This window comes from Lampetra fluviatilis, chromosome 20 (genome assembly GCF_964198595.1).
Source record: "Lampetra fluviatilis chromosome 20, kcLamFluv1.1, whole genome shotgun sequence".
NCBI classification, from domain to species: domain Eukaryota; kingdom Metazoa; phylum Chordata; class Hyperoartia; order Petromyzontiformes; family Petromyzontidae; genus Lampetra; species Lampetra fluviatilis.
The window spans coordinates 5,701,929-5,846,107 of record NC_136294.1 but is presented as its reverse complement, the minus strand read 5'-3'; the positions used below and the strand labels follow the sequence as shown (position 1 = coordinate 5,846,107).

At 44.0% G+C, this 144,179-nt stretch overlaps 1 protein-coding gene across 1 annotated transcript; it reads right to left on the bottom strand.

The window, feature by feature from the left end:
* Positions 1–76,142: 76,142 nt before the first annotated feature.
* Positions 76,143–115,718, bottom strand: NSMF (NMDA receptor synaptonuclear signaling and neuronal migration factor). The gene is made up of 15 exons (XM_078865482.1): positions 115,624–115,718; positions 115,095–115,162; positions 114,095–114,787; positions 110,050–110,125; positions 109,245–109,313; positions 106,568–106,620; positions 105,133–105,231; positions 102,003–102,127; positions 93,939–94,022; positions 87,849–87,882; positions 85,021–85,091; positions 83,086–83,165; positions 81,996–82,098; positions 80,637–80,712; positions 76,143–79,579 (listed from the first exon to the last, which is right to left on the bottom strand). Exons 1-15 carry the CDS (start codon positions 115,692–115,694, stop codon positions 79,479–79,481), a joined length of 1,803 nt encoding a protein of 600 aa, XP_078721608.1. The 5' UTR covers positions 115,695–115,718; the 3' UTR covers positions 76,143–79,478.
* Positions 115,719–144,179: the final 28,461 nt, after the last annotated feature.

The following is a 144,179-nucleotide window of genomic DNA, read 5'->3' as shown; positions in this document are numbered from 1 at the left end:
TAAACATTACAGCTGTGAAATAACATGTTTCGTGGCATAAATGTTGACAACTTTAGGCCAGCACTAGCATCCACCGCTGTCTGTAGAAGAATGAATGTACGGAAGCGTGGAATAAATGATGGTGTCGCAGACAATGTTGATGCTGGAACTGTGGATCGCAATGGCTTTGTTGTATGAGAGACGACATAAGGAAACGAGGCCGTATTCTCAAAGACCTCAAACATTCACTCCTACTTATCCACTCATTTGTGCAACCCGTTTGCCAATCCACTGCTGGATAAGGGCCTCCTTTTGAAGGTGCAGGTGGGCCGCCATGGTGGTGAGATGTTAACTACCTCGCCTGGTTTGCAGGACGTCCTGTGTTCCATCCCGACCCTGACGCCTGTATATTTGGAGTTTGCATATTCTTACTCTTAGGTTTTTTTGGTAAATTCACGTAAGTAAAAAATAAAAAAAATAATTAAAGTTAATAAAAGTAAAATAATATCACGACGTTTCGGAGGCAACACAAGCTTCCGTCTTCAGGTCGAACCGTCACAGCACGCTTGCTGTATCAAGCGTGCTGTATCAAGCGTGCTGTGACGGTTCCACCTGAAGACGGAAGCTTGTGTTGCCTCCAAAACGTCGTGATTTTATTTTACTTTTGTTAATTTTAATTTATTTTTTATTTTTTACCTACGTGACTTTACCGAAAAAACCTAAGAGTATGAATCCTTGCAGTCCGAAAGCTTCAAATCTAAATTTGCATATTCTCCCCGTGGTCGCGTGGATTTTTCTCCGGGTCCTTCGGTGTTTCCCTCAGCATTTAGCATCAACGTGCATTCAGTGTATTTCGCTGCTATACATTTCCACGTGACAAGCCACATCGTTGAGCTATCATTTGTGGCCAGGTCGCTTCTGAAAAAGAGTTACATAGCTTAGTGGTCTTGCCTGGTAAAAACATTTTTTTTTTGTCATGGTGTTATGTGACCATACATCACCATCCTGATCAGTGCAGGTTAGGGAATGCGAGCGACATAAACGTGGGTTTCTGTGGTCAAGAATGAAGCACCGTCGGCATGCAACAAACAATGTCTCCCACTGACTCAGTCCCTTCAGCCTCAGTCTCTTCGTCGATGCCCAAATGAAATCGGCCGATGAGAAAGTAAAAAATTTCGGGATTAAGATCTGTCTGTCACCATTCCCTTCGTATCCCAGGTTCACATTTTACTTGGTGGCCCTTTCTAGATCGGTTCATTGCCTTGGGTGATTCTGCCCCCGAGTTAAGCTCCTGGAATCTGACATCTGGACAAACTGTGCTGCTCTTGACTTCCGTGTAATCGACGGGGGGGGGGGATAAAAGATAAAAAGGATAAATGAATAAAATCGCTTGAACCTCGGCGTCAATATCGGTGTCCCGGCAAGCTCGTAAAGGCACATTGGGAAGGGACGCATGAAAAGCCCGCAAATTTGTGATCAATTATGCACGAGCCAAGCCACATAGCTGCTGCAAACATCTCTCCAGGACGTATGGGGCTTTGAATTTGTATACAGAACTGCCATGATTAACAGTGCCTCTTTAATACCCCTTAATTGCTCGCAGACAGTCCACTGTTTCTCACGAAATCATTCCGCTGAATGCAACACGCAGGTTCCCTTATTTGCGTGCAGTTTTGATTTAATTTACCGTAAATGAACCCATTTGTACCCATCTACAAATATGTTAAAACGTTACAATCAATATAATTGAATCAACTCCAATCTTCGCGATAGCATTCAACAGAGTGCACAATTAAACTGAGTCATTGGTGATGTTTATGGATGACAGTTTACGTTAATGTTTTCTTCATCAGGTTAATTGGTTTATGGCTGTTGGATATTGCATTTAAATGATAATGCTTTCAAATTAAAAAGCCGACTGCCCGCGTTTTTCATGCACCGTCACTGCTCAATGTGCATTCAGAGTTCAGTGTTCAAGGCAAGCACTGTGTAGGTACACCTAGCTTATTATTTGAATAATCAATACACATTCCGGCTTAAACTCAAATTTTATAAACGAAATTAATGGGATTGTCTCTAAACACATTTGATCGTGCAAACCAGATGCGGTTATGTTACCCCTGTGTATACTCTTTCACGTTGCATACTCTCAGAAGTCGGTAGACAAGAGGTCTTACAGTGACAAGATAGAGATCCAAGTGGTAAAAAACTGGGACATTGCACATTTTACAAATTCATAAGATAAAATGAAGCTAAATAGATGTGTTTTTAAAACAGGTGAAATATATATCATGAACATGTAAAGGCATGTTGTGGATTTGACAGACCGCTATTTGCTGTCTAATGCTGACAGATGCCAAACAATATCTTGTCCTTAAGAACAGCGGGGGGCAAAATAGTATTTGAGAATTCAATTTTCTGATTTCTCAGATGTCAATATATGCTTCTCATACCGTAACACAAATATGTGATCTAAAGTTATCCCAGACAGTGTTAATCAATCCTTCAACGGTAAACTAAAAAAACAATACACTAATTATTAGAAAAATATGGCAAGGTCCGAAGGGTAAGCAAGGTTGTAGTTTTGCTGAAGTATTGACTTATGTGAATACCAGAGCATGAATAAAAACGGCTTGTGTAAACGAGGAGTAAAAGTCAGCATTGCTGTTTTAGTGTCTACAACAGTTCAGAACAAATATCATAGCCAGATATTAAAACTGTTTATTCTGTCAAATATTTATCTGTACCATTGGATACGTTAACCTTTAAATCCGAATCGGTCGTGTGCCCCCCTCCACTCACCAATTTACATTTGACATTGCGTGGTTAAAAAAAAAACCCAAGACTGATACGAAGTGGTGAGGCCTACAACAAGCAATGGATTGACAAAGGTCAGTGAGTTATCATTGGTTATAACCTTTGTGTGGAATGTGGAATGGTATGCACATACATCGGAATTCCATAATACGAGCCGCACTTCTTTGCAAGCATTTAACAACAACAAAAACTAAAATAAAAATACGGTAGTATAATATATTTTTAAATACATATATGAAATAAATATATCCACATGCATATTAAATCAAAGCAGTACACATGCATATACCGCACAGTTCGTCAATGGGCAAACGGTATGTGGTGGGGTAAACTTGCATCTTGGAATCCCTGCCTCACTTGATACAGCAAATTTGGCTGTGACGGTCCCACCTGATGACGGAGACTTGTGTTGCCTCCGAAACGTCGTGATTTTTATTTTATTTTTATTTTACTTTTATTTTCATTTTTTACCTACGTGACTTTACCGAACCAACTAAGAGTATGGGGTAAGGTGTGGTTACTGTCACCTCTTCCAAGATGTTTGGCCCGGGTGGGAGAGTGAACCAAATGTCCCTCGATCTCCCTCTCATGAAGGCCACTTTCCAACGACAGTGGTTTGTCACGCAGATTCTATTTATTCACGAGATACTTAGGGGCACGCTTGTATAAAATAGTGCACGCGCGGAAAATTTGGGCATAAACAAAATACGTCTAGATATTTTTTTCACCTGATGATGATTGCTTGTGTTGCGATCGAAACGTCGTGATTTTTTTTTATTAATTTCTCTATCTACGTGGCTTTACCGAAAGACCCAACGAATATAATATACAGAGACTCCTCTACTTTCGAAATAGTTAGGTTCCAGAAGTCTGTTCGAAAGTTGATTTGTTCGTTCGTCCAAGTTTACTCCTGTCGATTCCAAACGTGTTGTACGGCGTGTACACTAAACACGGGGAATGGCTTCAAAAGTTGCATAATCTCCTGTAGACGTAGATGCCACTGGTTCTTCATGTTCTGCAGATGGAGATGCCACCACCACCATATATTGCGCGGCGGTTGAACTTACGACTCTCGGTCCGAACAGGCAACTGGGATGTACAGACCGGTTTGTTCGTACTCTGAGGTTTTTCCGGTAAAGTCACGTAGGTAAAAAATATCAATAATAATAATAAAATCATAATAAATGAAAATAACTCGATTAAATCACGACGTTTCGGAGTTATTTTCATTTAATATAAATTTACCGAAAAAACCTAAGCGTATGAATCCTTGCAGTCACGAAAGCTTTAAATCTAGAACGGTTTGTTCGTATCTCTGAAAGTCGAACGTTCGCGAGTAGAGGAGTCCCTGTAACCTTTACTGTCAACGCTGCAATGGAAGTGGCTGCTGTTAGGGCTCCATAAATAAAGGTTAATATCAACTCTGTCTCGTGCAGTTGAACAGGGCAAACACTCCGCGTGAAAAATTACTTTCATTACTTTGCATTCCAATTTACTTCTGACTGAGGCCCAGATAACGGTTGTCTTCTAAGTCGTTATTTCTTTCTCTTCCCGTGGACTGGCCCTTTCTTTTCGCCCACAATTCCCTAAATGTAAAGGTGACATTTAATTATGGCAAGCCAGCCTTGAACCCGCCATCTGAATGTTTGAAATAAAGTGTTGTTTATACCTCACCCATCATCCCGAGCAACATATTTGTGTTTCAATATATATATACAGATGGTGGTAAAACTGTTTGCAGATATGTTATTAATAGCATGCAAAGGCTCACATTAATTACTGGGTTTTTTTTTCACTTCCCTCAGGCATTAATGTAGTTTTGTTAGCAGTGTTGTATTAATCTTTTATACGATTACACGTAATGTAAGCGTGTGAATTGCAGGGACTTTTTTACTTGTTTTGTTTGTATTCGCTGAATGTTATTGATAATATTGTGAGCATGATTGTCTTGTTATGACACGAATACATTTCCATTCGACTGACTTGCAGTGATCAGTACACCCGATTTTAGGGAACAATCTCCTGAAGATTAGATCACAAAACTACTAAATGCCTCTTGATATGCATATTCTTTTGTCAAGGCGCTCTTTTCCCCCCTTCCAACCCAGCTTAAATATACGCTCCAAGCACGTGTGCTGTTTCATTCAGACACTGTCTTTCCGACAGACCTGGTCTTCATCTGAGGACGGCTGCTTGCGTTGTGGCCGAAACGTCGTGAGAATTGTTTTATGTTTTATTTTTATTATTTTATTATTTCCCTTCTACGTGACTTTACCCAAAGAACCAAGAATATACTTCCCAAGTCCTTAAATTCCCTCTTGCCCACCCTGGAAGTGCTCTACCTTCTTGCTCGCCCCCGCGATCAAGATGCTCATCCCTTTGACGCGTGGACAATTATTTCAATATACTACCAGCTGGAAATGTGGCAAAATACGTGGAGGGGGGTGGGGATATAATTGTGAAATATTTTATTTTGTGCAGTCATTCGTGACTGGGGCTGAGACAATAGAATCCGCCTGAGACAATCCAAATAAGATCCCTGATTTAACCAGCTCGGACCCAGACTATTTGCAGTGTTGACTCAGTGCCGTATGTATGTTGAACTTATTTCGCATCGTACGTAGCCAACCGTGCTAATCCGAGGTGACGGGGGAAGGACACCAAACTTAAATACGAAAAGCAGTTCTAAAGACATTAGTTTTTAATTTATAATTAAAAGTACAAAGCTTCAGCGGCTTCCTTGGACTGCTGTGATGCAGTCCAAGCCCACCCTCCCCCACGCCCCCCTTCCACCCCCCGATTCCCCCCTACTGCCTAAACAAATTATATATTTGAATGTCCTTCATATTGCACCATCTGTGCATTTTTCGACGTGATAATTCGCTGGTGAATGGCGTTTCATTACAGCCACTGCAGCCAAGTCATGAAAATTGTAATCAGAGCAGATAGAGAAGAGGAAACCAGTCTCTACGGCTTGCTTTGCCTTCCAGAAAGCAAAGACCTTCCGCACCTCCGATTAGCAACGTCGGGACACTCCAGTGGTGAGATAGTATCTGCCTCACCTGGTATACAAGTGGTCGTGGGTTCGATCCCGACCCTGACGCCTGCATATTTCGAATTTGCATGTCTCTCTCCCCGTGGTCGCGTGGATTTTTCTCCGGGTCCTCCAGTTTCCCCCTCCACGTTTAGAAACACGCGCTTAGAGTATTTGGCTGCAATACATTTCGACGTGATAAGCCGCTTCGTTGAGCTATTATTTGTGGCCAGGTCGCTTCTGAAAAATAGCTATATAGCTCAGTGGACCCTAACTGGTGAAATAAAAAAAAATTGTTTATAGTTTGGCTACGTATAGTGCGAAAGGTCAACGTACATAGATTGCTGCAACTAAAAGGCTTGCTGATACAAACCGTTCACCAATGAAAACTTGAGCACATGCCAATTAATGCCCTACAAGAACAATTTAGCACACTTCCAGGTTGCCTTGGTAATGTGGTTTTAAATATCTCTACTCGAATGGAAGCAAACATTTTTGGCGAAATATTCATTAAATCCTTCTAAAAATAAAATGTTGTCACCATTTTGAGAGCATGTCAGAAGCTATATATGATGTATAGTATTGTATAAAATATATATCTCATCTGATAAATCAAAACCCCAGTGAGATTAATTTTCGCAATGGTGAAAAGAAAGGCTGCGTGTGATATATGAAGAGGATGGCGTGTTTCGTTTGTAATTGGCTCCAAAGGGGCCATCTCGAACGCCGCGCATACCAACCCTACGCCAATGAGTTTTTTTTTATCAATTCCTGTAATGTCTCTATCTTCAACCCCTCATTGACAGGAAGGGCTCGGTTGTAGTGGTGGTGATATTTTTTTGCATTGTCGCACGACATCCATTTATCACAAATTTCATTCCACTTGAGCACTCGCCTGTTGAGAGGGGTTATTCAAATGGCGACCCACGGGACAGACGTGGCCTGAAAAGACTCTAGAAGGAGGCCACCGAGAGACACGGGTCGCCGATACGTGAAGAGATGCAGACTTCGTGAGACGAATGAGAGATAAACCACCAGAGGTGGAGATGAGATCGGTACGCGTCAGTTGTCACATGCAAAGGCGTTTCGTCACCGAGCCGTTTGATGAAATGAAGTCTCATCTTCTTGGTTCTTTCGGTAAAGTCACGTAGAATGGAAAAAAATAATAATATAATAAATTTCTTTTTACTATTATTATTTTTCATTATTTTATTATTTCCATTCTACGTGACTTTACCGAAAGAACCAAGAAGATGAATCCCTGCAGTCACGAAAGCTTTAAATCGTAATGAAGTCTGTTGTACACATCGACCGCAAGCACGTGCATATTTTAACACGTGGCCCACCGTGAAATATAGTTGGAGACCTCTGGGCCTACGGGAAAGACGAGGTTTCATTCATTCTAGATTTGAAGTTTTCGTGACTGCAAGGATCCATACTCTTTGGTTCTTTCGGTAAAGTCACGTAGGTGAAAAAATAATAAAATAAACAATAAAATATTAATACATTTTATCACGACGTTTCGATTGCAACACAAGCAATCATCATCAGGTGTGACAACCACAGCAAGAACTATTTTTTTTCACCTACGTGACTTTACCGAAAGAATCAAAGAGTATAGGTTTCATTAATCAGTTTCAGATGTCCGAGCTGTCAAGAAGACAGAACAAATAATTCTAGATTTGAAGCTTTCGTGACTGCAAGGATTCATACTCTTAGTTCTTTCGGTAAAGTCACGTAGGTAAAAAATGAAATTAAAATTAATAAAAAATAAAAACAATAAAATCACGACGTTTCGGAGGCAACACAAGCTTCCGTCTGCAGGTGAAGCCGTCACAGCAAAATATCTGTATCAAGTGACGGTTTCACCTGAAGACGGAAGCTTGTGTTGCCTCCGAAACGTCGTGATTTTATTGTTTTTATTTTTTATTAATTTTAATTTCATTTTTTACCTACGTGACTTTACCGAAAGAACTAAGAGTAGAAAAAATGATGCCACCTTGCAGCGATGGCATCATCGAGTGTGTGAGACACCCCTTGCAGAGTACAACAAGTAGGCGCTTGGCCTTCCTCGACAAATTAGAGTTTCCTTCTGCAACTTTTTATTGACGACAGTTTAATTTAACTTTTGTGAGAGAGAAAAAAAAGTATTTCTGAACAGCAAATACATTTGTCAACTCGCGCATACTGTACTGTATTGCAGTACGTGTAAAGCGAGGGCAGAAACTGCACTCAGTCTTATTTATTTGGCATTTGAACCTTCTTCTTGGTTCTTTCGGTAAAGTCACGTAGAAGGGAAATAATAAAATGATAAAAATAAAACATAATAAAATAATTTTGACGACGTGACTTTACCGAAAGAATCAATAAGATGAATCCCTGCAGTCACGAAAGCTTTAAATCGACATTTGAACCTTATGGCGGTACCCCGGGGCACCATAGAACCCCGGCTCTCGCACGATGTCTGTGATGCAGTCATTTTTAGTCTGTTGATGGTCGGCGATGCGGCGATCGACTCATCTCGACGAGCTGTACACGATGCACCACCACGGTGCGTACGAGCGTTCAGGTTGTCGGCGCAATCGTCCTCGCTGCGTTTGGACATCGCGGAGTGGCACCGATTTCGGATTGATTGGTACCGCAGTCGCGGAGTTCAGTAACACCCCTGGAGAAAAAAAATGTGTCCCAGAAATACAATATTTAATTGCCTCGGCCATTTAGTATTATTTGGTACCCCGGGGTACCACCATAAGGACCATTTGTGCACACGGCCTAAACGACACACGCACCACCACCTCTCGATTGCTTAATGAGATTTTTAAAATTTTCTTGTGGGATTTCTCCGAGCACTCTGACTTCATCCCATGCACGCAAACAACGCGAACAAGAAAATGGAAAAAAAATTCTCAGTAGGTTCCACTTGAAATAGATTTCAAGTGGAATCGTGCATGAAAGGACACAGCAGAGCACAGCATTACCTCATTTCCGTCTGCCCACCATTTGTCCCAAGTGCAGTTATGGATATTAAAGATTTGGACAAAGAAGTCTACAATAGATGGTTACATTGTCCCGTTGTGATGGTCAAATTAAGGGAGTGCAATCAATATTTTCCAATTCTTGGAAAGAAAGAAAAAAAACAGCACGTTTCCTGTAGATGTACGGCTAAAAAGAAAGAAATTGCTCTGTGAAATATATTCTGGCAAATGACAAGAGCCTGCTACTCGATTAATGTGGGCCTCATCCACTCATTATAAATTACCTCTCATAAGCCATCTTCTGTAAATGCATTAAAACTAATATCCTCTGATTCATCATAGCATTCGCACAAGAGGATTCGGTGGACTTGCTCAGAGAATGAAATTAAGGTATACGGGCAACACGCAAAATACGTGGATGTAGTTCAGTTTACAAAATAGAAAGCCGCACAGATTTAAATCAAAGCACCCGTGCAGAGGGCAATGCACAATTTGTGTTGATGTGAAATAAGACGAAGGCAACGATGTTCTTCGTGTGACCTGTTCTCACCAGCAGCATGTTTATCTCTCCAAGTTTTGTTTTTCATCACACTGAAAATGGTGTTCGTCCGCTGCATACAGCGTCCTTGTTTAGTAATCAAGCCCCATTGTCAAATGTGAATGCTATTCTGGTACAGACATTGGATTAGAGTGGCGGTGCAGTGGTTAGCAGACTGTGAAGCTGAAGGGCTGAATTCGATTCCCGGCCACGGCTAACGTCAGCGGCGAGTGACGTCTACCATGGTGCTGACGCTGCCTCTGTGCGTGGTAAAGTAATGGGCAACAACACCCCCATGATCGACACAGTGTGGGGAGACCAAGGGTCCAGCTGACAGAGGTCGCAACACCCTACCCGATACCCGGCTACCCGTACCCGGCCGGGTACGGGTACGGGTAGCCGTTTGCGACCCTGGTGCGGCCGGGTACGGGTACGGGTAAGGAATCAAACCCCGTTTGCGACCTCTGGTCCAGCAGCAGCATGGCAAAGGGCTGCTAAGCTCACGGTGCCGATCGTAGCATACGTCTCTGCTTAGGGCATTATCTGCGCACATCCATTTGCGGATGGTGCCAAGTACTGTAGGTAGATATTTTATTTCCCCCCCCCCCCCCCCCCGACTTTCCAAAATCGAAATCTATTTTCACAAGTGAGCGAGATTGCCTGCACTAATCCCGGTTGCCACCTTGCAATGTTTATTTGCGCTATAATTAATGTGGTGGGTTTTTTATTTCTTTAAGACAGCGTTTGTTACAGTTGTGTTCATCATAATGTTAATATAGTCGGCAGCCATGATCAATCAACTGCTGGATAGAAGCCTCCCCAAGCCGTGGCCGTCTTGCTCGATGCTGTGATATAAAACAATAAGATATAAAACAATGAGACATATCTTACCTCTTAAAAATCAACAGTTTTTTTTACAACCTATCACTACCACCATAGTGGGAGTTTGACTCCTGTATTTGGGAGGGGGTGGTGCAGGGGTTTGCTTTGTCCTTCACATTAGGAATCACGGGTGCATGTAATGAATTTATTTGTAAACCACTGAAAATAAATGAATTAAGGTGTCCAGTTTGGGAGGGGCGTTGCCCCCCCCCCGTGCCCCCCAAACTCGGCTCATGACTACCACCCTCAGAATTGAGCAGTCTTCAAGGTTTGATATTGCAATTGTGAGCGACAAAGTGACGCTTGTGTGTCCGTCCACGTGGAGAATCAACTCCTCAGGAGAGTGGTTAAGCCGCAATTAAAACCCGTCTCTGCCTGACCTCTAATCAAATGCTTCCATCTGTATAATCTACAGCCTCCATTATTTCGCTGGCCCATAGGTAGGTGATTATTTTCGCACGGGGCACGGGTGTGGATTGGTGGCACCTACCTTGTTTGCTGAGCACTTGCCGTTCACACGTCTACATTTCCCTTCCCAATTTTCCAATCCACTCATGGTCTGGACATGACGGGTAAATGAGCCGTGATATCCTCGTGGGATTGTAGCCAATTCTGGGCCAGCATTTTGCTGTAGATTGGGCCTGATCACGAGGTCACGCTCCTTTCATACTCTAAATTCCTAGGCTACCCCCAGAAGTGCACAGTCTAAAACTGGGTAGAACACAATGGAAAAGTCGTAATGTAACGTTCAGTCACTCGACAAAAAGCGTACTGCGGCATTTAGGGAATTTAAAATTGTTTGTTTATGTATTGTAGTACGTATTTAATGTGCCGCTGCACTCTGATGTTGTAGGAGAAAACATTTATACTGGTAGGAACCCACTGGTTCCACCAGCCCACAGGGGATTATTGTGTCCGTCCGTCGTGCATCAAAAAATGGGAGGCGTGGGGCTGGGTGGAGAGGGGAGGGTGGGGAGGGGCTGGGTTGGGGGGGGGAAGGTAGGGAGGGGCTGGATGGGGAGGGGAGGGTGGGGAGGGGCTGGGTCGGGAGGGTGGGGAGGGGCTGGGTGGGGAGGGTGGGGCTGGGTGGGGGGTGGGAGCGGTGGGGCTGGGTGGGGAGGGGTGGGGAGCAGCTGGGTGGGGGGTGGGAGCGGTGGGGCTGGGTGGGGAGGGGCTGGTTACCCCGTGGTGCCCTTATAAAACTCAACGTTTAACCTACTCACGCCGGCTTGTGCCCGCCCTCACAGTCGGCCATATTTGCGGAATACACCACACCGCCGTTGACCCTGGCCATTGACCGAGCAACCCAACGTTCATACCAGCTCCCTCCGCAGGAATGTGTTTAAAAAGTATATTTAATTAAGTAAAACGTGTTGTCTATATTTATTTAAAGTTGCACATTTTTACGTGACGTCACATTTCCCAACACCCCCCCCCCCTCGTCACAAATGTCTGACCCCCCCCTTAGGTGCGTGACGTCATTTATGGACGGCCCCTAAGAGCAAAGGTCTTTGACAGTAAGATACCTTGCCCTGATGCCGTCTCTCCTGCGATGAAGCAAATCGGATTACAGTTCCAGCTTCAGAACGGAACTCGGGAAAGGGGAACGCACCGGATTAATGTTCCACGTGAATATCCTATGACCACATCACTCCATAATGCCCTAGGCCTCACCAGGTCTCATAAGCTAAGCAGGGTTGAACCTGGATAGCGCTTGGAGGGGAGCAACCTCCATGCACGCCAGGTTGGTATAGACTGTTCTAGACTGTCGCGGGACTACACTACACGGTAAGCAGCAGAGAACAGTGTAGACAAATCAGAATTGTTGTACTGTACTATCGATCCACCCACGTATACGCTACACGTCTTCACGATCACGCATTGACCAGCGTTAACCCCCTATGACCTTCAAGACGTTGGCTGGCCCTCGTCCGATTAGCACGGTTGGCTACGTACGATGCGAAATAAGTTCAACATACGTACATCCAGCAGCAGTGGATTGCCAAGAGGGCTGTACATGTACACATGTATGCACATGTTTATATTACTGTGAGAACAACGGAAACGTGTTCTTTCAGCACTGTATGACGATGGCCCACCGTCTGTGATCGTACGGAAGGAGGCTCGCAGTGGTTGAGTATAAACGGTGCACAATTGAGCCACCAGTAGCCCCAACGCGGATTGTGGCCGGCAGCAACACGGAATGAAAAACACTGAAATGGACCCTATTGGCTCTCGACCCGCAATATAAAGGCAACCTCAGTGCGATCAAACAGTGGCTATATCCGCCCCCCACCGCCCCCCCCGGCTATTATAGCCTGACCAGAACGTGGACTTTGAGCGAGCACTTGCCAGGGTCGTGTGCCCCAAGAGTGACGACTGAATGCGCCTGGAAAGCAAAGCGACAGGATGGGCCACGCGTGGCCACAGGGTGGGTGGTGGGGCTGTTTGCTAAGTGCTGCCACCCAGACAAGGTGCGTTGTATTTTTTTTTCGATTTAAAGCTTTCGTGACTGCAGGGATTCATCTTCTTGGTTCTTTCGGTAAAGTCACGTAGAATGGAAATAATAAAATAATAAAAATAAAACATAATAAAATAATTCTCACGACGTTCCGGCCACAACGCAAGCAGCCGTCCTCAGGTGAAGAACAGGTCTGTCGAGAAGAGGTAAAAATACAATTAAAATTAATAAAAGTATTATTACTTTTATTAATTTTTATTTTATTTTCTACCTACGTTACTTTACCGAAAAAACCTAAGAGTATGAATCCTTGCAGTCACGAAAGCTTCAAATTTAGAATTCATAAACTCCTCTGAAGCATCAACGTATCGAGTATAAGCACATACCAGCACGATATAAAACATTTAACATGAAAGGAAATGCCCTACTAATATCGAAGCAATGGCTCTCCTACCTAAGCACTCATTAATTGGAGATCGTGGGTTCGATCCCGACCCTGACGCCTGTTTATTTAGAGTTTGCATGTCTCTCTGCCAGCGGTCGCGTGGATTTTTCTTCGGGCCCTCCACGTTTAGAATCAACATGGATTCAAAAGTATTTGGCTGATATAAATGTCCATGTGATAGGCCACTTCGTTGAGCTATCATTTGTGGCCAGGTCACTCCTGAGAAAGAGCTACATTCTAAAGCTGATGGGGCCTTACCTGCTAAAATAAACAAAAATGTTTTTACTTTAATTGGCCGCTAACACCATCATATACATAGAGGACTGTAAAGCTTGGGCAAACGATGGCGCCGGCTCATCGCGTGCCTGCCACCTAATCCTCTCTCAACGAGGGTGAGCGAATACTGCGCGCGTTTCAAGTTGAGATTTTTCTTATTACAAATTGAGTTCGAGTGTATTTCGTTTAACCAGCAGGTCGAGAGTTGTATGAGGTGCTCATTTGTGAATGCTCCAACTCGCGAGGCAACAGTCAAGTACTGCAGGCTGAGTCGACTTTTCTCGTAAATGTCAAGAGGAGTCGGAGAATGGTTCAAGCAGTTCTTTATTCCTCCAACGCACAGCAACACTCGTTCCAAAACCAGCCCCAAACACGCGTCCCACAGCCCCTTTTAACCCCTCCATCGCTCCCAATACACATCCACGTCGGGCACGCCTGGTCCGGGTGACGTCGCTGCCCTTTAACCCCTGACCCCCCCCCCCGTCCAGCGCATTGCCGCGCGTGTGATTGGTGCGTGTTTTCGTGAGAGCGGAGATGTCGTTCTAGATGTGAAGCTTTCGCGACTGCAAGGATTCATACTCTTAGTTTCTTCGGTAAAGTCACGTAGGTAAAAAATGATGAAAATAAAATTAATAACATAAAATAATAAAAATCACGACGAAGATGACGGAGACGTGTGTTGCCTCCGAAACGTCGTGATTTATTTTATTTTATTTTTTATTAATATTAATTTCATCATTTTTTTACCTACGTGACTTTACGGAGATGTCGTGTCTGCGTGGTGCGTGTGCGTGAGGGTGGCTCGCAGATCCCTTACAAATGTACGCGTATGTACCTACGGAACGTAGCGAAGAGTGATACGCACCCGGGGTGGCCACTGTAATTACTGACAGCCTCGGCAATAAAATTGTCTGGATCAAATCCGACGCGTCAAATTTCAATTCAGGAAATTTAAATTGATTCAAAAGCTCCGTTTAAAAATTGTAAGCGCTCGGTGATATATACGTGTATTTATTTCCTGAAGAAAATGCCGATGCAAGTTTTAGGTAAAAAGGGAAGATTGAGTTTGCTGCTGTACAGCACAAGCAAAATGCTTCGTAAGGAGAATAGCGGTTCTCTGGGGTAGCTTTTGCCTTTAACGGCCAGCAATTTATTTAGCTTTATTATTTAAATTATGCTTACAACGCATGCAGTGGGATTGCATAATTATCTTAATGAGGCGACGCAGCAATCGACTCATCAACTTTCTCGACACAACGGTGAACGACAGCTGTCAAGCGAAACAGATTCTACGGGGTGGATAATTTCATAGTGGACAGCCATAAACTATAAACTGGTCAAATATGTCAATCTTGCAAGGTCTATGTAGGTTAAAACTACACATGGTGCACAGCAGCTCATGCACTCGTGCATAGAACATGCCTTTTTGTGTAAACACTATCCCAAACACTCTGCGCACATCCAATTTCCCGTTTGAAAAAAACACCATGCTGTTTGTAGCAGTGACCACAACTAAAAAAAAAGTCCAGGATGTTCAACAAATGATAAATCCCACTATGACCTCAACGCTACGCTGTTCAAACGCGGTGTTCTGAGCGCTACGCCCCGCACGTCTGCCATATCCCGCACCACTTACTTGGCTGTCACGTTTCGTGGCTAAATAGTCAGATAAGAGTGCTTGTGTGCTTTAAATTATCTCTGCACTGCCTGTGAGCAGGCAGCTTTTAGAGTGCATGGCGGCTTGCCCTATGTCGTCATCACACCTGACACGGCACATGTGGATTCCTGTTCACCGTAATCACAGTAAACACAAAGCAAAGGTGCAGCGCTGAAATTGCTCGCTCACAGCGCTGCTGGCGGAAGGGCTTCCATCCTCGAAGGAGCTCCTGATATGTAAACTCCTTTGTCAAGGCTCTCTCCTCCGACCCAGCTTAAAAATACGCTGCCAAGCTTAGCGGTGTTCATTAGGACGCTGTCTTTCCGACAGACCTGTTCTTCACCTGAGGACGGCTGCTTGCACTGTGGCCGAAACGTCGTGAGAATTTTATCTTATTATGTTTTATTTTTATTATTTTATTATTTCCCTTCTACGTGACTTTACCGAAAGAACCAAGAAGATGAATAAGGATTTGTTCGCCTATTCTTCCACGCCGGCCAGATGTCATGGACGATGTTGGAGTAGACACACACTTGACCTCACCACTCCCGACAATTTATAATGCTGGTGGGGGTGGGGGGGGCAGAGGAGGTGGCATTTAAGAAACCTGCCCGTTGTCTCAACTGCTGTGCCGGGAGATCTAAACCGACGACCTCAAGAATGCAAGTCCAGTATGATAATCATCATACTACACAAGCAGCCGAAATAATGACAATGTCCTATATACTCTCTGGTTCTTTCGGTAAAGTCACGTAGATAGAAAAATAAATAATAGATCACGACGTTTCGATCGCAACAACAAGCAATCGTCTTCAGGTGAGTAAGAGAAACAAGCCGCTGTGACGGGGCATTACATAGATCCGAGAGGGGGCGGGAGGCCAAACTCTCTGAATGTCATGACGCTTCTTGAGGAGGGTGCTGAATTAGGATGTCCATCTTCACGAATGCGTGTTCGGAGTGGCAGAGGAACGCCGCACATGTGAGGGGATAGTGCTGAAATCTCCACACTGGATGGATTGCATCTGTTTCCTGTACTGGCCCGCCTCACCGCCAGAGCCAACAACACCTGGTTTTCCGAGGCAAGTCATTTTAAATTACACTTTTCCACGTCTTCTCTTTTGCTCGACGATGAGTAGGGATTGTAATTACATATACAACTAAATAATGTTCAACATTTTTTTTTTACCAGGTAATGCCCCCTGAGCTATGCAGCTTCTTTTTCAGAAGCGACCTGGCCACAAATGATAGCTCATCAAAGTGGCTTGTCATGTGGAAATGTCTAGCAGCCAAATACTCTAAATGAATATTTTTTTAATGTGGAGGGGAAAACACAGAAGACTTGGAGAAAAATCCACGCGATCACAGGGAGAGACACACGCAAACCCCAAATATACAGCAGGCATCACGATCGGGATCCAACCCACGACCTCCTACATACCAGGCGAGTTAGTTAACATCTTGCCACTGTGGTGCCCCTAAGTATAAACAAGTTACCCAGCTGAATTTGACCTTGCAAATATCCCGTGTCGTGAGGGCATGGGTACATGTCCAGAGTGTTATTCATTGTCGGGAGAAAAAAACACTGTTTAAAGTGCGGTTAAATGTTAGGCAACCACGTTCCAATCTATAGACTGTAACACAATGATGCTGTAATGTTTATGGATTCATAGGTTGGCCCACAAGCTCCTTAATTTTTTTTTGTGATTTAATAGGATTTATCTTCTTAGTTCTTTCGGTAAAGTCACGTAGAATGGAAATAATAAAATAATAAAATAAAACATAATAAGATCATTCTCACGACGTTTCGGCCACGACGCTGTCTCCCCGACAGACCTTGTCTTCACCTAAGGACGGCTGCTTGCGTTGTGGCCGAAACGTCGTGAGAATTATCTTATAATGTTTTATTTTATTGTTTTATTATTTCCATTCTACGTGACTTTACCGAAAGAACCAATAAGATGAATCCCTGCAGTCACGAAAGCTTTAAATCGAAATTTAAATAGGATTTGTAATGCTCGATGGTAATGCAAATCCTCCGGAAACTTTAACGATTTAATTTGGTCTCCCTCAATGATAATGGGCCGAAACATCCCATTAAGAGGCAAAAATATCTCTCTCGTATTTTAGACATTGATGGCTATGTACAGTGCGAAATAAGTTCTACATACACGCATCCTTAAAAGAAGCACACCGGACGTCAGAATCCACAACTCTTATAGTTGCGACATTCATGATTTGGTAAAGTTTTTCCTTTCTCTTGCTCTGCTAACCGTGGGAGGGGGGGAGGGCAAAACTGTTTCATAACCAACTTTCAGATATTTGATCGACACTTCAGATTTCCATATCAATTGAGGCAATTTTACCCCGGCCCTCTGAAACTCAGCTGCCCTTGAGGCAGATGAAATCGTACGAGTGGCTATACTTAGGAAGGAGGCCTGGTCCCGGCAGGTTTACATTTCAACTTTACTGTTCCGTGCGTGAACCGCTAATATGACTTTTGGCAGATGACGTATAAATTGGAGATCAGGGATTTGTCCCCTATAACTAAGACTGCAATTTCACTGATTCATAAAGCAGGGACCCTGTTCCAACTACCAACTCTACTTCTAACTTTTATATATATTTATATTGCTAATGCTGCCATCAGTAATCCATAATGATCAAACGTGGTTCTTATTTTTAAAATAAGACACTTGGCTAGTAGCAAGATAATTATAGGAGATGTGATTAGATAGCACAACATCATAATATGGAGGCATTTTGTGGTTGTTGCTGGAGGGCGAAAAGGTATCTGCCTGAGTGCGATGGACGGTATGTGTGTCACTTCAGTCTGTGAGATGACTTAATTTCTCGGTCTCGCCTCCTTGTAATCATCTTCTGGCGTATCGCCGTGCACCAGTGGGTTTGGGTCCTCCCAGGTTTGAACTATCGCGGGGTCACGGGACGAGGTTTTCCCGCTTCTTTTTGTGATTTCCACCGAGGCCATGACCACTGCGGTGCTGGCATCAGACAAGGTTCAGCGCACTGAATTGGGTGCCCTTCGTCGTGATATGTTTGTTTATGCCGCCGATATCCGAAAATCGTATTCATAATTACGTTGCCATTGAGTCTCCCTGGCTCCTCCTTCAAATGACTAAACTCTGTGGTGATTTTTTTTGTTTGCATCCAGCATCAAAAAATCCTCATATCAAGTTGCAGGTTTTCACTGACTCAGAAAATGTATGGCAGCTTGACATTCCAGGAATTGGTTGCATTTTACTGGTAGGAACCTCCTGGTTCCACCAGCCCACAGGGGATTATTATGTCCGTCCGTCGTGCATCCAAAAATGGGAGGGGTGGGGCTGGGTGGAGAGGGGAGGGTGGGGAGGGAGGGGCTGGGTGGGGAGGGGAGGGTGGGGAGGGGCTGGGTGGGGAGGGTGGGGCTGGGTGGGGAGGGTGGGGAGGGGCTGGGTGAGGAGGGTGGGGTGGGGCTGGGTGGGGGTGGGAGGGGTGGGCTGGGTGGGGGGCTGGTCACCCCGTGGTGCCCTTATAAAACTCAACGTTTAAACTACTCACGCCGGCTTGTGCCCGCCCTCACAGTCGGGCATATTTGCGGAATACACCACGCCGCCGTTGACCCTGGCCATTGACCGAGCAACCCAACGTTCCTACCAGCTCCCTCCGCAGGAATGTGTTTCTAACAGTCATGCCTGGACAGCCTGGGAGTCAGAACTGGTCAAGCCGTCATTCTCTTCGCCCTCAGGACCTAGCTAAATCGTTATTTAAACCACCAATGGTTATCCTCATGCTTTTTGCATTAAGTGAAACACTGAAGGTAACCAAATCCCATTTTCTGCTCAACCTGGCCGAGGGAGAAATTCAGGCAAACCATTCCATTCGATTTGGTAACAAAAGTCTTTCGTTTGGCCTCCTCGTTGTTCAGGATTTGCTTGAGGAGAATTTGCAGCTGGGAGACGACTTACACCGCCCACACAGCATACTGCAACACAATTTCTTGAAGTGTCTTCAGATGTGGCAAAGCCTTTATCGATTCCCCTCACTTGACCCTCATTGCGCTTCACTCTCTCCGTAATTGGTTCTGAGGCCCAAGTGAAATGAACAAGATTCCAGTGATCTATGCCCTCCTCCCTAATCATAAACTGTCCGTGAGACTCCGCACTGTGGCTCTTTGGAGAGGTACATTAATACAGGTAGGAGCAATGTTCCACACTGCCCACCAGGGATTTTTTGTCTGTCTGTCTGTCGTGCATAAATAAATATATAATACAAGCAGCTCTTTGATTGGTGGAGACCTACTGCCGGGTACGGAGAGGGGAGGGGCCTAAGGGAAGGGGGGTCAGGGGAGGGGCCTAAGGATATGGGGGGGGGGTCAAGGGGAGGGGCCTAAGGGAGGGGGGGTCAGCGGAGGGGCCTGAAGGAGGGGGGTAAGGGGAGGTGCCTAAGCAAGGGGGGAGGGGCCGACAGTTAAGGGGGTTGAGGATGTCGGGGAGGGTGGGGGGAAGGTAAACACGCCCACTCATCCAACTGCCCCCCCCCCCTGAACGCCGCGCTGTCCAGCCAAGTTCCTACCTGCCCACTCCGAAGGAACGTGTTTACTATCTCTTCTGTTGGCAGAATCAGTGGAGGACAGTCCGCAGGTTCTTGTTGGGAGGGATTGACTCTGCAAGGCATCGTCAAGTCAACTTCCTTCATGATGTTGTCGTCCTTCCCCCGCACCTCCGAAGAGCATGGCTGGATACGTACGGTGCGAAAGAAGTTCAACGTACATACATAATACATGGTGCCTATCGTACAAGTATCACGATGCTTGTGGCGAACATGCAAACAAACATGCTCTGATTTTTTTGAATTGTCTCTTAAGCTGATTGGCCTGCACCAGACACAGCCTTCTTTATGGCCTCGTCTCACCAATGTCAGACCAGAGAACGCCAAAAGATGAACGGCACGAAGGCAATGCCACACGTATCAGAGCATTCACAGCTCGGGGTGTGCAGCTATATCATGGGACCTATTCTTATTTTTCAAACTTTGATACTGGCAAAAAGGCTAATTTTGAGACCCTCAAAAGCTTGATAATTAATTACTTAAATGGCCTCACAAGTCGCCTCCATGTGGGTCATTGTTTGGGCAGCCAGAGCTCCAGATTGACAGTCGAATTTCTAGGTTTCAATTCTTAAAACATTATAAATGAAAATAAAAAATATACAGACGTACAATTCTGAATGCTTGTGAAAATAATCATGATTATGATTGACAAAGCCGAATCTGCCTTCTATAATGCAGCTGTTAAAGGAAATATTTGCTGCGCACACCTCTTCTAAAGTGAGTTTTTTTTGCATGATCATGACAAATGCAAAGGCTTGGTAAAGAAAATTACATTCGTCGCTGCCTAGCAGCGCTCTTTGACGAATGAAAAATGTAAAATCTTAAATCACATTACCTTTGCCTTTACACTTCGTGCCATTCACGTAAATGCATTAAGGGTGATAATGATTAATGATTTGTTTAGAACGTGATATGAAATGATGGACAAAGAAGCCAGAATATTTTTTGGAGATTGCAAAAACAGCATTTTCTGTAAACCATTAATTATGCAATTAACTGCACGTGGTCTCAACATGATTGCAAGGGTAATGCAATTTACGTATATCTCTAATGCGATGGAAATTCTCCCGGAGGGGTAAGAGAGAGCTGTGTTTGTGAATCAAAGCCATTGTTTCCCCATTGATTTTCCTGAAATAAGAAAATGAACGGATCAATGTGGGTTTAAGTATATATTGGGCTTCCCATAAGCTGAGGTCATATTGCATAAAAAAAGATTTTCTGGCAATGTTGAGACTCAAATTTGATGTAAATTGTAGATGCGGCTAGCACCAGCTTCCAGCATAAGCAGACGTCTCACTTCTACGTCGATGCACAGTTGGAGATGCCTTGTTCAGATTTGCTGAATTCTACTTCGGAACTTTTCCATTTTCACCAAACAACGCACATGCTGATAATTGTTTTTTTACCCTTCTATCTGGCAACAAAACTGACACCTTTTTTACAAGGAGTCATGTTTACATAGACCACAATACCTGCAGTCATAATGCAAACAAAAAACATAACTCTGATAATGTGCACTGTCCTTGAAGTTGATTGGTCCACACCCGAGACAGCTTTCCTTAGAGCCTAGTCTCACATGGGTTGGACCAGATGACGCCAAAAGGCGCACAACTCAAAGACAATGCACCATCAGAGTATGAGAGCTCGGGGTAAGCATTTACACCAAGGACAGTGCACATTATCAGAGTTATGTTTTTTGTTTGCATTATGACTGCAGGTATTGTGGTCTATGTAAACATGACTCCTTGTAAAAAAGGTGTCAGTTTTGTTGCCAGATAGAAGGGTAAAAAACTGTGGTTAAACCTCTGTGACTTACACGGCATGGTGGATGCTTTCACCCAGCAGTGTGTTGGCTGTAGACTAGTAGGCAGAGGTCGCAAACGGGTTTTGATTCCTTACCCGTACCCGGCCGCACCAGGGTCGCAAATGGGTACCCATACCCGGCCGGGTACGGGTAGCCGTTCCCTACCCGTACCCGTACGCTACCCGAAATGAGTGACAAACGGTTACTCACCAGTGACTCACGGCCTACCCGTACCCGGCCGCACCAGGGTCGCAAACGGCTACCCGTACCCGTACCCGGCCGCACCAGGGTCGCAAATGGGTATGAGTGACAAACGGTTACTCACCAGTGACTCACGGCCCACCCGTACCCGGCCGCACCAGGGTCGCAAACGGCTACCCGTACCCGGCCGGGTACGGGTAGCCGGGTATCGGGTAGGGTACGGGTATCGGGTACCCGGTTGCGACCTCTGCTAGTAGGATATGTTCGGGGCGCTCGTCACGCCAGACAGAACCTTGTTACATTAACTGCAGATGCCGCCACACATTTTTGTCATCGTATTTATCACATTACACAAAGGCCCGCCTTAATTCTACGCATCAATTTAAATATGTTGAATTTAAATGTGTCATTTGAAAAAGAAAGGTATTCATGAGATACATTAAGCATCTATTGCACAGTCTAGGTTGCCTTTCATGTGAGTCAGCTGTTGATGGAATGTATCAGATTTTTCTTTTGCCCAGATTCCGCAATTGATATAGAGTTAAATAAATCATCATGAGCTAACATATCTTATATTTAGAAAAGCGCTTTTGTCCAAAGCGCTTTACATGGGTTATGCGTGGTAAAATGAGTGTAGCTAAAGGTGATATGGTGAATAGGGATGGGGCATGGGGAGGGAGGTTAGTGGGATTATGGGGGGGCCTAGAGGTTGAGGGAAGGATGGGCCAGGGAGATGGGTCTTGAGGGAGGAGCGGAAACTAGACAGGGAGGAGGGTGCTTGCTAGAACATCCTATAAGATAAACAGTATGTTATCGCATGTACTTCATGGTATTTTGAAAGAGTTTACCAGTGACTTCTAATTGCTATCCACGCCTTGTCAATGATTGGCAAATGTGATGATTTAACATTTCTGAAATTCACACGCAGATATAATCACCACGATCAGTCATTTGTCAATGCACTGCTTGATGACGTCCTCCCCAGGCGTTGTCAGTTATGAGGGCTTTTTTGACCACACCACAATCATATTTCATCTTCTTGGTTCTTTCGGTAAAGTCACGTAGAGTGGAAATAATAAAATAATAAAAATAAAACATAATAAAATAGTCAGAATTATATTATATTATTTTATTATGTTTTTTTATTTTATTATTTCCATTCTACGTGACTTTACCGAAAGAACCAAGAAGATGAATCCCTGCAGTCACGAAAGCTTTAAATCAAAATTTAATCATATCTCTATTAAAAAGGCAACTTCCACGGAACATACATACAAATGTTGTCTCACAAATATAATTTACTTTTAAAAATGTTGCTATCTCAAACATTTTTTTTTTTACGCAGATTGATGTTCTATTGAGTACTCGTTTACAGCGCCTATTTCAATACATCTTCTTGGTTCTTTCGGTAAAGTCACGTAGAAGGGAAGTAATAAAATAATAAAAATAAAACATAATAAAATAAAATCATATTTTATTATTATGTTTTATTTTTATTATTTTATTACTTCCCTTTATTATTATGTTTTATTTTTATTATTTTATTACTTCCCTTCTACGTGACTTTACCGAAAGAACCAAGAAGATGAATCCCTGCAGTCACGAAAGCTTTAAATCGAAATATTTCAATACAATGAAGACAATCGCTGATCATTGCACGTTGGTGAAAGCAGGAACCCAGGATCAATTTGCAAAAAATGAATTGCAACTGATGCTAGCCTTGACCGAGAATCAAACTGCAGTGGCCTGCTCCACTCATAGAGCAGTGTGCGAACCGTCACACCGACGCCCCCCCAACATTCGCAATGCATAATGCATTGCATTAATTACAATGCGTTTCACTTTGTTCTACTAATGAGAGAGCGTATAAAGGTCAGTGCTATGGCGGAGAAGCAAACACCCGCTGCATGCACGTGCTGTTTACATGAAAATACGGTTATACGTGTGTATACACCTCTCAAGTTTATCATACGTATGACAGTATACGTGAATTCTAGATTTGAAGCTTTCGTGACTGCAAGGATTCATATTCTTAGGTTTTTTCGGTAAAGTCACGTAGGTAAAACATTAAAATTAATAAAAGTAAAATAAAATAAAAATCACGACGTTTCGGAGGCAACACAAGCTTCCGTCTTCAGGTGGAACCGTCACAGCCACGACAGCTGTATCAAGTAAATGAGAGATTACAAGAGCTACCACTCCGTATATATAATGGTTGGAGAGGGGAAGGGCCAAGTACGGCACACTTTTTATTACCGTACTTGGCCCTTCCCCTCTCCAACCATTATATATACGGAGTGGTAGCTCTTGTAATCTCTCCTTTACTTGATATAGCTGTCGTGGCTGTGACGGTTCCACCTGAAGACGGAAGCCCGTGTTGCCTCCGAAACGTCGTGATTTTTATTTTATTTTACTTTTATTAATTTTAATGTTTTACCTACGTGACTTTACCGAAAAAACCTAAGAATAGTATACGTGAAATTATCGATGGTGGGATGCTGCTGTGGTGTAAAGGTTAGCACGCTGGTCTCCATCTCACAGCGTGGCATTTGAGAAACAATGTGCAAATGTATTAACATCCCCCCCCCCCCACCTCTGTCCATCCAGCAGCATAAATGAGTCACGTCACTGTCAGTGGCTTGGCAGGTCGAACGCGGCGGGGTGACAGAGACTGACACAGTATGGGGGAGGCTTTCATCCAGGAGTGCTTTCACGAAGGGGCTGTGGATTAGAATGGCCAGCATGGAAGAGTAGGCCAAATACTCGCCGGGGCCCCCTCTCGCGGGCGGTGGCACAACGAGCAAACATTTTGCAGGGGGTGTAAATTGACCTTTGAATAAATAGCGCAACTGGCTTTGGCAGAGCCTTCAACACTATCCCTTGATACAGCTATAGTGCTGTGACTGTTCCACCTGAAGACGGAAGCTTGTGTTGCCTCCGAAACGTCGTGATTTTTATTTTATTTTTATTTTACTTTTATTAATTTTAATTTTTTACCTACGTGACTTTACCGAAAAAACCCTAAGAATATGAATCCTTGCAGTCACGAAAGCTTCAAATCTAGAACTATCCCTGCTGCCACAGCCGCATTTCCACGAAGTTTGGACACACCATTACAGGTCGCTTAAGCACAAGCCGGCGGTTTATTCGAGGACAGTATGCCACTCAATTAGTTTGACTGTCATTTTAGTTGGGAAGTACTGCAGCGGTGTGTCCCCGCCTCTCTGGATAAGGGAGAAATGCTCCGGGAGTAGCGTGGTGTCGAGTAAACTGAGACGACCACGTGCGGATGCTGATGGTGCATTCAGCTTCGTGTATGTAAATTAGGTGACGTCACACTACTGTTGCTGCTCTATTTAAGACCGGGAGCAGGTGGAGGGCTTTACTATTCTGGCAAATTGCCCGATGATGCTGGATGTAATTACCAGCGAAACGTCGTACTACTCAAAAATTGTAAATGTTGTGGATTCACTCTTCAACACACCGGTGGGCTAAAGCAGTGAACTATTTGTCTTTTGTCAACGTGACACATTTATTACTGATTGGCCGTGTCGGGTGGTGGAGGGTTGCGACACATTTATAAATAACGCGATCTAACCCAAACAACTTTATGATTAATATTGGTCGCGAAAGCCTACGTGTTAAAATGTGACGAACCATTGGATTATTCCATAACCAAGCCATATGTTCAAACCCTATCGATATAATCACCTTCAAAATGACCTTGACAATATTTTTTCAAACTCGACACATCATTCATCAATGACACTGCCTGAAGGGGTGGCACTGTAGTTAGCACACTGCACGATCGACTCGGTGACCTAAGTTAATATCTGCACTCATCTTTAGCCATTTCCCTTCATCATCCCACACTGGTCAAGTCTGGCCAAATAACGCCCAAGACTACAACAGCCTGGGGAAGGAGACCTTCATCCAGCAGTTGGTCGGCAAAGTGCTGTTAAAAATAGCATGAAATAAGCAGAGAAGGGCAGAAACGCAAATTGTGTTCCATCAAGCAAACAAAGAACATCTCACTAATTAGATGAATTAAACTAGATCTTAGGAATAGCTCCTCACGGCTGGAAAATAAAGATGATTCATTTTGCCCCACACATGCACGGAATTGTGCATGTAAAAATAAGTCGTACACGATTTATGCAAATGATTTGCCAGTGCTGTATGCTCATGTTATATATGTTACATTTATCCCAGTAGAGCGAGCAATAATGTGCAAACGACACACGGAATAAAGGATAAATAAAAAGGAATGTAAAAATCATAGAAAATAACCGACTCCACCCAAATTGTGACAATCGAATCTCTGAATATCGGGTCGTTATGCTGCCTTATTGACCTTAGCATCAGGGCACTTGCTTGCGTTGTTTAAACAGATCACGGCTTGCTGGTGAGACTCAATCAAGTTGAAACCAGTGAAAGGTTGCTGTGCTTAAATTGTACTGCGGTCTGTGATTTGAAATGCCCGCAGGCCTCTGTAATTACACAGGAGTTGTTTCTTAATAATAACTTTGACTTTTTTTGTATAATAAAGGGCTTTGGAATTGATTACTGTAAGCATCTGTTAAAGAACATAGTTCAATTAATGTGGTGATTTAAACCTAACAACCACTGGCAGAATGAATTATATATTATGAGTCATTGGGTTTTGGGTGTTTTAAATGAATCGCCTTAACAGGTCTGTAAAATGTTATGTCCTTTACGCAAAGATGCCTGAACAGGAGAGTGGAGAGAGAAATACACTGGAAAGTTTCTGCAATGGAGCATACAAAGTTCAAGGTTATTGCAGCAACTGCACCCTAATTAAACTGTTTCAATCACTTGGCTGAGTGCATGAGAGCTGTGGTCACCGATGCGTGGACCAACTGCTGCCAATCGCAAGCGAGAAGCTGTTACGGGACCGAGAATGAAGTATTGCGAATGCCATCTATATATGTTTTTAATCTCACTCCGTTAATAGCTGCAATATCAGAAAGAAAAAAATGATGCAAAGCTCCTTTCGTGATGGTTATTAGGTCCTGGGGTGACGAAATATTGCAACAATTTTCAACACTCGGTTGAACGCCATACAATAAATAACACCCACGCTTAATGTATTCATTTATTTATCATAAGTGGACACGCGTACTGAGAGTTTCATAAGGAAATGGCTCTGCCTTGCTATAATGTGACCTCAGAGGAACTATGTTTTATTGTCGACCTCTCTACTGCTCCTGGCAAGTACCGTATAATGAATAGGCCCCACTTTCTAGATTTGAAGATTTCGTGACTGCAAGGATCCACACTCTTTGATTCTTTCGGTAAAGTGACGTAGGTGAAAATAATAATTATTTTATAATTATTTTCTCCTACGTGACTTTACCGAAAGAACCAAAGAGTATAGGCCCCACTTTGTTTATAGCAGTATAGCAATGTAGTCACTTTGATAACAAATGTTGTTAATAATGCCACTATGCAGTACACACTGACCTTCTCTCACGATTTTTAGTCACCATAACACATTGTCCTGCGGAGGGAGCTGGTAGGAACGTTGGGTTGCTCGGTCAATGGCCAGGGTCAACGGCGGTGTGGTGTATTCCGCAAATATGCCCGACTGTGAGGGCGGGCACAAGCCGGCGTGAGTAGGTTAAACGTTGAGTTTTATAAAGGCACCACGGGGTGACCAGCCCCTCCCCACCCAGCCCCACCCCTCCCACTCCCCACCCAGCCCCACCCTCCCCACCCAGCCCCTCCCCACCCTCCCCACCCTCCCCACCCAGCCCCTCCCCACCCTCCCCTCTCCACCCAGCCCGACCCCTCCCATTTTTGGATGCACGACGGACGGACACAATAATCCCCTGTGGGTTGGTGGAACCAGGTGGTTCCTACCAGTATTAATGGGACTTACTTAAATGTAATGTTAATACAGGGTTTTTATAAATAATTACACCATTGAAGTATTGGAAAATGACGGCAGGAAACTCCTTGACGGGAACACACTTCTTTTATTAAATCTTGACTTGTAACAATACAACGCGTGGCCTCTCTTCTTCACAATGCGCTTCTCTTGACTCTGGATTCTGTGCTGCCGGCTCTCTGTGCCTCGTGTAGACTCCGCGCCTCGGCTACACTCCTCTCTCGCCTCGTGTAGACTCTGCGCCTCTGCTACACTCTCCACTCGCCTCGTGTAGACTTTGCATCTCTCTCTCTGGCTACACCGTATGCATACTCGGCTCGTGTAGACCTTCCTCTCTCTCTGGCTACACCGTATGCATACTCGGCTCGTGTAGACCGTTCTCTCTCGCTGGCTACACACTATACATTACTCAGCTCGTGTAGACCGTTCTCTCTCGCTGGCTACACACTATACATTACTCAGCTCGTGTAGACCGTTCTCTCTCGCTGGCTACACACTATACATTACTCAGCTCGTGTAGACCGTTCTCTCTCGCTGGCTACACACTATACATTACTCAGCTCGTGTAGACCGTTCTCTCTCGCTGGCTACACACTATACATTACTCAGCTCGTGTAGACCGTTCTCTCTCGCTGGCTACACACTTATACCTTACTCTCCTCTACTCTCCATTACTCTCCATTACTCTCCTCTCCGGGCTCTATCTCTGCACCTTCGTCTTCATTCTTAGATGGTTCCACTTCTGCCCCTGCTCCTCTGTGCATCACCTTATATACCCCTTCTTCCCGGGAGACGGAGTGGATGCGGACCTCAACGTCGGCACCGCTCCTCAGTTACCCAATCCCCACGCGCTATCCCTACGATCCGGTTCCGCTCAGCGCGTGTTTCCACTCCCCGACCAATCACACCGCGCTGCTACCCGATCACTCCCTCTGGGCGCGTCACCGGCACACAGCCAATCAGCAGCACTACCCCCACCCGCGCACTGACGCCTGCTCCTCCCCGTCAGCGCGCGTCACCACACACACACCCGTACATACGCGCTGGCACACGACATATACACCCAGCGCGTATCACCACTACATCACCCCCTCCCACATAGCTCGCAGCCGGCCCGGCTGCTAACAACAACCAACCGCGACGATAAAACGACAACCAACAAAAAAAACCCCGTAACCCCCCGAGTGTGCCCCGTAACATAACACAACAACAACAACAACAAGAATAACTATGTACAGATTGACAATGAACCCGAAAAGTCAACAATAACACGATACGAGCAAATTCGAAACGAACGCGCCCCACGTCCCTGCGACTACACGCATTGACGAGGCGCTCCAACTGCCCCGACTCCTCACGAGGCAGGTCATGCAAAGTAGCACGACCTGGCGCGAGTCCGTCTGGCTGGTCCATCGTATGGGGCGGGACACTGACGACCGTCCGGCGGTTCCGGCTGCTCCAGACGGCGCGGAACGGGCCTGAAAGGGCCGGCCCCGCCGCGGAGATCCGGCCGCCGGTGATCGGCAGCTGTCAGTTCCGAGACACCTGGGAGCAGATCAGGCGAAAATACGTGTGGATCAGGCAGAGACATTTCCCCCTCTGGGTCGCCGGTCACGTCACACGCCCGGCCATCACGACACAAGGGGAGGCCATATGGAGGCGAGAACGGTTTCAGTCGGGAGGGGTGAACGTACCACCGGCGCTTTCCCCACTTTATCTGAACGCACTGGGGCCGTGCAACGCGCACGACCTCCACGGGTCCCCTCCACGGTCTCAACAATTTAGGCGACGTAGCCAAGGGTGCCTGAGGGCAATGCAGCCAGGCCCTGTCACCTGGTTTCCATTCGTGCATGGACACCTTCCGTGCCCGCAACCGTTCATTAGCAATTTGGCGAGCCCGCGAATTAAGCCGCGCGGCCTCCCTCGCCTCTGTCAGCTTGTGAATATTAAACTTAATATGTTCTGCCAAATTAGAATTAGTTCATGGAGCGGACAGGCCAAGTTGCGTTTCTATTGGCGGGTCAGCTTCCCGACCGTACATCAAATAGAATGGGGAAAACCCCGTAGCTGCATGGGGGGCCATTCTATACGCGGCAAGGACTCCCGGGACCTGCAGGTCCCAATCTACATGTGCCTCGCACACCTGCTGGCACAGCATGGAAGTCAAGGTTTTGTGGAGTCTCTCCACCATCCCGTCAGTCTGCGGGTGGTACGGGGAGGTACGCACCTTCTTGGTACCCAACAGATCGCACACCTCTTGCAACAATTTACTCGAAAAATTTTTACCTTGGTCGGTCAGCAGGCGTTCGGGAGCCCCCTTGTCCAGGACATAGCCCTGGACGAAGGCATCCGTCACAGCCGCTGCCGACTGGTTAGCGAGAGGCCACGCCATAGGCCATCGGGTAAAGTATTCGACCCCCACTAACAAATATTTATTCCCTCTCGGCGTGACTGGGAAGGGCCCCAAAATATCGAGTGCAACGAGCTCGTTGGTACGCGAGACCTGAATAGATTGCAGCGGTGGATTAGCTGCCACGGCCGGTGGTTTACGCCTGGCGCACTCAACGCACCCCTTCAGAATATGCACCACATCACTTCCCATTCCCGGCCAGTAATAGTCACGCTGAAGCAGGGCAAGCGTCTTGTTAACTCCCAAGTGCAAGAGGCGTTCGTGTGCCGCCAAGACAACCCTCCCCCTCACAGCGGAAGGCACCACGAGTGCGTTCCGCCGGGACAAACTGTCCCATTTCAATAACACGCCCCGCTCAAGTACATAGGAGCCGGTACGCTCCTGGTCCCCCTCGGGACCCCCAACCTTGCGGCGCAATGCTAGCAGCGAGCTGTCCGCCATCTGGAGGCGGCCCCATTCGCTGAGCGACAGCGAGAGCAGCGAGTCCCGACCCTGAGAGGCAGTGGAATCATCCCCGATCGGTGTGCCCGCTGTCGCAGCCAGTGCCCCCATCTCCCCCGCAAGCGTCGGTTTACAGCGCGCCGATCCCGACAAACACGCGCATTCATCACAAGGCAACAACCGCGACAAGCAATCGGCATTCGTGTGTCGCAACCCCTTACGGTACGTAGTCGTAAACTGATAGTCCTGGAGGACTTCCAACCAACGCGACAACTGGCCCGAGGGCTGGGCGACCCTCAATGAATACTGTAGCGCCGCGTGGTCCGTTCGGACTGTAAAGTGACGACCATAAAGATATGGCCTAAACTGCTGCACAAAAAAAACAATGGCAAGCAGCTCGCGACGGGTGACACAGTAGCGCTGCTCCGCCGGAGACAACACCCTACTACCGTAGGCGACAACTCTTTCGACACCCCCAACGACTTGGGATAGCACCCCCCCAATGCCCGTGTTGCTAGCATCCGTGTCCAGCAAAAAGGGACTGGCAAAATCGGGATAACACAAGGGTGGGGCACCCACCAAGGCGTCCCGGAGGGAGCGAAACGCGGCCTCCTCCTCCGGTCCCCATTTGAACTTCACTCCCTTCGCCGTTAGAGCGTGCAAGGGTTTTGCAATAGTGGCGAAGTGCTCAACGAACCGCCGATAATAAGAAGCAAACCCGATGAAACTACGCACGTCGGAAACGGACGTAGGTGTCGGCCACGAACCGACACAATCCGTCTTCGCGGGATCGGTGGAGATCCCCGAAGAATCGACAATGTGACCCAAGTATCTAACGGACCTACGAAGGAGGTGACATTTGGCCGGTTTAAATTTCAACTTAGCCGATCGCATTCGCAAGAACACCCCTCTCAATCGCCGGAGGTGTTCCTCAAACGTTTTACTGAAAACAATGACATCGTCCATATAAATCAAGCATGTATCCCACTGCAAGCCCGACAAAACCAGCTCCATAAGTCGCTGAAACGTCGCTGGAGAGGAGTGAAGTCCCATGGGTAACCGGTTAAACTGGAACAGCCCCCCTGGAGTCCGAAATGCTGTCTTAGGTTTCGACTCTTCGTCGAGCGGCAACTGCCAAAACCCCGATAACAAATCAAGAGTCGAAAAATATCGCGCACCAGACAATGCATCGAGGGACTCATCCATCCTGGGGAGCGGATACGCGTCAGCCACAGAGATCTTATTCAGGCGACGGAAATCAACGCAGAATCGCAGGGACCCGTCCTGCTTCTTAACCAGCACAATAGGCGCTCCCCACGGGCTAGAGGAGGGCGAAATAATATCGGCTTCTAGCATATCGTTAACAGCCGACTGAACATGTTCCTTCTCCACGGGACTCAGTCGGAAGGGATTTAGCCTGACCGGCGCCGCATCGCCCGTTTCAATGTGATGGTGCAACAAATCCGTGCACCCAATGTCATACTTATGTTTACTGAATACATCAGAGAATTCAATGAGCAACTCGCGCAGCGCACCCAACTGCGCCGCCGACAAATCGTCCGAGGCGGCACATAACGAATGGACCCACTCAAGGTCTTCCCTTGGCTCAACGTTCCGCGCGGGGCTCGAGCCCACCTGCGCAACCAACCCATCATCCCCAGGGACCTGCGCCGCGTGAGCCAGCACGGTGCCCTGCGGAATGACAGCTGGTCGCGACCCCGCGTTCAAAACCATCACAAACGGATCCCTGTCAGCCCGCACCAAAGTGTGAGCCACCGATAAATCAAGACCCCCGACAGCCTTGTTAGAAGGACCCAAAAGCATACTCTGTCCCGAAGCCTCCCTCACCCATGGTTTCCGCAACCGGAGGGGAATCAACATCTGTGAACCCGGGGGCACTTGCACTGTCTGCGTCGCCACCGCTTGTATCGTAGCGCACGCCGTCCGAATGTCAGTAGGGCCCGTCAAAAATGAAATCCGGCGACCCGATGGCAGTTCAATGCATCGTTGATCGATAAGAATTTTAATGGGCATTTTAGCCAAAAAGTCAGTGCCCAAAAGACACGGAACTGCCAAAGAAGACGAAACGAAAACGGGTCCCGACAATTTGATATCTCCAATGCAAATGGACGCCCTAACCTGACCGATAATGCCCAACGATCCCCCATTAGCGGCGTAAAATGGCACATCCACTGGAAGCAGCGGACGACATTGGACCGGAAGAATATTATAAATGAGGTCCGATATAATAGTTGCCGATGCCCCCGTGTCCACTAACACCCTAATCTCAACCCCATCAATAGATCCCGTAACAACGGACGAACCCGCCGAAGCAGCCACAATTCTATGCCCCAATTCCGCCCATTCAATGTCTCCCTGGTCCCGGCCGAACCCCCCTCGCCGAACCGAATCCCCGAACCTTAACCGGCCCTCCTCCGCCGCAACGCGGCGTCCCATGTGTGCCGAATAAACAGGCCGAGCGTGTGAGGTGCCGCGACTTGCCGGGGATTGTAGAGATGACTTGGGCTCTCGGTCGTCGTCCAGCCGAGCTCCCATGGCGCGCTGCCGCGGAGCGCGGCACCCGGACGCCACATGGCCCCGGAGGCCGCAGTTATAGCACGTGACGAGGGTCGGAGTAGATCTTGGTTGCTCCGACTTTCGGCCCGATCGCAGAGGCGACCGGGCCCCCGGCCTCCAGTCCCCTGGTCGTCCCGTGGCGAACGCCTCCTCTCGTGGGCTGACGACTTGGGGTTCGGCGACCACCAAACCCGGGGCTGCGACGACAGCAGCGTTGCAACCAACGCCTTGCTTCCGTTGTAGGGCCTCGTGCGCTTGAATACTCGTGGCGACTCTCAAAGAAGAAATATCAATCTCGTCAGCTGTGTTGATAGGGACCCCCAGGTCCTGCGCCAACTTGAGCAGCTGCTCCAAAACCATCGCGTCTTGGCCCTCCTCGTCCATCCGAGGGAACGCAGCATCAGCAAGAGCCAGCAACGCCGTGCGATAGGCCAGCGCGGTCTCCGTGGCCGCTTTCCGTCTTGCGTAGAACTGATGGCGGCACGTAGAGGGAGGCCCGTAGACCCTGGCCAACAAACCCAGCGCATCCTTCAGCGTGGAGCGGTCCGACTTCCGTGCAGCCCTGATTGCCGCGAGCGCATCGTCGTCCAGCATGGCGGGCAATGCCCGCAGCGCCGTAGCATCGGACCACGCTGACATCTCTTGATGCGCCAAAAACCTTCGCTGAAATTGGCCCCAGTCTCCGCCTTCCGCCTTGAAGGCTGACAACGTGGGCAGGCGCTGCTGAAAAATGAAGTCATCCGCCTCGTGGTTCCTCTCCGCCTGTCCGTCGGTGTCTAAGATGGCGGCTCCAGCAGCAGACGTAAGATGGCGGACCCCCTCGCGCGCTGATGACGTCGATGCGCGCGCTTGGGAACCCACCACCACGTGGCGCTCGCCGTTCCCGCCAAAAGTAGGCCCAGGCGCAATGGCGGGAATCCCCCATTCGTTTTGGCGGGAATCTGCGGGGCGACCTTGTAAAATGTCCCCCACCGTCCCCGCTCCTCCCGACGAGCTGATCTCCGCCAAGATGGACGCGGCGGCGAGCAGCAGCTCCGCCAGTCGGGAGTGCGCCTCACGAAGCCCGGCGTCTGTCCCCGGTCGCTCGGCCGGCGCCGTCGACGGACCCTGCAGCGTGGGCAAGTCCTCTTCCTCACCCCCCGCCACCAGCGGCCCCGAGTCGTCCAGGTCTTCCTCGCGGTCAATCCCGTGGGTCCTACGGGTCTTCCTCGTCTCCATACTTGGAAGCCCGTTTCACTTCTGACGCCAGATGAAGTATTGGAAAATGACGGCAGGAAACTCCTTGACGGGAACACACTTCTTTTATTAAATCTTGACTTGTAACAATACAACGCGTGGCCTCTCTTCTTCACAATGCGCTTCTCTTGACTCTGGATTCTGTGCTGCCGGCTCTCTCCTCTCTCGCCTCGTGTAGACTCTGCGCCTCTGCTACACTCTCCACTCGCCTCGTGTAGACTTTGCATCTCTCTCTCTGGCTACACCGTATGCATACTCGGCTCGTGTAGACCTTCCTCTCTCTCTGGCTACACCGTATGCATACTCGGCTCGTGTAGACCGTTCTCTCTCGCTGGCTACACACTATACATTACTCAGCTCGTGTAGACCGTTCTCTCTCGCTGGCTACACACTATACATTACTCAGCTCGTGTAGACCGTTCTCTCTCGCTGGCTACACACTATACATTACTCAGCTCGTGTAGACCGTTCCCTCTCGCTGGCTACACACTATACATTACTCAGCTCGTGTAGACCGTTCTCTCTCGCTGGCTACACACTATACATTACTCAGCTCGTGTAGACCGTTCTCTCTCGCTGGCTACACACTTATACCTTACTCTCCTCTACTCTCCATTACTCTCCATTACTCTCCTCTCCGGGCTCTATCTCTGCACCTTCGTCTTCATTCTTAGATGGTTCCACTTCTGCCCCTGCTCCTCTGTGCATCACCTTATATACCCCTTCTTCCCGGGAGACGGAGCGGATGCGGACCTCAACGTCGGCACCGCTCCTCAGTTACCCAATCCCCACGCGCTATCCCTACGATCCGGTTCCGCTCAGCGCGTGTTTCCACTCCCCGACCAATCACACCGCGCTGCTACCCGATCACTCCCTCTGGGCGCGTCACCGGCACACAGCCAATCAGCAGCACTACCCCCACCCGCGCACTGACGCCTGCTCCTCCCCGTCAGCGCGCGTCACCACACACACACCCGTACATACGCGCTGGCACACGACATATACACCCAGCGCGTATCACCACTACACCATTAATAATGATGATAGCCTGTACCAATTACTCAGTTGTGATTGTTAAGCTCACGATACATGCGGCACATCACTTGTGTAAAGCATGCTGTACTTACTATATGTTGAATGTAACGAGTTAACATTACCACTGCAGCCACTAGAGGCCGCTACCACTCACCGCAATATTGTATATTAATCTAACTTTGACCTCGAATAGCTACAATTAATCAATTTGTTGAGGTGGTTGAATTTTTGCGTCCCAGAAGTAATCATTAATTAAGAATGTATTTTGTACGAAGGGGGATATCGTTAAAATGCTGTTCACCTATCATAGGATCTTGGATTATTTGACAGGAATAAACTGTGATTAGTTTCGTACTGGCAGCTTTAAGAGGACTGTGTTAGTTAAATATAAAAATTACTCTTTAAACTAAACTGCAAAGGTCATTAAATAGCGCTGAGACCTAATCCACGAGACCATTATAAGAGTGATATTGGTCATCCACATAATGAAACATGTTCCCATGGGAAATTAAATGTGCCTTTTTTTTCTAGAGTATTTTTGAATTAATAACCCAGAATGTACTCACGCGGGAATGATATTGGGGAGGCTGATGAAAATGTACCAATAAATAAATGAACATAATGGACACAAGTCGAAGTGATGTTTAGCAAGATGTTGTTTTGCCAATTTCACGAATGTAACAACTCTTCTAGATTTGAAGCTTTCGTGACTGCAAGGAATCATATTCTTAGGTTTTTTCGGTAAAGTCACGTAGGTAAAACATCAAAATTAATGAAAATAAAATAAAATAAAAACAAAAACAAAAATCACGACGTTTCGGAAGGCAACACAAGTCTCCGTCATCGGCTGTGACGGTCCCACCTGATGACGGAGACTTGTGTTGCCTCCGAAACGTCGTGATTTTTGTTTTTGTTTTTATTTTATTTTATTTTCATTAATTTTGATGTTTTACCTACGTGACTTTACCGGAAAAAACCTAAGAATATAATGTAACAACTCTTGTTGAACTAGTTCGTAAATGACAGCCCCCCCTACACCCATGACACCAACGCAGTACATTGAAGTTCACCCAAGTTCACTCTTGTCCCTATTTACCTCTGTAATGGATTCGTATAAGTGATGCACTTAATTGCTTTGTATTTAGTCCCCAACTGTTGGGTTTGACCCTGCTGTCTAAACAGGGCTAAATATAACTAACACGCACATTTGGTGTCACACAGTGCAAGCACACTGATTGTTTTAAACGCGGCCAGGCACGACGGAAATTGGAGCACGTTCAAGAGGCCTTGTTAGTTTGAATGACCGATGAAGCATGACTGAGGCAAAGTCCCCTTCACAGAGTGGGAGAAGTTAATGGAATTGCAATGACTTAGCTCCGGCCATTCGCAAAAATTCCTGTGCGCGCGGCAGTCGATAGCCCTTTTTTGTATCTGTGCCAGTGACAACTTCGTTAGCTTGAACTGGGAAGAGTTTAACAAAATGCACAAACACTTGTTTTTTTTTACAAAGTCTCATTGCGCAAAAGTGCTTCACTGCGTGGCGAGAACCAGTCACGCGCGACTGCTGGCGGAAGCTCAACTCCACTGGCAAGAGAAAGGAGGTTGCTTCCACAGGATCTTACAACAACAACAACAAACAGCAACAACAACAACACACGAGTGCGACGTTGCGAGGAAAGCGAAGAGTATAATTTTGTTACGAGGCTTAGAGGGTTCGCGGAACCGGAGTGGCGTAGACGATGAAGACGCGCTGAGCCTCGAGGGCGTTCATCATCGAGCCGGGGGGGGGGGGGGGGTACAACGGAAATGTCGTCGACAACGTGATGATTTATTTCATTAGAAAAATACGGAATTTTAAGAGCAAAACAATGCGCGTCAAATGTGAGAAAGTTGATTTCTCGCTGGGGTTTAAAATAAAAAAGCGAAATTCCTTGCCTTGCCGGCCAAACTGCAGCGGCAATATCTTAGCCCTTCAACCTTCCTATCGCCGGTTTGAATGGTGGGAAAAAAACAAGCCTTAGCCCCAGTCACATCAAATATTTACACACATGTCCATTGTGACAGCCTGAAAGTACGTGTTTATGGAGGAACATTTCAACGTAACGTCATAATTATGTTTTTTTTACTTCTTGATAACCAATGCACAAACAAAAGGTGCACCTTTTTTTTTCTTCTTGATTCTTTCGGTAAAGTCACGTAGAAGGGAAATAATAAAATAATAAAATAAAACATTATTAAATTATTCTCACGACGTTTCGGCCACAACGCAAGCAGCCGTCCTCAGGTGAAGACCAGGTCTGTCGGGGAAACAGCGTCTCCACCTGAGGACGGCTGCTTGCGTTGTGGCCGAAACGTCGTGAGAATTATTTTATTATGTTTTATTTTTATTATTTTATTATTTCCCTTCTACGTGACTTTATCGAAAGAACCAAGAAGATGAATCCCTGCAGTCACGAAAGCTTTGAATCGAAAAGGTGCACCTGATAATCCACACGTTCGTGTTTCGAATCAACCAAAAGAGCTCACACTCCCTTTGAGCACATCGACAGAGTGCAATTCAAAATTGATGAACCTCAACGTATCATCTCACCCCGCCACAGGTACACGGTCATCTCTCAGGGATACATTGAAATACATTTTAATCATTTAATGCACATCAAAGACATAACTCAAATCGGAGCACGACTTCACAAACTATGATGAAGAGCTTGGTGGTTTCACCCTCTGTGGTGGCGCATGCATTAATATCGTACGGTCCGTTGTAATCGTAATTGCTTCGCATGTGGGTATAGGTGACGCATTAGGAAGGTAGATCAGTGATCTATATACGCACACTGCAATTACCGTCTGTCAGTCCGTATACGCACATTATAATTACCGCTGCACAAAACGCATCAGGAGAAGAAAAAGGGAGAGAAAAAAAAGCAACGCTAATCCAGTCACACGTGTTTCGGCCCGAGGATTAGCTGAGCCATCGATGTGAGAAAGTGGGGCCGATGCATCACTCCGAACATCACGTTTGTGGAGCTGGTGACATTGATGAATGCAGTGTTTAGCATTTTTCGATGTTGAAAAATGAAATGGTCGTAAGGTATTGCAGACAATATACATACACGTATATGTTTACTACGATACTGACCACTATGTTACACTTTTCTATTTAAAGCTTTCGTGACTGCAGGGATTCATATTCTTGGTTCTTTCGGTACGTATTTATGTTACATGTTGCTTATTTGCCAAGGAATGTCACACTGAGTCCAAAGACTAGTTTCTCAGGAGGACCTCGCTACATTGGGATGTTGAGCGACACCAATCGCATTGTAATGTTTCTAGCGATGGGATGAAGCCAGATAACCCGGAGGAAACCAAAGCAAAATAGTGGGAGAATGTACAGACCCAGGTTCTTGTTTTTGTGAGGCCTGTGTTACCATTGCACCAGCCTGCCACTCGCGATTGTGAATAACTTTGTAAGAAAGGTACGTATTATACGTTTTAAAACGGGACATTCAAAATTGCACACCCACGCTCATTGCATTACATTGAACGATAGTAATCCTTGGCCGTTAAGCATACGTGCATTTATCAAATTATACGTATTCAATTATAGCATTAAAAGACCTTGAGAGAGATGATAATTACAAGTAAAACATTAAGAATATCAAATGTTTTTCATGACCTGTGCTTCTCTCGCACACGTTTGTCCATTGGGTTCTTGAACAATACAAAAAATGACTATCAACTACACACTCTTTGTTCTCTCGGTAAAGTCATTATTATTTTATTTCTAACTACGTGACTTTACCGAAAGAACCAAAGAGTATGGATTCCTGCAGTCACGAAAGCTTCAAATCAAGATAGAATATCAACCGTTTCCGTCAGCGGCCAAGTTAGTGCTCAAAACTGACCTTGCTTTCACAGCCTCGTGGGATTGCCGTGCAAACATTTGTAATGGTTCTAGATTTGAACCTTTCGTGACTGCAAGGATTCATACTCTTAGTTCTTTCGGTAAAGTCACGTAGGTAAAAAATGAAATAAAAATTAATAAAAATAAAACAATAAAATCACGACGTTTCGGAGGCAACACAAGTCTCAGTCATCGGGTGGGACTGTCACAGCAAATCACTTGATGCAGCAAATCTGGCTGTGACGGTCCCACCTGATGACGGAGACTTGTGTTGCCTCCGAAACGTCGTGATCTTATTGTTTTCTTTTTTTTATTAATTTTTATTTCATTTTTTACCTACGTGACTTTACCGAAAGAACTAAGAGTATTTGTAATGGTCCTTAATATGGATACATTCCATCTCTGAGAATTAACGAAGAATCCTCGTTTGGCGAACATGACTCTCAGTGATCGTGGCAAGTGCAGCCCTCTGCTGCGTGCGCACCAGAGGCCACTTGCAGAGATCTCAATGGTAGCTGTGTGATATCCGCTTCCACGGCTCGTACTCTCACACAAAGGATCGCGCTGTCCTGTGAGAGGTCAGAATTTGATGCTTTGTCTCAATGCGTGACTCTGGTAGAGACAAACGGGACACAATTGTTGAATATTTATTGGTTCCCCTGGTGGGGCAGTTGAAACAATAGGCCACGCTTCTTAAATTCCTTAAATTCCCCCCCCCCGCCTCTGTCCACCCAAATGTATAAAAGGGCGCAGCACATTTAATGGATTGGCAGGTAGTGAGGTGAAGTGTGGGTATTCTTCCCAGACCACTGGCCAATACCCTTGAAATTGACTTTCTAGAACTCCTTTTAGTGGAGGTTCATCCACGAGTAGCAGTGTCATGAACAAGACATTCTTGGTTTGCGCCTTAAACCTTTTTGCCTTCGACCAAATAATGGATGTCACCTTACATATTAAGACGACACATTTGCTAATAATTACGTTTTTTTTGCCATTTTGAGCATCACAAACATTTCCAATATACTCATCAGAGGCATGATAGAAAGGCATCACACATTACAATCATGTAATATTGTTCCACCGTACGAAGGTAAAAAAAACGCAGTCCGTCACATTCCTCTTCATTTGCGAGTGGCAGACTCACGCTGTGATGTTTTTTTCTTATTCCACTTAGCTCGTCCCTGCTTTGCATAATGTCTGCATTAAACACAAGCATCTCAGCAAGACATTTGAGCCTGCAAATCAGTCCGACAGTGGCTTACGATTACAAAACATTAAATAATAAAGCCGCATGATTGCACTACATAATCGTCACCGCAGCACAAAACCTCGCCGAATCAAGCCGCGGCCCCCTGGGGGCTTCCTTGCGAAGTGCAATCACGTCCATAAATGACGTCACGCGATCTTGGACGACTTTTGACCCCCCCCCCCCCCTTGTCACACGGCGTCACAAAAAGTCAGACCCCCCCCCTCAAATATGACGTCACAAAGCTCTGCCCCCTCCCCCCCCCCCCCAAATCATATTTCCATTTTGAAAATAAAACACGCTTCAAATCGCTTTAAACTATTGTCATTGTAGTGCGTATTTAATGTGGCGCTGCACCCTGATGTTGTAGGAGAAAACATTTATTAAAACGTCTATTTAATTAAGTAGAACGTATTCTTGGTTCTTTCGGTAAAGTCACGTAGAAGGGAAATAATAAAATAATATAAATATAAAACAATATAAATTCTCACGACGTTTCGACTGCAACACAAGCAATCATCATCAGGTGTGAAATCCACAGAAAGAAAATTTTCTTCACACCTGATGATGATTGCTTGTGTTGCAGTCGAAACGTCGTGAGAATTTTTATTGTTTTATATTCATATTATTTTATTACTTCCCTTCTACATGACTTTACCGAAAGAACCAAGAATATGAATCCCTGCAGTCACCAAAGCTTTAAATCAAAATTTAAGTAGAACGTGTTGTCTATATTTATTTAAAATTGCGCATTTTGATGTAACGTCACATTTCTCAAACCCCCCCTCCCCTCGTCATACATCGTCACAAAGGTCTGACCCCCCTCCCCCCCCAGGTGCGTGACGTCATTTATGGACGGCCCCTAAGCGGTGGCCCACGCGACGTCGACAAGCGGGGGGGCTCTCCTCGTCATTACCCCCCGTGTCCTCTCCTCGTCATCACCTCCTGTGCCCTCTCCTCGTCATGACTCCCCGTGATCTCTCCTCGTCATCACCCTCCGTGTCCTCTCCTCGTCATCACCCCCCGTGCCCTCTCCTCGTCATCACCCTCCGTGCCCTCTCCTCGTCATCACCCCCCGTGCCCTCTCCTCGTCATGACTCCCCGTGTCCTCTCCTCGTCATCACCCCCCGTGCCCTCTCCTCGTCATCACCCTCCGTGCCCTCTCCTCGTCATCACCCCCCGTGCCCTCTCCTCGTCATGACTCCCCGTGCCCTCTCCTCGTCATCACCCCCGTGCCCTCTCCTCGTCATCACCCTCCGTGCCCTCTCCTCGTCATCACCCTCCGTGCCCTCTCCTCGTCATCACCCCCCGTGCCCTCTCCTCGTCATCACCCCCCGTGCCCTCTCCTCGTCATCACCCTCCGTGCCCTCTCCTCGTCATCACCCTCCGTGACCTCTCCTCATCATCACCCCCCGTGACCTCTCCTCGTCATCACCCTCCGTGCCCTCTCCTCGTCATCACCCTCCGTGACCTCTCCTCGTCATCACCCTCCGTGACCTCTCCTCGTCATCACCCCCCGTGTCCTCTCCTCGTCATCACCCTCCGTGTCCTCTCCTCGTCATCACTACCCGTGTCCTCTCCTCGTCATTTCTCTCCATGCCCTCTCCGGAGCGAGCGTGGAGACCGACCGGGCCGTCTTAAATTACCTGCGGGCCCTAATCGTCAATTTTTTTTCACGGAAGCAAATTGTCTCTTCTCTCATTACAGCTTTGAGGTATGACCTCTTCCCACCGCGTAGAATTTCTTCTGTGACAGCGAGAGGTGATACTCATTAATGGCACGCGCACAATACGAATATTTTATAAGTTTTGACAAAGGACTTTGGGTACAACCACGCGAATGTTTCACCGCTGCTGCTTTCGTTACAAAAGACAAGACGTTGCGTGCGAGGGCACGATAATTTGCCATGTAACTGAAATCAATCATAACTAATAAAACCTTGACTTAAAGCTTTCGTGACTGCAGGAATTCACATTCTTTGGGTCTTTCGGTAAAGTCAAGTAGATAGGTTCAAAGAAAATCACAATTAAATAATAAAAAAAACTACGACGTTTTGACCACAACACACGCGTTCGTCATCAGGAAGAAGTCGCTTGTGTTGTGTTCGAAACGTCGTAGTTTTTTGTTAGTTTTTGTTATTTTCTTTGAACCTATCTACGTGACTTAGCCGAAAGACTCATAGAACACTGATCAAACATTTCAGCTTTCACGATATAGCTTATATCAGTAACAGTTTTACAATCTCTTTAATGTGTGATTGTTTTGTTAAATAATTATTAGGACTAAGTGTTATGGGATGAGTCACCCTCTCCCTGTGCCTGGTTTTCCAAATTATACAACCAGATGATTGGTGTATTGGGGATGCTATAATATTGATGGACTTTCTCAAGGCTTTTATCCTCCAGCAATCCTGCAACACCTGGCTCACAACAGCCCGATGATAAATTGAGGGGCCACAACACCAGATTTCCAGCAACGTTTTTTTTTACAAGGTGACCGATCCTATCAGCATCTTTTATATAACACACACGCTAGCTACCCTGTTCACAAATAGGCAGCCAAGTCTCGAGGCAGACGCACGCAAGCAGCTGTTGCCGAATTTCAGGGCTGACAGCCACCCCCATCTCGGCTGCTGTAGAGTAGTGGCTAAAACGTCTCGGCCATTTGTGATGCCATCATAAATGTGTGACCTCTTGCTCGCCAGCCACCATCCGCACGATGAATTGATGACAGAACTGTCAATCGCCCGTTCTGCATCATCTCCTTTCCACCTCTCTTCTGCCGTGCCTCTTAATCTCAATCTTTATGGATGTTGCTCAGTAATTGAAAGCGGAGATTACATAACTATTACCTTAATGCGTGACAGCATGTGGCAACGGGCAGGAGGATACTTAAAATGAAATTTAGTTTTGCATAAAATCCTCTGTAAGCAAGCGAGAATCCAATTGAGACAACATTTGAATTTTCCCAAGGGCGCAAGAGACTGAAGATTAAGGGAATCACACCATGCATTGGATGTTACAAATGCAGGGAGAATGTATGTCCACTAGTTAACATGTTGTCATTGTTTTTCCATGATCATGTAATTATACTAAATAGCATTATATTTTAATTTGTGGAGGATTAGCACCACATTATTAAATAAAGTACGTATTAAACGTGAAAGTGTAGTCGATCGACATGTCCATAGTGTGATATATGCATTGACGCTTTCTCATGCGATGTTTATGTTTCGCAAATCTAATTACTGCACGAGATACACTGGCACGCTGTCATCCATCCATATGGAGACAACTTCCAAAGGACACATTAAAATTGATCATACAGTTATAATTATGCACGGTATATATTTTTTATGTTGCTGTTGGAGCAATAGATCTTTTGCAGTTTAATGTCCCTTTTAGTTCGTTAATAATAAATATTTGCCCTCCGTTTTAAATCTACTGCTCGATAAAGGCCACACTCACTGCCCGTTGATGAATACGGTGCTCATGACAGGTCCAGGTATCGGTCGCCACTGATGTCAGCTGTGGCCGGGAATTCAGCTCAGGTCGCCAGGTTCATGACACATCGCTCTAACCGCTGTGCCATCACCTCCCCTTCATCTAAACGCGTGTCGTGCTATGCTGTGGAAGCTGGTTATAAAGTAATTATGGGATATGGTTATAAATCTAAATTGCTTGGTTTGCTGTAGAATCCAATGTTGAATGTCAGTCTTGTAAATAAAACATTTCTGTTTACAGATCACAGTTATACAAAATAATGTTATATTATAGGTTGAGAAATTAAATGAATAATTTTGCTTCTGACGTGATATGACTATTTTACTTATAACGAGATTAAATTCCCCTACCGCCTGAGCTAGATGTGTTTGTTTCGCTGTCTTGGGTTGGCCTGTAATTAGCTTTGTCCTCTCTGGCATTGATGAGGTGTAACTTGCATTGCTCTAGCCTGTGATCATGTTCTGTTTTGAATTTGATGTGGACACAGACATGTCTGAGTTTGTCTCTGAGATTCAAGTCAATTGAATTATTTTACATTTATCTATTTGAACTTCCCAGTTTTGGTGGATGATGTTTCCAAATCTTACACGGAAATGAAACGCTTCAATCATGAAATGATGCCTCATCCTTCTGTTGAACAATAGAGACAAACTGATTAGAAAAATTGCAGACCCATTTGCCTCTTAGCTATTTGCCAAGATTATTAAGTCATATATAATGGCCAATTTAGAAGAGCAACATCGTTTTAGAAATATATGTTCTACCATTGACCAAATGGATACCAAATACTGTTATGCCTGTATTTTTGGAAAATATGAAATTGTATTTGATTCAGTGACAACTGATGCAGCGATCGACACCCTGAAATATATTTCAATACTACGGTGTTTTTTTTCCATAAAATATACAGAAATCATCAAAATTATTTATAAAGATGGAGCAGCTGGACGGAAATTGCAAATAGATACAATGCAAATCAGAAGAGGAGTCTGCCAAGAAGCAACAAGATGATTTGTGGAAATGCAGAACCATGAAAGATGGCAATTGTTCTATCCAGCACTGGATAGAACATAGCTGCTGCTACTGATGATAATATACGTACGCTATATAACATTAATAAAGATATATGAGTATCCAGTGTAGTTGACTATGAGATATATTCCAATGCGTTATTGGTAGCAACTAGCTAAGCTTTGTTTTGTTCCATAATGGGCAGTGATAACTAGAAAATTAACAAAGAATGTTGCATTATTCGGTGGCAAGACTTTGATATCCCAACAAATGCAATACTTTCATTATAAATAAAGCCACATACTATGATGGGTTTTTTTTACCAATAAGCAAAATCAAATATTTCATGTCACAATTACATTTTGCAGCACTCTACTATTCCCTTAATAGGGAGAATGCTGACATACAAAAAAAACACTATTAATGCTTCGAGCAACATTCTTTCTAAGTAATCGTTAATAAACAGAAACGTCACATTATTTAAGGACACACCTCAGCAAACAAACGTGTAGCTTTGGTCAAAAACTGTAACCGCTTGGTGTCAAATATATCGGCCTTACAACTTTAATGCGCAGAGCCCTTCTGGGTGCGCGATTGTTGTGGAGTGACTCATGCAGCCAGCTATGGCTGCAGAGTTTGGTGGTAGTACATCTTGTTTACGTCGTTTATTGTGAAAATTCGGTCACAGTTCCTATGATCACTGTTTCATTGCTTTTATGGCTTTATTTTGGTGATTTTCGAAAAGTTTTTTGGTTTGGCCATGTTTGTTTGTTGTAGTACGGAGTAAGACTGATGGCCTTAATCTAAGTTGTCTTGTGGTTGTTGGTGTTGTTGTTTGACTTGCATCCCACTGGGATTTTTGCACACAGTGTTGGTGTACGGTGCTTTTTCTGCAATATTTTGCTGTCGTTTCTTGGATTTTCTGTTTGCACATAGTCACTTTAAGATGTTTTCTTGTTCATGTTTTCTGTTTGTTGCGGTTGCACCCGATTCAAGAGCCGAATGGCTCACAGGACTATACCTAATAAATGAAACTTGAAACTTGATTCAACGCGCGCACGTTCACGAGAGGAATGCGCATGCGTTTGTGAGCGGAACAAACAGTGATTTCCATTAAAAATAGATTTGCATTGCTCCACCGTCGGCTCAATTTCTTACTTCATTAATTTTGTCGGCGCCGCCGTGTCTTCACTTGTAAATGATAAAGTAATGGGGATAAATTTAGGCCGGTAAATATTCATGTGGCCCTCATTACAATGCGATGTATTTATATCTCTCTTTTTTTTCGATGCTGCGGCTTTAACGAACACGGTGACCTAATTCCCTTTTACAGAGAGAGCGAATTCCCATATGTGCACATTAATTGTCTCAACTTTCATTACGATATCAGCTCAATAGTTATTGTGAACAAAAAAACGCAATATATCTGTGTGCCTGGTGTGATTCTACAAACTGCTACTCAGGTTAGTTTTAAGAATATGATTTTAAAACACGCCTCTAACGGGGCTCTTCAAAGCACCCTCTCTAGCAGAGGCCGTTTCGTCAGAAGTGGCACTGGCAAGACATTTCAGGGCTTTTTCCATAAGAGGTTTCTTTTTGGTTCAGATCGCGCAAATATAAATGTATCATTAACTCCACTACCACCACCCGACACAGCCAATTAGAAAGGTTTGCCATGTAAACATAAACATGCCAATTCGTTACTAGTTAAGCACATATCGGTGTGTTGGAGAGTAAACCCACAACATTTACAATTCGAGTACGACATTTCGCCGGTAATTACAACCAGCCTCATCAGGTGACAGCCAAAATAGTCTTTTAATTTGACTCATTATTTCAACCTAAAAGAGCTCGATTAAAACACGGACGAAAAAAAATGTCTCTCAGAAAAATCATGCCACTGGTGGGGATTATGGTTAGGATTTAAATCATGTTAAAAGTTAAAGTTACCGATTAAAAAAATGAATTGCGTTTTCGAGATTAGAGATATGTCCAGCTTAGTTTTTTTAGAGTTTGGTTTTAGCAGATCTCAACACTAAACATGACCGAGTACAGACAGGAAAATCCGGCTGCGACCCCATTTGTGTAAACTTGTGACGCGGGGATATAAATTCGGGGGCCTAAAAGAAAGTGGAGGCTCAGTGTATTGGGACATGTTGCACATGTGTAAAGACAGCACACGGCTGAGGGTCTAGAGATATTGGCTTGGAAAGATAAATTAACTGTTGGGCAGGGAAGGCTATGGTTTCATTTGTTTTTCACTCAAAACATGTTCGTTTAAAGTAAAGTTAAAAGCACTGGCATTATGCCCGGGATGAAACACCACTCGTACTATGCTAGTCGTTACAAATAAATAAGCAACACAAACCCACTCCTGAAACCCACTCGTGGCTAGCAAATCTCCACCTTGGCGTTTAGCTCCTGAACATATTGCCACGCGCAAAAATAGAACACACTGGTGGATGAAGGTCTCCCCATACCGTATCAGTCATGGGGGTCTTTTGACCATACTTCACCACGCTGGTAAGTGCGGGTTGCTGATGGGAGTGCCCAGGACTGGTTCAGCTATCACTCACCACTAATGCTGTTGTAGGGAATGAAACTTAAGTCGCTGTTTTCAAAGGTCAGTGCACGAATTACTGTCCCACCACTTAATCCATTCCAGTAATAAAGTACCTCTAAAAAGTATTTAATTTGTAGATAGTAGTACACTATGTTTATTGAGTTAATTGGTTGCATTGGATTTAATTATTGATTGATCATCAGAAAAGCATGTTAGTTCCTTGTCTATTGGAACAAGCCAGTCTAACAAAACTAATGTAATATCGACTCATATCTTCACTTCCAAAACCCAGCTTCGAAATGTTCATATATATCTCTTATCCCCCCCAGATCACCTCCGGCATATCCAGACACTCCAGAACTCTGGGGAGAACAATGTGGAAGGTCTAAGTGATAAGGTGATCGATTTGTTGGGTATGCGTTCGAATTTAAAACTGGTCTTATCTTGCCATTTCCGCTGCCCGCACCACCCTTGAATGTATCCCAAAACCCCAACAGATTTCGATTTTCTTTTTCTATTTACTCCTGATTGGCTTTAGAGCATGCGTTGATGACACAACAAGCTGGAATTAACGCGTGACCCTCTTGCTATTTCTCACAGAGGAAGTGTCTCTCAGCTGGTCGACCATAAGGCTTCCCTGGGTGAAAAATGCTCCTCAATCACGGAAGTGGCATTATCCACAACTGAACAACGGGTCCCAGAAATCAACGACCGCAGCAAGGCAAGAAAAGCACCCGTATATTTTGTGTGAGGTCGCGACAAAACACAAACACATCTGGCACACAATTCTTTGGGTCAGATTCGAATTTAGTTTCGCAAACTCGGTGGCCCGCGTGAAGTAAAATCAATAACTGGATTTGATTTACGATTATGTAACATATGTAACTGCATTCATGCTAGACATTAGGCACACATTTCTAACTTGTAATTTTTTTGTTGCGCTGAAAAGTATAGCGAGGAGTGGTGGTGCAGTGCTTAAGCATACTGACTGTGAATCCAGTGACCTGACTTAGATTCCCCGCAGTGGCTAGCGTCAGTGGCACCAGTGGTAGGCCCTCAACAACACCGGCCCACAATGGTGAAGTATATCCAAATCCCATAGAGGAATGAGGAGGCCTTCATCCAGCAGTGGTTCAACAAAGGAACTTTAAGTTAGGGTTTGAAAATAATAATAATAATAATCATAGTTTTTGATTTAAAGCTTTCGTGGCTGCAGGGATTCATCTTCTTGGTTCTTTCGGTAAAGTCACGTAGAATGGAAATAATAAAAGAATACAAATAAAACATGTTTCATTATTATATTATTGTATTATGTTTTATTTCTATTATTTTATTATTTCCATTCTACGTGACTTTACCGAAAGAACCAAGAAGAATAATCATGGTATTGCAATGTAAGGTAGTTATTTCCTTTGCAAAAAAAACATTCCATTGGCACAGCATTAAGTATCAACTAAAATAAAGATGTACAATCTCTGATTTTGGTTGTTTTAAAACACTAATTGAAACATTGGGAGCTGTCACTACCAGTGTCGGGATTAATCCCACTATTATGATAGTCACCTCTGACCAAATCGCCCCAGAATGCCCCCGATCTCATCAGAGCTCGTTAGCTGAGCATAATTGAGACGAATGATAGCATTCGAAAAGGTGATCACCTTCTGCAAGGCTACATTTCCATTTGAGTAAAATACATTGTTGGAATATACTATGCTCCCGCATCTATGCTACCTGCCTTCACAGACCCCCCCCCCCTTACCCCAGCACTGATCCAGCGTATGGTCACACAGCCCCCACGACTGCACGGCCTGAGGAGGCCCTCATCTAGCAGTGGATAGACCAAAGGGGCTGTGTGTTGTGCACGTGACTTGTTTTTTGGCAGCACAGTTCCTGCACCCTCTGCAGCAGTGCTGAGGTGACAACAATAAAAACTACTGAGGGCAACGGGTGACCAATATTAATCAACGTGACGTGATTTGTTATTGATGGCACATTAAAGGGGAAAAAAAACCCATATATCATGGCCGTTTTCAATTATGCATCATCCTCATAAAAGTCACCATGCATATGAAATACGTTCGACATTGTGTATGAATCGGATGTCTGAAATTAAACCCGCGAGAATGTGAAGGAGAAAATGTTTACAAAGATTTAGGCCTGAAGTTTACAATAGGCAACGTAAAATGCCCCGGCAATTGTAGGTTACAAAAAGTGGCTCATTTGTACGAAGTATTTATATGTGGTTTTTTTTACTTACAAAAATTACTCAACTTTTCACATTTATAACGACGAAGATTCCCCCCCCATACATCGCCTAAAAGACTGTCCGTGAGCACCTATCAGGTAATGTGGCCAACACTACCCCTGGCCACCTTCGTCTCACCAGTGGCGATGTTTACACACCGCTCTAGATACTCTTATAAGGCAAAGTCAACCTAGCTAAGGCCGAGGACAAATGATCACATCACTCGCCAGTGACGTTAGCCGTGGATGGGAATCAAACTTAGGTCACTGACATCCACTAGGCTCCACCAATGCATGTGTAACGACTCGACGACGAGTTATATGAAGAGCCACTTTAATTTGAAGACTGCCACCCGAGGCTTCGTGCTCGTCTTCCAGCTTCTCTGGGCGTCCCCCACTCCTCGTGCTCTCCCCTTAGCTCCCTTTCTCGAACCTTCTCGTCCTTGATTTTACCTCGAGCCGACTCCTGTCCTTTCCCTTTAACGGATGCTTTTTGTTTCCCCGTTCAACACGTATTCTCCAATCCCTTTAGAGTCTGCCTCGCCGATAAATCACCGTGGAGACCTCTTTCTTCTAATCGGAGACCTTTGTTTATTTTTAAATAGCCGTTAGGCTGCATACGGCTTGGGGTAAAATTTTCGGTCATTACACATGTACACACACCAACATACAAAGACCCCCCATGTAGTCTTCAGCATACTGTTGGGGCAAATATTGCTAGTGGTAGCATACTGAGCCTTTAACACATTCCTGCGGAGGGAGCTGGTAGAAACGTTGGGTTGCTCGGTCAATGGCCAGGGTCAACGGTGGCGTGGTGTATTCCGCAAATATGGCCGACTGTGAGGGCGGGCACAAGCCGGCGTGAGTAGGTTAAACGTTGAGTTTTATAAGGGCACCACGGGGTGACCAGCTCCTCCCCACCCAGCCCCACCCTCCCCATCCAGCCCCTCCCCACCCTCCCCTCCCCACCCAGCCCCTCCCCTCTCCACCCAGTCCCACCCACTCCCATTTTTAGATCCACGACGGATGGACGGACACAATAATCTTCTGTGGGCTGGTGTAACCAGGAGGTTCCTACCAGTATAAATTGCAGTTATAGTGCACTACCACTCCCCACACCAACACACTTGACTGACAACATAATCCTATTAACGTAAAACATAAGTTTCAAAACCATGTTTGTATTTGGGTTAGGCCACGTGGTAGTTTTATGCCAAAATTCTTGTCATCGTCCGGTGGTGGACGGTTGCATATGCATCAACATAATCCATATATATAATTATGAATACATAATCAAAATATAGCATTATCATTACATAATCCATACATATATATAATTATCATTATATAACCCATAGATATCATTATAATTGCATAATTCATAAATAGAATTTCATCACATAATCCATAGATATCATTATCATTACATAATCAAAATATACAATTACCATTCAATAATCCATATATAGCATTGCATAATCCATATGTATCATTATCATTACATAATCCATGAATATCAGTATCATGGCATAATCCATAGATATCACTACATAATCCATAGATATCGTTACATAATCATTAGATATCGTTATATAATCCGTAGATAAAATTTATAGTAAGCGGTGTTGTGACATGACTTCACGTTTCACAAGCGGCACCTTTGCGGTAAATCTCCTGAATTCGTTTTTAAATTTCCTTTAAATGGTAACGAGGTAATAGCGGAATGAAATATCACCATCTGTCTGCTGAACCCATTATCAAGGCAGGAGACGGGATTAATCGCTCCCACGGAAAGCGACCGGGTTTGCATAGTAAATGAACAATTGCCCTAAAGGGTGATGCGTTTAAGTGAATCGTTTGCATTCTCATTTACACACTTCACACTTCTTCAAAATGTTGCTTATCTAACGAAAGGTCGAGCGCGTTGATGAGAGTGACACATTTCATGCAGTGCAATTGATTAGCGATATGCAGCTGGCAAAGCAGCCATGTTGTTGTCTGTCTGTTTGCATTGGGGGGGAGGGAATCAACGCCTTCGTCTGTTGTGTTTCCAAAACAGCCCTTTGAACATCTTCTTGGTTATTTCGGTAAAGTCACGTTGAATGGAAATAATAAAATGATAAAAATAAAACATAATACAATCTTTTATTATGTTTTATTTTTATTCTTATTTTATAATAAAAGATTTTATTGTGTTTTATTTTTATTCTTTTTTTATTTCCATTCTACGTGACTTTACCGAAAGAACCAAGAAGATGAATCCCTGCAGTCACGAAAGCTTTAAATCGAAAAAGCCCTTTGAACAGTTCACTGCTGCCAACGAAGACTCTCCAACCCCTCCACGTGGATTGTGTTATGTGGCCATACTTCACCACGTGGTCGTGCAGCGGTCAGCGCTACGCTACGCTACGAACCCCCGCCACCCGAGTTCGATTCCCGCTCACGGCCAACACCAGCGACGATTGTCTGAACCGGTCCTGGGCCCTCCCCTAGGTCGACTCAGCATCAAATGAGTAGCTGGTGCGATGCGTAGTAAACATCGCCACTGGGGAGACAAAGGCGGTCGGGCGTGGTGCTTGCCACCCGCCCTCCTTCATGCGTCCGTGCCGGCCTTTATAGAGTTCTACTCGCTAACAGCACTTGCCCCCAAAAGTATGTTAAGGCTATACCGGGGGGAGGGATCTTTGTCTTTATCTTTGCGGCGACCGATCAGCGAACGCGACGTGAGCGGCGTGACGAGAGGGCAATGGGCGCAGGAGACGCTTCGAGCGTCGATTTTGTGGTTTCTTCAAACAAACAAAAAATAACCCGTAAAAACAAAGTTTTTCACTCTAAATCCTTTATATGCGTGGCGGCTAGAGTCCTCTCGTCCTCTGGCTTGAGATGGCTGCCACCTATGGGTCAGATGATTGTCTGCCAGCATTAAGCAATTGGTAATTAAATATTTTTTAAAAAATCCCTAAAACGTGTAAAATTTTGGATTTTTTTTCACGAAAATTAATTGTCACGCTCAACGAGTCTGTGTGCAAAATGTCAGCTCGATTGGATCACGGGAAGTGGGTTAAAAAACGACCGAAAGATTTGCACGGTCGTAAGCAAGCAAGCAAGCATGCAAGCACGCAAGCAAGCAAGCGAACTTAATATAAAGGATTTTAATGACATTGCATCAAAATAGAAACGTGATCGTACTCTGTGGGTCTTTCGGTAAAGTCGCGTAGATAGAAGAAGAAGAATTTTTAATAAGTATAACCCGTAAAAACAAAGTTTTTCACTATAAATCCTTTATATGCGTGGCAGCGAACTTAATATAAAGGATTTAAAAATATATTCGCCTGTGGAGGACGCGGGGATCGATCCCGCGACCTTTGGCATGGGAAGCGAGGGCGCTACCAACTGCGCTACTCCGCCACGCCTGTGGAGGGGTTACGCTCTGGGCTCTTACACTCTGACGTTCAGCCAAAGCCATGAATGCGTTCTATTTGAATATATGTAAAATACATTTTTTTGCCTAAAAAGTGTAAAATTTTGGGAATTTTTTTTCACGAACAATAATTGTCTGGCACAACGAGTCTGTGTGGAAAATGTCAGCTCGATTGGATCACGGGAAGTGGGTTAAAAAACGACCGAAATATTTGCACGGTCCTAAGCAAGCAAGCAAGCACGCAAGCAAGCAAGCAAGCACGCGAACTTAATATAAAGGATTTTAAAAAAAGAACGACGTTTCGATCGCAACGCAAGCAATCGTCTTCAGGTGAGAAAACACAGCAGGCGAACTGCTGAGACATCGTGCGAGTGCACCGGCAAATGCTGCACTGCCTGTAACACCTGCCACGCATGCTGGCCGCCCATCCAAGCACTCACCCCAACTCGACTCTGCCTAGCATCTCACATAACTCACGGGGTCCGGGTTGCATTATGGCTGCGTTAGCCATAGGCGTTGTCTGCGGTGCGGTAAATACCCCCCCCCCCCCCCCCCAAAAAAAAATATATGTATGTATATTAATACGTTTTAAAGCTTTCGTGACTGCAGGGATTCATCTTCTTGGTTCTTTCGGTAAAGTCACGTAGAATTCTCCACCTGAGGATGGCTACTTGCGTTGTGGCCGAAACGTCGTGAGAATTATTGTATTATGTTTTATTTTTATCATTTTATTATTTCAATTCTACGTGACTTTACCGAAAGAACCAAGAAGATATATAAATACGCTCAACGGATGGCTAAATACAGTCCACAGTCAGCTCCGCATTGTGTGCACGCCGTGCGTTTCCGTGTGCGGGCTATACGCCCCCGTTGGTTCGCACAACGCGCTCGCACGCAGCAGCAGCAGCGGGTGTCGCGTGCGTGTAACCCGTGGGGCTGCAGTGGCGTTGCCAAGAGAGAGAGAGTGAGAATTGGGCATTGTTATGTTGAGCAGCGTCTCGTCATTGGACCGCAAATTGCCAGGTGCGGGGTGATCTCGGTGGCAGAACGGACACCTGGCAGCCAGACAAAACAGCTGTCACGAGACACAAAAACAAGTGGCACATTCACGCACACACACACACATATATGCAGTGGAGCGATCAGGGACACATTGTAAGAATTGCTGATCTGCAGGTGTGTTCAATGCAACCGCCGGGCCCGCGTATGCGTGCATGTGTACAGACGACTTGGACGCCCTTGCCATGGGAAGGTTTTCTTTATTCGGGAGCTGCCTGCTCTCCCTCGGACCGGCGATGACCCCACTGCAACTGCCCCGAGCCTCCTGCGCATTTCCCTTATATACGATGCCCCTCTTCCGTGGCGACGCCCCTATTCCCGAACCTTCTCGCTGGCCCTAGACCACTCACTCTCTCTACAGGTTGACTCTATTGTCATTAGGCATGCATAACATGCGGGTTGCCAATGCTCGCCGTCATCATCATCATCACTCATCATAAATGCATTGCTGAATGCAGGTCTCTCCAGGCAACCGCTACCCCCTATGAACCTGCGATGCAATAATCCACCAAGCATCTGCACACACGCAAGCTAAGTTAATTGGTACATCTTTCTCGGGGTATGTCCTCTTGGACACGTTTAATCCCACGGCAGACACTCCATCATTATTCGTGAACCATTGGACATCATCACGTTTAGCGACGCATCATGCCCAAGGCTTTAAAATGTATTTGTTTACATGATAACGTTTTCATTAAACCACGTGTTCCTCATCCTGGTTCTCAGTGTAAATGTGGTGCCGTGGTGGCGAGATGTTAACTACCTTGCCTGGTATACAGGAGTTTGTGGGTTCGATCCCAAGCCTGTGGTCACTTGGATATTTATCCAGGACTTTTGGGTTTCCCTCCACATTTATAAAAATGCGTTTTGCGTACTTGGTTCCGATACATTTCCTCGTGATAAGCCACTTTGTTGAGCTATCATTTGTGGCCAGGTCGCTTCTGAAAAAGAGCTATATAGCTCAGTGGGGTTTACCTGGTCAAATATAAAATATATATCATGCGACCTCCTTTGCCAGGAACAAAATATGGGAATAGGTTTTCCCCTTTTTTCTGGCAAAAACGAAAGCTGTTTCTGGTGTAGACCATTCCGTTTGAAAGATAATGCATATATTATCAGAGAATGTTTTTTTTTGCATTCTGACCACAAGCATTGTGGTTAATGCAGAAATGATTCCTTGTAAAAGGCTTCAGTTTGGTGTTTTAACATCTCAACACCTGTTTGTTGCCATAAAAAAGGAGAAAACCTTATAAAAAAAGATCATGTTGTAGTTAAAAATGTAAGCATGCATCTCTCCGTGATTATTTGCTCACTCTTCGATTTCTGTTGCAATTTCTTCATATAGGTGACATTATTAAGAATTTATGTCAACTAGATATGCACTGTATTCTTCACAAACCCTTGCACTATTTGATCTGACATTTACATGGAAGTGTTGTTAGAAGATTATGTAATAGTAGTTTTAATAATACTAATGCATAATTTACATTCCTTTCATTATGGATTCTTATTGGCCATACTTCACCATACTGCTCAGTGTCGTTTGATGAAGTCTTCAGGCACTAGTCCAGGACCAGTTCAGATGTCACTCGTCACTAATGTTAGACGTAGTGAAGAATCGGATTCTGGTCTCCAAGTTCAAAGTGCAGTGAGCAAACCACTGCACCAACAGAAGCCGATGTGCTGTATTTATTTTATTTTATTCAATTGTTACTACACATCTCAGGTGAAATGTAACATGAAATTTGCTTCGTGAATATAACGTTTAGTATGGGTTTTTTCTGCATATTATTGTGTCATCGTTGCAACCAATTAAATCAATTATTTTTTATACTATTGTTAAGTAACTTTTCAATCTCTATTCATGTATGACACTTGCGACAATGCTGTTGGCAAGTATTTTGTTTCTTATGCAGCATAGCCTCACCGAGCCTCAAGATCTTGTTCTCAGAAGAAACCTCCATTGGATTGTGATGTTCGGATTCAATAAGTGTTTTGCACGTTGGTTGAAAACCAAATGAAGCAGAGAAATCCCTTAAACACGGGGATTTAACACCCAAAGCTCCCATATAGACAAGATCACAATCTCACATGTTCTGTATTTGCCATCTTCTGACCACCTCGCTGACAGATTTTTCTGGGAGTTTCACGGTCATGCTGTTGAGCCACAGTGCTGCAGACGGGCGTGTGCGCACAAAGACCCTGTTTCATTTGTGAAACGGCAACAACGATCCCCCGTATAGCCTTTAACATGCTGTTGGGGCAAGCGCTGTTAGCAAGCACGTGTCAAGGCCGAAACGGTACGCCAAGGGGGTGAGTGGCCACCACCATGCTCGACCGCCGTTGTCTCCCTAGTGGCAATGTTTACACACTACACCAGGTACGCATTTGAGGCTGAGGTGACCTAGGAGAGGCCCAGGACCGGTTCAGATAATCGTCATTGGTGTTGGCCTTGAGCAGGAATCGAACCGGACCCCCTAGGTTCGTAGCGTAGCTCGCTACCGCTCCCCATTGTGTGAAGTGACACACGTAGTAGACTGCACATTGGACTATAGTGTCACGTATACATAAACATCACCAACATTAAAGCATAGCTATCAATGAAAATGTATCAAATGTAACCATTGTCATTTGACATTTAAAATTTGTGATGAATATAATTTGCAAATGAAATGAATCATGCTGATATAGGGGACATCATTCTATTCACTACATATGTTTGCGTCTCTTTAAAATGTAAATTAGCGATGGAGCGTACGGATAATTCAACACACATGAATCATGTAAAGACACGTGCATGTGATCCCTGGGCTGCTGCAAACAGCCCCATGACCAACACAGTTTAGCGAGGCCTTTATCCAGCTGCGGCTTGACAAAGGTTCGTTTATTTTTGTATAATGTTTTTGTTGTTATTTTTTTGCAACAAACGACATATTCTTCTTTCACGTCCAATTGTGTTTCAGTGAATATGATATACACACATCTCATTTTATTCGAGGATTCCTTCTCGTTTTTATGAATACAAAACAGACCGGTGTTTCACAGACGTGGTAAACACGTTTCTTCCGAGCTTTACAGTGAGTGACCTTAAATCAAAAGCCCATGAGATGAGAGGCAATGTCATTTTCGGGTTCAACCGGACACTTAAATATGAACTCTGGCACTCTCACTGATTGCCACGCTGCCTTTCGCGGGTCCCGGGGATATACAGTGAATTGAACAAATCAAGCTCACACTCGGGGGGTATTGCCCCTTGAGTGTTTTTACAGTTTTTGAAAAAAATATCTATTCGAGGAATACAACATCGAGCCTGGAAAGAGAATCACACATTTGGCGAACATTTCTGCTGCAAGTTTGGAGGCCCTTTTTATTGATATTGCTGTTGAATGGGTGCAATCATCCAGCTATCTACCAAAATTTGACAAGCGTATCGTGAGCAGTACGTCTCTGACAAAACTATCTGTTCAAATCGCGCAGTTCAGTGAAGAGAAGCAACGGCACAGAATGATACGAAGCTCGACAAAGGCAGGAAGAGGCTCATGTGAAACTGAGGGAGGGGAAACAAAACATAAGAATATACTCTTTGGTTTTTTTTGTAAAGTCACGTAGGTAAAAAAATAAGAAAATTAAAATTAAAATAAATTAACTCAATCCGTTTCGGAGGCAACACAAGCTTCCGTCTTCAGGTGGCACCGTCACAGCAAAATTACTGTATCAAGTGACTTTACCGAAAAAAATAAAGAGTATATGGACCCTTGCAGTCACGAAAACTTCAAATCTAAAACATAAGAGCTTCATAGTTGAGGTGACAGTCGAGACCCCTGGATTTTGATGTCACGAACCGCATCGGAAACGCCACACGGACGCTGCGGATTGCCTCGTGCACCAATGGAGACTCGCGGCACGAGTTCCGCAGTGACGAATGTGGTAAACAACTCCGACAGAATGTGGTAAACAACTCCGACAGAATGTGGTAAACAACGTCAATCGAATGTGGTAAATAACGTCAACCGAATGTGGTAAACAACTCCAACCGAATGCGGTAACCAACTCCGACAGAATGTGGTAAATAACGTCAACCGAATGGGGTAAACAACGTCAACCGAATGGAGTAAACAACTCCAACCGAATGTGATAAACAACTCCGACAGAATGTGGTAAACAACGTCAACCGAATGGGGTAAACAACTCCAACCGAATGTGGTAAACAACTCCGACAGAATGTGGTAAACAACGTCAACCGAATGTGGTAAACAACGTCAACCGAATGGAGTAAACAACTCCAACCGAATGCGGTAACCAACTCCGACAGAATGTGGTAAACAACTCCGACAGAATGTGGTAAACAACTCCGATAGAATGTGGTAAACAACGTCAACCGAATGCGGTAAATAACGTCAACCGAATGTGGTAAACAACTCCGACTGAAAGCGGTAAACAACTCCAACCGACGGAATTTCTGCGGTAAACAACCGTCCACTCTTACTCGTTCCCCAGAGACATCTTTGATAATTACTCCGCAATCTCCAGAAGCTCTTTGGCGAGGTATCAAATCTTCACGTCACACTGTTAAATGTCGCCATTCCTCCGTACGACATCATCACCATCAACATCGTCCACCAAGGTGAAAGTAAAACACACCATTTGAAGCTTTCGTGACTGCAGGAATCCATACTCGTTGGTTCTTTCGGTAAAGTCACGTAGGTATAAAATAAAATCAGGTGGGAAAACCTGATGACGGACGCTTGCTTGTGTTGCGCCCGAAACGTCGTGATTTATTTTATTTTATACCTACGTGACTTTACCGAAAGACTTGGTGACCCTGCTACGTTTAGCAGTGGTGTAACAGGCACAGACAAACAAATAAATACACAAATAAGTAAATCAACGAAATAACACATTAATCAATAACACTGCCCTCAACAGGATTGTCATGGCACATCATGCGACTTGAAGAAGGGACATTTACTAAAACGTCGCCTAATTTCATGTCACTGTATGCATATTGTAGAACTGCTTTCGCAGCGTACGTAGCCAACCGTGCTACTGACAAATGTGTTGAGTTTTAAGGGGGGGGAAATAAGCAGAGGCAATCCAATCGTTTTTTTTTCTGTTACGTTCACCTCGAGATTCATACGAGGAGAGTCACCGTGACATCGCTCTCTCCAGATTGTGTCTGGTCGTCACTGTCAAATCGTTTGGGTTGGATGTGCATTCCCAGTCCCTAATTCCGGTCCCCTCTAACGAGCTCCCGATGAGATGTGCCAAGGCTGAATTGGACACATTCCAGCTATGGTTTTAAATCTGACAGGCAAGGCAAGACATCTGCAATGCCGAAACCAAGGTTATCATAATGCGTTGTGATGACATACTCTTGCAGTGAAAAACGTTGGCAAGTAGGCTGTTTCACCCATTACGTGTTTGACCTATTCGCTTCTAGAATTTTGTATTCACCCCTTACACACACCGAGAGTGCAAAGTTTTATATTGTTCGCAAGAGTCTGTAAGTGCTATGTGTATATCCCGAGTGGGGATGTGGTGATAACGTGTCGCACCAAGCTCTGGTACATTCTGGTGATGTTTCCCGTGAGCGACGCCAGTGACAATTGGCGTTTGAGCCTAAAATAAGTACAGTAGAACCTCGGAGATCGAACGCACCAGAACTCGAACAAATCGGTGTTCGAACGATATTTCCGAACATTGTTTTGCCCCGGAAACCAAACGAAATTCGGAGGTCGAACAGCCAATCGCGACTTGAAAGGAGCTGTACGGCTGAGACGCGTATGGCCAGCGTGCGTGACGCTTGCCCAGACAAAGGTTTTACCGTGTGAGAGGCTCAGTTAACACGTATCTCTCACCCAGTGCAGACCCGCAAAACATCGCTCCTTACCTTTTTCGTTAATTTCCTTTATTTTAGTGTTTTTTGGTGTTTATCCATACACAATGTCTCCATTTATTTATTGTGTTTCTTGTTTTTTTTTGTATGATTTTATGCAATGTAATTACTGTAAACTTCGTATAAAAAATACTTTTATAATGAGAGATTTCTTGTGTCTGGAATCAATTAATGGCATTTACATTCATTCTTATGGGGAAAATGTACTCGGTGTTTGAACAAATCGGTGTTCGAACGGCCTTCTGGAACGAATTAAGTTCGATCTCCGGGGTACCACTGTTGTTGTTAGGGGTGCATCGAATTGCACTTTTTACTATTCATCCAAGTATTGAATACTAGATCTCGGTGTTACATAAATCGCAAATTAAGTTGTATTCTTGGGTCAAAGGGTAAAGTCACGTAGATAGGCTCATAGAAAATAACAAAAATAACAAAAATAACTTAGACGGTTTGTCATCAGGAGAAAACAAGCGGGAAAGCTGCAGAGGCAAGTTATTCGTGGAAGGTTTCTGTGAACATGAACATCTCTTGATTTGAAGCTTTCGTGACTGCAGGGATCCATACTCGTTGATTATTTCTTTATGACCCTTGAGCTACACCCATTTCAAACCTTTTAAAACAGTCTGCCTCAGCAGCAGACTATGCTTTCTCACCTGATGATGGACGCTTGCGTGTGCGCCCGAAACGTCGTGATTTATTTTATTTTATACTTACGTGATTTTACCGAAAGAACCAAAGAGTATGAAAATCTCTGTCTCTCCGTCCCCCTGGCTTCACGCCAGTCTCCTCAATGCCTTCCTCTCGCTTTGCCTGGGTTCTGTCTCCTGGACTCGTTGTGTATGTATCTCTCTGGCTCTGACTCCCTTGGTGACTCTGAGTGTCTCTGTCTCTCGTGATTTCTGTGTATCTCTCTATCTCCCCTCCGCTTCTGTGTACAGCACGAGTATATGTTTCTCTGTCTCCCACTGTCTCCATCTGTCCTCTCAATACTTGCCTCTTATAGAGGCAGGAAACAACTGTGTGATTTTCAATCCTATTTAATGAGGCAGGCCCTATGCGGTATGTTCATATTTATAAGTATAATTTGCCTTAGAACTATATTAATATTTAGCAGCATAATACGACAAGTTAAATATGAAGTCACCGTTATCATCTATAATTAACAAGCTCTTTCACTGAAACGCTGAACATAATATGGATGGAAATACTTTGAAGTTAACCGGTGCCTGCCATCAGTTGCGAATTCCACTTTATTAAACTATCTCCCAGGTCAAGTCATCAGATTATTATTTTTGAAAGACACATCCTCAGTAATTGGTGCATCTAAAATAATTGGATCGTTTCTTGCTGCCCTTTCTATAGGGTTATTCCTGTTTCGTCTGGTTATATTTTTGGCCTGATTGTTCAGTCATCTCACAGCTCACCATGCCACCTCTTCTGACAACAGCAGCAAGTCACAACAATTATTGCACCGCACGCTGATTTGCCACTGCGACAGCTCTGGCTATGGTGAGCTGTCCATTCCAAATCCTTCATGGCTGATCAGCCATTGCATCCAAGCCTGTCCAATTACGAGCGGCAGCCTAACGTTTGTCATGCACTCTTCAATTTCACGTGTAAAAAAAAAAACGCTGTTCTCGTGTGGATTTTTTTGTCAGCCCTTGCTAAATCCATTGGTGGATGAAAGGCCACTGCATTCGGTGTCAGTCAAGGGGGGTTTCTCAATGGTATGTGGGCAGCCTCAGACCGGGTCAGCTATCACTCGCCACTGATGTTCGTGCGTGGCCGGGAATCAAACTTGGGGTCGCCAGGTTCACAGGGCAGTCCGCTAACCACTGCACCACCACTTCGTCGTATCCACTGTGCAATGCGCATTCCTTTTTTCAAATATTTTTGTTCAGATATCATCCCGATTGTGCTATCAACGTCATGTCATGAGAATAGGTATCAAATCACACGTAGCACCTGTGTTTTTAAAGAACGTAGTAGTGTTTTTAAACAACGTAGTTAAAAATGTAGGTTTGTCAATTACACCATCTCTGACCACCTTCATGCGCTCCACTGATATGTAAGTCTACCGTGAATGTAAATGCTGAATTCACGTTGTCGCCGTACTGTGACTGTGGTCAAGTCCAAACCATCGGCATCATTCGCGGACATCCTGGCAGCGTTCCTGCGATCCATATGGCGTCAACTGCCTCCATGTTTTTTTTAAAAAAAACTGAGCATTCAACAATAATAAGTTTCAAAATTGTTGGTTTTCCACCCAACCATACGGCAAAAGAAGAAGATGCCACGAACTGTATTACTATCTATTGGCAATCTAGCATTTGTTTTACTCTGTATTGCTTTTTCTCGGCTGAATTACATTCTAAGGTGCTACAAGTTCGTGTACGTCGATTCACTGTTCAATACAGGACTGCATGAATGGCTGTTTCTAAGTTTCAAGGTAGTGCTGCTGTTGTTGCGGTGGATTTTCCTTTTCAAATTGTTTCACTGTTACATTTTCGATTTTTCAATGTTTTCATTTTTCTTGTCTTCTCTTTTTATCCCTCCCCCTCCCTCCCAGAGGTCACCTTTGAATAAGAGGTGTATAGCTGAACAACAACAAAATAAAATAAACTAAATAGACATCCATCAGAGCGGTGTGATTCCCTTCGTGTTAGAGAACGGCCCACAGAAGTGCACCCCACAGAACTATCGATGATTAAATACATTAAAGTTGCTTCCGGTCCACACGTTAGAGGATTAGCACTTTCCCACCCTCCCTGACACAGAGTAATACGCATCGCGTGACAATCAAAGCCGATATCTTTAATGATCGGAGCAGGAACGTAGCTCAATTGAGTGTATAAACAAAGTTAACTGTGATGATAAATGCTTACCCCGAGCTCTCATACTCTGATGGTGCATTGTCTTTGAGTTGTGCGCCTTTTGGCGTCATCTGGTCCAACACCATGTGAAACTAGACTCTAAGGAAAGCTGTCTCGGGTGTGGACCAATCAACTTCAAGGACAGTGCATATATTATCAGATTTATGTTTTTTGTTTGCATTATGGCTACAGGTATTGTGGTCTATGCAAACATGACTCCTTGTAAAAAAAGGTGTCAGTTTTGTTGCCAGATAGAAGGGTAAAAAAAATTATCATATTTTTTACTGGCAAATGAGGTTCCAATGGTGTTAACTGTGATGGTTCATTGGTGACTGGGCTGAGACCATCGACAGCCGATTAACAATTAACAGCTGCCTGGGATTCAATCCCAGAATGTGAGCGGTGCCAATTCAACGTTGCGACCTCTGAGCCACCCGGCCACCTCATGTAAAGTAGAAATGCTTTAATCAGGTTGGTGCATCACTTGTAATATTATGCATTTCAAAGTTAACTGTGGCTGAAACAATTGTTATGACTGAAGCAGGCGGTGAAAGTGGCATTGATCCCGTGTTGTAGCTTCGGTGAATTGCTTGGTACGATAAAAATAAGTATAACCCGTAAAAACAAAGTTTTTCACTATAAATCCTTTATATACGTGGCGGCTAGAGTCTTCTCGTCCTCTGGCTTGAGATGGCTGCCACCTATGGGTCAGATGATTGTCTGCCAGTATTAAGCAATTGGTAATTAAATATTTAATTTGTTTTCCCTAAACAGTGTAACATTTTTGAAATTGTTTTTCACGAACATTTATTGTCTCGCACAACGAGTCTGTGTGCAAAATGTCAGCTCGATTGGATCACGGGAAGTGGGTTAAAAAACGACCGAAAGATTTGCACGGTCGTAAGCAAGCAAGCACGCAAGCAAGCAAGCAAGCGAACTTAATATAAAGGATTTAAAAATCAAGAGTCATGAGCTTTTTTTTTGTCTCTTGTTTTTAATGTTGTTCATCTTTCATGATTGTCTCGCCTTGTTCTATTCTTGTGCTTTGTTTCATCTGAGCACGTTGGGTAAAGTGCTTTCATACATGGGCTAGCCCAGGAGATTATGAGATAAACACAAGTTATTGTTTACATTTTATTTGTTTAAGAACGAAACTCATCGAGTCGTGTATTCCTCTACGTATATCTAACATTATTATACATAACAAAACTATTATGTTACACACCCTTTCTTGCTAAATTTACTTTTGTGCCACTGTGTTTAAGCACTATGTGAATGCAAATCATTGTGTAAAAACCTCACGCTTTAGGATGTAACTGGGTGATTCAGAGGTGAGTGCTGAGCTGGCGAGATGTTAACTAGCTCGCCTTGTATACAGGAGGTTCATGGGTTCGATCCCGACCCTGACGCTTGCATTTTTGATGTTTGCATGTTCTCTCTCCCTGTGGTGGTGTGGATTTCTGGTCCTCCACATTTAGAGTCATGCGTTTAGAGTATTTGGAAATGCCCTACTAATATCCAAGTAATGGCTTCGATATTAGTGGATATTAGTGGACTAATATCGAAGCAATAAGCACTCATTAATTGGAGGTCGTGGGTTCGATCCCGACCCTGACGCCTGTTTATTTAGAGTTTGCATGTCTCTCTGCCGGTGGGCGTGTGGATTTGAAAAGGTGTGCCCTGGGTGTAGATAATGTGGTCTATTCAGAATCAGAATCAAAATATTTATTGATACTGCAGGAGGAATCAGACGAGCTATAAAGCTCTTTGTCACAGATGTCCAGTAGGGGCGGGTCACAACGTGACAACAACAAACAGGACAAAACAGGAGAGGAGTGCAACGTACAATAAAGGTAAACAAATCACCAAAACAAATACAATTAAACCACCCCCGTCCTACCAGGCAAAGCCCACTGAGGCATTAACTTGTTTTTCAGAAGCGACCTGACCACAAATGATAGCTCAACAAAGTGACCCATCATTTTGACATTAAGAGCAGCAGATTAATCGAATTAATCTATCTTAATGCATGTTTCTATTGAAGTGAGCTTGGAAGTAGTTCTATGATCTCATCTTCTAGAGCAGGGGTGGGGAACTTCCGGCCCGCGGGCCGTATAAAGCCCGCGAAATCATTTGGTGTGGCCCTGCCAAGGCAACCGCAGACGGGACTCTAAATTCAATAAATCTAGGAGCAAACCTGGAAAAGCAGTTGCGAGTAGCAGCAACATCATCAATACCAGCTAACATCACACGCCTCACCAAAGAGAAGCAGTTCCAGCCATCACACAGGGGTGAATTAATTAAATGTTTGACCAAATAGAGCAGGCTAATTTTTAAGTTGATAATTTTGTATGGCCCGCGAATGATGTTATAAATATCAAAATGGCCCTTGGCAGAAAAAAGGTTCCCCACCCTTGTTCTAGAGACTGTTCACTGACGCGGGGTGATGCATTGCGAGCTGCAGAAGTTCCAAATGAAAATCTCTTTGTCTCACGACACGACACGGAGAGCGCAATTGGAATATTATTTGGGGGGGGGGGAGGGGAAGCTACTACAGTACAACATTAATAATAAACAATTACAACGTAATGCTTTAGATGTTCTAGTTTTGTTTGTGGTGTGTTTTTGGCTTTTGAAACTTACACACGAAGGACATGAATGGCGGTATCAATAAATGAGCGGCTCTGCACTTTCGCTGTAGCTCACTGGCCAACTACCGCTGCGGTAATTGCAAAAGAGATCAAGTGGTTGTCTGGCTGGATGTGTACGCGTGCATGTATGCGCACAACCCTGTGTCAATCTACTGCGATATGAGGGCCTTCCGACACTGCGTGGCTCACGCGGGCTATTTGACGATACGTCACAGTGCCGGTCAGGATCAGATTCTTTATCAGAATCGTTATTTAGACTGGAGAAATCCGATGACATACGAAGCTCTTGTGCACAGATGTCCAGTAGTCAGCGTGAGTTCGTGAAGGTGGGGAGCATAGAAGTAAAGTACAACTTGGGGGGGGGGGTGGTAATTTTTCCGCATTGCCCTCCACTGCTGACAACACAGTCCTGCATGGTGGCCACCAATCGCTGCACTATGCAGGCTCATACCTGCTTAGCTTCCAACATCTGGCGAGATCCAAAGCGCATGCAGGGTGATTTGTTTGGGTCAAAGGGGTTCGTTGAGTTGACTCAACAAAGAGCTCCCCCTGCTGTGCTGCAATTTTTCATCGAATGGATTCTCGGCAAGGAAAGGTGACTTTTCAAATAGGTGGAAATATAGTTTCTGGATAAACATCTGTTCTCTCTTCGCGGGGCTAATAGCATGAGGTGAGCCCTTGTGTTAAGGAATTGGCCCGCTAGGCCTATGCCTGTATAGACCAGGATACACGAGAGCAAAATGAATGGACACTTGATTTTAAAACCTCATTTTGTTTGTCTTGTTGAGTGTATTACATGTGGGCTGTCGGTGTGAAGAGCATCAAAAATATGAAATTGGCTCTGCGAATATATTAGGATTCTCCGTGCAAGACAGCAATTCGACCACTTCGCGATGTGTGGTTAACATGTAATCTAGGTACATATATATATACCCGGTGTTCTGAAAAAGCTATGGAACATTCAATTTCACAATTTGTTGCACACCGTGGAGTTTTGCATTGAAACCAGTGTCAGGCAAGGATTCTCGATAAATATTTCAGATCGCTGCACTTTCAAAATCTGAATCCGTTTTTTTATGGTTATCCCACGCGTATTCGGGTTGTACCGCGTGTTGATCGGCACGATGTCTGACGTTTCGCAGCATGTGCCGGGAGAAGTGAATATCATTCCGATCAACGCGCATTGCAACATAAACCCCCATCATAGAGCGATACAGCACAACAGCAAAAACTTACGCAGTTTTTTCATATATAAATTTGCAGCGGAATCACCGAGAACAACCTATATACGAGAGCCTGAGGCATCTGGCTCTTTCATCCCAGCTGATATACAGTCTCATTACTGTGATATTAACTTTCGCGTACGGTAATAAACTCGCACATTCTGTTAGAGTAATGCTTGAAGTCCTTGACAAACCTGGCAACACGGTGCACTCTCTCTGGCAAGAGACATCATTAAACGCGACGCAATAAAGTAAAGCACGCACGTCAGTACGGAACTTTTAATGCATCAAGATTCCACAGCGTTGTCCATTGACACCAGGTGCACAGCGCATTGTTCTCTCCGCTGGATTCTCATTGCCAGCAGGGTGAGCTACAAGATGGCCTGCCTGTGCCACAGCGCCTCGACTTTCGGTGGCCCACCGAATCCCTCTTGGCTCCTGTGACTCCGCACGACAGCTCACGGTCGAGCTCCCCGCAGCAGCGTGACTCACAACCTCCTCAGCCTCTCTACACCAAGGGCCAGGACCGTCACTGCCAGGCTTTATTTATAAACGAAAGCTCCCCCCCCCCGTCCACGTTCTGGAATGTCATCCCTGCGACATATTCGTGGCAGCATTGAATCTACGCTCCGATTAGCACGGGTGGTTACGTACGGTGCGAAAAAAGTTCAACATAAATATGTAGTGTCGTAGGTCTCTTCTTCCTTCTGCTCGAGGCTTGTGCGTGTGCGGGTGGCGTGCGTCGCGCACACACACTCAGTCGGAGACAAGGTAGTCGCAGGAGGCACCGTCCTTCAATTTTATTGTTGTGTTCACGCCACCAACTCCGCCCCCCCCCCCCTCCTCTCTCTCTCACGACCCTGTCCACGTTGCACCGACGGCGTCGACCGAGACAGCCAACCGCTGTCCGGCCGCGCAATGATCGGGCGACGATGACAGCGACGACGAGACGAGTCCACTCCCAGAACTGACAGCCCGGAGCTCTCGCTCTCCGCTGCTTTTATTCCCCTCGGCGCGGCCTGGCTCTGCCCTAGCCACGCCTCCCTTCTCGAACCCACCAGAGGGTTCCAGGGGCTTCCCCACGAGGTCTACCGTGACCCTTGCCCCAGTTCCTCTGCCCTGCCGGCACACCTGTGCATATGCTCAACGGCGTGTGCGATAAGTGTCTACCTGCGGTTGCAGCTGTTGTACAACAGTCAGGGCTATGTCTCTACACATACATAGACTCACACAGAGACCCATGGTTTTTTGTCCTTACCTCTGCACCTCCGATTAGCACGGTTGGCTTCGTCCAGTGCGAAAAAAGTTCAACATACGTACACACACTGACATTGAAGAGACGCTTGAAGGCCCAACCTCTCACATCTACTGTAGCTTTCGAGTGACACCTTACTTAGCTGCACGCCTCGGAGCTACGGGCATTTATCTCTGTGACATATTGTACATGTCACAAACTGCATTAGCAATACGGTATTATTATAATTACGTTTTCAAGCAATTATCAAAATGTTTGTTATTGGGAATAATCTAAATTCCATAGCAACTGAAACACTCTCAAACTTTCATTCGTAAACCATTCTTGTACCCTTTATTCTCTGCCATCCTTCATAAATTACAATGCGAGAAACATTTTCCAACACATTTATGTTTGTGTAATATATCACTGCATTTCATTACAATCAACCCTGTCATATTGCCCATCATGCATTGTTAAATGTGTCCTCTGAGGCTGTCTGCGACTTGAGCATTTCATGCAGAATGCGAAAATTTTCACGAAAAAATTAACACGATAAATTTTACAGCCTGGATGAAGGCATCTCCGTGCTGAGCCAGTAATTTGAATTTTCTCACCGTGCTTTTATCACACTGGCCAGTGTGGGTTGGTAAACAGGTGGCCAGCACCGGTTGCGATATCACTCGTCATTGATGATAGCCGTGGCCTTGAGTCAAACTTGGGGCACCAGGTTACGAGTGCAGTGTGCCAACTCCTCCTGCACCAATGTGCCGATGCATAAATTATAAAATAATATTATTTGGTTTCAAGCTACAGCTTGCCACCGTTTACTATCCCCTGCTACGATACAATTTAGCATTTCGATACGGGAGAATCAAGGCCAAAGTGCGCAGAAACGTGCCCAAGATAACAAAAAAATAAAAAAGGACTGCATTGAGTGTTGAATATAACCTAAAGAAATATAACATGTCGGATTATATAATTGAAATTGCGGTTCATCCGATCATTAATGTAAGATCCTCGAGTCCAACATCGTCGTAAAATATGAGGGTAATAAACCTATTGACTGGTATAAATGTGTAATTAAATAACTAACTAGATTTTTATTTAACACCGTGTGTAGTACATTACAATACAAATGTAATACCGAATGCTGAAGTGAATCGTTTAAATCTAGGAGACAGATATTCGCAGTTAACATTTAATCATCATGGGTGCAGGACCCCCATTGAAAATATATTTACCATTGCACACTTTTACCCGAAATGTTTTAACAACAAATAAAAGGGGATGATGATGATGATAATATCCTCGTCACATCTCATTTCTATACAGCCCTTTGCCAATCCACTGCTTGACAAAGGCCCCTCCGTATCATGTTGGTCGTGGGGGAATGTGTCACCATACTTCGCCGCACAGTTCAGCGCGGGTTGGTGACAGAGCATTTTCGTATTCGGCAATGTGCTTACTTCGTATGTGTTTACGCTTGCGTTCCAACCAATTATTTTGCACGCATTCACAGCCCTGTCACGAATATTGCGGTGCTGTCACCGCCCCATTCGACGTTGATCGTCAATATCTCGCTCATAACCTGCACGGGATGAAGGTGGGTGACTCACCTTGGGAACTGACGACAGCATGTGGGCTCGGCACAAGGAGAGATCCCATTATTATTCCTGAAATTTTAATAGAAATCCCACGTCCGTCCAGCTCAATAAACTGGCTGACACGGGAGTGAAAATATATTGATGTATACATATTTTAGCAGCAACTTACAGCCGTGTGGCTTGATGAGGGCCTGCCCACACTGTGTCGGTTGCCGGGAGTTGATTGACCATACTTCACCATGCTGGTCAGTGTGAGTTGCTGAAAGGCAATGGGAAGGGCATATTTTGGTTGTTAGCCGATGGCTGAACATGTAACTCAGGTTCTGCTGGGTTCCTGGTGTACAAATCACTGAGCCACCGTTCTATCCCTCTTAGCATTTATACTGCATTTTCAATTTTATTTTGCAATACCTTTGAGAACTGTTATACAGTTTGTCAGTGTGTGCATGTATACTGTATACTGGGGAGCGGTCGTGTGGTTAGCACGCTGCACTACGAACCCGGTGACCCAAGTTCGATTCCCGCTCATGGCCAACACCAGTGACGATTATCTGAACCGGTACTGGGCCTCCCCTAGGTCGATTCAGCCTCAAAAAAGTACCTGATGCGGTGTGTAAACATCGCCACTGGGGAGACAAAGGCGGCCGGGCCGGGGTGTTGGCTACCCACCCCCTCGTGTACCGTACCGGCCTTCATAGAGGCTCGCTAACAGCGCTAACAGCGCTTGCCCCAACAGTCAGTTACAGGCTATATTATTTGGAGGATGTATATTATAAATTTTTCCAAATTGTCACATTAATCTAAAACATCTGAAAATTGGACTGGACACATTTCTGATTTTTTTTGTTTCAGATTGATCCGGAAATGCGACGACACAACAAGGCCCTTTCTTGCTTCACTTCACGGGACGTCATTTTGTCAATTAATCTATTTTTTTTTTAATTCAAGTTGTTAATAGTAACATTGAATAATTGATGTTGAACTCTTCAATTAAATTACTAATATTTAACATAGATACAATTACAATTATTACGTTTGGTGCAAAAACAATGGACGCTGTTAACGTTTCTTAAAATGAAATATTAAAAAAATCTGAAATCGGGCTTAGAAATCTGAAAATCTCTTATCTGGTGATCCCCAGTGTATTACTATATGTCATAGGGTTATATTCTATTTTAAAACTCATTTATAAGGGAGTACGATTTATTCCTCGGGACGGATCTATATTTTTTCCGAGTGAGTGTGAGTAAGTGGTTCGTACGTATGTGTTGTTGAACTTCTTTCGCGCCGTACGTAGCCACCCGTGCTTAATCGGACGTGCGAAAGGGTACGAAGAAGATGGTGGTGGTCATGGAGTTTGAGTGAGTGTAATGGCCTGGTCAGCATGGGACTATCTCTAACAACATATGATTGCAAGTGGTAAATACAGCTATTACATGTGAGTGCCATATTGGCTTTAAAGTCACAGCCGGGGGTCAGGGTTACCAAATATATTAACACAGTGAGGTCGCACAACAACCCTCGTGGTATTATAAATAATCATCGGCCAGTTGCACAACTCGATGTGCCTGGGATGCTGTTTGCTGCTGAGAAAGCAGGTGGTCTCGGGATTAGGACATTAGCTGCTCTTCACACAGATCAACAGACACATTTTGGAGCATCAACATGCCAGTGAGTTTATTATTTGGTGGACAACTAATTCATCGTACGACTTTATTACCCATCGCGCGCAGCAGCTTAGTCTATTTTTAGGGGCTTCAATGCGATGGGTAGACCAGTGACACGGTGGTTAACGCACTGCACTATGAACTCCCCACCGGGTTGTCTAACTTGAAAAATAAAAATAATTAAATGAAAAAAACTAATTCTAGATTTGAAGATTTCGTGACTGCAAGGATTCATACTCTTAGTTCTTTCAGTAAAGTCACGTAGGTAAAAAATGAAATTAAAATTAATAAAAATAAAACAATAAAATCACGACGTTTTGGAGGCAACACAAGTCTCCGTCAGGAGGTGGGACCGTCACAGCCAGATTTGCTGTATCAAGTGAGGCAGGGATTCCAAGATGAAGTTCTTAAATTCTTGTGTTGCCTCCGAAACGTTGTGATTTTTATTATTTTATTTTTATTAATTTTAATTTCATTTTTTACCTACGTGACTTCACCGAAAAAAAATAAAAGTATGAATCCTTGCAGTCACGAAAGCTTCAAATCTAGAAACAGCTCAATATAAGCCCTGTAATGTATGTTTAAGATGCCGGTGGCAGTGGACGTGGGAATTTACAATAAATGGACAATAAATGGCAACTTGAAATTTGTAGGTGACGTAGATTTGCCGGGAGTATCACGTGAATCATCGCAGACTGGGTGTGTAACAGCAGCAGTCGATCTGTACTCGGTGCAAATGCTCAACAAACAAGAGAAATGCCATTTGGAAAACGTCGGAAGAGGTGACATTCCAGCTGGGCAATCGGGATTTAGAGCAAGTAAAGGGATTTGTGCATCTAGCAAGCACATTGACCGAGGGCAGTTCATGAAAGTCGAATAGAGTATTAAGCTTTGCATTGGGATAGCCTTCAGTAGCATTTGGAAAAACCGTACAAAATCTGGAAGGCAACGGAGATCTCAAGGGCAACCAATGTCAGACCAGAAGAGGCATTGGCGGTCCCGGCTCTACGTTATGGATCTGGATGCTGGCCCCATAGGAGAAAGCATGACATAATGGCGCTGGGAGCAGAAATGAACTGGATGTGATGGATCCCCGGAGTATTGAGACTATAAATAATGAGGCATTGCGTCATAAGCCAGCAGGTATTGGTTCAAAGGTTTAAAAAAAACGTGTATTTTACCAGGTAAGGCCCACTGAGCTCTATCGCTCTTTTTCACAAGCGGCCTGCCCACAAATAGTACCCCAACGAAGTGGCTCGTCACGTGGAAATGTAGAGCAGCCAAACACTTGCACTCTAAACGCATGTTCCATCTAAATGTGGAGGGGGAAAACCGGAGGACCCTGAGAAAACCCCTACACGACCACGGGAAGAGAGATACGCCAACTCCAAATATACAGCAGCAGGCGTCAGGGTCGGGAAAGAAGCCACGACCTCCTGCATACCAGGCGAGGTAGTTAACATCTTCTAGCCACCGTGATGATGATGATGAGAGAGAGAGCTAGAGACACGCAAACTCCAAATATACAGCAGGCGTCAGAGTCAGGATCGAAGCCACGACCTCCTGCCCACCAGGCGAGATAGTTAACATCTCCTAGCCACCGTGATGATGATGATGAGAGAGAGAGCTAGAGACACGCAAACTCCAAATATACAGCAGGCGTCAGAGTCAGGATCGAAGCCACGACCTCCTGTCCACCAGGCGAGGTAGTTAACATCTCCTAGCCACCGTGATGATGATGAGAAACACGCAGCAGGCGTCAGAGTCAGGATCGAACTCACGACCTCCTGTAAACCAAGCGAGGTGGTTAACATCTCCTAGCCACCGTGATGATGATGATGATGAGAGAGAGACACGCAAGCTCCAAATATACAGCAGCAGGCGTCAGGGTCGGGAAAGAAGCCACGACCTCCTGCCCACCAGGCGAGGTAGTTAACATCTCCTAGCCACCGTGATGATGATGATGATGATGAGAGAGATAGAGACAATCAAACTCCAAATATACAGCAGCAGGCGTCAGAGTCAGGATCGAAGCCACGACCTCCTGTCCACCAGGCGAGGTAGTTAACATCTCCTAGCCACCGTGATGATGATGATGATGAGAGAGAGACCCGCAAACTCCAAATATACAGCAGCAGGCGTCAGGGTCGGGATCGAAGCCACGACCTCCTGTCCACCAGGCGAGGTAGTTAACATCTCCTAGCCACCGTGATGATGATGAGAGAGAGACACGCAAACTCCAAATATACATCAGGTGTCAGAGTCAGGATCGAACTCACGACCTCCTGCATACCAAGCGAGGTAGTTAACATCTCCTAGACACCGTGGTGCACTCTCACTACACACACAGACGTGTGTGTGGGTTGGGCATATGACGAGATACATAGGCCAACAAATTCACATGATTGAATTTGCACCGTCATGTGGAAGAATCAAGAAGGAATGGTCGTTCGTCCTAGAGGTGACTTGGCATTGAAAAGGAGAAGCACGCCAGAGATAAACATGTAGGCTCCATAGAGAACGATCGCCATTACCAGCGAATGGAATTGCTGGAGATAAAGAAGTTAATGCGGCCTCGTCGATATCCACCACGTGACGACTGACGTCAGAAGAAGAGGAAGAAAAAAGACGAGAAGAGAATGTGATTTAAGGCATTACAAGTTTTGCTGTGCAATGTAGTACCAACGGAAATTTAATAACGTTGATGCGAGCTCAACAATACTACTCTCAATAGACACGATCAGCCTACTTACACGAACAACGCACTTTTAAAATGAAAAAAAAACAATATCTCACACTTTCACAATGAACATTTGATGAACACTGACATTTAATGCAAATTGGGCAACCAAAATGTCGTTAACAAAAACATCAGCACGGAGATAAAACGACAAATAACCTTATACCGTTTCGGGAAAATATCACGTCAAAGGTGTTTTTTTTCTTATTGCGGTGCACCCTCACCACTGAAATACAACGTTGCATGCTGGCACGATTGTCCGTGTACACACAATTACCGCGACTAATTTTGGTTGTGGCTCGTAGCTGGAATAGAATCCTGGCAGGCGCTGACACACAGGCGAGCGCACCAAAAAAAAAATTCCAAAAAACATCCCGTCCACAGCAAGTCGGCAGCACCACTGCCGCCACCAACAGAGGCATCATAATGCCCGCTTTGTGGAGCCTCAGAGCACCTCTCTCAAAACGTGGATTTCCTTTCAAGGCGTTGCTGGGCACCGCATTGAAACCTGTTCGTAGGTTTGTTTCTTCTTCTCAAGAACGCACAGAACCTGCCACGGGAGTGGGATTTTTTTTTTCTTCAATAAATAAACACCCAAATTGCATGGAATATGCAACAGACATCCGCAGTGAACGCGGCGACAAATTTGAATGAATTTCACGATTATTTTTGGGCAAGGCTAACCCAGTATGTACTGCCATTCATATGAATGCAGCCATGCACCGTATTAACAAATGTAACGCGCTATTCAGTGGTGATGCGGTGTTGGCAGTGGTTCGAAAGCGTTCATTCACGAAAAACAGTCAACACATTCGTCAATACCTTCAAATATAAATAATATATAATAGGCAACGTTTTGAGCAGTGTCCCTTCTTCATAGGCATTTCATCATTAATAAGCTAAACTAAAACTATGTATTTCATTTTACTAGGTAAGGCCTACTAAGCTATATAGCTCTTTTACAGAAGCGACCTGGCCACAAATGATAGATCAACGAAGTGGCTTATCGCGTGGAAATGTATAGCAGCCAACTACTCTCAAAGCTTGTTTGTAAATGTGGAGTGCCCAGAGAACATGTAAACCCCAAATATACAACAGGCGGTCGAACCCTCGACCTCCTGCATTCCAGGCGAAGTAGTTAACGTCTCACCACCATGGCACCCTGTATATGAAGAAGGGCCATTTCCTGAAACATCGCCCATTGTATATATTTTTTCTTTTAACATGTTGGGTTTTTGCTGCATTATCCAATGTCTGGTGTATGCAGGTACATTGAATGATCTCGTCTTGGTTCTTTCGGTAAAGTCACGTAGAAGGAAAATAATAAAATAATAAAAATAAAACATTTTTTTATTATGTTTTATTTTTCTTATTTTATTATTTTCCTTCTACGTGACTTTACCGAAAGAACCAAGACGATGAATCCCTGCAGTCACGAAAGCTTTAAATCTAAAAAAAAAGTGAATGATCTGTTGAGAAAGCCAGTGAGTGCAGCAGGCAATGTGGCATTCTGCCTTGTTTCACACTTCTGGAACGATTAGCTCTTTTGCACACCAATGACAATTGGAATTGCCATGGATGTCCCAGTGCATGCACGCGACTCGTTATTATGCACAGACTTGAAACCACTCATACTTGCTGCTTAATGTAAGTGAAAATGTATGTCTTAACGGCACTTCTAGCTAAGCTATTGTGAGCACAAGTACTGTGATAGATTGTCATCTTCCGAGTGCAGTTGGCACACATCATAAAAAAGTACATTTGCTATGTTCAAAAAGGGGAAATGATCAATTGCAAGGGGTTTAGCGATTTGCAATCGACTTTCAATGATTGTGTTTTTACATTGTTTGATTCACGCATAAACGTTGACTGTAAATGATAGCTTTGCATTTGATAAATACAGCTGATAGCTGTGAATTAGCGCACTCTTATTTTGTCTATGGTCCTTAAACGTTGCTAAAACATCCAGAATACGATGCACAGGGGAAAAAACGGTACTCGCTGAGCACAGGTTCGAACAATTTGAAATACAATGTTTATTACAATAGAATTGAACAAACAATTGAAAACAGGCATCTGCATGTCCTTAGGCCTCAAAACAGCACTCCGCAGTCCATCGGGGTTTTTTCTTCTTCCAAAAACCATACCAATGACCCAGGCGATAAATCCAGCAGACTCATTATACAAACGATAATTCACAGGTAAAATATTGCTATTTCTTAACATTGAGGGAAACACTCTGTGCTCCGTGTTACCACAAGCGGTGGAAGTGATTTAAAAAATAAAATACGATTCAAGCATTTCCCATTCTCGTTGACCTTTCATTCCTCGTCAGCCACGATTAAAAATTAAAGCATGTATAACGTTGTAGCCACACGATGTTTGTAAGTAAAAAAAAACCCACAAACGATGCTGGGAAGTGAAAAGTATCAATATTACGAATCATTTAGTCTTTCAGGTCTAGTTCGTAGGCTTTTTGAAGACTTAAATACAGTGCTAACATCTGACAAACTTTCTACGAATTATTGTACGTTTGAAAGTTACATTAATCAGTTGCATTTCTGTTCATTAAATGTGTCAAGGTTTATTTTTGTTTGTTTAGAAATATGATTCTAGATTTGAAGCTTTCGTGACTGCAAGGATTCATACTCTTAGTTCTTTCGGTAAAGTCACGTAGGTAAAAAATGAAATTAAAATTTATAAAAAATAAAATAATAAAATCACGACGTTTCGGAGGCAACACAAGTCTCCGTCATCAGGTGGGACCGTCACAGCCAGATTTGCTGCTTAATTTTTATTTCATTTTTTACCTACGTGACTTTACCGAAAGAACTAAGAGTAGAAATATGATGTTCATGAATGTCAACTATGGGTTGCCGCTGTTTTGTTTTGCCCTTGACCTGAAGAAACCCTGGACAAGGCATTCGTGTTTGGGGCGTAGAACTTTGATTTGTACGGATATCTGGTGATATTGTTATCGAACGTGTGTTGGACACAGTTTTGGCTTAGATCGCATAAATATAAATGTATCGTTAAACCCGCCACCACCCGACGCAGCCAATTAGTAAGATTTGTCACGTAAATAAAACGTGTAAATCTGTTACTAGTACACAACAGCACACTGGTGTGTTGGAGAGTAAACCCGATATTGTGGGTATTATTGGTCTCGAAAGCCGAGGTATTAAACTGACGGTTTTGACAGATCTAGGCTGGCTGAGAAACACTGTCTGTGAAAATTGGTGGCAACGCTAGGGCCAGCCACTGTTACATCCTGCACATTCGAGATCTGCTTTAACAATTGTAATGCTTCACGGGTGTAGTTCAATTGAATTATCTTTGCAGACATGGTTTCCAATTCATGACGCTACACTCAAAGTTAACCAACTGTAACCACAACGCATATTCAGACCTAACGACAGCATTTCTTTAAAAAGCAACGCTGTTATGTGCTCAGCACCTAACACACACTTTTCGTGACTATGCAATAAAACGTTAAATTCTGAAGTATTACTTAACAATAACCGTGTTACGTTCATAAGCATCATGGGAATGCTAGCTTGCCTAATATGGATAAAATTACGAAAAACAGGTATAGGTACAGGTGTATATATAGTACTGTATTTATTACCATAATTAGTATTTTGTGCTTTTCATTAACCATGTTTCAATAGAATATATAACACAAAACTTGCGCATGATGACTTCTGCCAGCAATCGTAAAAATATGCAGCCACAGAAAGTGTGTGATTACGGAGGATCTGTATACAAGAAAGCACTCTGTCATAAACTCGAGTAGGCAATTAAAGCACAAAATAGATCATTATACATCACAGCTCCTTCAAAGGCAAAAATCATCTCGCTAAGTTATGTACTTTTACAAAAGATCAGGCATTAATCTCAGGAGACTTGTACAAGTTATCCTGACAATGACACACTTCTGATGATGTTTAAATAACAATATAAACTGTTCTGCTGCATTACATCAGCAGCAGACTTCATAACATTAAGAATTGCTAAATGACAAACTCGACCCATTAGGAAGTCGAAGTGAAATGTGTGTACGATACAGTATATCAATATTGCCTACCAGTTAAGTGATCTCAATAAATAACCATGCCAAGCAATATTATGTTATGCTTAGTCTGTGTCTAATGAGAGACAAGTGTGATAAAGGAGAGTATCTGCGTGTACGTGTTTACAACGATAGGCAATATAGTTTACAATGCACGTCTATAAAGATATTAAATGTTTAAACGGAGTTGCACATCAACTGCAGGTGAATGAAACAAACGTAACAATCAAATGATTTGCATCTGTTTTGTCGGCTCAACTGGGAGGACAACATGCCTTAGTTTTGCTGGTAAATATCGCTAAAGCGTAATATATATTTATTTTCCAGAGTAATAAACTAAATAAAGGCACATCCATTTCATAAGAGGTTTTTTTTTTTTTACAAGTCAACAGAACTATTGCCATGAGATATGTCATTGGGGCGGTGCCATTTTAGATGCACATCAACAATTTTGAAAAGTGAAAATTCTTAATTGCGCAAGACGTCTGTAACGGGGCTTAGATCTTTTTGTTCTTACAAACAACCGTATTTGTGCAATATCCATTCACTAAAATGTGCGGTATACAAATACTCCTACGTTTTCCGTTAAAGTATTTTTAGTACGTAAAATACCAATGTATTTTTTTGTAAATGCGACACAAAATTAAAATGTTTCTGTCTGCAGCAACAACAGTAGTTTTTGTCTGTGTTAACGACAGTGTCTTAAGTGTAGTGTAACGTGTATTTAAAAACGGTGTAGCAAAATGTACATTAAACAGCACGTTTCAACACCATGCCTTATATGCCACGTGAAAGTCAACCAGTGCCATCGTCTTTAAAACCATCAAAAGCAATCTACTGCTCACCAACTGTGTGCTGGTATGCACAACGACCTTCCAAATATACTTCGTAGCCTTTAAAGGCCCCACTTTCCGGACGATGCTCTGAGTGGCACACAAACAAATGGCCGAGGAAGCTCCTTAAATGTTTTCACACTAAAAATCCCAGCCGCCAATTGCTTTGGTGCAATGATGTTCAATACAAATTGCACATGCCTCCGGGGCATTCTATGTGCATTTTACCTTAAAAAGAGACACGAGGCAGAGAAACGTAGGCCTAAGGCTTGGCTTTCTCTTGTGCATGGGTGTGAATTTCATCAGAGCACATACAACAGCCGCCATGGCCACAAAACTACCTTCATTGAGGACGGATACAGAGCAAAAGCGCTCTCCTTTTCCCTCCTTTTCAAACTTCAAACCCCTTCAGTGGTTCCATCTCTTGCTTCGACACTGGACGTTTACTCATAAGATTTCGTCAAAATCATCCACAAGTTTGGAATGCTGCCGAGCCTTCCATAACTTATAAAGACGAAAGCTAAAGTAAGTTTCTATCATCTTCTTGCCTGCGAAAACAAAATGAAGAAAAAAGGGATACATTTATTAATTTAACCAACATATCTTAATGCAGTATATGGTGACTTGTAAAGTTGAAACTGCATGGTGCTAACGTAGTATGAAGCTGACCAAAAATGTTTCTTTAACCTTTTTGGTGGTTTTAACTTCACATTAATTTTATACCGCATCTATGCATTTTAATTCATGAAATAGCTTCGCAAGTGGTACTGCTGACTGCGAAATAAACCTTTAGCCAGTGTTAACAATACGTGTAAAATTGGTATTTCAGTATTGAGAGATATACGCAATTAACTACAGAGCGGAGAACAAAAGAGAACGCTGTAGAGGAAGAGAGAGGCAGAGAGGGGAAATCGCAGAGTGAGTTCAAAAGCCACTCCCTACTGGACAGCAAAAAAACAAAGCAGACGAAGCACCAGTTTAACACGTCGGCTTTCGTCATCAATATTATCCAAAAATGTTCGTGGTTAGATCGCGTAAATATAAACTCTGGCTGTCCGCCTGATGACTCCAGTTGTAATTACTGGCGAAACGTCGCACTCGAATTGTTAATACTCTTTGGATCTTTCGGTAAAGTCACGTAGGTAGAAAAATAAATAATACATCACGCCGTTTCGATCGCAACACAAGCAATCGTCATCGGGTAGAAAGATGCAGCAGTAGATTGCTTGTGATGCGATCGAAACGTCGAGATTTATGATTTATTTTTCTACCTACGTTACTTTACCGAAAGAACCAATAAGTATGGATTTTCTGCAGTCACGAAAGCTTCAAATCAAGATCGAATTGTAAATGTTGTGAATTTTACTCTCCAACACACCGGTTTGTGCTGAACTAGTAACGAATTGACATGTTCTGTTCACGTGACAAACCTTACTAATTGGCTGTGTCGGGCGGTGGCGGGTTTAACGGCACATTTATATTTACGCGATCTAACCCAAAACGCCTCTATTTTGGAGAGGAAGCACCGCATGAGAATGGGAAGGCCATTGCCCAGCAATAAGAAGTTAGAGGCTCACAAGCGCATCAACAAGCTTCAACACGCACCTTGAGCAGACAACTCCAGTGGTGACTCAAAAGACACCCGATAGGGCCCCATTATAGACTTGAGGCTGTCCAACAGCTGCAGGCAGGAAAAGTTAAACACAACACGTTCATTTTTAACTTGCGGCATGCGTCCATGAAATGTGATTAAAGCACTTATTGAACAAACGAAGAATCGGTAAATATATTATGCGAAATCGGTGATTGTCGCTAGGTTTCAAAATTAACTGTTTTGTTCCAATGATGCTGTTTATTTGATTAAGAATAGTTTGAAGAAGTGTTTGAACGAATAAAAAAGTATTCATCCTTTCAATAAACATCATGTATGCAAATAGGCAAACACATGCGTACATTCTTTATGCACTGTCCAAACAATACAGTATGACTCAGTGAATCTATTATAAGTAGAAATTGGGGAAATATAATTCAGTAGTGACTGTTATAGAAAAAAAAATCCTTGTTATAAAATGGTAAATTATTAAAATCCATTACAAATAGAAAATGCCAAGGTAAAAAACTATACTTCTAAATGGAAAATCGAATCATATTCTTGGCTCTTTCGGTAAAGTCACGTAGAAGGGAAATAATAAAATAATAAAAATAAAACAATAAAATTATCACGACGTGTGAAAACCACAGCAAGAAAAAACCGCCACTTTTTTCAAAAAAATTCTTGCTGTGGTTTTCACACCTGATGATGATGATGATTGCTTGTGTTGCAATCGAAACGTCGCGAGAAATTTATTGTTTTATTATTATAATTTTATTATTTCCCTTCTACGTGACTTTACCGAAAGAAACAAGAATATGAATCCCTGCAGTCACGAAAGCTTTAAATCGAAGTCTTTCCTTGATTGCAAGGATTTAAATAATATATGATAGTTGCAGGTTTACTACTTCCCCCAAGACACCACAGAATTCCCGTCGCCATCCGCGTGCACAACAAATGGAAGGGAAAATACACTACAACGTCGCATATCCGCACCCCGCCTATTGAGCGGCCACATACCCGCTGTAATATCTGTGCACAATGTCCCCGTCACTATCTGTAGATGTTCGCAAATCCCGACCTTTTTGCACGCAGCAGTGGGTTCTTAATCTCGCATACATTAGCTCACTTCTAAAAGCGCATTCGAGCATTCTCCCATGTTTAAAGCGGTCTTTGCTTTATTTTTTGTTCGCTAACCCATCTGTTGCATGGTGTGCACGTATAATTTTTGTACAGATGTTCGCGTATCCCGACCTTTTGACACATCCACCTCGGTCGCCATCGAGTTGGAGGTGCGATGTCTGAGCGTCCTTTCCGAGTGTTTTGTGGCGCGGTATTTGAATTCGCACGCGGAAAAAACCCACGGCCGGTACCTTCTCTCCATTGTGATTGCCCAGCACGTAGCATCCCATAATGTGGACGACGTTGAGCTCGGTGTTGATCTTGCTCATCAAGCTTCCGAGGCACTTCCAGAACCTGCACGACGGCACCAAAGAGCACCAGAGATGCTGTCACTGCCCTCGGCCAGAGGTCGCAAACGGGTTTTGATTCCTTACCCGTACCCGTGCCCGGCCGCACCAGGGTCGCAAACGGGTACCCGTACCCGTACCCTACCCGATACCCGGCTACCCGTACCCAGCCGGGTATCGGGTAGGGTACGGGTACCCGATTGCGACCTCTGGGATGAAGCCATGTTGCAGGCGCGGGTGGGTTGATTCTAGGAACTTGAATTGTGAGAAGAGACAAGACGTTGAAAAATGAGTGACAAACGGTTACTCACCAGTGACTCATGGTCTACCCGTACCCGGCTGCACCAGGGTCGCAAACGGGTACCCGTACCCGTACCCGGCCGGGTACGGGTAGCCGGGTATTGGGTAGGGTACGGGTATCGGGTACCCAATTGCGACCTCCGCCCTCGGCCCAAAAGCTCATCCCCGTGTATGCGCCTGCAATCCAGCGTCTTGGGAGGCAGCGAGGGAGATGGCAAATTTATGAAACTCCCAAACCCACTGAAAATTATGCTGAAACTGTGCACTCCTTGAAGGTTGTGTGGATGATGGGTTGTGAAAGAAATCGTTTTATTTTTGCATGTGGAGAGATGAATTCATGAAGGAGAAAATGCCTCTTCTTCTTGGTTCTTTCGGTAAAGTCACGTAGAAGGGAAGAACAGGTCTGTCGGACGCTGTCTTTCCGACAGACCTGTTCTTCACCTGAGGACGGCTGCTTGCGTTGTGGCCGAAACGTCGTGAGAATTGTATTTTATTATGTTTTATTCTTATTATTTTATTATTTCCCTTCTACATGACTTTACCGACAGAACCAAGAAGATGAATCCATGCAGTCACGAAAACTTTAAATCGAAAGAGAAAATGCCTGCTGAATTATTCTCTTATTTATATTCTCCACAACGAGGAGAATGGCAATTTTAAGTTGGAGATAAATTAAGTAATGCTGATTACGTACATAATTAAATCATCTTCTTTCTCCAGCTTGGCGAATGTTGCCACCTTATTCTTCAACAGATACAAGTATCCGGGCCCTCCCTGTGTGGTGAAAAGGAGAAGAAGCAGAAGCACAACATCGGGTTACTGAGGTGTCACGTGACAATCCGCTCCACTTACAGTCATCGGAGTGTCTGTCTGGTCTGTGACCACAAAAATGGAGCAAAATTAGTAACACATTCGACAAATGTTCATTGAGCCAAAGTGAATGCAAAGGTTATCCTTCAATAAACTGCTGTAGAATACTTGAAGACTGGTTATAGATTATGCGAAGGTCACTGTTAAAGCATAAAATAACAATGGGGAAAAAACAATCATTCACGTCCAAGGATTGTGTTAGACTTTCCAACGTGCAATTAGTTTAGAGTTCATGATGCAAATGTTAAATTCTGAGCCACACAACAGCCAGGTTTTCTGTCTGGTGAGTCCTATATAGCAACACAACTTTGCATCAAAATGTAATATGTATTGAATTACCTTCACGATAATTATCGTGACCCCATGTTACCCATACATGCATGAGTTTTGTACCATGGCTGAACATCGTTTCATATTTTATGTAAGAGATTTAGCGTTGTGATACCAGGTAAGATCCAGTGGCCACAAATGATAGCTCAACATAGTGGCTTATCATGCAGAAATGTATAGCACTCAAACACTCTGAACACATGTTTATAAATGTGGAAGGAAAAACTGGAGGATCCGCAAAAAAATCCACACAACCACGGGGAGAACACGCAAAGCCCAAATATACAGTCCTCCTGCATACCTAGGCAAGAGAGTTAACATCTTGCCAATGCGGCGAGCTTGTCTGTGGTTCGTGAGCGATTCTGAGATGTAATTTGCATGAACCACGTGACATACACCTAAAAGTTATTATTATTATTAACAAAGATGGATAGATAAACAGACAGAGAGAGCTAATACTTGAACGCCCTCAGCCTTAGTTGCGAAGCGTTCAAGAGACTATTACAATGCGATGAATGTTTTTAATCCACACTATTAAACATTATACAGCTCCTTGGCCTTGCCTGTACTCTGACAAGATAAATTACATATTCAATATAAAATCTTTGAAACACTCTTAAGAACAGTTATCGATTAATGTGATTGCTTCTGATAGTCTGATGCCACAAACATGATGCCCTCTGAAATTCCAAATGAATACTGTAATGTTTGAAAATATTGAATACAATAACAATATTTATTAATTATATTCATGATGATGTGACTCTCGACTGACACAATGCAAACATCGTCAGCCAAATAAATGTCCAGTTTTAGGAACCACATTTTGGTTGTGATGAACATAGGCATTAAAACAATGCCTTGAGTTAAAACAACCCTTGTTCGTGATAGTTCCATAATCAGATTTTATAAGCTGGCCATCTACTTTGTGGATAATAAATATATTATGATGCCCTTCAAGTTGGAAGGTAAATATCTGGCAGTTTCATGGCCAAAATAACCACCCACTATAATTGTCCCTCTCTTCAAACACACAATGCCCTGTATTTTAAATGAGCTTTGCACATGGTAGCATAATGAAGCCACCGGGTAAACAGATATCACATCCTTGTGCTAATGACTAATCCCGTATTCTTATATCATTTAGAATGCCTGCGTGCATGATTGTTCTGTCCGCATGGCAATCAGATAAAATTCCCCACTGAACTGTGTGCTGGATTACAACATACACGAAATAATCTATCCTTGAGCCGTGCAGTGGTTCAATAAATATGCCAGACATAGCACTAGACCAGACGTCATTGGTTGTTATTGAGTCATAAGTAAATAAACGATTTCTTGAAGTCCATTTCAGCCATGTCGCACTGGTAATGATTTGGGCTGAAATTCCTCTCGTGTTAAATGATTAATGTGCGTCACGAAGCTTCACCTGGCAGTAAATCAGAAGCTTCCAGATTTTGCAGCCTCTTCGATATTCATTCAGCTTCTTCTCTATCTCATCTATGAAAGAGCAAAAACATTTCGATGCTGACAACAAATAAGAGGAACTTCAACTCCACACACAATTGCGGTGTAAATTGTACAAAATGGATAATGATGTCTTGTATGCAATTACATGTAAGGAGTCCCATCTACTTGTTATGAAAGTTTATTTTCATGCATTTTATCAATGTCTCCTTTAACAATGTTGGGGTAAATCATCAAGGTGATGAGTTTTGGCCAATTTTGTCAACAACTGAATGCGGTCCACAGTAACGAGTTTGAAAAAAAATACTGCAGTGGAATACAATCGGGTGACATAATTTTCACTGCCTGGGATATAAATCTGAAATAAATAATAAGTGTTTGTTTGCTTAATATTGTAAATACATCCCCACAGTTTTGCATTTGTTATTTTCTGAACGATGACAATTATTCATTCGTAATTTTAATAAACATCCACGTACTTTTTTTACTAAAAAATCTACCCGAGGCCATGAAATAGTACGTCAACCTTAAAAGGTGATAATTACGAAAACGATTCTGATTGGATAAAAACTTCTGCTTCAATGAGATGGAGTCTATGTCGCGTCAGTCAACCCCCTACCCCTTTCTGTAAACTCCATCTCTTTAAAGGGACAAAGAACTGAGAAGTCCAGAAATTAACCAACTCTTTACGGAGATCCCGCACACAGGCACATGGGAGCTGTGATTCCTCGGGCTGGTGGCACTGAGCGAATGGAACATCTGTGTGGAAACACACATTTGCCAGTTCTTGCGCGACCTCTACCACTTTAGATAAATCACCACTTTTGTGCGATAACAGGTGTTTAACTGTAGCATTTTGTTTTGCAATTTTTCGCTTATGCGGCTGTTGACTTGAAGGGCGTCCAATAATATAAAGGGTGGTCTCGAGATCCCCCTTGAGGGTAGTTGCCCTACTTTCCACACTGGCCACACGTGTTGGAAGAGGTGGCAGTACCCACACTTTACCCCACCTCATGTGTCCTGTTGTTCGACTAACAGTGGAGAACCCATGTATGCCGCTGCATGGACAGAGGTGGCAGGCGAATATAAGAAACCCACTTCAGCATTTGTTTCTTGCTGTGGTTGTCCCACCTGATGACGGATGCTTGTGTTGCGCCCGAAACGTGATTTATTCTTTTATTTCTATACTATTATTTTGTTATTTATTTTTAACTACGTGACTTTACCGAAAAAAACTAAGAGTATAAGAAACCCCTTGACTCATTGTGTTACAATCATGTTAATATGTGAGAGGCGCTCCAAAAGTAATGACGTCTACTTAAAAATATATATTTATTTTATATTGAACTAACATGAAAAGCTAGATTTTTTTTAAGTCGGGTGACTCAGCAGTAGAACAAGCGGCTCACAATCAGAAGGAATGAGAGTTAACATCCTGGCTAGGGGCTACTGTGTTTGCAAAATGTGTGGCCCACTTAAAGAATCCTTCAGAGTGCCAAACGTTAAATCTGAGAATGCCAGGTTTATGCTTTTTAGATGATGGACCAGCGCAGGCCACTTGAACTCTGAAATGGACTGTGAGTGTTCTGGCATTGTCACATTGGAGAAGGAATTCTGCCATCCGAATGTCTCGCTTCGTTCGTTGCAACAACAAAAAGTCCTTTAAATTTCTCCCGCATGTCAAAATGTAACCATGTCAAGATGTGAAGGAATCATTCAAAAGGTTACAGGGATAGAAGTGTGACAATTAATTTTGTGGTAACCCTTGCATTGCTGTTAGTGCTATTTTAAATTAATAAATAAAATGCAGTAATCCGATGAAGCTCGGCAGATTATCACCAGATTACCAGCAAGGGTAAATGCCCGTTGCCTAGCAATGTTCTGAATACCATCAGATTACGGCTTAACAAAATGACGGAAAAGCCAGTGCATGAAAGCAGAGAGGCAGGGAAATATAATAATGTTTTGATTGAGCTGATGCGCGAAGCGTCACGTGGAGTGTATGCATTCTGGTGCTGCACCGCCCGCTTCAGAGTATTTGCAAAAAAGTTCAATCAACACAAATTAACATGGAGATGAAAGATGTACGATGACCTACACTTTGGCCTGCAGCTACTTAATGACCTCTTTTGTCTCCGGTGCCTAGTTCGTACCCGTGATTGTGTTGAAATGTAATTTCCTTGTTAATTGTCTGAACAAATTAAACAGCCCTCCAACTCGAATATCTATCGAGCGCAATAACGATTTGTTTTGGAAAGCAAGGAAGTGCTGGAACACCTTAGATGCAAATGGAACAGCACATTAAAATGCGTCAACAGCATTTGTATAACATGTCGGCTTTCGCGACCAATATCATCCATAATATAGGTTTCTGTGGGTTAGATCACAATTATAAATGGTGTGGATTTTCTCTCCAACACACCAGTTGTTGCTGTACTAGTAACAAATTAGCACGTTCTGTTTACGTGACAAACCTTACTAATTGGCTGTGTCGGGTGGTGGCGGGTTTAACGACACATTTATATTAACACGCTCTAACCCAAAAAAGCTCTATTATGGAGCATTTCATATTATTGGTTCTTTCGGTAAAGTCACAAAGAAGGAAAATAATATTTTTATTTTATTTTATATTTTTATTTTATTATGTTTTATTTGTATTTTTTTTTCTACATGACTTTACCGAAAAAACCAAGAATATTTAATCCCTGCAGTCACGAAAGCTTTAAATCGAAATTTATGGAGCATTTGTATACGTTTTCAAAAGAATGGAAAAAATATTTCAGCACTTACCTAAAATGTCAGAAAAGGTTGCATGCTCATGGTCCTAAAAATAGAAAAGAGAAAAACAAATATTCAGAAAAAAATGTTTTGCATTTCATCAAATGTCATTAATTTTTTTTGACCTCATCATATATATATAAAATGCCCTTAGCTCCTATAATTCTTATAATCATGATAGAAAGTTCTCTTGCTGTGAGGCGGCTTTGCCTAGAGATATGAATTGCTATCAAATCCGGACTTAATAAACATTTGTAGCGGACGGGTAAGCTTGAATCCAGTGCAATCCTCTGAGCCCTGAGGCTGACAGCGTGTCTGCCTGTAATTTCCCCAAATCCCCTCCCATTGCTTCCCTCAAAATTATTGGTGTAATTTTTGATACTAGTTGTGCTGGTAGACAGATAATGGAAGTGCGTAAGGGCAGTGGAACGTATACAAGTGAATTACGAGCATAATTCGCGATTCGTTTGCTGCCGCCAAAAAAGCTAAATATCCATTACTCTTTGTTCCATCTCAAAGCTCCTGCAGTTGATCCAGCACTATTGCAGCACTGCAATGTCCCGTAACATCAACGTGCATAATCAAAACCCGAGGTGGTCCAGGAGGGCTAAACTACAATGAAAAAGTAGAGCACAAATGTTTACGAATTTGCTGATTGTGGCAAGTATTACTGGATCAGAAAGAACCGTGGGTAATTTAAGAATTGGTTTTGGCAATAAAACAGTTGTGTTAAGATGTTAAAACACCGAACAGAAACCTTTTTGCACGGAATCGTGTCTGCATTAACCACACCTACCACGCATACGTGTGGTGAACATACAAAAAAAGACATGCTCTGGTAATATATGCATTGTCTTTGAAACTGATTGGTCCATACCAGAGACAGCTTTCATTAGAACTTAGTCTCAAACAGTGTTCGACCAGAGAACGCCAAAATGCTAACAGCACAAAGACAATGTCACTATCAGGGCATTTATAGCTCGGGGTCAGCAGCTACATCATGGGACCTTTCTTGGCAGTATCAAAATATAAGAATAGGTTTTACCCTTTCTGAAAATAAAACAGGTGTTAAGATGTTAAAACATTTTCACACGTAGGCTTTTGCGACCAATATCATCCATATTGTAGGATTGCTTTTTAAACACCAAACAGAAAACCCTTTGCAAGGAATCATGTCTGCTTTAACCACACATACTTGTTGTGAAGATATAAACGAAAACATGCTCTGGTACTATATGCATTGTCTTTGAGACAGCTTTCTTTAGAACCGGGAGTAATTTGGCGATGGCCTCAACTGCCTCCATATTGGTGTTGGCCGCTGTTAAGCATGCCTCAGGAAGTGGTGCTACCGTGACCAGGACCAGAACACAACTCTTATCTGTGTTGACATTGGAGCAAATTACAAATCATCAGCTCCGATGTCGTCTGTAAGAGGAGGCGCGCGCACAGCTGATGATCTACGCGGCGTTACCGGTCGTGCATGGGCCTGGGCCCACGAATGGTCACCATTGGTTGAACTGACTTACTATTGTAGACACGAAATGAATTAATGGTGGCAATTGTCAATTAAAATGATGCCAAGTGCATTCTTGAAAATGAACGTGATTTTACAGCACAACCGTGAGGAAGCGATAACGAGAGTTCGTTTAAATATTCCCAATTAAATTTTGTTTTTTTATTATTATTATGTGAATGCAATGTTATGCGGTGGCGCAGTGGTTACTGCCCTACTCTGTGAGGTCTAATTACCTGCCACGAGTGATATCCCAACTACTCCCAGGCCACCCCTTCATCACCAACTCGCAATGACCAACGTGTTGACGCATGTCAACACCACCCTGACCTCTCTGTGTGCTCTGAAGAAGGCCCATTGCCTGATACATTGCCTATTGTGTACTTGTTTTTAGTGTTAAAGACGAATGTGATGAGGTTTTTGTTATTAGTGCACCACAGCCTAAAGCAGTATCACCAGATAGTCTGCTGATACGGACAAACAACCCCCCATGACTGATACGACGTAGGGGATACCTTCATCCAGTAGTGGATTGATACACGGCTTGTACGCATTTATACATACACAAGTACATTAATGCAATGCGAATAGTATTATCTGCATGAAAGGTCTCACAATTCCACCTAGACACTGCCGGCAGTTGTCTCGTTAGCACTGGGACATTGCCGCATGCTCTTTCAAGTAAGGGTGCACCTGATCAGGGTAGGGCTTCCGAACCAAAAAATACATATCCCGTTTTTTCCATTGATGGTAAATCAATATCGCAAAGAGAATTTCTGAGATCCTGCCTTGAATCGCACCGATAAAACATTTAACGCTGTACTGGCCAGATGGCTACTCTTGGCTTCCAGAAAAGCTGGATTGTACTCGTATTCGCGGTCGTGTCTTTGCAAGGTTATTTCTCTCAATCCAGAAAGCTCTACTATTCCAGATTTAAAGGGCTTACTGGAGAGCATGCATGGTTGGGAAGCAAACCCAACTAATGATTTGTGTACTGCAACATTTTTGTAAAAAGTTCATACGAATGATTTAAATACATGCATGTTTTGCACATTACAGGAAAGGCATTTGAACAATTGTTTACACGGTGATACCATAACTAGGGACATGTGTAAGTAATGCATTATTTACATTGATGTAAGCTGTAATTATAGCACAATACTTAGAAAAATATTTGATATCTGTGTATATAAATAGTTCCGTAGTGCATGTGTGCGTGCGTATTGGTTTGACGTCACCGAGAGTTATTGATTACATGCCTGGCATGACCTTATTTCTACATAAAGGATTTCACTTGAAAGTCAGCATTTAACACTGAACATTTGACCCAGTAGCCAAGAGCAGCACAGAACTCTCAAAACCACGTTTAGTGGACCAAAGCGATGACCCCGTGCCCTGCCCGGAGAAAATCTAAAACCTGTCCCTTCACGCCACATTGTTGTATGTGCTGCGTGTTGAACTTCTTTCGCACCACATGTAGCCAACCGTGCTAATTGGAGGTGTGGGGGAAAGACAACAAACTAAACAGAAAAAGCAGCTCTAAAGAAGTGAGTCTTCAATCTAGATTTAAAATTGCATAGCTCCAGTGGCTTCCCAATATCGGAAGGAAGAACGTTCCAGACGGCTGAAAAAGCAGATCTGAAAGCTCGCGATGCAGTGACTGGCTTTGTTCGACGGCTGAGCCAAGAGCCGCTGTAACGAACATGGCCGGAGTTCGCGTGATGATGGTTTATGCTCCTTGACGAGATCAGTGATGCATTGCGGCTCATTTGTGGCAAGCACTTTTGTGTGTGTAGTGAGTGCGACCCTTATAATGTGCTTGTTCGTGAGCGGATCATTCAGCGGCGCGTTCTATGTAACCTCTGCACACGCAACTCAACTATCACTTCAAACAAGACAGCACAGCGGCCCATGCCGTGATTATATTGCTCAGCATGTGAGGTTTTGTGGTGCGGGCGCGGGGGGGGGGGTTTGTTGTGCAGATATTTTGAGATGCCTTGGAGCCAAAAGTTCTGCAAACCGTGGTCTAGAGAGAGCTCAGCCATACCAGCATAAATCGTGAACGCTTGAAATATGCAAGGGCCGGCAGAATGCAAGAATACCGGAGCTTAATGGAAAATATTCCACAGCTGCATTAAGCAAGGGTATAAAAGACAAATTAGCAGGGAAATTGGCTGACATACCTCGGGCGTTATTGTAATGTTAAACACTCATCTTTAAATGTTTTTAGTCGGCGAAATTGTCCATATAACCTGAGGTTCAATCACTTTTGAACTAATTTTTTTTTTACCTTTTTACCTTTACAATAAGAAAACTTGGGCCAAGTACTGCCAAATGTCAAATATGTTTTGGGTTACATTTCACATACGGCTGCTTGGCCTTAAAATGGGAATGTGAGAAAAAAAATGGTAATCTTTTTTTGGTTTTAAAAATCAATGCTTTATATGAGCATTTGACAAGAGAATTGGAGGAAGAAATCCAAGGGAGCCAGACAGATCTTTTTGGCCCCTCATCGGCACAGGAAGTGCGTTATTTATTTATTTATGTGACCCCCTCCACCCCGGCCTGCAAGAAGGCAGATACCTGCTTCAAGATGGCAGCAGATTCCATTACCTCATTGAGACAGATAGAATCGGAGAGCACCCGATGTTTTTTAATGGACAAAATGTCCAGTTATTCTCGCGGGCAGCTCTGTGTGCTGTAATGCCAATTCTTTTTTCAAAACATTTTTTAGAATTAATAAAGCAAAGGTACAGGTGCAGCCCTGTAAAATTTTTCCGTGAGGGTGAGAGGAACACGTGATGTGGGTCCTGAACCCTCAAGAAGGATCTGGAAAAGGGGTGTGGCCAAGGGCGGGGCCTGTCCACGCCACAGCGGATAAAATCCGAGCCCCGGGGGGGGGGAGGACCGGGGTTGGTCCTGGCTAGGAAGAAACCTTCGTGGTCACTTGATACAGCCATCGTGCTGTGACTGTTCCACCTGAAGACGGAAGCTTGTGTTGCCTCCGAAACGTCGTGATTTTATTTTATTTTTTATTTTACTATTATATAATAAAAAAATTTTACCTACGTGACTTTACCGAAAAAACCTAAGAATATGAATCCTTGCAGTCACGAAAGCTTCAAATCTAGAAGTGATCCTCGGTCTCTGGGCATCGCACACGTGGCCCAGGCAGCGTGTTGGCTGTCCTGGTCCGGTTTAGTAGTTGTCCCATACAGAGTGTAAATAGCCATCTCCCCGAATCATCTTCTTGGTTCTTTCGGTAAAGTCACGTAGAAGGGAAATAATAAAATAAAAAAACATTTCTTTTAATATTTCCCTTCTACGTGACTTTAATAATAAAATAATAAAAATATATTTTTTTTACTTTCTTTTATTATTTCCCTTCTACGTGACTTTACCGAAAGAACCAAGAAGATGAATCCCTGCAGTCACGAAAGCTTTAAATCGAAAAATCTCCCCGAATGTTTATGAATCTAGATTTTCGTGACTGCACGGATCCATACTCTTTGGTTCTTTTGGTAAAGTCACATAGGTATAAAATAAAATAAATTAAATCATTTGTCTTACTTGTAGCCTCCACTCCCCCTACCCCACACCCCCACCCTCCCTGTCTCTCCTCCCTTGCTCCTCACCCCCCTCTCTTACCTATATAGCCTCTTGTTGCAGCAGCCTTTTGCCCACTTCAGCAATTGTTTCTTGCTGTGGTTGTCCCACCTGATGACGGACGCTTGTGTTGCGCCCGAAACGTCGTGATTTAATTTATTTTATGTTATACCTACGTTACTTTACTGAAAGAACCAAAGAGTGTTTATAGTTAAGTATAGGAACGGTGGGTTACCAGCCTATATCGTTATCCCGTTATTGTTAAGAGTTTGTGATGTTAGTTAATAAAACGTCTTGCCTCCAAGTTCTAGTGTGTGCCTCGATTGAACCCACGACACCTAAATCTGCTGTTGTATTTTGAGCTGGCCCTGTAGCCGAGAGCACCATTCAATAGCTCATGACTCAAGTCACTGAGGTCACTCGAGCAGAAAGACTGGGGCTTGACAGCTATCAGGGGCTCCTCTCATCTCATATTAGTGCCTATGCGCCCAAGTGTTTGTCTCAGTGAAAGCTTCAAGAGCAAGACACAATGTCACATTGGCCTGACGTCGTATTTTAAAACGACACTCCACATTTGTGTGCTCTACAAAATACAGCAGTACATATGGATAAACATGTTCACATGAATGAAATGTCAAACGTATTAAAGCAACAGATTTCATGCCCACGTGAATATGCGCTTCTGCGTGTGTGTGTGGGGGTGTGCATGTGGATATATGCTTGTGTGTGTGTGTAGGTGTGCATGTGGATGTACAATTCCCAGTGTGCGCGCGTGTGTAGGCGTGCATGTGTCCATACATATGTATGCATTTACGCCCATCTCCCACGGCGTCCATAACCAACCGTGGGTCTTGTATCAGCACTATGTGCGAGTGTTGTGGCAAGCCTCTGGGGTGGTCTGCTGAGGCGTGCGGAGGTGAGCGAGTCACCGATTCATGTTGTGTTGCTTTCAAAACAACCTACTGCACGGCAGTGTCACTTACGTAGAGGATAGCGATGATGGACGGATCATCTTTGCGGATGATGTTGGGGATGTACTCGGCCTTTGGGACCTTTGATGAAATCAGCTGTGGGATGAACAAAAAACACGAGATGGAATTGTGTTTTTTTATCGTGACTGTTTTCAGGGCTTGCTTCTCTCTGAGGCTTAAAGCAACACATGTCGTAGCTCTGCTTAAGCCCCTCGTAACAAACACAACACAAACGATTGTTTATTATGCAAATGGGTCGCATAAAACGCCGCATTAAATGCAGCAGACAGTAATGGGAAAGATTATGAAACAAAACATGCAGTGCATTTAGCGCAAATCGCTTGGCTGCATCCAACATTGATCAACACAGCAGAATGCTGCTGCTGCTGCGTGGCGTTCTAAATATACAAACACAGGACGAAGGGATGTGCACATTGTGCAGAGAAGACGCTTGGGCTGCCTTGGGCACAATTACAAACCTGCGTGGCATGATGTCGGAATGTAACCCACATGAAACGTGTACGCAATTTTCAGGCCTTTAATATTAAATGGTTCCTCTTTAAATGATAAAAAAAATTTAACATTTAACAGTTTTAACTAAATAAATACAAGGTGTCCGTAAAGATATCACACATTATAAAAATACAACCAGACAGTGGCATGAATAGAGCGGTTCAATGTTGGGGTTATGTGAAAAATCCCACAATAACCGAAAATCGTGAATTATTTTCAAATGCACATATCAGAAGCATTCTAATGAATCACACCCAAACACCCGTTTGTTTGTGATTCCTCAAATCTTGACTAATCTATCATGGCCTCAACACATTGGCCATGTGTTAAGATTTAGAGGGATTAAACTGATGTGATCAAATATTTATACTACCAAGTGTGTGTGGGTGTATAGTTTTATCAACATAGCTCTAACCACTGTCTAATTACTTGATAAGGGGTGAGGTTATGTCTGGAGGCTGAATGACCATAATGTTCACTGAAGGGTCTTGGGCAATGGGCCAACAGCTGGAAAGTTAAATGGTGACATTAGGTATCTGTTGTTCAACTGACCAGAATTCAGACACATGGCTAAATTCATAATTATTGGATCAACCATCTCTCTGAACAGAGCTAAGGCTCCACTCGGGTATTAGCAGAGGTGACGTGATCGCTGATCCATCAACAACGTCACAGTGGCAGGCAGAATAGGCCTCGTCAACATTAACAAACCATTCAGACTCTTGTCTTCTCGACAGACCTGTTCTCCACCTGAGGACGGCTGCTTGCGTTGTGGCCGAAACGCCGTGAGAATTATTTTATTATGTTTTATTTTTATTATTTTATTATTTCCATTCTACGTGACTTTACCGAAAGAACCAAGAAGATTAACAAACCATGTTCTCGTCAGACACCCCACCACCACCACCATTCAGCCAGGTTTCAACCAGCAGCATTGCCGTGGCGTGGGCTCTGGTGAACAATTTTCACACCGAACAAGGTCATCGCGTAGCCAGATGAGATATCTGGTAAAGCCCAAACTTTAAATGTAGACAGACTGATGAATGTTGTGGTGGAGGATGATTGTCCTCTGAGCAGACTGAATAGAGGACTGAGAGCTGTGAACACTGCAGATGATAATGATGATGATGTAGCCTGGCTCAGCAAGGTACACATTCACTAGAAGTTGCGTGGATGAGACCTTCATAAAAAAACCTGTAAACTGAAAAAGAACTTGAAATAATTGCCCCGAATTCAGTAAAGGTTTGGTGCAAGGCCTATAGTTGTTCAATTGTGAAGATAGTCCACCTCGTCAAATGTGTAAACGTGTATTAGCATTGTACTCAAAGCCACTGCAATATCTGCCCATTCTATACGGTTCAATATTGCCAAATTGTAAGATTTACGATCTGACACGTGAACTATCTGAACTCACTTGCCCTGGAATGCGAGTGAATGGGGAACACACCTTCGAAGGTCACAATATGAGTTCAATAAAAAAACAAAAGCTTCTGTGTGGATTTTAATTGCTTCCCAGTTCAATAGTAACAATAAATGTGAAGAGAAACATTTTTCAACAAATCTTTTGTTGTTGCTTCAAGGCCATGGCTCCTGCGTCACTATTTTTGAGCAAATATACTCTCGTTTATGTGAACACACGCGCTTATCACGCACACATATTAACAGCATAATATACACAGTAAAACCTCTCTAAGCTGGACTAGATTCAGCAGGATTGTGGGTAATCTGGAGAGGTACCCATAAATTAGATATAAACACCGATTTTCATAGAACATTAAAAAGAATTCGGGAACAATATTTGCGTGCCAAGCTGTGCACAGAAAGGTATGTAATTCTACACCCAATCCACACGCGTCAGCAGATTTAAGATGTGCAGGACATTTTTGATACATTCATCAACACGAGGGAGTGTACGACACTATTTCAATCTTTGTAACAATTAGAATTATATCCTTAGGTTTTTCCGGTAAAGTCACGTAGGTAAAAACATTAAAAAGTAAAATTAAAAAAAATCACGACGTTTCGGAGGCAACACAAGCTTCCGTCTTCAAGTGGTACCGTCACAGCCACGACAGCTGTATCAAGTAAATGAGAGATTTCAGGAGTTACCACTGCGTTTATATAATGGTTGGAGAAGGTGGTGGGGGCATGGGCCGCATCTTTATTATTAATTAATATGGTAAGGTGAGGCTTGAGACTAAGAATAGACTGCATAACAAAGGCTGAGCCTTATGGAGAGGTGCGGTTTGTGACTCAACATGTAATAGGGAGACCAACACTAAACATGGTAAAACAGTAATGGTTGTCTGTCAAATACGATTGGCAAATAAGTGTAGTTAAATCTTTTTTGCATGGTTAATCACATCTTTCCAATGATTACTCAGTTTGTAACCGTCATCACGGTTGAAATTATGTCTGTGTTTGTATATTTATTTTTTATTTTTTTTATTTTATTTTACTTTTTAATGTTTTTACCTACGTGACTTTACCGAAAAAACCTAAGGATATGAATCATTGCAGTCACGAAAGCTTCAAATCTAGAATAAACAATTAGAATTGATGCAGATGTGTGCACTAGTAGTTCTAAAGCTATACACGTTATCCGGTGTATGCAATTTTTTGAGGACGTGTCCTTGGCTGTCTAAGCCATTCAAACTAAACTACGCGCATTTTTTATTTCATCTGAACCGATTCGGTGCCCCTCGACCCCTCTCACCATTGTTCTACACGCCAGTATGTACTCTAGTACGTACTCTAGTAGCCTAGCACGTACTGGCATTCGTGAGTGCATGTGTAATGACAGGGTACCACCTGTCGACCTGGAGGGGTAAGTTATATAATGACTACCTAGAAGGGGGGCATATCTGGGGTGAAGGTGAAAGGCGGAGTCAGTCGGAAAGTTCCGGGAACCTGCTCGAAGGTTCTGGAAGGGGGCGTGACCGGAGGCGGGGCTTGGCCACATTGGGAGGTATATAAGGGGGACGGAACCAGAGGTTCGGGGCTGTTGTGTGTCCTGGGTCCTGGCCGCGTTGCTGCTCGCCATCATCTCTCTTCGTCGTCTGGCCGCATGGCCGATCCTCTGCACGGCTCTCATCGTCGTCGTCGCTACGCTAGTCAGACAGCTGTGTCGTTAAGACGCCGACGATGGGGTTGTGTAGAAGGGTCGGCTACGTGTCGCCATGTAGATACGTTGTGTATAACGGCCAGTGTTGTGCCCAGAAGCTCTGGACACGACGTGTCTCGGAAGTCGTGCACTACACACGTGACCACTTCACAACACAAGCAGGACCCTTTTGAGCGAGGGTGTTTAAGACCCAGGTCTTCATCATGAGTAAAAAAAAAGTCTCAATACGTATATGCTAGATATAACCACAAAAAACAATGCCCTAAGGAATGTTAGATGTATGTTTAATTACTCTCAAGATAAACAGGTATTCAGTTTTTCCGTGTGCACTTCACCCACAATGCGCTGAAGTAACCTTAAGCGGGAATGCATCCATCTAAAATATTAATCCCGTCATCGTGCCAAGAAGGGCACACAGCTTTTTCTTTTTTCAAAGCAAACAAACAAAACGCTTTCCACTTGCCCCGGAACCCATCCCAAGGATTTAATTACAATGGATGCACCTGCCAAGAAGACTAATGACCCTTTGGCACGCTAAAAATGCATTTAGAGCACGCTCAAGGGCTGACCACATCCCGGAGATCTACTGGCCTGGGGGACTTCAATAATCTCCACCACCATCTCCCCCCCAACGTGCGTGGTCTGATGGTTCTGGATTAATCAAAAATAAGAGCGGGGCGGGGTGGGCAGGGAGGGTTTTAGTTGTCCCTGGATACATTTGCTTTCTCCTTCTCCTCCTGCAGCACTCGTGTGACAATGAATGCGATGTTTAATACTACAGTGTACAGCTATCGTCTTGGTTCTTTCGGTGAAGTCACGTAGAAGGGAAATAATAAAATAATAAAAATTTAACATAGTAAAATATAATTCTCACGACGTTTCGGCCACAACACAAGCAGCCGTCCTCAGGTGAAGAACAGAGCTGTCTGAACAACAGCGTCCTAATGAACACCGCCAAGCTTGGCAGCGTATTTTAAGCTGGGTGGGAGGAGCAGAGTGCCTTGACAAAGTCGTTTACATATCAACAGAGGAATTTAGCATATTGACGCAAAAAAACTGCAACTACCCTACTTCCATACAATAACCCGATGTGAAAAAACTAAATATAAAATACATCAATATAATCAATGTACTCAATATACTCTCCAAAAAGCTGAGCTATTAACATTAAGTAACTGGGTATACACTACACTATATAATGACTACCATATATTGTACAGCTACACTTTAATTTGTATAGTATCTGAATGCTACACCCTCTAAATATGCATTACAATAATATTAAACTGTCTTCTTGGTTCTTTCGGTAAAGTCACGTAGAAGGGAAGTAATAAAATAATAAAAATAAAACATAGAGTCTGAATGACTCTGTCTACTTGACAGACCTGTTCTCCACCTGAAGACAGCTGCTTGCGTTGTGGCCGAAACGTCGTGAGAATTATTTTATTATGTTTTATTTTTATTATTTTATTACTTCCCTTCTACGTGACTTTACCGAAAGAACCAAGAAGATGAATCCCTGCAGTCACGAAAGCTTTAAAATCGAAATATTAAACTGTTTAAGTCAGAGTTGAAAATAACTTTGAGAGAGATGATAATTTTCTCATTTATAATAATTAAATAAACACGAGACATTCATGCAAACAGCATGTAAAAGTTCGTGGGTTAAGTCACTAGTCTTCGATTTAACCAGGAGATAAAGTAAACACATTGGGACATGGGAATCATTGTTGCTCTTGCAAGGAAGACCTGAGTCTCATCAAGGCATTTTAAAGTGAACAGAATATTTGAAATCATTAATTTTTTTTACAAATCTATTCTAAGTTTCACAATAATTGTCATGTTCAGAAAGGAAAATTACTAGAATAGGCAAGTTGAGGCAATGGAGAAAATTGCACAAAATATGATTACATTATCAAGTATAGTTAAACGTACAAGCGTGTCGATATTTTTCATTAACAAATTACTGTTTTATTCTTTGGGTCTTTCGTTAAAGTCACGTAGATAGGTTCAAAGAAAATAACAAAAAACTACGACATTTCGATCACAACACAAGCGTTCTCTCTTTTTATCTCTTTTTTCTTCCTGATGACGAACGCTTGTGTTGCGATTGAAACGTCGTAGTTTTTTGTTCTTTTTTGTTATTTCTTTTAACCTATCTACGTGACTTTACCGAAAGTACCAAAGATTATGAACACCCATACATATGTATTAAACACAAGCCATGCGTAACTCCTTTGGATGTGACCATCCGTCCGAGCCGGCCAGCAAAACTGTTTTGTTTATAATAAAGTATGACATGTATGCCTTATACACACATCTCAGGTTTTTCCTTGCTTAGCACTCAACTGGCAATATGTGTGTGTGGTAGTGCAGCGGTTAGCATGCTGTGCTACGAGCCTGGCAAGCTTATGGCCAACACCATTGACATTTATCTGAACTGGTCCAGGGCCTCCCCGAGGTCGACTAAGCCTCAAATAACGACCTGGTACGATGTGTAAACATCGCCACGAGGGAGACAAAGGCGGCTGGGCGTGGTGCTGGCCCCCCAACCCCTCATGTGCTACGCCGGCCTTCATAGGTGCTCGCTAACAGCACTTGCCCCAACAGTCTGTCAAAGATACGGGGGATCTTTGTCTATGATGCTTATAGTCAGCCAGACGAGTGATAGATGGAAAACATATACTTTTCATTCCATTACCCGCTGTTCCACAACAGCAACAGCAGAAAACAGGGATGTGGGGCCGTACTCTGGAGCATTAACAATGAATGAGAGCCTCACCGCTCTATTAGCAGTGAATGGGGGTTGTGGTACGATTTAAAATGTGATGGTGCAGCAAGCACATTTGGTAGACTTGGGACTTTGCTGCAATGTACATGGAGGACATTTAACAGATACACAACGACCTGATGTTTATGCGAACCTTCTCCAATGCTTAACAGGGGGCACAGAGGCTGGAGGGAGGCCAGAGAAAATCAAATCATATTTAAGGATTCATGACCGCATTGGATTTGTAAACACATAACTACATACACAAGAAAAAGCAGGCAGCAGCATGCGGTTTGTTGTTTATCTTCATTTGTAATAGTTAATTGTATCCAAATGGTTCATGGGGTCTCTAAACAATCACACATTCTCCACGTAACGGAAAGAACCTTTCTTAGAAGAGGAACTCGTTATGTGCTGTATTCGAACATACTGGGTAATGAAATAGACACGCCGAGTTCGATCTGCATCGCCACAAAAGTAATACTCTAAAATCTATCCACCTGATCGGCCTCCTTAGAACCAATAGGCATGTTAAAGAAGTAGTAACCTCGAAGGCAAACATTTCTTAATTTGTTGATACCTACCCTGGGCTATGTGTTCCAGGTTGTAGTCCTGCGTGGCTTTGAAGCTTTGTTCACGATAAAAAAGCAATCAAGTTTTGGTAATGAACACTCTTGTGACGTGATTGCTGTATCACTTCATTCTATGCAGTAATATCACAAGAGTTAAACGTGGACGTGATTTTAAATGTTTTATTATTATTATCAACAAAGCTTCTAACTGGTGTCGGTCGCCTGGAACACACGGCCTACGCCTGTACCCACAAGATAACCGCTGTCCATCGTTTGGTATTGCATCTTTCAACTGCTGACTGTGTGTGATGATTGATTGATTTTGAACCAACACAACATCAGCTTTTGTAAATACTCAAAGTAAGCATGATAAATTATCGTCCATCATCAATTTAAAGGTCTCCCCATGAAATGTCAGTAATAGCACTTTGGATGATGAGGATACTTGACCAAAGTGGTCAGTGCGGGTCGGTGTCGGATGATGCCTTATAACATTTAAAATATCACTCGCCAACTGATGTTAATCCAGGGTTGGGAATCAAACTCAGGTCGCCGGCTTCAGGGTGAAGTGCGCGAATCACCGCGTCACTACCACGCCACCCAAATCAATCGCAACGGATAATCTATCGCGACTTTCCGCACTGCAAGTGGCACCACCCTTTTCCGTGATGGTCAACTCAAACGCAGAGGTAACGACGAAATAAAAACGTAAACGTGAAGACACCGACTGGAATCAGAACAGGAAAAAATTAACCCGTAAAAACAAAGTTTTCCACTATAAATCCTTTATATGCGTGGCATCGGTTTTATTTTATTATTCATTTCTGTTTTTCTTGAGTAAGAGTTTCATTTTTATAACATTGGTATTTTAAATTAAATATGAAAAAACATTTTCCCTAAAAAGTGGAAAATTTTGGAAAAAAATTTTCACGAAAATAAATTGTCACGCACAACGAGTCTGTGTGCAAAATGTCAGCTCGATTGGATCACGGGAAGTGGGTTAAAAAACGACCGAAAGATTTGCACGGTCGTAAGCGCGCAAGCAAACAAGCAAGTGAACTTAATATAAAGGATTTTTTTTTTAAATGAAGGCTCACCATAACTTTAGGCGGGATGAAGTCCGTTCGGCTGCAAGATTCGAGCTCGATCTCCCTCTCCTCCTCCCAGCGGGCGCTGTTGGGCTCCCTATGCAGCCTCTCGTAGGCGCTCTGCATGTCGTGACCTGACACACGAGGTTCCGCGACCACCGCATTTCAGTTGGGGAGGATACGCTCAGGACGGAAACTTAACAGTGAAACACAACAGCACTCAGATTGTAAATGTTGTGGATGTGCTCTCCAACACACCGGTGTGCTGTACTAGTAACGAATTGGCATGTTCTGTTTACGTGACAAACCCTACTAGTTGGCTGTGTCTGGTGGTGGCTGGTTTAACGACACATTTATATATTTACACGATCTAACCCAAAAAAATAAACCTTTATTATGGATAAAAAAGAGGCTGTCTTGAACAGCAAAAACACAAAGGGGATGTTGGCGTGCTTTGCACGTAAAGATGCCATCACAATTCTCGTGCACATTTTGCACAGACCTGTTGCCATGGCTTCCAGCTAAAACGGAGCTGAGACTGTGCAATCTTTAATTTTGACGGTAGAAAGGCAACATGACAAACTGTCTTCTTGGTTCTTTCGGTAAAGTCACGTAGAAGGGAAATAATAAAATAATAAAAATAAATGACCTGGTCTTCACCTGAGGACGGCTGCTTGCGTTGTGGCCGAAACGTCGTGAGAATTAATTTATTATGTTTTATTATTATTATTTTATTATTTCCCTTCTACGTGACTTTACCGAAAGAACCAAGAAGATGAATCCCTGCAGTCACGAAAGCTTTAAATCGAAAAATGACAAACTGTGTTCCCGTTTAAGAATCATTAGGATTCATCTGCAGAAATGTTGTCATCATAGCCTAATGCTGCTGCCGTGTCTCCCCAAGCGCCTCTTCTCGTTGTCTTTCCACTGCCTGCATCACAACGCCACAATCTCGGGGCTCTTCTGAGCTGGCCGGCTGCGTTCTGCGGACGGCGACGTCGCGTCGGCTTGCAGAGCCCGCGAGCATTCGCGGTTACGTTTGGCCGTGCAGGGCACCCGTTTTGCACGTGTGTAAAAATCAAAGGAAGAATTGCAATTCAAATGAAATTACATTCGATGGCTTGGTGGTGGGGGTGGGGGGGGTGAATGCAACGAGCCGAGTGTGAACGCCCGCGGTGCAGAGGGAACGGGAGGACGCGCACACTGAGAAGCCCCCTCCAAAGACGCTGTTGAGAAGGCATTAATTCTAGATTTGAAGCTTTCGTGACTGCAAGGATTCATATTCTTAGGTTTTTTCGGCAAAGTCACGTAGGTAAAACATTAAAATTAATAAAAGTAAAATAAAATAAAAAATAAAAAATAAAATAAAAATCACGACGTTTCGGACGCAACACAAGCTTCCGTCTTCAGGTGGAACCGTCACAGCACGCTTGCTGTATCAAGTAAATGAGAAATTCCAAGAGATACTACCCCGTATATATACTACGTGACTTTACCGAAAAAACCTAAGAATATGAAAAGGCATTGTTCATGCCGACTGCTGCTTTTGTTTCTCATATCCAAAGCTCACTGGCAGAACTTTGACAGCACAGATTTATTTGTCGTAGCACACAGTGTCCCGCGTGTTAGGCTAACGAGCGCTAAAATTAGTGACTTCTTCCAAATATTTAAAATATATCTTTGGCTTCCCCCCCCCATTCACACCCTGTTTCTTTTTAAAGTGATTACAATTTAACGTTGTGATCTACTTTCATCGCACTAATTTTTTCGACAAACGCAACCTGAAAATCTTTGCGTGTTGAATATGAGGTGTTACATCGCAGTTTACGGAGTCCTTTCTCAGGTGACCACAAACAATGCAATTGCTCTTCTTGGTTCTTTCGGTAAAGTCACGTAGAAGGGAAGTAATAAAATAATAAAAATAAATAAAACATAATAATATAATTATGTTTTATTTTTATTATTAATATAATTATGTTTTATTTTTATTATTTTATTATTTTATTACTTCCCTTCTACGTGACTTTACCGAAAGAACCAAGAAGATGAATCCCTGCAGTCACGAAAGCTTTAAAATAATTTTATTATGTTTTATTTTTATTATTTTATTATTTCCCTTCTACATGACTTTACCGAAAGAACCAAGAAGATGAATCCCTGCAGTCACGAAAGCTTTAAATCGAAATTTAATGCAATTGCTGATAACTGCACGAGGTGCCACAGTTTATTTACGAGAAAAAGCTCTCCGTGAACTTGACATTAATGGGAAATATACACGAATTAAAATGTATCTATTTCGCATGAGCTTGATATGAAACAGCCTCACATTGCAACACTCAAAGTAAAATACAATCTAATTATTTTACTCTTCCCACTTTCATTACCACATTACTTCCACTAGAAGATTCACGTAAATGAGCCAGAAGTTAATTTAATTTAAAAATAGCTTCTGCTGTTATTAACAAATTCAACTTGTTCAACGTGTCCAGTATGATGAAGCTTTGATTAATAGACTTCATTAGATAATCAATATCATTTCCTTTGATATAGAGATAATGAGTTCTGTTGTTTTACCTGCGGTTGATTTCTATTGATTAATAGACTTAATTAGATAATCAATATAATTTCCTTTGATATAGAGATAATGAGTTCTGTTGTTTTACCTGCGGTTAATTTCTATTGGGTAACTCTTGCTCTATTTTGTCCTCTGTACTACTTCACTTTTTTGTATTTGTTATTGTCATTTTGGCGACTCTTGAAAATGAGATGATCACGGTCTCTTGAGCCGTCACCCAGTTAAATAAACTTGGGACATTCATTCTAGATTTGAAGCTTTAGTGATTGCAAGGATTCATATTCTTAGGTTTTTTCGGTAAAGTCGTGACTGCAGGAATCCATACTCTTTGGTTCTTTCGGTAAAGTCACGTAGGTAAAATTAAAATTAATAAAAATAAAATAATAAACAAAATCACGACGTTTCGGAGGCAACACAAGTCTCCGTCATCAGGTGGGACCGTCACAGCCAGATTTGCTGCATCAAGGGACATTCACTTAAACTTGACACCAGTGTGGATTTTCCTTCGTCGGGGCCAAAGGGGCAAAGAGCGTGGGGGTCGCGTCAGTCGCCGAGGCCACTCACTGAATCGAGCATCGAGGACTGGGTCGGACTTGGACTGCGACACGTCGCTCAGAGGCAGGGCCCGGCCACACTCTCTGCTTTCTTGACGGTCGAGGGACACTAAACGGACAGGAACCAACATTGGACAGACTGTCAATTATTGGTAAAGATGCGAAGAGCACAAGTGGAATTCAAACGTGCACTTTTAACACTGTACGAGTACACATTTATTCAAGTTGACAGTTTCGCTGTTGCAAGTATAATCCACTTCAACAAAAGCATTGGGTCTCTTTTTTTACGTCTAAAACTTTTTGTGTTGGCAGTTTTGTGTTGGCAGTTTTGCACCACGCCATAAAAATGCTGACAAGCGATAGTAAAACGTATTTTTCGTCCTTGTATTTGTACGTTGTAATGTTGAGCGCACTGGACTTGCAACCCAGAGGTCACCGGATCGCTCTCTCGCGGTGCGGCATTTTTAAGTATGAGCAAGGTTCTAAAAATCCCAGCACCTCCGCAGTAATAAATGGTGCACCGCAGTTAGTAGATCGTTGTGCCACACGTGGTGTGGTAAAGGGTGTGTACTCCCGGCTCTCCCAAGACGAATGGCCCAATGTGGAAGAGGAGACAAAAATACCGTCTGGAGGTGGCTCTCCAGAACACACACTCGTGAAGGCCTTGCCGCCAGCTGTGGCATCAGCAAGCGAAGTAAAATGTACATTTTACTTCGCTTACAAACAAAATCCTTGACCTCAGGCTCACGGCAAAATGCGTAGTCACCGGTTTTTTCAAAAGTTACCCGCAAATAACTCAACTGGAATATATAAATACTGCAAACAAAACTTGGCAGGCCTCTCCTGCAAGACAGTCACGGTTCCTCAATTGAGGCTTTCCTTGGTAATACAAGCGTAGTAGTAATCATATAAAGTCTGCCCCATGAGCACGGATGTTTGTAGCCTGTAGCCTGACGTGGCACCATGTCTCTGGAAAACCCACCAAGTACGTTTGTGGCACATTAGGAATGGACCACTCTTCTAATTATTTATTCGTGCAGCAAGGTAGTAAAGTGTGGTTTTGTGAAGGTCCTTATGTGTTGCGCAGTACATGAATGCACGTGTGTACACCAGCATGCGATGACTGAGTTGGGCCTGTCGGTGGCTGGCAGGGTTATTGATTAACCAGACTGGTACACCAGTCACGTGGTTAACGGCGACCCGGTTGAGAATTGCTGCGTGTGACACCACGTGCTGCTGCATTTTACAGATTGAGCACAATAAATGTGTTTGCCCTCGATTCGGAGCACCTGCCCACGTCCTTAATTTCGAGTGTGCAACACATTCATCCCCATCGAGCCACAGCGGGCCAGATGGCCGCCGCTCATTACGCATTTCTACCGGTCCTTTGCTCGTAGTGGACGCGATGGCTCCCCTTTATTGGGGCAGCGAAGCGTGTGACTTGCCTGCAGCTCTCCCGCGGTGGCGTCCCACCATCCGCAGATGTTTGTGGAAGTTCCTGCGAGAGAACGAGCGAGCGGGTGGGAGATGCATTACCTGATGAGAGACGTCCCTTTAACAGGGTAATATTTACTCGACTAACAAGCGGCAGCATCCGACGTCAAATCACGCTCCTGTTAAGTGCCCGTGTGGGCAACTTTTTCCGCTCGATCGTCGGTTGAGTGAGCTGAAAGCACCAGCTCATTAAGCGAGCCTCCTCATTAAAATATAAAACGCACCTGTGTCCCGCAGCTCTGAGACGCTACAGTTGCGTCTCTCTGTGCACTGCTTGAAAAGTCACAGATTAACAAATTTTGAGCGAAATGCGCTGTGCGACGCGGCTCGCTATAAAACGTCCGTCGTAAACACCGAGCTCAAAATGCGAAGCTGAAAGAATGGTACAATACAACGGGAAGGCGTGCGCAGTTGGCAGTCGGCCAGAGGTTCGTATTTCACTTGGGAAGCCACTTTGTAATGCAGAACCAGCCCTTCCTACAAAATGGAAAAGCAGTGGCACTTTATACCCATTTTAGATGAATACTGGAAGCGGATGTGCAGCCCAATCAACGCCCACGCTTAAATTTAAGCCGAGTTTGGTTGGAATATCCACGAAGAACCACATACACGCGTGTGAACCAACGTGCCCGCGTTAAATCACACACAAAAACGCAACACACTTGAATTTATTTAAGTGCCAGCACTTCAACCATGTCCGTGGCTTTTTTCGTTTGTATCACGAAACATTAGCACATTTGCTATAACCCCAAGGATGGATTTAAGACTTTCAAATGTGAACAACTGTCAATACATTTAGTCGGTAGAGAGTGTCTCTCCTAACATGTCAAAAACAACAACAACAATGTTCACATGGGTAGACGCTCCGAGCACAGGGGAACGAGACAGTCAGCTGTCTTCTGCCACAGCTGTGCGGTGTTTTACGATTCTACAGAGAGGTCGTGACCCCCCTCACAAGTCGGCCTGCCACCACGGCTACAACCCAAAATGGAAATTCTCAAGGCCAACGCTCCGTACAGTCACATTCACAAAACCGCAGGGGGAGGGCACACGCATGTGCATGCACACACCGAGAATAAAAACAACATACACCGGAATTTCTGGCAAATCTCAAAGCCAGCAACCCCCCCCCACCACACACTTCCATGGCTGTTCTTCCATGTGCACGCACGGAACACACGTCAATGTGCATTGGCACGAATGGCCAACATATTCATCGCGAACGCTGATGTTCACGGCGCTTCGCTGCGATTACAGTTTCCCTGTGACTATCGCTGAATCGGAAGTGAGAGGACGCTCTGGGTTCTGAGGCGGGAGCTGCGTGCTCAGAGCCGTGCCCTGTGAACTTCCATGCCTCCATGCCCAGAGGCTGGGGCTTTATCAGATCACGAGGGCAAAATCGGCGCCTAGCTGTGCTAGTGCGCTGGCATTCTTCCATTACTGATCAGCGAAGAGGCGAAATAAAATCCGCAAGCAGTCGGTGCCAGAACTGCCGTTGGGTTAATCCACCTCTCAATCCACCAAACTGCCTTCCCCATGAGATGCAAGTGTTTGGAAGTGTTCCCAGAAAACGCCGTCACCCTGTGCGCCTACCCCATCGGCCAGAACAAATAAATGCCACTATGAAGGCTGATAAAATAATATTCAAATCTACTTTGCCTGCCTACCGTTTGATGTACTACCAAGTCTTCCAAAAAACATAATGGCTATATATTCAAACGTACGCTTGAAATTTAAATTCTGTACTCAGGGAAGCCTCCCCTAAGTTTTCAAGAGTTTCTGATGTTTGGTCTCAAACTCTGCATCACTGTCAATGGCAATACAATATTGGCATTTATAAAAAGTTGGAAAAGGCGCAACCCTGCAATTGTTTGCAAGCACCACCGCTGATGGAAGGGCAAGCTCTCGAGACCTTCTCTAGAGGGCCATTTGGCCTAATCTTCCACACTTGCCAGACATCTTGGGAGGGGTGGAAGTACCCACACTTTTCATCACAACACATGACCTGCCGATCAACTGTGGTGAACCCATTGCCACTTGCTTGGGTGGACAGAGGCGGGGGGGGGGGAAAAATGCCCCATCATTTCAACTGCTGCGCCAAGAGGTCATACCTGGAAACCTCTTGATTGCAATTCCAGTGGTGTAAATCATGACACCAGGGAAGCACAAGCAGGCGGGCATTCATCGCCAGTGCCTAAATTACGCCTCCTTAATTCTAGATTTGAAGCTTTTGTGACTGCAAGGATTCATATTCTTAGGTTTTTTCGGTAAAGTCACGTAGGTAAAACATTAAAATTAATAAAAGTAAAACAAAATAAAAAATAAAAATCACGACGTTTCGGAGGCAACACAAGCTTCCGTCTTCAGGTGGAACCGTCACAGCCACGACAGCTGTATCAAGTAAATGAGAGATTACAAGAGCTACCACTCCGTATATATAATGGTTGGAGAGGGGGAAGGGCCAAGTACGGCACACTTTTTATTAATTACGCCTCCTTCTCTACCAGGCCGTACTGGGCCGTAGCTGTAGGGATCTGGCCGAGGGTAGAAAGCGTTGGCGAGGTGTGATGGTATCAATGGCTCTGGCCATTGACCTTTCTCTCTGGCCGCTGGAAAGGCAATGCTCACCTCTGCACCATCGCTGAAGGATCCAGTTCCCGCTTGCGTCTCTTCCGCTCCGCGTATCCACGGAAGGCACTGCAGACGTGCAAAGCACAGCCGCTCGATTCACTATTAATTATTTAAGCGCAAAAAAAAAGTCGAGCATTTTAAATGAAGCACAGTCCTGAGATGCGACGTAATGACGCGGAATGTTATTTAATGGAGGGTACTTACGCGATGCTGTGGTTCGGTGTTCGTGCAAAAGAAAAAGGAAAACAGAATTACAAGATGCTCATTATTTAAATGCAAATGGGTTTTTGCACACGAGATTTATTTATTGCAGAAAATATGACGCAAGTATAACGTGCAAAAAATTGTAAATATTCAGTTACTTTAAACAATGATTCTTTAAAAATATATATATAAACAAATCCTTCACTCAATAATACGCATGCATTTATATGGAGTTATTACTGTCGCCTGATGATTAATGCATTGATAATTATGCGGTTGCCTCGTGATTGTACGCACATTTCTAAACCCGGCAAATGTGCAACGGCTGAGAGGTCAGCGAAAGGAATGAAGCATCTACCACGTTGGCCTTGAAGACCTCTCAACCTTGGCCTATTCTACCCCAACTCATCGTCACATGGCACTTGTCAAAACTTTGATTTTATGGGGTTATTATTTTTAAAACATATAAAAAATATAACAGGTCAGGACCAGTTTCAAGCACCGGCGGGGAAAGAGAACCCCCCCACCACCCCCCTTCCCAGGGATATTCCAAGGAGCACGAGGTTCGGGACGACGGTCGGGGCAGCGTGCTACGTACGCCTGCAACGTCGACGCAGTGCTGTGCAGCATGTGCATGCTCTCGCTGGGGAACCAGCTCCGGCACTCGATGTCGTCTGTCAGGCGAGAGACAAAAGACAATGGGCCCCCACCCCCCCACATTTTCAAGCAATCCTCACAACAAGTCACCGGAACTATGAGACATCTCCTTTACCAGTGGCAAAATATAGTAGTAGGTTTTTACCCTTTAAACTGGTACGAAACTGACACCTGTATAGAAGGCATCATGTTTGCAATAACCACAACACAAGCAGTCAAAATGCAAACAAAAAGAAACAACTCTGATGATGATAATGATATGCACTGTCCTTGAAGTTGATTGGTCCACACCCGAGACAGCTTTTCTTAGAGCCTAGTCTCCAATGGAGACTAGGCTCTAAGAAAAGCTATCATCATCAGAGTTGTTTATTTTTGTTTGCATTTTGACTGCTTGTGTTGTGGTTATTGCAAACATGATGCCTTGTATACAGGTGTCAGTTTTGTACCAGTTTAAAGGGTAAAACCCTACTACTATAAGTCACCGGAAAAAAAAGAAAATGAAAAAATGTACGGTGACACACCTTGCCTTAGGTGGCCCTGCAAATTGCTCGTTCAGAATGAAGTGAAAGAAAGCACTCCACGTGTGTAGTTTAGCGATCGTACCGGCCAAAGCAAGCATCGCTCGCTGTTATGCCTGTCATACTCCAGTGGGAGCTTAGTCATGATCAGGGATTCTTGAGACTGAACCCAAACGTCCTTTAAAACATCTTACGAACAACACGTCCACCGCCCCGAGCGCTGGGGTTTAATTAAACTTGGGCACCCAAAGGGTGGGAATGGAATGTGAAAGTATATAACTGAAATGATAAAAGATTAATGTATACATTATTAAACAATATTACATCTCACAATATGCTCAACATCATTAAACCTACGTATGTTAAATGTGAGCGAGCGAGCACTAACATTAATCTTATTTGTATTTTTGTATTCTAAGATTGTATATTACGGCTAATTCACATTTTACATTTCACATTTTATATGGTCTACTTATTCATAATTTTACATACTTTAGCCCGTTAGTATTAGTTATACTTTGTAACGTTAGTATAGTTAGACTGTATATCACCTATTTAAGTTTTTAAGATGCCTACATGTTGAATGTATGCACCTTCCGGCCATAGTAAATTCCGTGTATGTGCAAACTTTCATGGCGATTAAAACCGTTTCTGATTCTGATTCTGATCCGTATTGCATACGTGCCCTGTCCAAGCCCGACTACATTTCTTAACAGTTTGAATTCTCTTTACTATGCACGCGTTCTCTAATCCATGCGTTCTTCTCCCCTATCTCAATGTAATTCCACGCATGCACTTCTCCACGCCTGAGATGAGATGGTTGCCGATGGCCGACAACATTAACGGAGTGGGTGATCCAAGGCCAATGACCGTGTTGTTCGGAGGACACGTCAATTTGGGGAAGACGGAACGATGAAATCACCTCGTGTGCCGGTGCAAGGCGAACGTTCACATCGCAAGCTCGTGAGAGACAGTGGTGGATGGGGAGACCTTCATCCAGCAGTGGATTGGCCATGGTTGCTGCTGATGATATATATGTCACTGCTGGCAAGATTATTTTTCCAATTTGGTGCCAACAATCTTCCAAGATCTCCCCACATCCTGACCACACTCTAGGGTCAACGTGTAAACTATAAAGTGTTCAATGTCTCTGCTAACACACCCCTAGAACACACACACACAGCCAACTTCCACATCCGTTTGCTCCAATGTCTCCCTACGCACTCACACAAGACTTCATGAATACCTGCTTAGCAGAGCAGCACACACACACAGGTTGAGTTTAATCTTCGTCACTGACAATCGGTACTGAACACACGATGTTTTACTCTCCGCGTGGCTTATCAGCTGATTTAAAATGTTCTGCTCAGCTGTTTGGAAAGCCCTTTTTGACCTGCTGTACATTATTTAATTTTTTACAGCTTTTATAGAATTAAAAAAGTACCCCCATCTTTCGGTTGGCAATATTTTTGGTTTGTAGTGCAGCTTCGAGCATTCCATGGAAAAATCACTTCAGCCAGCTCTTTCCCACTATCAGAGAAGTGCGTCACAGCTTCCATCCGATGATCTGTCCCAAATTATTCGTATATCAGTTTTCATCATCATCATCATCAATCATCCATGGTAAATCCAATGCTGGATAAAGTGCAATTTTTGGAACAAGATTAGCAGGCGTCCCTAAATATTTGACATAGAAATGAAATACCATAATTTTTTTTAAAAACTACAAACCCATCAGCCTTTTATCACATTGTTCACGATCATAATTTGTGAACTAAATTTGAGGCCAGCCAACAAGGAGAGCAAGAAGAAAGGTTTTAGTTTTTTTTAAAATCGGCCACTTACACATTACACAGCAGTGGTCTCAACATACACATACAAATACAGGAGGTCAATGTGTGGAAGGTTAAACAATGACTCGAGGTCATTTTACCATACCTGTCCACCCACACGGTTTACCTGTCTTCTTGTACAGGGAAATTGAGTTTTCAGGTCCATATGGCATACAGCCGTTTCAATACGGGCACATTTTTTTTTAAACATTGTCTATTTATTTGTGTTTCTCCCTTGTGATACTTAGTAGGATGAACGTTGAGATTTCTAAGGGCACGGGGTGACCAATAAGGTATGGATTGTTCTAGTAATAAATTAGGCACTTGATAAAGGGGTTGACAGGTATGTTTTTACTTTCCCCAAAAACGTGGCAGTTGAAAAGAGCTCGCACGTCACTGGAGCCTCGCACACAACCACCACCACCACCCTCCCCACCAAAAGGAAGTCAGCAACAAAAACTTACTCAAAAATACTTCAAAACAAATTGGCAACGTTTAGCGTGAAGTCTAATTATAAAACTGAACGTGCAGCCATGCAGACAACAGTGCTGTTTGAAAGCGGCACCAGTCAAGCGATGACACAGTTACATAAACTCTCAATGTGCCTTGGGATAGAAAATGAGTGAAAAGTGTGCCTATTTTTGTCCGCGAATGCTAATGCTACTCTCACGAGCACGCCGGTTCCCTTTATGTTGCACATTAAAGCCAGGAGCGTAAACACTCAGAGGCCAAATTAATGCACGCGAGGTTCATCCTTTTGTTCGAAGAAAGAACGGTGAAAGCAAAATAAATGTTTTTAGTCCTTCTGATGCAAAAACGCGAATTTCAAATGGGAGTCAGACCATTTGTCCGTGCCTAATCAGTGGCTCTGCAGAACAACACTACTTTTGTCTCTCGCTCCCTTGTTCCGAGAATTAGACCTCGAGTGTCAAGCATTTAACGCTAAGACGGTACACAATGTCTCAAATCAGAACATCTAATAATAAATGCACCGGACAAAAACACCGTGCAAAAACGTCATGAGGACAGCATTGCAATGCTACACGAGCTAACCGTGAAAAGCACCTGTAAGTACATAACATCACTTGCAGCACACTTACCCACATACACCCACACGAACATAGATACAACTATAGGCTTGTCAGTCAACTGCTGGATGAAGGCCTCCCCACACCGTGTCAATCGAGGGATTTGCTCGACTCCACTCCAACGCGGCTCGCCATGCTTCGGGCACTCGCCACCGATGCTAGCGATGGCCAAGAATAAAACTCACCATCCAATATGAAACCACAATATCGAGTAATACTTTAGGATTTTGGCACCGCTACGCATGAAATAAAATTTCGCCGTTTAAATATACCGCGTCTATTCAGAGTTCCTCCACCACATCTCAGCAGTGTAGGGCTCTGCCCCCACAGAGTCAGGGTTTGACATTTCACTCAGTGGCTGTTGTACGCCATTCGCAGATGACCACAACCTCGTCCTGGAATGTTTCGCACCGTTGTCGACAGCCAGCGGCGCCTTCGTGCGTCGCACATGCCACTGCCTACTGGGCCACGCACAACGTGCGCTGCGATCCGGCTGAAAAAAACAGGCAGAAACAGAGGCGACGCCCAAACGACGCCGCGACACCCACCGGAGATGCGATCCATGCTGTACATGCGCTCCAGCTTCTTCTTGCTGCTCAGCGCCTCCTGCTCGGCCTTCTCCTGCTCCAGGTCGAAGGAATGCTTGAAGACGCCGAGGTTCTCGCAAGCCGGGCACTCCAGGGAGTCGCGCTCCCTCACGCTGGAGCCGCCGCCGCCGCCGCCGTCCCGGCTGCTCCCGGCGCTGCTGCTGCCGCCGCTGCTGCCGCTGAAGTGCGATCCCCGGGAGATTGCGTGAAGCCAGCGCAGGTGGCGCCTGCCCTTGTTCTCCTTGCTGTGGCCTCCGCCGCCGTGGCTGCAGCCGGCGGCCGGAGAGGTCCGGGCAGACGCGGAGCGGGAGGGCGGCGGCGGGGACGGGGACGGGGGTCCGTAGTCGCGCTCGTCGCTGAGGATGGTGTACACCTTGGGCGGCTGCAGCAGCCCCGGGTCGGGCGGAGGAGGAGGCGCGGGATCGGGAGACGAGGAGGGGATGGAGGGGACGGAGGGGGAGGGAGCCGGCGTGGCGGGGGTACGCTCCGCCGCCTCGTCTGAGAAGCTGCGGCTAAGCGAGAGGCGACGCTTCTGCTGGAGCAGCGAGGGGGGCTGTAGGCACGGGGAGGGCGTCGTCGCGGCTGACGCCGACACCACCGCCGCCACCGCCGCCGCCGATGGTGCTTCCACCCCGGGCTCCGACAAGCACCGTTCTGCCAAGTGGCAATCGCACCGCACGCTCTCACGGCGCCGCCCACAGCAAAACAACGCCCTGAAGCTGACCAGAGCCATTTGCTGTCCGCCAGCCGGTGCTGATGTGCGACGTTGTTCCTCGGTAAAGTTCTAGGCAATGAAGCGTTTGACAGCAGGCACGGCGGCCGGGTCTAGAGACACAGCGCGGCGCTCACATGTTAGCGATCGGCTATAACTGGGTCATTTTTACAGTGTGAATTAGTGGTGTAGCGAGCGTGCTGGCTGTGCGTGTGAGTGTGCAGACAGTGAGTCTCCTAGGGGGCTCACCTGTGCCTCCTCTTTCGTGGCCCTGCATGTGACCGAGCTGAACGTAGTCCCCGAAAGACTTCACTGCCCTGCGCACCCACAGGTCACAACAACACAGCGAAGCAGACGTTCAAGGGCACCAAGATGGATTTGACAGAATATGGTGACAACACAATTATCAAAGCTGCTGGATTTTTTTTGTACTCCTTCATGGTGAAATATAATGCCAATTGTTCATCCAGGAAAGCCTCACCCGAGTCTCAAGACTATTTTTAAGGAAGGTCCTGCTACATGGGAATATTACGAATTGTTTGTGCATGTGGCTTGGTGACAGGCACCAAATTAATATTTAGCCAGACACTATTTCAAATGCGGCAATAGCACTCCTACTTAAAGCAGATCAACACAATCTCACCGTGATGACTAACAATAAATGAATAAACCAGCGAGCCAAAATAGCACTTTGTAGCTGCAATCAGGATTATGATGCAAAATGGCCATCGAAAGGCGAATTCACGATTTGCCAGTCTTTTAATGAGACTTACTGTACCTGAATTTAATTGCCGCTGAGGAAATAGCTTCTGCTCGCATTTGTCTTCGCTTGGACACAGAGGTCCCCATAGTCAGCCGAGCACTCGCCTCGCTCTTCACGGTGCACAACGCAGCACGCCAAAGTGAGAAAACACAGAAACAAATGGAAATGTAAAAAAAAAATAACAGCAGCTTTCGTGCGAGAGAGCCCCCCTATAAACGTGTCTCTATCCCCGCCCCAGCTCTCACAACGCTGTGGAGCGACACCACAGCGCCCACGACCGCTGCCCGACTGCCGTTGTAATTGTTGGACAGCGATGCCCGAGTCATGATTCTGACCGGGAGTCTTCCTCCAGACTGAGTGAAGCGGCGGGTCAACGTGGTGGGGTAGGGATGGGGTGATAGGGGGGGTGGGTGGGTGGGAGGATGAGGCTTCCGTGTGTGTGTGTCTCTCTCCCCTCTCACTCCCTCGCTCGCTCTCTCTGTGTGTTGTCAGTGTCTGCGTGCGGCCGTAGCGGTGCCTGGGAGGTGAATAGAGGAATGGGGGTGTTGGGGGGAGGTAACAGCGGGTGGTGGTGGTGGTGACGACTCCGGGGTTTGTGTCCCGTGGGGGGTGGAGGGGGGGCGATCGTACCGATGAGAAGTGGCTAAGCGCGTCTGCACTACCCACCACTGGCTGCAGACACAGCACACAAAGACAAAGATCCCCCGTATAGCCTTAACGGGCTGTTTGAGGCAAGTGCTGTTAGCGAGCAGCACCTATGCAGGCCGGCACGGCACACGAGGGGGTGGGTGGCCAGCACCACGCGCGGCCGTCTTTGTCTCCCCAGTGGCGATGTTTTCACACCGCACCAGGTACTAATTCGAGGCTGAGTCGACCTAGAGAAATCCAGGACCGGTCCAGATATTCGTTACTGATGTAGGCAGTGTGGCGCTAACCGCGACACCACCGCTCCCACGCACCCATGCACCCATGCACCCATCCACACACAAGACAAAGATCCCCCGTATAGCCTGAACAGACTCTTGGGGAAAGTGCCGATAGCGATCACCTACGAAGGCCGGAACGGCACACGAGGGGGGAGGGGGGTGGCTAGCACCACGCCCGGCCGCCTTTGTCTCCCCGGTGGCGATGCTTCTACACACACACACCCACGCGCACCCACACACACAGTCACCTAGGCGCACTCCCCTCCTTGCACGTGCACAATCGCCAGCACCACGCCTCCCTCTCCGCTTTCACCTCCCTCTCCCATCCCTCTCCCATCCATCTCCCATCCATCTCCAACCTCCAACACCCACCCCCCCCAAACCCACCCACACCACCGCCAAATCCCACGCACAGATGACACACAAGACAAAGACTTACACAGTACACACACACACCGCTCCTCCCTTCCCTCCCACACCGACCATTGAGTGCCAAGTTGCTGTTCGCTAGCGCCTATCGCGAGATGGTGAATGTGTGATGGTCTACTGGCGTTGGTACAGATAGAGAGAGATACACGCACAGCAACTGCGGCGGCCACCTTTCGTCTTCCCCCCGCGTTCGTCGCCGCTGTTTCCCCACCACAACCGCTGTCTTAAATGAGCTGCTGCTGCTTGCTGCTGCTTTGCTCCTGGCTGCTGGCTGCTGCTGCTCAAATTAGGCTGAGTCAGTCGTGGGGGGAAGGGAGGTGGAGGAGGAGAGGGAGGATGTGGGGAGGGTTTGGAGTCGTCAACGAGTCGCACTGCCACCCCGTGTTACACGTGGAGCACCACGGGGACACGGATCGACACCCAACCCAGGCGCGTGATGGCACCGGCGCCGTACAATGGGCGCGTTCGAAGGAGAAAAATAAACACACACGTGAACCCAATGACAAAGATCCCCCATATAGCCTTAATAGACTGTAGGGGCAAGTGCTGTTAGCGAGCACCTATAAAGGCCGGTACGGCACACGAGGGGGTGGGTGGCCAACACCACGCCCGGCCGCCTTTGTCTCCCCAATGGCGATGTTTACACACAGCACCAGGTACTCATTTGAGGTTGAGTCGTCCTAGGGGAGGCCCAGAACCGGTTCAGATAATCGTCACTGGTGTTGGCCGTGAGCGGGAATCGAACCCGGGTCGCTAGGTTCGTAGCGCAGCGCGCTAATCGCTACACCACCACACACACGCGCACAAACACAGACGTACACACGTATACACACACACATGCGTCACACATGGACGCGTTAAATAGCTCTGGCTCATTGTTTTGGAGATACGCACATGTGTGTGTGTGTGGGGGGTAGGTCGACTCAGCCTTAAATGAGTACCTAGTGCGGTGTGTAAACATCGCCACTGGGGAGACAAAGGCGGTCGGGCGTGGTGCTGGCCACCCACCCCCTCGTTCGTGTACCGTTCCGGCCTTCATAGGTGCTCGCTAACAGCACTTGCCCCTACAGTCTGTTAAGGCTATACGGGGGATCTTTATCTTTGTAGCGGGTAGCGCGCCGCGCTTCGAACCTCACGATCCGGGTTCGATTTCCGCTCACGGTCAACACCGGCGACGATTATCTGAACCGGTCCTGGGCCCTCCCCTAGGTCGACTCAGCCTCAAATGAGTAGCTGGTGCGGTGTGTCGTAAACATCGCCACTGGGGAGACAAAGGCGGGCCGGGCGTGGTGTTTGGCCACCGACCTTCTCGTGCGCCTTGCCGGCCTTCATAGGTGTTCGCTAACAACACTAGCAACACTAACAACAGTTTGCTACAAGCTATACGGGGGGGTCTTTGTCTTATGCGTGAAGTCGCACGATTACGTGCACATACCGGCAGTGTTGATACGTAGCTCCTATCTCGACGCTTGGGCACATGTGCCTTGCACTGTGGATAAAAAAAATAACAAATGCGCACAGAATTTATCTCATTTAACAATTCCAAAAGCATTGTCTTTGGGAGGATATCCAGCTGAAATGATGCCTTTTAGGGGCCGTCCATAAATGACGTTACGCGATTTTGGACGCTTTTTGTTTTTGACCCCCCCCCCCCTTCGTCACAAAAGGTCATACCGCCCCTCAAATATGACGTCACAAAGCTCTGCCCCCCACCTCCAAAAAATAAAACATGCTTCAAATCGCTTTAAACTATTGTCATTGTAGTGCGTATTTCATGTGGCGCTGCACTCTGATGTTGTAGGAGAAAACATTTATCAAAAAGTCTATTTAAGTAGAACGTGTTGTCTATATTTATTTAAAGTTGCCCATTTTGATGTGACGTCACATTTCTCAAACTCCCTCCCCCCCATCGTCACACATCGTTACAATTGTCTGACCCCCCCCCCCCGAGGTGCGTGACGTCATTTATGGACGGCCCCTTATGGGATAATTGCGATACAATTCTAACTGCTATTGTCTAACGTTTCTCCAAAAGAATGATGTATGAATGTAAGACGTTTCTGTCTGTACGTGTCGCACCGGCATGACCATCGCAAGTCAATGAATGTCACGCACAATTAAAAGCACGTGGTCAAATGTGTCGAGCAAAACTCCCACGTTTTCTATTTCACCTCTTCTAAGACTGGCCATCTACAGAATCTGCCGTGGCGGCTAATTATTAACTACCTCGCCTGGTATGCGGGAGGTCGTGAGTTCGATCCCGACCCTGACGCCTGCTGCTGTATATTTGGAGTTTGCGTGTCTCTCTCTCACATCATCATCACGGTGGTTAGGAGATGTTAACTACCTCGCCTGGTATGCGGGAGGTCGTGAGTTCGATCCCGACCCTGACGCCTGCTGCTGTATATTTGGAGTTTGCGTGTCTCTCTCCCCGTGGTCGTGTGGGTTTTTCTCCGGGTCCACCGGTTTTTCCCTCCACATTTATAAACATGCGGTTTAGAGTGTTTGTCTGCTATAAATGTCCACGTGATACGTGAGCTATCATTTGTGGCCAGGTCGCTTCTGAAAAAGAGCGATATAGCTCAGTGGGGCTTTCCTGGACAAATAAATAGTTTAGTTTTAATTCTAGATTTGAAGCTTTCGTGACTGCAAGGATTCATATGCTTAGGTTTTTTTTCGGTAAAGTCACGTAGGTAAAAAAAATACAATTCAAATTATTTTATTTTACTCTTATTAATTTTCATTTAATTTTTTTTACCTAAGTGACTTTACCGAAAAAACCTAAGAACAGTTTAGTTTTAGTTGACCTTGGTCTTCCAACAGCTTCGACTGGTCGAGGCTGTTATTTACTCCCTCCGTTGAATATTTCATGATTTGTCGTCGGTGAAGAAAGAAGATTTATAATTCCCAATGTAGTTTAATTAATGCAATTACTGTGCAATGCTAAATGGAGATTTATGCATTTCTTGCGCTATGAAGATGGGATTACAACAATCTTGAGATTTGAAATGTAAAGTAACTGTTTACATATTCAATGTAAAACATCATTAGGCGCTCGTGCCTGCTCAAAAGAACTCCCGTTGACACACAGCAACAACAACAGCTGCCATTTGCCACGAAGTGATGCTGATGTTGCCACTGTGCTTTGTGCCATCCTCGGTGCACTTCGAGGCCACGTGAAGTCTCGAATGCATGCTGGCAGGAGGTCACAGGACAGACCCACGTGTTATGGGTAAACTGAGATGAGGCACAGGCTGACATAGACACAAAGCACTGAGAAACCCTGGCATTCAACAGAAGCGGCCAATACACCATCAGAGAGAGAGAGAGCTGCTTGCCTTTTAAGGCTTTGGCTCATAGATGTAAACTGGCAAATACTTGCACACACACATACGCATTTACTATCTGAGCTTCATTGCAAGGAAGATAAAGTGTCATTATGCTTCGTGCTAGACACTACACCACCCAGCTTTATCTCATCCTTGTAGAATTGATTGTGCTGCCAGGTTACGTTCAGTGATCTGGGATTGCTTTTAGGTGTTCAATGAGACGACGCTGTAAAATTATCACAAGTTAGAAAAATGTGCAAATGAAGATTTACAAAAAAAAAGATATTCTCACGTGGTATGTCAATGCCGATTGTGATGTTGATAGGGATGAAGTATATCTTTCTAAGAATTAAGTTGAACTGAATGTCTAATCATTGCATTTATGACGTTTTGCCTATGAATACAGTTCAGTACATTGCAAACGAATGGCCTTTTATTGCAAGGAAGACCAGTTGTCCTTCTACCTAATGTGTTTTGCCATATATGTATCCTTGCAGCAGGCCATTAATTTTAATGTAATTACTTGGTAATTGTTCCTTTCAGAGAAGGGACATGTTAAAAACTGAGCAGGGCATGTGTATTTTTTTCTTCTAATTTGATAATACGTCCATTTAAAATCCCCTTCAGACCAATCATAATAGTAATTGTGAATAACGTACGGAACTTTGTCAATCCACTGCTAGGTAAATTCTTCTGCAAACCTTATCAGATACGGATGTTGTATGAACGTACTTCACCACGCTCGTTAGGGGTGGTGGATGGGTGTTCACGGCTGATTTAGATAACACTGGCCACTATTAGTCACAGCAGGGAGTCAAACGCAGGTCGTACGGTTCATCGCGCAGCGAGTTACATACTGCGCAGCCGCTCAACCCAAACTAAAAAGTAAAAAGAGGCCACATTTAGTATTTTTCTGAAGGTCATTCAGAAAATAAATTGCAAATTCTCATATATGCAAAATAGGCCAACTCTAATGTGCGCCGAACGGCCATTGTTTAGCCTAATGCGTTAGAATTAGCTAATGTTAATCATTACTGGTATATTGTTATTTAATTGCAGTAATTTCGAACACGGGAGGAGGTTGGAATGTAACACAAGGTATAATCAGTGCTCTGGCTACCTGCTTCAGATGTATTGCCATGTGCCCGTATGGAAGTCGTGGCTCGATCTCAATGAATATTTTTCCCAGAAACGTGGTGACTCACTCCTTGTTGACGCCAGTGTGTGTTCGTGTACTGTATGTGATAATTAATGCCTTTTAAGCACGATGTAATTCACCATGATTCGCCTGTCCAATAGTTTTCATAGGGGCTTTGGGGGCAGTGGGTGGTTATGGTGGTAATCCCGCTCACCGTAGCCTAACAACGGCGAAATGTGTTCTTTCTTGAGGCTCTTTCCCAGCATAATGACTAATTATGAGACTTCGTAATTTTAAAAAAAAATCCTCCACTATTTTCCATTGTCTTGGGGAATTAATCATGACGATTAATCATAACGACTTCATGGAATATAATTACTGATCTTTGTCATCAATCCACTGCTGGATGAGAGCCTCTCCACACCGTGGTTGTTTGAGAATACTTTATGATTTATTTTATTTTATACCTACGTGACTTTACCGAAAGCACTAACGAGTATGGATCCCTGCAGTCACGAAAGCTTCAATTCAAGATTGAATCATACTTCATGCCTCGATGGAGGGCGTTGGGTTTGTAACGTGGGCGCTCAGGAAACAAGTCTGGCCCTCTTTTTGCGCTCATAAAATAACGTGTACATTTCAACCCCTTACGATGAGTCATATTTGTAGAAATAAAAATGTTGTCGCAGAACACGTACACAATACTACTATACCGCTTGTGTGCCCCACTGCGAAGCTTACTTGGCAGTTAGAAAAATGTTGTTGCTTCGCCAAAAGCTGCCTCATACGATCCTACATGTGGCTGTAACTGATTGCAACTTTTCACTGCGGTCTTCGAAGCGCTGTGGAGGAAAACGAAACCCTCATTTAATTCGTTTGTAATAATCGAACAACAACAACATAATCGAATCGACGAACAAGAATAAAACTCAGCTGCTACTTCAAAACGTTTGGCCGAATGATTAGGAATGATTAGGAATGATTAGGAATGATTAGGAATGTGACATTTTTAATGGGTTGTCGCAGGTTGCACTCTTACAATAAGTATTATTTTCTCATGTTGTATTTCATAACCTCATGCATGCACACATTCCACGCAAAAATGGCACTTAATGCCACCCTATTAAAATGCAATGTGTGAAACGTACTCGCATGCAATTAACAGTTCCATAAAATATTACACACGTGTCAATGCGCTGAAAAGTAACATTTATTTTCCCCCCAAAAATACCAATAATCTGGTCCCTAATTTTCCCTTATTCCTGCAAGCAATGTTTATAACGCTCAACTGTTACTAATAGCTTAACGGATCAAGTGACCTCATAGTGTAGCAAACAAAAGGAATACAGTCACCTGAAGCAGACAAAGATATGCTGTTATAAAGTAATGGTTAGCACACTGCACTTGCAATCCAGAGGTCACCCAATCGATCTCCGAAGCACGGCAGTTGAAGCAATTGGAAAGTGCCTTAGATCCACCCTCCTCTGTCCACCCAGCAGCATTAATGGGTACACGACTGTCGATCGGCAGGTCGCATATGGTTGGGTAAAATGGGAGGCACTCCCACCTCTTTCAAAATGTACGGCCAGTGTGGAAGAGTAGACCAAAATACCCTCCAAGAAGGCCGTCTAGAATTCCCCCTCCTACAAGCAGTGGCATGAGCAAGGCAATTACAGGGCCACAACAGTGGAGTCTGCTGCTGTGGATGTCGTGTTATGGGGCATCTCCCTGCAGGAGGGAGCCATTTCAGATTCATTCCCCACTGTGTTCCACAAAAAGCGTGACGCGGTTGGATGGAAATTAAAAGGATTGAACCCAATATATCGGTGCAATATTTTGGCTTGTATTTTCCTGCAAATAACGATGAGTAGAATTTAATAAAAGTGTAAATATAATACAGTATACATCTGTCAATAATATTTGCAAACACCAGATGATGATTCCCATTTAAAAGAAACCACAATGGTTTTTAAAAATGTTTAACTTGTTATTGATTATTCGTTTCTAAAATAGACCATTTATGAGTCAAATCTAATGTTCTTGTCACGGTTTTAACGAACTATTCATGTATTGTAAGGGATGTAAGACCACAATAAACTTTCTATCTCATGGTTGTATACACAACATATTCTTCAGAGCAGCAACAATGATTGGGGAGTGTATCTCTGAAAGGACAATTACTCAAATTAAATACAAAAGGTTGGTAAGATTTCTGTAAATTTGTTACTGCCATGGAATGAATTATATGATTTAATATGATATAAAACATGTCACCTTGCATCCAATGGTTAAAAAAAATTCTAAATGAATAGTAGCAATGAAAAGTGACTCACTTAGAGATTATAATTATTTACATTGCACACCTCATCTCAGTTTATTATGGAATGGGTGGCTTGGGAGCGGATGACTCAGTGAGGTTGGGACAGTTAATTACTCAAACGTCTTTCGTAAACTGAGAGAAGCTGCGGGTTACATTGGATCAGGAATTAACCCCCCCCCCCAAAAAAAAATCTGATGCGCAAACAAGCAGATTAGAACGCGGATTGAATTCTCTCTTCGAGAGCAAAGTTATTCCCTCTGCTGGCACCTCCACGTTCAAGAAATCAGGCCGAGAATCGGCAAGGTCCAAATCGCCAACGCTCGAACGCAGAGCAATGGCATCGCCTCCACGCCTCTCACGGCGCTCCAGCCGCAGTTTACCCACTCACATTGCTCACGGCGGAGATTTGAAACCAGGAATGTCCAAAGTTCGGCCCGCGGGCCAATTACGGCCCGCAGTCAGATTTCATTTGGCCCGCAGCTTCGGTCTTATAATGTGTTATTTATGGCTCGCCAGCTCTGTCAGAATAAATACATCGTAAAATGTTTTCTGACTGAATGAAAGGCAGAATTGCGTCTTTAGAGTTGTTCACGTCTGCCTGAGTGGCGTATATTTGGTTACATTGTCATTTGAAAAATAAAGGTAATTGTGACAATGAATTTTTTTTATAACAGTGTGTATTTTCATGTAACTTTGTGGTTAAAAAAATGTCAGACGGAATTATTGGCCCCCGGGCATCTTCACTTTATCAAATGTGGCCCTCTTTGCAAAAAGTTTGGACACCCCTGTTTTAAACGAAGGAACACGAATGCATATCTCCACGGCGCCATGCGGTCGTTACGAATTCTAATTGAGTCCAATAATTTCAAGAGGACTGTCCACTAACACGCTGCCGCGGTGTAATGGTTAGCGTGAAAGGACCTGTAAGGGGCCGTCCATAAATGACGTCACGCACCTGGGGGGGGGGGGGGATGGTCAGACATTTGTGACGATGTGTGAGGAGGGGGGGGGGGGTTAGAAATGTGACGTCACTTAAAAATGTGCAACTTTACATAAATACTAGCATAAGTACCCGGCGTTGCCCGGGTGAAAAATATATTTCTTAATAACCTTACATATATACACAGATGGGCTGCTACCCCTGCCCCCCCCCAGCCACGATCTCCTCGGCCGCTGTGCAGTAATATGTACAGCCTATAGTGTGGTGGGGTGTCGAGGCCTAGTACCGTGCAGAGCCTCCGGCCTCGCCTAAATTGCCCACCCGGCTGAGGCTGGGTACGGGTGCCATTCCCCCCCCCACCCCGCGCTACAATAATACTGTCTAATCGCTATAATTTTATTATCTACCGACCCTATAATAGTAATTGCACACAACGGGGTGGGGGGGGGAGTGAAGAGGACGTGAAACTTTGATGAATTTACCTCAGAGTCGCGTGGTGGGTGTCGAGGCCTAGTACCGTGCAGAGCCTCTGGCCTCGCCTAAATTGCCCACCCGGCTGAGGCTGGGTACTGGGTCCGGTACCCCCCCCCCCCCCCGCGCTACAATAATACTGTCTAATCGCTATAATTTTATTATCTACCGACCCTATAATAGTAATTGCACACAACGGGGTGGGGGGGGGAGTGAAGAGGACGTGAAACTTTGATGAATTTACCTCAGAGTCGCGTGGTGGGTGTCGAGGCCTAGTACCGTGCAGAGCCTCTGGCCTCGCCTAAATTGCCCACCCGGCTGAGGCTGGGTACTGGGTCCGGTACCCCCCCCCCCCCGCGCTACAATAATACTGTCTAATCGCTATGATTGTATTATCTACCGACCCTATAATAGTAATTGCACACATTGTGGTGGGGGGGGAGTGAAGAGGACGTGAAACTTTGATGAATTTACCTCAGAGTCGCGTGTTAATGCGTGCGCATATTTTTTACGGGAATTAAAAATGGCGTCCACCCCGCAGCGAATGCGTCGCTACCCGTTGCCAGGGGCAACCGCCGTCCAATGAAACTGCGTATGGTCCGGCGACACACAGACACACACACAGACAGACAGATTTGCGATTTTATATATATAGATAGACCACACGTTCCACTTAATTAAATAGACTTTTTAATAAATGTTTTCTCCTACAACATCAGAGTGCAGCGCCACATTAAATACGCACTACAATGACAATAGTTTAAAGTGATTTTAAGCATGTTTTATTTTTTTGGGGGGGTGGGGGGGGGCAGAGCTTTGTGACGTCATATTTAAGAGGGGGGGTCTGACTTTTTGTGACGTCGTGTGTCGATTGGGGGGGGGGGTCAAAAATCGTCCAAAATTGCGTGACGTCATTTATGGGCGGCCCCTAATCCAAACGGCGCCGGTTTTATCTCCCGGCACGGCAGCTGAAGCAATGGGCAGGTTTATTCCATTGTTTTATTTGATTCCTCCTCCCTCTGTCCAGCCAGCAGTATAAACTATAAACTATTTTATATTACCAGGTAAGACCCAATGAGCTATGTAGCTCTTTTTCAGAATCGACCTCGGCCACAAACGATCGCTCAACGAAGCAGCTTATCACGTGGAAATTTCAAGCAGCCAAATACTCTAAACGCCTGTTTCTAAATGTAGAGGGGAAAACCAGGGGACCCGGAGAAAAATCCATGCGACCATTTGGAGAGAGACACGCAAACTCCAAATATGCAGGCGTCAGGGTCTGGATTGAATCCACAACCTCCTGCTTACCGGGCGAGGTAGTTAACATCTGGCCACCACCATTGGAACCTCATTTGCCAGTAAAAATATGATAATTGTTTTTTTATCCTTCTAACTGGCAACAAAACTGACACCTTTTTACAAGGAGTCATGTTTGCATAGACCACAATACCTGCAGTCATAATGCAAACAAAAAACACAACTCTGATAATGTGCACTGTCCTTGAAGTTGATTGGTCCACACCCGAGACAGCTTTCCTTAGAGCCTAGTTTCACATGGGTTGGACCAGATGACGCTCTAAGGAAAGCTGTCTCGGGCGTGGACCAATCAACTTCAAGGACAGTGCACATTATCAGAGTTATGTTTTTTGTTTGCATTATGACTGCAGGTATTGTGGTCTATGCAAACATGACTCCTTGTAAAAAGGTGTCAGTTTTGTTGCCAGATAGAAGGTTAAAAAACCAATTATCATCTCGCCACCAGTTTCAATGGATGTGCCACAGCTGATCAATCGGCAGGTCGCATATGGAGGGGTAACGAGTGGGTGGCTCCCACCTCTTCCAATATGTCTAGCCAGTGTGGAAGAGCAGGCCAAATACCCTACAGGGGGTCCTCGCTGGAACTCATTCGAGTGGACGACATACCGCCAGCAGCGTCGTGAGCGTAATTTCAGGACTGTGTCTATACATTGTGTTTTCCTCTACAACGGCGCGTACTCGTCAAAGGATGACACTGTACTAGTTTGTTGTTTTATTATATTCGATGTCACGCTTCTCCGTGTTATTTCTCCGGCTAGGCGATTGTCACCTTGCTGCTATTTTCTCGGCGATTCGGGGATCATTGTGAAATCCAGTTCTAAAATTCCAACAACTTCGGCCAGCCTTTGTTCACGATGGGGATTTCCACTGAATCTCTCTCACTCTGTCGTGTGCCAAGCCAATGAGCCATTGCTCGTTATCAGTTCTTGAAGGACATACATCTGTGATAGTCATTAAGTCATTAAAAAAACCCTCATTATAGATTCCAAACACTCATTACTGGAATCCCATTGAGGTATCTGTCACCAGCCCTAAAGACTGGTCCAATAAATTGAAGCTTACCTCTGCCAACCCACGCATGACTTGAAGAAGCCCTGTCTTTAATATTCCTCTGCGTAGAATGTCAGGATGTGCGTAGGAGTGGTGCGTAGGTGGTAGGGATTTCCCGACCTTTTGGCTTGTAACTTTTTATTACTGAGCAAAAAAATATATATAATGATACATCCAGAAATATCCTTTGATGGGTAACAATGGAGGCTTGCAAAATGTGGTGGCGACATTTGATTCGTTTCTCATCTTCCTTTTGAGTGAAATATATTTTCTAAATTTTCATAATGGCGATGATAATAATATAGAGCGCTTTCTCCAACCACTGCTGGATAAAGGCTTCCCAACATCGTGTCAATCATCGGGGTTGTGTGAACATACTTCACCATGCTGGTCAGTGCAGGTTTGCTAAGGGAGGTGCCAAAACCGGTTAAGGTAATGCTCTTCAATGATGTTATCCAAGGCCCAGAATTGATCTCAGGTCGCTGGGTTCATTGTGCTATGCACAAATCATATGCTGACGTACCATCCCAGAGTTTATATAATCAGAATATTTATACTGGAGGAATCCGATTAACTATGAAGCTTTTTTCCACAGACGTCCAGTAGATGTCTATCATAGTCTACATGAGAAATGATGTGCAATTTAAACCAAAAACTAAACTTCAAAAATATATTACCGATGCAATGGCGACGATGCACGCGTGTAATCCAGCAGTGTGGAGGCAAGAGTTGGTGGCTCACAAAGATGTTGCAAGACTACCTTCCCATTTGCGTCAATGTGCCATATCATGGCTTGCCAGGAGAAGGCAGTATGGCAAGTGTAGAATAATCTCCATCTGTTCCATCTGTACGGGATAGTCTTGCTCCCTCACATGGGTTTTTTTCTGGGTGCTTAGGTTTCCTCACGCACGTATAAAGACTCATTAATTGTCTGATAACATCTTACTATACTACATACGCACCTGCGTTTGTTGCAGATTGTACTGTCTTGTAAGGTGCAGTTTGCATGAATGTATGTAGAACTTCTTTCGCGCCGTACGTAGCCAACCGTGCTAATCGGAGGTGTGGCAAAAGGACAACAAACTAAACACGAAAAGCAGTTTTAAAGAAGCGAGTTTTCAATATATATAAAAGAATGATGCTAGCATATGATAACACCGATTTTAAAAGATCTAGTGAAAATGGGCAGGTCTGCCAAGAGAACCTATGAAATATAATCAACATTCACGAACGAGTGGCTACCGAGAGGAGGGAAAATTAGAAGTGATAGAGATGGCGAGATGCAGTCAAAGAATTCAGAGGCCAATATGCCCAGCGAAGGGAAGATAAGCTGCAAAGTACGATGGACCACAGTGGGATCCTGTAGCTCAGTTGCTAATAACCATGGCAATTCAGCACAGTGCAATGTGAGCAAACATCGCTGGCAAATTTTTTTCAAACCCGTATAAACGGTGCCATGATGCATGCAGTGACGATCGCAATCACAGGGCTATCTAATACATTTCACGGTGGGGTTTTCAATTCTAAAATAAAATGCAGAATTGCGATAGCAAACATCAGCAACAGGATCAATGTTTCATTGCAATAACCCTCAGCTGACAGCAGATGTTATGGTGCCACTGTGGCGAGATGTTAACTACCTCACCTGGTACGCAAGTGGTCATGGGTTCGCGTTTGCACGTTTTCCCTGTGGTCGTATGGATTCTTCTCCTCCAGTTTTTTCCCTCCACATTTAAAAACATGGGTTTAGAGAATTTGGCTGCTATACATTTCCACGTGATAAGCCACTTCGTTGAGCTATTATTTGTAGCGAGGTCACTTTTGAAAAATATCTATATAGCTGAGTGGGTCTTACCTTTCGATTTAAAGCTTTCGTGACTGCAGGGATTCATCTTCTTGGTTCTTTCGGTAAAGTCACGTAGAAGGGAAATAATAAAATAAAAACATTAAAAAAACATATTTTATTATGTTTTATTTTTATTATTTTATTATTTCCCTTCTACGTGACTTTACCGAAAGAACCAAGAAGATGCGTCTTACCTATTCAAATAAAAATTAGTTTATTTCATAGTTTAGTTTTAGATAACTGATACTGGTTTAGCAGCCCTGCTGTTGGGTAGAGACACAAATATGCTGCCATTGATGAGGGGAGGGGGTATGGATTGTGCAATCTCCTACTGCTGCACCAGTCCATCCAACACACGGTGTGTGTAACAGTTTTCCTTTTAACCCTAGGAGGTAAGCCCAGAGCTTCAACCCCAGATTTCAGAATGCAGGCTCAGTGTCCGAACGTGGCTATTCGCCCCGTGATACACTCAGCCACATCGATGCTGGTGGATTTGACGGTCGCATCGGTCTCTCTGGTGACCACCATGGAAAAAAATAAATTGTGCTTAAATGAATGTACAACCGGTGAATTGCCATTCGTTAAAGATTGCACGTTTTGCCAGTTATTTCATATGCCTCTGTGTATTTAATTTTTAACTATCATCTAATAGGTCGCACATCAAACACACCACACTCTATGATTACTGTCATTAGTACTAATGGGATCCAAGCTTGCCATTGGAACGAATTTCACAATTATTTTATCGCAGAATGTAACAAAAAAGTAAAGACCCTGCAATTGCTGTCTCATGCCACAGCCGGTGACAGGGCTTCTGTTCGAGTGAACCCTGAAGGGTTATTTGGTCTACAATTGCAAGTTGACCGCGGTGAACCTATATTACGCTGCTGGGTGGACACGGAGTCCGGGAGGGCATTGATAACTTGCCCCATTGCTTAACGGCCAGCCGAAGATGTTAATGAACCAACGACCTCTAGATTGCAAGTCCAGTGCTCTAATCATTTCACGACAGCGGCTTCCATTGTGCCACTGTAGAACCTCATAGAAACTCGTGTGTGGACGTCACATAGCGCCTCTTTGGATTTGCATTATAACCACGATTCGCAGATGCGTCCGTGTGAATGGATTCCCCAAGCAGAAATATAATGGGAGGCTATTAGCCCCTGTCGGGCCAAATAATTCATGAAAGAAGCTGCAGTTGCAAGCCCCAATAGAGCCCCTTTTGCGTTGCTTGATGAGCAACCCATTGGACCGCAGGACGAAGCTGTGCAGCCTGCTAATCGAATGCGTGTGTATGCAATCACAGACTCCGAAGCAAATTACTATCTCATTTCGTCTTCATGTGCCGGTATAATCCTGAATGAAAGTCAAGGATTCAGCCGTGCAATGGCTTGCCTGCACCACTCGTGGTGGAAAGGTCTCCACTTGGAAGAGCTCTAGAGAGTCCCGAGAAAGACGGTATTCCTGGCCTTATCATCCACGCTGGCGCGACGCCATGGAAGAGGTGAAGGTATCCACACTTTACTCAACCACAATCAACGTTTCGATTTAAAGCTTTCGTGACTGCAGGGATTCATCTTCTTGGTTCTTTCGGTAAAGTCACGTAGAAGGGAAATAATAAAATAATAAAAATAAAACATTATAAAATAATTCTCACGACGTTTCGGCCACAACGCAAGCAGCCGTCCTCAGGTGAAGACCAGGTTTGTCAGACGCTGTCTCCCCGACAGACCTGGTCTTCACCTGAGGACGGCTGCTTGCGTTGTGGCCGAAACGTCATGAGAATTATTTTATTATGTTTTATTTTTATTATTTTATTATTTCCCTCCTACGTGACTTTACCGAAAGAACCAAGAAGACACACTCAACGTGCCAATTGACTAATTGTGGTGTAACAATGTTTATACTGCTGGGCAAACTAGCGTTCCCTGAGATTGAACTAGTGACCTCTGGGTTGCAAGTTCAGTGTAGTAATAACCATTACACACGCTCGCAGCGTCCCCATTTACATTGTATTCCTGATTTGGAATAACTCTGTTTATCATTAATATTTGCCAACACCCAGCTCAGTTATTTATCCTTTTTGACAGTGAATAAATAGTAAAAATGTAACATTGTGTGTTGTCCAAAGCTCTTGTTCACAATCTGTCCTCAGCACACATGTAGTACACGTTTTGACCTTGATAACGCGACCTAAGGTTTCCCAGTGGTGGCTTTTAACGCCGTAATTCAATGCTTTCTGTAGCTATTTTTGGTGAACGAGAGTGAATGGCTACTCTGAGGTTAATGGTAAAAAAAAAAGTGAAAAGGAACAAACGCATTTATAAAATGATCTACAGTATAGGGAGGAGTGATGTGAGGTCGTGTCTTTCAATGCATGTGATTGTCACCAATGTCCATGGCATAGATGCATCCAGTGATTGGCCAGGGAGACAATGGCACACACAAAAAATTAAACCGACCAATCAGCGAGCATCTTGTTCGCAGTTAACGTCACTGGTGGCGTGATGAGTGTGGTGTTGAAGGGGCTGAAGGCAAACTAATTGATCCTGGCCAATCAATGCCGGTTGGCATTTTACGTGTTACCGGCTTGTCGGCGACGGAATGAAACTGAACGATCCAATTTGGCCCTCTGGACTGGTGACGCCCCTGAGTATCGCACGATGAGTCATTTTGCACAGACTGCTATCGTGGGTTTCACACGTCGGCTTTCGCGACCAATGTTATCTTCGCACCTGATTTGCTCAAAGTGACGACATCACATTTACCATTCTATTTAAGCCCGAAACAGGAGGATTTCTCCATAATTCTGGATGTCGCGTGCTGTGGCTAATTGTAATTACCGGCGAAACGTCATACTCGAATTGTAAATACTGTGGTTTTACCCTCCAACACACCGATGTGCTGAACAAGTCACTAATTGGCATGTTTTGTTCACGTGACAAACCTTACCAATTGGCTGTGTCAGATGTTGGCGGGTATAACGACACATCTATATTTACACGATCTAACCCAAAAAAAACTCTATTATGGATCCTATTGTGGGTTATGTGAGATTGTGTTTTTTATTGGGCAGGGAAAGTTAATATAGTTCAGTTGCTATGCTGCAATGCTTCCCTGCCTCTGGAATTATATTCCAAGTCATATGAGGATTACTCGCACAATTGAATCTTTGAAATTAAATTTAAAAACATATTTGTCCGAGATAGTTTATTATTAACTGGATTGATGGGCTAATGGCTTTGTGAAATTTTCGTCGGAATTGTTTGTTGTGCCCTGTATGAAGAGCACTCTATAAAAGCAAATTGTATATTGTTTTGTCAGTTGGGTAGAGAGGTGGTACAGTGGTTATCATTCTGCACTTTGAAGCCATTAACCCGAATTCGATTCTCGGCCATAGCTAACATTAGTGATGAGTAATGTCAAAGCAAGTTCTCTCCTACCCTTCACCAAGCTGCAACGACCAGCACGGTGAAATATGGCAAAACAACACAACATGCCCGACATGGTGTGGGGGAAAACCTTCATCAGTTTGTGGGTTATAAAATGGCTACAATTTATTTTTCATTTTATTCCAGTTCTGTCACCAAATGACGTCTCTCTTGTTTCAATGAAAAATTAGGTCCCGGGTCTCGGCACCGTGACCTCCCCGCAACCTCTTTCACTCCCTTCGGAAAGCAGCGTGACACGTTGCTCAGGATTCCACAGACGCTGAGCAGAGCCTTGTACATATGACAACTCGTCAAATGTACAAGGGTTTGTTTAAACTCGATTCGAAGCTTTCGTGAGTGCAGGAATTACTCTTTGGTTCTTTCGGTAAAGTCGCGTAGAAAATGAAATCAAATAATCGAATACGACGTTTCGGTTGCAACACAAGCAACCATCATCAGGTAAGAAGGAATGATTAAACACAGACACGGGAACAGCATAGGCAGACACACATGCAGAGTGAGACACACACAATGACACACCGAGCGAGACACACACCAAGATAAAACACAGACTGGTCTATCTTGGTGTGTGTCTCGCTCGGTGTGTCTTTGTGTGTGTCTCTCTCTGCATGTGTGTCTGCCTATGTTGTTGCCGTGTCTGTGTTTTATCTTGGTGTGTCTCGCTCGGTGTGTCTTTGTGTATGTCTCTCTCTGCATGTGTGTCTGCCTGTGTTGTTACCGTGTCTGTGTTTTATCACTCATTCTTACCTGATGATGGTTGCTTGTGTTGCAACCGAAACGTCGTATTTTATTAATCGATTTTACTTTCCGCGTGACTTTACCGAAAAAACCAAAGAGTAAGGGTTTGTTTGTCGAATCGTCAACAGACGTAACCGTTAAAAGTGCAGCTTTGAACCAGAGGTCGCAAACGGATTTTGATTCCTTACCCGTACCCGTACCCGGCCGCACCAGGGTCGCAAATGGGTACCCGTACCCGTACCCGGCCGGGTACGGGTAGCCGGGTATCGGGTAGGGTACGGGTATCAGGTACCCGGTTGCGACCTCTGCTTTGAACTCTTCCACACTCACCGGATGTCTCGCAAGGGGTGGTAGTACCAATAATTTTACCCCACCACGTGCACCCTGCCAATAGACTGATTGTGGTGCACATATTTACACCGCTGGGTCGACAGAGGCAAGGGGAGTTTCAGGAAACGTGCACCACTGTTCCAGCTGCCATGCCAGGAGACTGCATCACACCGTTGGCCTCTGGATCGCAAGTCCATTGCGCGAACCGTTACACCACGAGCAGCACTTTTCGTTTAGTGAAGAGAGTTTTAATAATAATGTAACCAATATCGGTGTAATTTTAGTAAAAACAAATGTGCATAGGAAATGAGGCATGACCCACACACCCATGTTCACACACCTTTTTTCCAGATTTTAGCACGAGAAGGCAATTGTGTCACATTGTCACAGATGTGGGCACGCTTGCACAACGGCACAATACAATAAGAGCAAGCTGTCACGAGGTGTTATTATTTGTTTCTTTCGGTTAAGTCACGTCTAAAGATAAAATAATAAATTAAATTAAATAATAGAATACGACGTTTCGATTGCAACACAAGCAATCGTCATCAGGTATAATGAAATAGCGACATAAAATCTAACCAGAAAACTATAGACAGACATATTAGCAGACAGATATCACCAAGATACATAGCGAGAGCAACACAGGTAACAGAGAGAGGTGATCGTCTCTGTGTGGTGGCCTTAAATAGACAGAGGGGGGGGAGCGGAGGCAGAGAGAGGGAGGAGGGTTAGAGAAAAAATTAGCATATCAATGAGTGGTCAACAGACGTGGTGCTGCGAATGCGATGGCACGGCAAGCAAGCCTGAAAATCAGGAGAAGGACACACTAAAATTAAATAACCTAGTAAAATATCGAAATGTAATGTGTTGTATTACATTACATTTCGATATTTTACTAGGTTATTTAATTTTAGTGTGTCCTTCTCCTGATTTTCAGGCTTGCTTGCCGTGCCATCGCATTCGCAGCACCACGTCTGTTGACCACTCATTGATATGCTAATTTTTTCTCTAACCCTCCTCCCTCTCTCTGCCTCCGCCCCCCCTCTGTCTATTTAAGGCCACCACACAGAGACGATCACTCCTCTCTGTTACCTGTGTTGCTCTCGCTATGTATCTTGGTGATATCTGTCTGCTAATATGTCTGTCTATAGTTTTCTGGTTAGATTTTATGTCGCTATTTCATTATACCTGATGATGATTGCTTGTGTTGCAATCGAAACGTCGTATTCTATTATTTAATTTAATTTATTATTTTATCTTTAGACGTGACTTAACCGAAAGAAACAAATAATAATTCCTGCAGTCACGAAAGTTCTAAAATTAAGATTGAACCACTTCTACGGGGAAGTTTTAAGCTTATCTTTTTTCTCTCTCTCTGGCGACTTGTTTTCTCTGCCTGTGTCCTCTCTTTAGATTGTTCACACTTAAATTCTAACTTAGCAATCTTTGAAATACGTAATCAACCAGGCTATGCGTTAATTGTGTGTTGACCGACCCTCTGTGTTGTATTACATTACATTTCGATATTTTACTAGGTTATTTAATTTTAGTGTGTCCTTCTCCTGATTTTCAGGCTTGCTTGCCGTGCCATCGCATTCGCAGCACCACGTCTGTTGACCACTCATTGATATGCTAATTTTTTCTCTAACCCTCCTCCCTCTCTCTGCCTCCGCCCCCCCCTCTGTCTATTTAAGGCCACCACACAGAGACGATCACCCCTCTCTGTTACCTGTGTTGCTCTCGCTATGTATCTTGGTGATATCTGTCTGCTAATATGTCTGTCTATAGTTTTCTGGTTAGATTTTATGTCGCTATTTCATTATACCTGATGATGATTGCTTGTGTTGCAATCGAAACGTCGTATTCTATTATTTAATTTAATTTATTATTTTATCTTTAGACGTGACTTAACCGAAAGAAACAAATAATAATTCCTGCAGTCACGAAAGTTTTCTAAAATTAAGATTGTCACGAGGTGTGTTTACTCCTCTGAGAATGCAGAGATGCGTGATATTTGTCAAATAATAAGGCTACAATATGACGACGATGATGATCGTTATTGTAGAAATTGTGGTGATGTTTACAAATGTGATGGTTGCAATAGGACGCGGGTACGTTTGATGACAACAGACGTGGCAGGCCAGTTTATACCTCAACTCCAGACCAACATAATTTTTTAAAGACTTGTCACGTAGATTTTGTGCAGCCAATTTTACGATTGATATTAATGATATTTTGATTTAAAGCGTTCGTGACTGCAGGGATTCATGTTCTTGGTTATTTCGGTAAAGTCACGTAGAAGGGAAATAATAAAATAATACAAATCTAAAACATTACAAATTCTCACGACGTTTCGACTGCAACACAAGCAATCATCATCAGATGTGAAATCCACAGCAATCGAAACGTCGTGAGAATTTTTATTGTTTTATATTTTTATTATTTTATTATTTCCCTTCTAGGTGACTTTACCGAAAGAACCAAGAATATTAATTATATTGTTAGGCCACCTAATAAAAATGTTTATATTGTTCGAAGACGTTGATGTCAAACAACGCCTTCGTATTTATTTTCTGGACGATGCCATCTGTTGAGGAAGGGAGAGTCGTGTATCAGCACCAACAACCGCGATCGTACACTCGGCATGTACAACGAGGACACTGTTGGGAAAGCGAAGCTTGAAAGGGATTTGATGTAACGTCAAGCATACAGGCCAGACCGAGCCCCCTCAAGTCTTCAATCGCCATGTGGACCTCTGAAAGAAGCTCCACACGGAAGGTAGCACGAGAGAGCTACGGCGAAGAAAGCTGTGTTACGGTCATGGCTTCTTAAGGATCAAACAGAAGACATCTGCGATGCTCGCCTTGGGAAACCCGTGGGCCACTGGGATATTGTATTTTCGTAGAGAGTCACTGCGGAGAAGCATTCCATCGTGTTCGTGTTAACAAATGTTGACTTGCTTAATGAGTAATTATCACAAATACCTCGTTGCTCTGGCACCTGGACATCTACCGTATGGGAAGCGTGTTGTAAATATTAAATGATGATGCGCGAAAAATAACTTTGTGTCTTTACTGTGGCTCTGGAGGCTGCAAACGTTAAATCATTTTAATATTTATTTTCACGCAGAATATTTTTCCGGGAAATAAATATCGATGAAGTGAACGTGCAAAGTGCGGATTATGTGCTGTAAAGTTGCCTTTTGAAATATAAATATATATTTTTTAATTCAGGTGAGGACAGCTGCAAATGTGAAACTACAGCCACAGAGGGCAGTTGAACCGATGCCTTTGCCATCAATCTTTCAGTCGCTTCCAGAGAACACTTGGCCAAGGCCCGTGTCATGAAACGACAGTAGCCTCCCGTAAGCCAGATGGGGTCTCGACTGCAGTTGCAAGCATCGCATTCATGAAAGGGCAATAGGTAAGTAGATTCAATTATGCCGAACAAACCGAAGGGTGAATAGTGTTGCGATGACGCAGGAACCCAATTTGATTAGAGCATTGGGTAAAGCGTAAATTGAGCCGGTTGGGGATGAAGTATTGCATTACCGTGAATCATCAACCGCGAGGCGTCTTCTCATTACGGGAAATCTGACGTGACAGCCAATCCCACCCAATATACAGCAGTGCCAAGTATATATCCTGCCACGTGTGAGTGAAGAGCAGTGTAGAGCAATTTCTACTCAATAGAGTCGTCGCGTTGCATATCAGCTGTGTCAATTGAATGTTTGTGCAGCCGCTCAGGTTTTGGAACCTAACAACCATTATTCTTAGCATTATTGTGTAAATGTTAAAATTCAACGCCCCATGTCAATCGATTGCTGGATGAAAGCCTCCACATTAAATGTTTCCACAGGGGGCGGGGGGGGGCGGTTATTTGCCCGTACTTTACCACATTGGTAAGTGCAGATTGATGAACGGATAGCCAGAAATGGTTGAGAAATCACTTCTCACTGATGTTAACCGTGGCCAGGAATCAAACTTGGGTCATCGGGTTCATAGCAAAAGTGGTCTCATCAACGTACAATCATCTCACACACTGTATATAAAAGGCACCTAAAGGTGCACCGGTTAATTAATTAAAATAATTTATTATGCTTACGATGCCAGTATGCATTCACATTAGATATTGACAATGTATGGACATTGTATTCACATTTGTATTGTAATGTTACATTTGGGCTAACGGAGTGAACTGCATTCTACAAACAAGACAGAACAACAACAGAAAGAAACAATACAAATTAGATGGCATAACAAAGAATTGATTATTGAATGGATTTGTAACCTTGAATCATGACAATTCGTCAAATTGCTGCAGTGATGAATACTGTAGTTATATATGGTATACCTAATACACGTTTTTACAATCAATAGCTTACTATTTGGCCAAAACATCTAAACAATTGTATTTTTCCGCTCCATTCAGTGATTCATGGTCTCAACCTGTCTCAGAAATGTGCCTCTTGGCTTAGAAAAAATGTGTTTCAGCTGGCAAGTAAAATATATATCGTCTGCTTACAACATATTTGCAATTGTAAAAGGCTAAAGTATCACTGTTTGTTCTTCTCAAGAAACAATATCCGGTCACACATCCATTGAGGGAACTCACTCCATGACCACCTGCATGCCTAATACAAGCCACACTGTTGCCCGATTACAGTTATTAGGCGTTGTGCACGAACACCAATCGCTTTATTTTCCAAAAAATATAAAATTTCTGTTTATTTAATTTGTACATAATATATTCATGTTTCATTTACTAAGATTTTTTTTTTAGATTTGGCTGCTTTATAACTAAATCATCTGCCTGCCAGGCCACTTTAAATAAAATTATTATTAAATTATTAAACATGTATTTCTCACCCGTCTGCAACGGTGGAGTGTGAATCGCGTGATTGCAAAGACGATTAAAATGTGAGTCATCCAAACCACTTATAGAGGAATGGAATAGATAAGGGTCAAGGTGCGTGCTTGTCAAGGGAGATTAATCAGTAATAAGCTTTGTGCAGAGTTATGATCAATCATCGTCAAATCCACGCTATCTTGCTCAAGGCCTCCTCTGTCAAGTCAACCAAATTCACAGGTCCAAATACATTTCAGGTTCTATTCCCACCCACGCATGGAACATACAAACCGCCACCGTTTCCTTTCATATGGGAGAGGGGCGGGGGGTTTAAACCGAGCACGATGGATATTCCAGAACCGTGCACAGAAATCACGAGGACCGACGGCGGCCATCAAGGTAATTTTTTTTTTAACAAAGCACCACCTGTATGTACTGTATGTTGCACTTCTTTCTCGCCGTACGTAGCCAGCCGTGCTAATCGAAGGTGGAGATAGCGCACCATTTCCTCGGCAAAGCCGGGTTTTTAAATCCTTTATGTTAAGTTCGCTTGCTTGCTTAGGACCGTGCAAATCTTTCGGTCGTTTTTTAACCCACTTCCCGTGATCCAATCGAGCTGACAATTTGCACCCAGACTCATTGTGCTTGACAATTAATGTTCGTGAAAATTTTTTTTCCAAAATTGTACACTTTTTAGGGAAATTTTTTAAAATATTTAATTACCAATTGCTTCATGCTGCCAGACAATCATCTGACCCATAGGTGGCAGCCATCTCAAGCCAGAGGATGATAGGACTCTAGCCGCCCCGATGCCACGCATATAAAGGATTTATAGTGAAAAACTTTGTTTTTACGGGTTAATTTTTTTTCTTATTCGTAATTTGTACGGTCATTTATACCAGAGAATATTTCAATTCTAAAAGGGTAACAAAGGTGGAAACTGTAACAAAAAATTCAACAAGTTTAATACAAGGAATTTGGATATCAATCCCTTTGACTTTATTCACTATTTAAATACATTCAACAAGAGCCGTATTTACGTAATTTCTGTGCTCATTCTTTGAAGCAACTATTATACCTTTGCTTTTACTATCAAAATGTATTTCTCTACAGGATTAATGAATGCAAAAACCAATTAAGTGTAACCAATTTGGGTAATAATTACATATCATTTATGTGAATTTAATTCAAAAAATGTTGCAAATGTTAACTTACCTGCAAGGCGTCTTGGTCAATACGGTTTTGAAATCCGATGTGTTTCTTTTTCGTCTGAAAAATTGCTTTAAAAAAAAAACTTGTCAACAACAACAAACATATTTTAATGAAGAAAAGCTGTGCTGTAGAATTTTTTACTTATTTAAGCACGCGTCTTCGCTCTTTATACCAATTACATTCCACCTGTGCTAATGGCACACAGTCGTGTGGCCACATGACCACACGACTGTATAGGAGAATAATAGAGACAAATTGACCTGCAATAATAATAATAGTCCTAAACATAGCAATACGGAAAGTAGGCTGTTGTTGCTGACTGGTTCTCTCTCTATCACTTGACCACATTTAGGTGGTTCCCCGGGTATGCAGTATTGATATTCTTGAGGATACGGGTTTCCTCCCGCGTGCAGAGAAACACTCAGTTTAACACGTAGGCTTTCGCGGCCAATATCATACACAATAGAGATTTTTAGGGTTAGATCGCGTAAAGAATAAATGTGTCGTTAAAACCCGCCACCACCCGACACAGCCAACTAGTAAGGGTTGTCACGTAAACAGAACGTGGCCAATTCGTCACTAATCCCCCCCCCCCCCCCCCATTGTGCAAGAGCGCAGAAGCGTGGTCACCACATCTACGCCTCTATATAAGGAACGAAACAGGTGGATTTCTCCACAAATCTGTCTGTCGCCTGATGAAGCTAGTTGTAATTATTGGCAAAACGTCGTACTCCGATTATAAATGTTGTGGCTTGGTTCTCCAACACACCGGTGTGCTGTACTAGTGACGAATTGGCCACGTTCTGTTTACGTGACAACCCTTACTAGTTGGCTGTGTCGGATGGTGGTGGGTTTTAACGACACATTTATATATTTACACGATCTCGCCCAAAAAAACCCTATTAGAGAAACTCTCATTAAAAAGGGATATTGGCCAAACAATATAATGCAGGTGAAGGTAGAGGTACAGCCTTGAATTTGCTTGTTAACTCCAACTACCAGTGACCCCAATCTTATCTTTAAGGAATGTACAGGTTGTTTAAAAAAGATGGACAATTTCAAAGCAGTATATTTCACGATGGCAAAATGTTACAATTACAAAAAATGTTACAAACGGTTTAATTAGTTATCAAGTTTTACTAACGATTTTATAAATGTTCTGTGTGCCCTCCACCTGCTGTACAAACAACATCGAGACGATAATTGAATTAGTCCCAAACGCCTCTCAAAGTGTCTTCTTCCACTGAAGTCACCGCTGCCGTGATTCTGTTTTTGAGGTCATCCAGATTAGTCGCTAATGGTGGCACAAAAACAACACGGTCTTTGACGTATCCCCATAAGAAAAAGTCGCTGGGTGTGATGATGTCTGGGGATGTTGGGGGCCAAGAGTGTAGCGCCAAGTCTCGGGGTCCCGTGCTCCCTATCCAACGTTGAGGCAGCGCGTCTTGCGAATGACTGAGGCTAGGGGCCGTTTGTGCGCTGGGAGAGGCATCGAGCGGTGATTATTTGCAACTCTAAGCCTCGCCCTTTCAAGTGGTAAGAGTTTCATTCATGGGTGGTTCGTGGTTGCAGAGATATAGCGATTTCAAATCGGGTCCATCTTTTTTTAAACACCCTGTATATCGCGCCTTATTTAAGGCGCTTCATGCGTAATTAACAATCGTATATATGGATGTAATAGTGGAAATAAGGTGAATGACATAGATGAGAGGAAGGAATGGGCAAATCTGTGATGCGTGAATTCGGTGAAAGTGAACTTGATGGCAGTAAATGATGATGAATGGATTTAATGGATGGGGAATGAGTGAAAGCCATAGAATGAGAATAGGTAAAGGGGACAGTAATGGTGGCAGTTATGAGGCAGAGATTAAGGGGTCGTGGGGTGAGCTAGTGAAAATAAGTGAGTTTTGAGTGCGGAGCAGAAATTGATGAACGAAGGTGACTGTTTAATGTGGATGGGGAAGTTTGTTCCAGTGAAAGGTTGGGGGGAAGAGTGAAAGCGTGGATTGAGCGTAAGGAGGAGGAGGAGGAACAGAGAGAGACAGCAAAGATTGAGAACGTAGAGGGCGTGAATGCACGTAGCGAGATACAATCGTGGCAAGGTATGGCGGGGCAAGTCTATGATGGGATTTGTAGGACCTCCTGGAAAAAAAGGTCTTAAGACTCAGTGAGGCTCTCTTGGGTGAATAAATCCAATTACGTAAAAAATCCTTTCAGAATCATCAGAGCAGTGATTTAATTTAGTTGTTTTAAGTTTTAATTGTATTTATTAAATTTGTGATTTAATTTAGTTGTTTTCATTTTTATTATTTTTTACCTACGTGACTCTACCGCAAAAAGCAAAGAGTATGGATCCTTGCAGTCAAGAAAACTTCAAATATAGAATCAGTGTGTAATGCCCATGTCGGACAATTGTCCACGGAATTAGATGTTACAGAGCTATGTCTGATTTTCCTTTTTTCCACACGAGGGTGTGCTGCAATTTCCCACATGTCCTGCTACATATAATGTTGCATCGCATGGCATGCAAACTCAAATTTATTTGCCAAAAAGTTGGGATTTTAGCAACTTGAGTGAACAAACCAATTTCAATGTTTTCTTATTGTGTACAGTTTTTTTGGCGACTGGGCTGAGAGCTTCAACTCACTGCAATTGAAACCCCAGTTTAAGTAATGGGTGGGTACCTGGATTTGAACCCAGTTCATTGATCTCATTCCTGAGCCACACAACCATGTTAGTGCAGCATTAGGCAAGATAATTTTCAATATAAAATCTCTAATAAGCCGGCACAACACCAATGACAATGACTGCAAGAGACCGGCAAACGTAGAGAGAGTTGACAGCTGAGGTGTCATCAGTGGTGCTCCAACATCCCTTGCGGTTAAGAGATAGATGATGATGAGCTAACAACGCTTAGGTCCTCGATTTGAATCCAGGCAGTCGCCTGTGATGAAATGTAGTGAGTTGATGGTTTCAGGCCAATCACTAATGGCTGCACAAAAATACATGATACATTCATATTATTTGGGTCTTTCGGTAAAGTCACGTAGATAGGTTGAAAGAAAATCATTTTAAGTGTCTTTCAACCTATCTACGTGACTTTACCGAAAGACCCAAATCATATTAATTCCTGCAGTAATGAAAGCTTGAAGTCACGATACATTAAGTTTAACACGTAGGCTTTCGCGACCAATATCATCCATAATAGATCTAACCCAAAAATCCTCTGTTATGGACGTTACATTAAATTTGGTTCTGCAATTAAATTGGCTCAATTCCAGCTCTGAGACTTTGAATGTCAGTTTGACTGTCATGCTGCTCACCTCACTCTCAAATGCAGAGCGAGTGGGGAGTGCTGCTTTCTACTGTGTGTGCACCAATGGTCCCTTGGAGGGATGCCAGTGGTGGCTCTGTGCAGTACCGGATTATCCTCCTAGCAAAAGTAGCTACGTATGCTACGGGCTCCGTACTTTCAATGGCCCCGCGCTAAATGCTTTCAAGCTATCAATTCCGGTTCAGTGATTCTGCGCTTGCTCTATCACTATAGTACTATACTGCCTTTAACTTTTATAAACGACTGGGTATTTAAGGGTCGCGATTTGTCGTATTATCTGGCTGTATAGCAAATGAAAAAATACAATTACTTTATTATGGAAGTAAAAAAAAATTTGTGTTTTCATAATTGTCTTTTTTTTATTCAGGGCCTAGCTTAATCCGGCACTGGCTCTGTGATAGCCACTTCCGTGGGACGTTCTGCGATTGATTTGAAAGCATTCCCCGTCTCTCGATCAATTATGGCGCAGCTACATTTTATTTTATTCAGAGATAGATGATTGATGATGGTGGGGATGATGTAGGAAACACAACTGTGAGGCGCTGCCTATTCTGAAACGTGTTTATGCACGTGCACATATTGCCATAGTGACACTACTGTGTACCATTGTTCTCGTTCAGAAAGGTCGCGCCACACAGGCCCCAGGGTGACTGATCACCAAGAACGGATCCGCAAACACTTTTACGCAACACGCGACACTTGAGTAAAGTGTTGATTGTTGCCTTTTGTATTCGCCATTCTCTACCCTCGGGTGAGAATAAATATTGATTTGTGGGTTTTGCTTCCACGTGCTCACTGAGGCAGCTTCACAAGCATAATGTAGAAAACGCACTCATACACACATCACGTCGCATTTGTGCAATCAAAAATTTTCTGATGAAATACCAC

Coding starts and splice junctions, on each gene's coding strand:
- NSMF (XM_078865482.1), bottom strand. CDS start 115,694: ATGGGGACCTCTGTGTCCAAGCGAAGACAAATGCGAGCAGAAGCTATT. Junction 102,128..105,132: donor AGTCCTCGATGCTCGATTCA/GTGAGTGGCCTC, acceptor CTCGTGTGTCAG/GTCACGACATGCAGAGCGCC. Junction 87,883..93,938: donor CCATCATCGCTATCCTCTAC/GTAAGTGACACT, acceptor TTCTATTTTTAG/GACCATGAGCATGCAACCTT.